Raw genomic sequence first — 121,896 nt, forward strand, 5'->3', positions numbered from 1 at the left:
CAGTCCTCCCTAATTGTGCTGCCACACAGGACAAAATGAGTGCTGCTTCATTTGAACACATCTGGGGGGATATACGAAATAAATGAAACCCCAGACTTGTTTTGGATTGTCAGGACATGTTGCCCCCTCTAGCCTCTCCGAAAATTCAATCGTGTCAGAGTCCTCTGATCGTAGATGTGAGACAGAACTGGGAAAAAGTGACTGAGAAAGTCATCTCCTCAAATGAGAAGACGTGATTGGCCTCTAACGACTCTTCTTTTGGCTGTATTTTAGAGTGTGAGGTGAAGCGGTGCTTATCAATAGAGTAAGTCTGCCGCAATGTATTATTAACAGGTGATGGCGTGCAGGGTTTGCTTGGCTAAAAAGGACTTAAGTGATGTGGGAGCAACACTGTCAATCTTAGCCTTCCTCTGAGAGTCAATTAGGAGATAAACAGGGCTACATGTCTTTGGCAGTGGGGAGAAGGCTGATAGGCTGTCCCATGGATGTCCTGGGGCAAGGTAAACTGACAGTACAGCTTTGCCGTCAGGGATGGAGGCAGAAAGAACAATGTGCGACTGCCCATGCCACTTGAGAGAGTAGGCTATGTGTGTTTTTACGTCGGCATGCATGTGTGTGGATGTGCAATATGTGCTGGATTTTTTTCTGTTTGTGAGTATGTGTGTTTGTCCACTCAGCTGACTGAGCTGAAGAATCTGAATGTGGTAATGATGCCTTTCCAAGAAAAGTCAATGTGGAAGGTGAAAAATGATGATGAGGATAAGTTGAGACGATGATGGCTGTGAATATTGATTAGTCATTGTTCTAAATAAATACATTTGTATTCACTTCTCCAAATGTACACATTTATTCAGAATGAACAGCAAGTCAATTTTATTTATATAGCGGTGAAAAGGAGTATGTGCGTATATGTATTTATATGCATGTGTGAATATTTTCGTGTATGGGTTTTTGTGAGTAAGAAAAACAAGCAAACAGAGAATACAGTAGTATTTACTGACTTCATGTATGCAATATTTATTTTCAGTATAACATTATGTGTGTGCCTGATATAGAAAACAGCTTTTCACATGGTTTATATTTAGTGTGCGTTGGGAAGTCACAAAGTAGGTCTCTCCAAAGCACAATTACATGCTCATTAAGTATGTAGATCCTCAGGTCATACGTTGTAGCCCTTTTCATAAGAATACATTACAGAAGCAGTATACTGCATGTTATCAGTATTGCATTGTGTAGGCTTACAGTAAACAATTCTCCACAATGTATATTTAACCAGCAAGTCACCATGTGGCTCAGTTGAGGATATTATTACATGCTCATTAAGTATATAGATATTCGGGTCTTTACACCAACAGTGGTGTTTTTCATATAATTAAGTGTGTCAATATAATGAGATAATTTTCCAATATCTTCTTTCTCCATGTCATTTGATTCACGCTCTACACTAAGCTGAAAAAAAAAGCTCAACAGATGAATTTTAATGAGTGGTGTGCCATTATTACCCTCATTATTTTCCAATTAGCAAACTGTACACTACATCAGCACAGCACCAAAAGATCAACTACTGTACCATACAATAAATACATCTCCTCTCTTATCTGTAAATAACAAGAAACTCAATACCAGGCAGTAAAGGACTCCACAAAGGATAGATCATTGCGAGAGCGCTGCATGAGAAAAAATTCAAACGAGCTGGGACAAAATGTACTAAAGATAATGAAGGCTATGGTAGCCCATACCAAGAGCCATCCACTGCTAGGAATACGGATAGAAAATAACAGAGTACCGGAATTAGAGGCATTAATTCTGCAACATGACAGAAAAACTGAATGGAGGGGAGGGCAACAGAAAACTGACCCTGCATGTTTTTTATCTTTATAATGGCAACAGGCTGGTTAGTCTTGTCACAGTGAATTAGCAAAGGAATGTGTTTGTGGTTTAAACGGAAAGATCTAAGTCCAGGCTCACAAGTCTGAGGCTTGGGTCTGATACAAGGATGGTACTGAGTTACAAATAATTGACTCACCAGGAAAAACAGGAATAAAGAAATGCCGATACTGAGCTGCGAAGCCTTGAAATTATTTTTAAAAGATGATATATATGTTTGATATAATATTTTGACAACAATATTTATCATGATTATGGCTAATATATCTCCACAAATGTTCATATGGCTGTAGATCTTTGTATGTATGAGGAGCCTTGATTTCAACAACAAAATTATCTTTTATTAATTCAGGAATAAAGCAATTAGCGCCTTCCTGCAGTCTAGAAGCAGAAGGAGGCTGTATGTGATGATGGGCTATATTGTAAGTATAGTAAGAGCGCCACCCATCTCTGCTCCATGCTATTGCACCCTCTATTCTGATGCACACGCCCTCCATAGCAGCCATTTTCAGATGAACCACATCCGCATGGTGTTTGACCTATTTTCCGCGGGCTTGCTTCGTATGCGTATAAGGGAAAAAAATACAAATGGTGTCACTGTATTTCAGTCAGCTCAGTTATTTTGGGGCGAAAAAGAGCCGTCTTCGGGCGCATATGTAGCGTGAAATGCAAGTGGCGGACGAATGACACTGTCAGCTCGTTTTCTCCACCTTGTCTTTCGGTTGCGGAGCGTAAGAGCTGGTTGGCAAGACAGGCAGGGGCTATGGGGTCATTGTGTGTGTATGGAGAGATGCGCTGAGTGAATAACCTTCCCCGGTAACAGCTGTCAGATCCACCGGAGCAGAGCAGAGGACAGAAGAGCAGGCCCAGCCAGGCCCAACCCAGACACAAGACTGATAGGGGTGGATTGTAGAAGGGTGGGTGTGGGCTGCACTATCTGCAGTTCTCGAATGCTGGGCTCAAGGGTTTTGATGGGTGGCCACACCGAGCCTCTTGACGGGGGTCTCAGCACCCAGGCAGCTTATTGTTTAACACATTGCTCATCTCTTTTATTCCCCCCAATGCAGATTCCATGCACAGCAGTGCAGAGCACACAGCCCCAACAGTGGCCTGGGACGCCGCCTTTGTCGAGGTGTCAGTCGCCAACGCAGTGTCTCAGCATGGTTCACCACTGGGCATGACAGGGGATGCAGACCCCATGAAGGGGGATTAGTACTGCACCTATTGTCTGAGGGCACAGTGGTGCTGGATTTGGCTACATGGCTATTCAACGACTGTATTTCTATTCTTTGACACTTGACAGGGACGCTCAGTGGCCCCACTTTTGTTCCGCTGCAGTTTCAGAATGTGTTCATGTCATGCCCCCAGCCGAGGCCCTTATTATCTCAGTTGACATGACGAGGAAAGGTGCGATGGTGGATTCTGTTATTGCTGTCTGCTGCCTGACCTGCAGGTTAGGGTGTTTTAATGGGTTAGGTAGAAGCTTGCTTCTCATGTATAATTTACTGTTGATTCTGTTAACGCTGAAAGGAGAGCATGTTGACCGAGACTTAACCTATGAGGGTTTGGCCGGATTTAATGTTATGAATACACAATTAAGGGATTTTTTGGGGGGGGTTTGTTGGTTTTGTTTTATTTGAGCTCTTTTATCATTCAAATCAAATCTCATCCATTTTGTTTCACATGGAGCCCTTTGAATAAATCACATCATTTCCAACTGTCAGATCATTGCTGTGCATTCATGTACCGTCATGTATTTTAAAAGTCACAGGAAAATGTGACCTAACGTGGAATGACAGAAAATTTGTCCTGAACTTGACTTCTGAATATATTTTTTTAAAAATTCAAAGATTATTACATTAACAATTTTAAGAAACTGGTGGTTAAAATATATTGTTAATTTCTTTCATTTGAAAACAAAATTCCACATGAATCTCCTCCTCAGTGGAAAACAATGCAGTAATGGATGTTGTAGTACTGTAGCACTGTGTACAGTTGCTCAAAGGCCAAAAACCTTTGGCCAGCCCCACAGTACTCATTTCTATGTTGAGAGAGCAGTTTGGGCAGTAAAGCACTGTGGAAAATAGTGATGGATGGCTCCTTGGTCTCTCATAGAATAGAGAAGCAGTGGAAGTTTTTTTTTCTCCTTCTTTTTTTTAGATTAAGGCAGCAGCTGAAGGAGATACAGGTTTACAGTGAATGTATTTTTTTCACTGCTGTGCTGTCTGAAAAAGCTTTCAGCTTCAACCTCTGCATTTCTTAAATTTTTGGCATTTGGTGCCACTCTCATGCAAACTCTATCAAAGTCCATTAGAGCAACATATTCATTCCATTCAACTCAACCGTTGCATCTTAAAAGATAAAGTATGGGTTCCCCAAAATATTCCTTAGCTCTTGAGTCATTATTTCAGACAATAAACAATGCGTTATTTGAAAAATTCCCCCTGCTCAGATATAGAAAAACACTTTCACATGTAAACAAATTATGAGATGTGATCGTTCTGCAGTTGTGCAAGCATTGCCAAGGCATGCTCCAATGTTGATGATAGAGTAAACAAAACTTCACTGTGACTTCATCCGGACTTAAAACTGAATTGCAGACATATGCTGCACTGTACACTATCCTGGTCTGAATTTTAGTTTTCCCCCTCAGCTCTGTTTATCAAAAAGATTTTCCACATACCTTTCCAGGAGATGTTGAAATAAAGAGACAAGAAAATCCTGCAAAGCATAGCTCAACAGCGCTTTGCCAAGTAGCAAGAAGCTCCATACCTCAGAGGTACCACAAGTGCTGAAATGGATATTTCTATTACCAGCTATTACTAACACACTTGCCTTACAACTGCTTCTCATTTATGAAGATCAGAGGGTAACACTCAGAGAAGACCGTATAGAGAATACCATCTTTGTTTTTATTTTTCTCCCTTGTCTTCCCCCTTGTCGAAGTGTTGATGTCACTGGAAGGTGAACAACTGGGTCATGGTAAGCTCAGAGGTTGCTGAGGTTTTACTGGCCTTGATCCCTGTCAAGCAGCCATAATGAGGAGGTTCCGCTTTCCCCATCAGCTGGGAGTAATGGTCGCCATAAAGGCCTTGATTGCAGCTGCTGCTGAACACTCCTCCACATGGCAGAATGACTCTTGAACTCCTTCAATCATCCGTCTGACTCATATACAACCTGCCATCCCCTCAGACCATTTTGTCAATGTATATCACTTGTAGCCCCACTACTCCTTAAACATGCCATGTTAAACTATAATGTAAAGCACTTAAAATGTAAGAGGAATTTTCCCCCATGACACAGGGTAATAGCTTTATGAGCTGTCACATGAAGAAGTGCTAATGTTGTTTCACCTCCTGGAATATTTAGCTGATAAAAATTCATCATAAAAACCAGATTTAAGAAATATTGCATTAATTTGTCTAAATATAATGAAAATGACTTCAAATTTTCTGTTGCTTGTAATTTGTTTCACATTTTCATTTTGCCAAAAAATAATATATTGTGATAAACTCATTCAATTCAGTACAGACAGAAATAAGAAAAAGTACTCCCTTCAAATCACACAAAGGTGAGACGGGACCTGAGGTTGTGCCTGAATCTGTACAGTCAGCCTGCTAAACATTAATCTCTCTCTAAACAGGCTGCAAAAATACTGTGTTCATTTACCTGTTAGACAGAACGTCATGTTGTCTTGTTAAAGCCTCAGTCCATGACAGCAGGGTGGCTCCCCCTGTTGAAACAATGTCACTCCAACACAGCACGCTGCACCTACACTGATTTACTGAGTTAAAAATATAGATTTTTTCCCCCACTAAAAATATAGATTTTTTCCCCCACTATGCTTTGATACAAATTACAGTGCCTTTCTGCAAAACATTAGTTGAACATTGAATTAGAATTTAACACATTTAAGTAAAACCTTTAACTATATAATTATACTTAAAGTTTAGATGGGAAAATAAATTCTAGCTTGCCATAAGAGGATAATATAAGCGTGGTAAAGGGGGCCACGCAGGAGAACAACGTCACACAGAGTGTGGGCGGTGACCAGACATGGCAGAAATCTGGAAGAGGTGTCCCACTTTTGTGTAGGTCGCTTCCAATTCACTGGATCACCATGTTCATTTACAATCAGCCCCGTAATTAAGGGGTACCAACCCAGAAATTATCAATCAGTTAATTACTGGGATGCTGCAAAACAAATCCAGCTCCTGATTGAAGCCCACTGGCTGCTCTTACAAGATGCTGCCGTCATCCAAATGAAACCAAAAAGGGAAGTGACCAACAGAAAACAAATGTCCATATTTTTAAAGGGGCTCAGATTTAGCTTTTTAAGCATTATAAGTACTTTTAGGTTGAGGTAAAATTTTTAATCACCTTTAATTTACAGTGTTGTAGCAGTGGCTTGGCAACTCTCCATGTTTAAAGTGCTTATGATTGTGTGTGTGTGTTTTTTTGTTTTTTTTTTTGCAGTTGTGCAGCCAGTGGCACAATAAATATGTCATATAACATGTAACCAGCTATTAAATCCCCAATGACTAGGAAATAGAGATGTAATTCAATTGCAGAATGCCATGTTTAGTGGTTTCTTTGTGCTTGAAAATTGTACAGCAGGAAAATACTTATGCTTTTAAAAAGCGAATAATCTTGAAGCTTGGTTGGAAAAAGTTGGCATTTATGTCACTTTAGTGGCGGATAGAAAAAAGGGGATGTAAAAATATACTGTACACTCACAGACACACTTGCACACACACTTGCAGTTTAAGTAGTGTGTTAGAGACTACATTTTTCCTCAAAAGCCCATTCTGTGAATATTTGAAATAAAAGCACCATCACTCCTCCTTTATTATTTTCTGAACATTTTAATTTACTTATTTAGTAGCCCATAACTCCCAAAATAATTATATTGCTATTTTATGCATTTTTCAACCCATGTAATGCATTTGATATATATTCTATGTATCCAAAACAAGCTTTTGTAAACAATCCTGACCAAAAATGCAGAGGGGCTCCAGCTGGAAACTGCACACCACAGTGCTCATTGTGATTCACTTAACTCTTTTCCCATATGGGAAAGAAAAGGACCTATAAATTGCTTGACTCAGGACCTCTATTTCCCATCAATACATTTCCTCTGCCCCCTCCAGGCATTTGAGCATCAAAATGCATAAAAATCCCCTGATAGTGTCAGCAACCTACGGCTCATCTCTAAAGTAAATGCTGGCCAGATGGAATTAAAGAGGAGGTCCTGTGTTTTTCTTGGCAAAAACATTTTCATGATTTCTCGGTTAAAGAGATGTCATCACCAGAGACAAAAACAAAAAGGAAAAAATGCAGCTTGGCAGTCCAGAAGATGACAGCCCATCAGGAAACTACTAAATGTGAAAATACTGGAACCTGTAGTCTCTCAGATAGGGCTCTGCTTAATAATAGATCTTGAATAAAAGCCAGTCCCTAACTATAAGCCCACCTCCACCTATGATGAAACTTGTCATTAGAAATGAACAAATCTTTCCTCATATTGGCTCTAGATTCAATATCGCTTTGATTGTCTTTCTTTTTTATCACTGTTCTCTTCAGTTATGTCTTGTAATTGGTTTCCTCATGGATTCTCTGAACACAATGCAGATTGCGCAGCGCCACAGATCTGAGCTTGTTCTGACTTGTGTGAAATGACCCTATACAGTAGCCAGTGACTTCAAGATGTTTCTGGGAGCTGCATCCAAACAAGGATGCAACACAAACGGGGTCCTGTGCTGGTAGCAGGTGGGGGGGGGGGGGGGGGGCGGGATTGGAATGAGCCTCGAGAGGCCAAAACACCGAATCTGGGCACGGGGTTTTTTGGCAGGCAGCAGAGTGTGAAATTTACAGAATTTCTTATGTTGGTAGTGCAGCTGCCTCTGTGCTTGCACCAAGGTAGCCTATTGTCATCCAGTAGCTCTGAGAGAGGACTGTAGTGCTGGATAGTAGGAGTGGAAGAATTCAGATGTGACATTTTGCCAGCGTTTGTAAACTACAATACTACAATGCAGATAAGATGGCACAATTGGTAGGTGACATTGATTTTTCTATGTATAATAACGCTTCAACAGCTATATTTTTGGCTTCTTAAACTGTTTTTGTCCTTTTTGTCCTCTCTATTACTTCTGCAATTCTCCTGGTGTAGCTAAGAGTAGGGGACAGTTTGAAACACTATTAAAATCAGGGATTCCTCCAAAATTTGGAGTAGCAAGAATCAAACAAGCACAAACAAAAACCAAAAAAAAAAAAAAAAAAGCTGTGCGTCACTGTTTATTTCTTTGCTCCTTTTTTTACTTTGTTTTCCTTTTCCGTCTCCTCGTAAGAGCCCAAAGCCACTTATATTTACATGGCAGTGAGGTGGAAGTACTGCAGCATGCCTAATTTGCAGCAGGCCCCATGTTTTCTTTACAAATTGCAGTCACATATCATTTAGTTTCCTTTTATTATTGCAAAGAAAAACAATCAGAAAACCTCAAATGGGGGCCATCGTACACTGGTCTCATCCCTGGCTCCGGCTTCCCTCCCAGTTCATCTCACTAACTGTCTCTGCCTCTGCCAGGATTTGCTGGAACAGATGCCTTCTTATTTTGACGGCCTGCTGCTTGCCTCAGTCAGTTGGGCAGCAGGTCACAAATGCTCACATACCCATGAGGACACATGGGCACACACACATACATGTACGCTGCGATGGCTGTGAAGCATGTGTGTTTAACTTACTGGTTGTTTAAGTAAGCTGAGAAGAATCCCCTCAGGTGATTAGTTCATTTGCAAGTCCCCGGCTGTTGAGGCAAGTACAGGCCTGCTGCCCCACCCTTTCTGTTTCTTTCTCTGTTTAGCCCTTACTCTCTTTCTTTTTTATTCTTTCACAATCAGCCTTGCTTGCTCAATCCGCTTTCTCTTTTCCCCCCTCTGTTCTGCTGTTGTTTGTGTTTCTCTGGACTCTGAGGGAGGAGAAGGAAACAGAGTGAGAGCAAAAAAAAAAAGGGGGAAAAAAAAATAAGAGAGAGAAATGTTAAGTCGGCTCGAGTAATAGCGTCGGTCTTTGTCCTGCACTCATTATTTTCGCTTTGATTACAATCTGGAGCAGCTCAAGTTACCCTAATTCGGCCGGCTGAGGCTCTGGCTGAAATTGTGCTGTGCTGAGTGATGGTTGAATTGAAGCTGCCAGGGGGGTCAGCGCTGGATCGGGTGTGGAAAGGGAAAAAAAAAAATCATAATAATAATAAACTAAGAGATAAAGATGAAAACAAAGGCAGCATCGACTGTAATAATGCGACAAACGCGCAGCAACATAATAAACACAATCTCCGGGTAAATTTCAGACTCATCCAGCATGGAGGAGATGTAAACGATGAGACCAACCGTGTAATTCCTTCTGGGACGCTTTCATGCCAACGGGACGTCTTGTTTATGTCAGAATGAGAATGTTGAGAAATGGTCTCGGTGTTGCGCAGCGCTGAGTGGATGAAAGAACAGGCAGGCATGCTGGGATTCTCTGACCAGTGACGGTGGTGCCATAGGAGGGGAATGAGTGGTGAGGGCGCCGCGTCAGGGGCCAACCACCACTAGACACTAAGCACTGCAGAAGCCTGGTCCCCATGTAGCACTAATCACAACCCCCTGCTCCTTCCATCTGTTCTCCATCAGTGGCCTTACAGTACTACTCCACCCTTTACCTCTATACACCTCCACTTCTGGGTACCGCTCTCACTATCTCTTAACCTACTGTAGCTTCACTTTTACTTTAGCTTTTTCCTTGGATGGTATTTCTTTACCTGGTACTTGTAAGGATGCAGTATTGGTTATAGCTATTGAGGGCAGAGGCTTGACCCGTTTCCCCCTGAATATTAGTCTCTGTTTTCAAAGATGTCAGTTTTTTGCTCCTGCAGCTAAGCTAAAATACCTCCATAGAATACAACATATTGACCCTGCTGAATGCTTTCATGAACTCTTGTCTTTGTCACACTTTTATTTTCCCTCCCGCGCAATGATTCTTGATTAACCTCGCTTTGTGCCTTCTGGTCGCAGCACGTAATCTGGTAGAGATGGCAGAAAGTGTCATCCTACAGATGTGACTTTTCTTACTATGTCACCGCCATGACTTCAGTTATTAGCCTGGTTCACAGTTGTATTATAGCTATGCTGTCCTTAATGATCAGATTAGATTTACTAATTAAAAAAGAAAAAAAAAAAGAAAAAAAACAATATTACAAGCTGCCCTAACGCTTCTCTGGGCGGTGATGAGTGAGGGCAAAGTTATTATTCTTTTGAACTCCTGCCGTGTGGGGGAAAGACAGCAGACATTCAAAGCAGCAGGACGTTTGGTGTTTGCTATTTCTTTTTTAATTTTATTAATTCCTGGGCCAGTGATTTATGGCTCGATAAGTGCCTTTTTCTTTTAACTTTTCTTTTTTTCAAATGGGAATAATTTAAACACACCTCACAGGCAGGCTTTTTTCTCTCTTTTTCTTTCTGTTCATCTGTTTCTCTCAGTCTTGCTCTGTTTTTTTCTGTTCTCCTTTTATTTCTGGCAGGGTTTTTCCCCTGTTATCTGCAAAATAGCGGACGTGATTTGTTTTTCCTATTGGGATTTACTGTAACCTCTACACATTTTAATGCAATTCAACCTCCTATCTTTGAAAAAGAAATGCATGACATGACCACTTGTGTTTCTTTCTCCAGTGTATTTAAACTTTTAAGTCATGTCCATAAGCTCACGTATTCGCACCCGTGAATTGTGTCACGTAGCATTTTGGCTATAGCACACAAATGTTTTGTGGAGAGAGAACAGTAAATAAAATATGTCTGAGGCCAAGAAGACAACCCACACACACAGATGTTCTCTCCTGCTGCGCATTTAATCCATTTCACCCACTTGCCTCAGATTTTAACAACTCTGTTAGAAGTTTTTGGCCTTTTCTTTTTTCCAGAGCAAGTGTAAAAGATGCTTATGGATGTAGGTCAGAAAATTTGGATTGAATATACTGTATTTCTCATAGATTTGGTATTACCATACCATCTCACCCAGGAGCTTCTTGTGGTGGTGCCCAAAAGCTATCGGTGTACAGCACTTCCTCGTTCAGCCATTACATCATTTGTTTCTATTTCCTGTCAAGCGTGACTGCTCAACAGCCCATCCGTATAATTAAAATGCCCTTTAAGCAATTTGCTGTTGAGTTTCTAATATTTTTAGCCTGGTCATTATTCCCAATGCACAGATGTAACATGTCAAGGAGGGAACGCAGGCCTGACAGCATCTTGCTCCCTATTGTTCATTTGGGGAAAAAAAAAATGTGGGTAAAGGTAGTCAGGTTGGTGATGGAGCTATTGCCCAATTTATTCATACAAGTGTCAGTTATACAGACAGATATGTGTAGCGCCAATGTGGGCCTGAATTTTGGAGCTGTTACAGCCTGTCAACATAGTGAGAGCGCAGTCATTAATCACCATACATTTGATCAGAATGCAGCAAACCTCTACTGTTTCCTGTGATGGAAGGACAATGGAAGGCTGTGTTAGATCTTATTCCGCTAATTGGGTTAGTCCAGCTAATGGCCATTTAGATGGCGGATAACAGGGATGCATTTTACTGCACAAATGTGGTGATGGAACAGAAGCTATCATGTATTTGAATTATACTCAAGACAAAAACAGCTCACAATTTTTGGTAAGGCTTGCTTCGGACTTCTTAGATTATAGTGTGAATGTTCTTTGGTAAATTCTACCGTCAAACTGTGTCTTGGTTGCCAGGTAATCTTTAAAGTGTGCTTTGCCACAGCAGAAAAACACTCTGCAGGTATTTGTTTTGTTATTTCTTTTATTCTCACAATCCATGTGTAATAGGTTTGACAAATTTGTGGAAGGTATACAAGAAAGTGTGTAAAGAGGACTTCAAAAATGCTACAAGTGGTTTCTAATTTGACCAAAATGCTGTGTGAAATAACATCAGGCGCTTCTCTGTATCCCTCACAGTTTCAGCACACAGAGCACTTTCAAGGAAATGTTACTTCAAACTCGTTTGAGAAGAACAACAGTCCACTGTACAGGGACGTGGGAATTGAGAAGGGAATTAAAATTACAATACCTGCATGCCCAACTGCCCAACTCAAATTGCTCGGCTGTTATATGCTTCTCTGTGCAATATCCTGCCATTGAGCTCTGTGTAAGGCACGCTAATAATGAAGCTGTCTCTGGTGTAGGGATTCCCGTGTGCAGGTCATGAAAAGTGGAAAAGAGGGAATAGATATGTGACTGTACTGACCTAAATGGGCTAGGGGGCTTTGTATTCCCCAACCAAAGTCACTGCTACTGTTTGTGTGGCGTCCAGTGGAAATGACTGCCCAGTTGACATGAACACATGGCCAGCTTGAAACTACTCAAAGCAACTCAAAAAGTGAAATAAATCCACTAATATCTGAGGACGTCTACACAGCTCTTTTAGTTTTACCAAAAAAAAAAAAAAAAAAAAGAAACAAAAAACAAAAAACAAACAAAGACTGGCTGGCGTCCTTGGTTGAGTGTAGCTCTGGGCGCAGTTTCTGTTTGGCTGCCAGCGCAGTATCTGGCACCGTTATTTCCTTCCAAATGAGAAAGAAATGCCGTTTGTCCCCACCACGAGCAAGCGGCCGCTGAGATGAGGAATAGGCCCACTGCTTCACACAGACTAACGTGACAGGCTGCATGACATCACTTAGCCAAAATGGATTGCCACTTCAAAATGGGACAGTTCTGCCCAGTGTTAGCAGGGCTCTCACTGGAAGAAAATAATTGACTCTGAAACGTATTCAATGTATTTTCATTTTGTTTTAGTTCTGGCAGTGGTATTGTTTTTCTGTGGGTGGGAAAGATTAGTTAGCAGTGTTTGGCATCTTCAGCTTGGATTTGTGTGGGGAAAAATGAATTAAAGACGAGAATTAAAACTCCCTAATTAGAGTGTTGACAGTTTTTCACAACTTCCTATGGTGTGTTTAATAACTTATGTTCAGTTGTATTTCCCAGGTATGATATTTAGCTAATGAAGATCACCTTGGTGACTCCCGCAGACTAAATTTAGGGATCCATAGACCCATATAAAAATTTTGATGGTTGGACCAAAGATTGCCAGTGTTATTTTCAGTCAGTGAAAATATAGGCACAAATGTTTGCTGATTTGCATCACATTAAAAAGGATTAGGTCATCCAAATCACAAAATAAAAGCAATGGAAATAGTTGGTAGTGGTTGGTTTATTTGTTGAGGTTTTGAGATATTTGCTGTTTAAACTTCTGCCGCCATAGAAAATCTCATCAAAAATATATTTTTCATGAAAAAACATCCTGTTAACGCCAGACCTTGTTGTCAACAGAATTATTTTCCAGTAGGTTTCTCAACGGGTGAAATCTCAAAACTTTGGCAAATTAAACCGAAAATATCTCCATGGCTAAATACCACTGGGGAAAAGTTTGAAAATATGTTTTTCCTAATTTGTGTTTTTCTCATTTGTATTCTTTTTCCTAACTACAAATCAAGGTCATGCAGTCTGCAACTCTTGTTGGGAGGTTCACATTAGTCAAATAAAAAAATGTTAAATGCACATAGCCGTTTTCCCGTGAGTGTGTAGGAGTGTGTGTGATCCTCCCACCCCACCCCCACTTTTTCTTAGGTGACCTGTGCACCACTAAGGCCCTGGGGGCTCAGGCACACACATGGCCTGATCTGCAGCTTCTGAACACACAAATTTCACTCCATCCACAAAATACACATGTACACATATACACATATATTCTCACAGCACAAGCACATCTGGTTTCCAGGATGACTCTCATGAATGCAGACCTTTTAGCTGCCGGTATAGGCAGGCTGCTAGTGTTAATGACTGGGGCATTCCTCGGCTCCCAGGATGAAAATGGGGAGAGGATGCAAAACAGAGGCAGCCATTGCTTCGAAGGGGTAACCCAATCCATCCAGCAGGAGCTACGTGTGTGTGTGTGTGTGTGTGTGAGAATAAATGGCCGAAGGGGGTAGGCCAATGAAAGGTCCTTGGGGTCAGGAGAGGCTGCCATAGCACCCCGGCGCGTATGTGCCAGGTCTGGTTTCCTCCCAAAAGCACAGAGAGGTCACAGCAATTTCCCCAAGTCAGGAGTGGGTTAGGGTCCCACTTCCCTTATGTATCAGTCACTGAAGGATGAGGAGGAGCGCGCAAGGCATGGTCTTTGTAGAGTTACGTCCCCTAATCCCCAGAGTGTCAGGACTGGGGGGAAAGTATGCTGTAGGTTGGCAGGGCATGAGGTTATGTGAGGGGAAATGTGAAAGCTGGAAGAAGACTTTATTTTTCAGTCTGCAACTTAAAATGTAATTATTCCATTCATAATTGGTGGGGAATTTCCACACAGGTGTCATTATCTTTCTGATTATTGGCACAGTCTCACAATGCTCTCCGTTAAGTTGTTTTTTAACGTCACCTCACCTCACTTGGCAGCAATAAGTGAACAGGGGTGCTTTGCTCAGTATCTGAAAGTGAATACATTAAGGGTGGAAGTAAAACGTTGCCCCGAAAAAAGTTCAATAATGATTTAAGTAGCTTGCGGCAGAGGGGATTATTTGACTGATTTTTTTCCTCTTTTTTTTTCCTTTGAGAAGTTTTTCCTTGACCCAAATAGCAGGCTTCTCTCTGTCTCTTCTCCGCTTACTTCCTCCCCCCCATCTCGCTTTTGAATCCCCAAAGAAAGGTAGAAGTCCAAACATAATCCATATTCATTGCTGCGCGGTCATTTAGCGGATTGCTTTGAATACATCTTCCCCCCCCAAAAAACTCCACCTGTGTGAAGTTAATGGACCAGTTCTGCTCACCCAAAACCAGCCATGGGTGACGTCGAGGGACTTAATTTAACAGACTTAGGACTAATACCATCAATACATTAAGCAGCTTGATCCCTGATTTTTCTGGCTCTTGACAAATGCAAAATCTGTTTGGGGTAGGGGAGCTTTCTGCTCAGCATACATTTCTGTAGATTGCAGTGATGATTAATCATTATGAAGATCTAAATCCCTCCATAAGTATGACTCAGACAGCCCTGAAAAGTTTGCTTAAGGGCAAGGAAAGCCGATATTGGTTCATCAAAATGGACTTGTAATTGACAACCCTCCAGTGATGACTAATATGAACTGGGAAACCTATTGGTGCAGAAGAGAATGCAACTCCATGTGAGAATTCACATATCCTATAGGCCTACGACTGGCCCAAAATGGCTCAATCAATATTTGGACCCATGAACCACTATAGGGGAAAGTAGTGAATGCTCAATTTTATGCAAAATGAAGTTATCCAAGCGAAGAAGAAAAACATCAGTCCCGAAGTCCCCCTTGTTATTTCTTCATATTTCTTTTTGTTTATTTCTCAATTTTAATGCTCTGGCAGCAACCTTAAGGCTTTACCATGCACACACCCACCCCATGTCATTAACAATTAAGGAGTATTTATTGGCAAATATAAAAAGCAATAAACATGTGTCCAGGGATGGTTACATGGCTCTCCACCTCGGGAGCCTGCTGCCCTGCAAAGATCGAAACCCATCAGAGCTCTGTCCTTTCCAGTTGCATGAATAAATCTTGAAGGAAAAAAAAAAAACAGCACAGCGCTGTCCACTCTCTTAAAAATGCTAATCCTACGGAAGAGGAAAAAAAAATCTAAGAAAAATTTAAATTGTCAGCGCTTCTAGCATTTTTTTCATACTGAAATAAACACTGAAATAAATACAAAAAAATTGGAAAAATAATTTAATAGCCTCTCTCTTCCTCCCACCGTCCCTGTTGCAATAACATATTTCAATGGATGCATGATTAACTTCGCATCTGAAAGCACGAGTCAGCCACCCGGACGCTACAGCAAACAGGCTGCCTGCGTGGTACTCGAGCTGTTGATAACAAAAGCCATCACCCTGTGCACTGCTAAGCAGTTACCACATGATTTTATGAGAGCCGTGCTCATTTATGAGTGCAATCAGTTGCAACCCAATGCCCCATAGGATGTCAGTGTTAGCGCCCCTCTTTGTCCTATGATGATGGACTGTCGGTTCAATGGCGTTATTGTAGCTCTAGTGGCCATCCAGGGAGTAATACATTGATAACAATATCAGCTCATAAAGATGGGCTGTTGGAGAAAAGGTCACTCCCTTTTCTTGCCCGTACTGTATCAGTCTTTCCACCTCCCTCCATCTCATGATTCCTCCCCGGATCCTCCGTCACTCCTGCCCTCCCTCTCTTCTTGTGCCTGTGTCTCTCTATCTCGCTCAATCGGGGTGACGACGGCTGCCCCTCGGTGTGTAAGGAAGCTGGAATGTCACGTTTTAACTGGAGTTAGAGGTATGTTGACAGGCCAGACAGAGGGAACAGATGGCAGCGTGACATGCCCAAGGTCATCTGGCATGCCGCTGTCGGGAGCGCTGGATTTGAAACCCAACACTTTTTTGCCTGCTTCCTTTTTCTTTCTTTAGGATTTCTCCTCTCCCCCTCCCTGCCTCCCTCCCCCCCACTCCCTCCCTCCATCTTTCATTCTTTCTTTCACCTCTATCTCTCACCTCTTTATCACTTTCTCTGTTTTTCATTCTCTAACCCTTCCCCTCTCTCCTCTGCGTGCCCTGTGTTACTTCTTTTCTTTCTGTTTATCACTCTTTCCCACCTCAATGTAGGTCACAAAGCCCTCCTGTACAGGCTGCTGCCTATCTCTGCTTAAACACACTGCCCCCTAAACTCTCCTGACTACTCTATTCACACACATACATACACACACATTCACCTCATTCAGCAGCCATATTCTTTCTCACTTCCTTTCCTCTTTCTCTGCTACACATGCTCAGTTGGAGTCCCATCTGCCCTGAGCCCCATAAAAATGTGCCAAGCTACTTTTGTCTCCTAAAGTCTTGCCCCAAACAGCCCTGTCAGAAGAGAAAGAATCCAAATGAGTTTTAATTACCTGTGCAGCCATGCCTGGAAGGTCGTGCACCGGAAATCCCAACCACATCTGTACAATAAACATGCCGTGTTGCAACACATGGCTTCTTTGTCTTCCAGCTAATTTCCAACAGAAGCATAAAGTGGAAAGTGTTAAAAAAAAAAGGGGGGGGGGGGGATGAGGGAGATAGAGAGAGGAGGCAAAAGGGGGGGGGGAACTGCTGTTCCTGCTGCTGTACCATCTTCAGTGAATGTTTTTAAGGGCTTGTAGCAAAAATCCCAAGCAGAGCAGGGCAGAGCGCAATGTCCTCACCTTACCCAAACCTTGTCAGAAGTGTTTGTTTCAGCTCAGCAGGCAGAGCTGCTGCCCTAAAACAGCATTGGCTTTTTTTTCCTTTTTGCTGTGATAAAGAAAACATTTCAGTGGTGATGCAAAAAGCAGGTTAGGAGGGTAAAAAGTCAAGGGGCGAATGCAAAAAAATGTATTTGTGTAATTTACATTTCGGAGCCAGCTGCATGCAGTGTGTGTGTGAGATTTTCTTGTTTATCTAGCATGTCAGACAGCGCATCTCCCATCCTGCCCAGAACTGGTAACCTCTCGTTATATTTTTAATGTTCCCCTGTGAGACTCATACTGGTGCTTTAGCGCCATTTGGAGCTTTCACAGGTTGCTCTCAGCCACAGAGAGAGTGGCCCGTACAAATCCTAACGAGGTGAAAATAACACCATGACAACAGCAGCTACGCAAGGTGACATTTCCTTGACATAAGCAGCCCCAACAAATAAATACACAAATTTGTTTTTGAGAGACCTCGTTTAACTAGGTCTGCCTTTTCCCCCCTCAGATCACTGACTCAAAACAGTCTGTGTTGTGTTTATTAGCATGTGTTTACGGTTGGTATTTGTAGTCATTGGGGCTGTGTTTGTCATTGCTGTTGCTCAGGCCCTGTGATTATGCCTGTCGTTTTTTTTGGCAGAGGGTTGTCTGAATATTAACAACATAACAATGCTAGGGCTGATTAGTCTTGAATGCAGCATAGACGGCAGATCTCTATCTGGGGTGATACAGCAGTAAAATCATGCTGAGAGGGAGAGAGAGAGGAAGCACAGAAGGAGAGAGGAAGGGAGGGAAAAAACTGTTTCAAATCTTCTCATCTACAAAGGTTATTTTCTGAATAGTAAGTCTTTCAGCATAAAACCGCATGTTTTTCCTCGAATAGAAATATGCGTAGCCACAAACAGAGAGCATATGGATGTATTTATGGCTCCTCTTTGTTCTTGCAGTGTTGAATGTGTAATGTTGAGACTTTAAAAAGCCTCTTTTCATCTCTTGTTTTTTCCTACGTTCCCCTGCTTTTTCAAAACGGCGTTTTAGTCTGTGAGAATGGAATTACAAGGTATATTACAAGTAAACGCCAGTATAATTTGTCGCAATTACACCTTATAAACCAAGTTGTTGCTCGATATGTCTGGCACTCTAGCAGCTTTCTTGCGGTTGTGGGAATGTGGAACATTTGCTTTTAAAAAAAAAAAGAATAGGTCTGAAGTATTGAGCAAATAAAAAGGGCTATACGTTTGCTCACTGGGGACAACAAAACTCGATGGCAGTCAAAGTTGGGGTCTGCATTGACATTTCAGTGAGAAATTTGATTTTGTGAACAACTCCAAAGTTGTTTCTTCGGCCATTAATCATCTGTCCCCGGAGAAGGGAACTCAGTGGAGCACAGGGCCCTCTCTGTGTCGCCACGACAGACTGAAAGCTAAACCCAGCTTTCTTGAACAATAGATGCCCCAACGTGACACCATTTTGTTACAGTGTGCGAGTGCATGTGTTTGTGTGAGGGGGCAGGATGGATTCTTGAAAGTACAGTGACACCTAAAGGCCTAATCCTACAGGCTCTCTCTCTCTCTCCTTCCCTCCCTCTCTCTCTCTCTCTCTCTCTCTCTCTCTCTCTCTCTCTCTCTTTCTCTCTCTCTCTCTCTAACAACACAACAAGGACATTGTGAAATTTTGGGAAAAACTGATGAGTTTTCACTTTTACTGCACCTGATAGTTCCAAGCGCTTGTATGGGGCATCAAATTCCTCTCCTAATGACATGCCTGGGGCTGCCTGCAGGAAAAGTGGCATTTTCATCTTCAAGCTAAGCATTTGATTGGACATTGGGTGGAAGAGCCCAAAAAATGGATGCAGTGCTTTTTTTAAGTGTTGGTAGACTTGACTTTGTTTTTGTGCCGGCAAACCAATAATTCCTTTTTTTTTGTTTTTCTTGATTTGTTATGTTTCATGTTCGTAGTTTTTTTGGGTTGTTTTTCTTTTAGTTCTTTTAAAATGTTTGTCTACTGTTAAGGTTGGGTCACAAGTGTAACTTGTGAATATTTGGACAGAATAAGTCTTACAGTACGGTGCGTTTTTTTTATACAATACAATACACACAGGAATGTACGGAAATATAGACTCAACCAAGCAGTTCATCTATTAATTTATTATCAGAGTATAATTTACTTACTGATCCGATGACATAAATTCATAGTTAAACAGCAGAAAATGAACATAAATATTCATCATTAAGGGTGTTTCGGGATTTTTTTATATATATTTTTTTTTAATTTCTTTTACTTATGTATCTAAATTTGGTATAATATCTTAATATGAGCAACTCACGATCATATTTAATCTATGTATTTATTTCCTGCTCATACAGTGCTATTTTGTATTTTAACTGTGTCTATATTACTATACAGAGCCGTTCACACAGCACACACACTTACACACACATTCCCCAGCTGAACAGTACCACTGTAGTGGTGAGATCCTCACTGGGCAGCCCTTTGATCTCGACTCGTCTCTTGTGTCTGCTTTCACGGCCAGCTCTGCATGCAGAGCCAGTTTTTAATATGGCAGCGCACTCAGGGTCCCAGAGTAACAATAAACTTTACCTTCAACTGTCAGCAGGTCTTAATCACTGGGATTACTGCAGCACTAAATGTTGGATTCCTGTTAATATTCCTGCTGCTGAAAAAGGTAAACAGACCCAAAGAGATAAATATCGCCCACCCCTCAACAGAAATATCCTTTGGAGTTCACAATCTCATTTTCATCACTTGCAAATATGGCGCGGAAGTCAAAAAGGCGGATAGAATAAGCCTCAGTTTCGATGAATGTGGACAATCACAATGGAATTCTTTTTTGGCGGTAGGCTTTCTCCCACAAATGTACAATCGGTCATTCTCAAAGAGCCTTCAGCAGAGCTGTTATTTGCTGTCCCATGAGGCACCATAGCTGAAGCTCACCAAGCCAACTAATGGAGCTTCAGAGGCCTGCAAATGGCAGCAATAGATTTAGGTCTCCATTAAGTTTAGCTTCCCTGCGGAATGAAGAGAAAACAAGCGAGATATTACAGAAATTAAAATTATTATTATTATCATTATCATTATCATTATCATTATCATAATCATAATCATAATCATTACCATTACCATTATCATTATCATTATCATTATTATTATTATTATTATTACAACTATTATTGTTATTATTATTATTGTTTATTATTATTAGACTGTGGTTCACTGGTATAAATAATTATAAAATAAATTAATATCAGTTGCAATAAGTATAGTAATAGTGATAATATAATTACATTTATTTCCTGCTTATAGTTCATTATATAGTATTATTACGGCACTACAAGCTATGTTTCTATTATACTGTATGCAGTGTTTGATAAAGCACAGCATCATTCATTTGCAACAATGTTGCATTCACAGCGTATAATTAAGTATAATTTTTGTTTTATTTATCAAATTTTTTTTTTTTTATTACTTAAACCAGGATGACTCATATGTGTCGATAGTTTTCGTTCTTTCAATGTCAAAATTGTATCTCATTGTGTACATTTTTCTTACAGCCTCCCTAACAGGCAAAATATTTGAAATGAACACATACCCAATTTGACAAAAGTCAGTGTCATCCATATATTCAGACACCCTAAAAATGGCATCTAGTGGAGTGAAGCGTGCTGTTTCAGAAACTAAATCCGGGCTCCGCTGGCTACAAATATTTTACCATAGCTTAGCTGCTCCACTAAAATCTGCACTTGTGTGCACTCCATTGCCCCTTCATCTTGCTTTGAAAACACCACTGGATTAGAGGCCGTTGTCTCAGGACTCAGGCGGCTTGACTCCTCCGCGACACGGGTCTCATGCCTGTGTCATGTTGTGGGAATAGTCGACAGGGAGAGAGAGAGAGCGAGAGAGAGAGAGAGAGAGAGATTTAAACAATTCAAGAGCACAGTCTCTTCAGGGAAGAGCCACTGCAGGCTCTGAAAGGTTGGGCCTGTGAACAAGTGTTCATGCATTTTCATCAACAGTGATATCATTCAAAGGGAATGCAATTCAGGTTGGTTTGAATGAATACATTAAGTAACAAGGGGCAGACATTTATTTAGATTGTGCTGTATAGTCAATGTTTAGGCTGTGCATGGCTGAGCAAAATGGCTTTGTGTGCATTTGATTTTTTTTTCGCACTTTTTCATCCTCATTCATTCAATTGTATTCAATGTAAGTGACCCTACCTCATTTTTTTCTAGCACTCTAAAACAAATTTGAATGTATGAATAAACCCATGCAATCACATGCCTGCGAGATCCCCAAAACTAGAACCACATGAATATTTTCATAAAAAACTTGTGTTTTCACTTGAAAAGCAGAGTTTTCTCACACATCAATTGTCTTCGGTTTTTCAACGCAAAGCTTGGCGACTAAAGGGAATATTATCAGGCAGAGACATTTCCATCACCCTATTCCTTTTAGCTAATTAAATTGCTATGAATCCTGCTATCACAGTGTTAGCACCACGGATATATGATGGCAGTCTTTATTGAAATGATTTCCATGGGTGTTTGTCTCACTCCTGGCTCTGTGTCAGGCTTTTAGGAAGAGAGATGGAGAGCAAGAGGCGGGGAGAGACAGAGGGGGATGGGGTTGGTGGGGATGTGGGGAAAAGAGAATATGAAATTGATTAGTGAGCTGGGATGGAAAATAAAGACTTCATCAGGATCACTTTGTGCAGTCCTCACAATCAGCTGTGAAACAATGCAGCCTCCCTAATGAGGACAGAGAGGCAGGGACTGTGTGTGCATCTGTGTAGCTGCATGATATTTGTGTGTGTTTTGCTGTGTTGTGCCACTGAAATTAAAGTGAAAGGGATCAGAAAGAGAGAGTGCGTACTGAGAGGGTTTGTGTCACATTCACTCAGATCCCCCACATCTTCCATAAGAGTTTATGAATCAAAAAGTCAGCAACGCCATTTCAAAAACCTTCAGGCAAAGAACCAAATGAATCTCCTTTTAAATTCTCACTTGAGTGCTGTTGAATTTAATTTTTCCAAGTCTCATCAAAGATTAGAATTGTAATTATTGTGAACAATTTCTGAGAGGGACAGTAGAAGCGGTGCCCTTGTGGGTGACGGATATTATTCACACAAAAGACTTCAGCAAATACAAGTTTAAATAGCAGTTAAAAAAAAAATAGACAAAACACAACATGTAGATTTAGACATAGTAGCTTCAAACAAGTTTTTAAAATTTAACTAATTTTACTTTTTACATTTCATAAATAGAAAAAAAACTCAAATAACCAAATAGCATCTAGTTATTTACAATTTGGCAATTTATTAAATTGCAATCAACACTATGTAATAAATATTTGGTGTTTACAAGAACTATCAGTTCTCAGGCTTATATGAATTTATGGTGACTTATAGAGTCATGTGGGCTGGACATAGCTGTATGCATGACACAATAATGAAAATTTCATTTTTAGTAGCTGTAATTTACGGTAAAGAAAAAATTATTTAAAGATAAATCAATTTTTGCAATGAGCTGCGTGACTCAGAATACTGAGGAAATAATATTTTTTATTTTAGCCTTGATGTGTGATAAGCAGTATTTGAAAAAAAAAATTGAAAAGGTTGAAGGTTTTAAAAAAAAAAAAGTCCAACTATTTTTTTTTCTCTCTTATCAAATTAACCTTTTTTCTCTCTACAGTAGCATAACTAGATCTCTGCACTGTCTCATCTGTCACGCTTTACTCTTGTCTTTTGAGTTTTATTGCTATTGGTAAGCTTTTGTTGCAAATAATTGTATTTGTTCTGTGCCAGTATAGTTTGATCTACATCAGACAATAATATCACACTAATCAGAGAATAACCAGTTTAAACTGTCACTATGTTTATGAGTTAAAACAAAATACAATGACGTTCTTGGGACCATGCTGGAAATAAGTGTTTTCACATGTCATCATGCTATCTCTTGGATTTGTGTGTGTGTGTGTATGTGTGTGTGTGTGTGTGTATGTGTGTGTGTGTGTGTGTGTGTGTGTGTGTGTGTGTGTGTGTGTGTCTGATAATCCACAAACTCAATCAATCAATGAGGTTCTCACTTAAAATATTCTTTTTTGAGATCAACAGAAAAGCAGCAGGTGCTTGATGTTCCCTCTCCGACTCATGACACCTTGACGTGTATTCAACCACGTAGTCGCTGCTACAGGAATATTATGCAGCCCGACCTGCTCCATACACCTGAAAACCCACTGAGATACATTCGATAAACTACAGTGGAGATGCAGCAGATACAAAAACATCAAACACTGAAGCAATTATTGACATATTTTCAGGAGAAAAAAAATGGTCTCACAGTGCAAACGCTAATAAAGTAAAATAAATTTACAGAGCAATTACAACTGAACAAAAGAATACAATATTCTCAATTTTCTAAATTTGCCTCTCTTTTAGAGCCTCTTTAGCTCACCATCAGGGTGCCAATAACTCTGTGAGACACTATATTTATAACACTTCAATACACAAGACCATCATTTAAAGTCTAATTGTGAAGTTCTTATTATCGACATCATGGACAGTTGTGAGATTCATTAAACTCAAGTCTCCAACCGTGAGGGAAAGATACGCACCAAACTGGGGCACGTTGCAACAGCCAATAAAGACCGAGCACCATCAGGCAGGCACCCTATCAGGAGGCTGCTTCAGGTCGTGCTGATGAATCACTCAAAACTTTTTTTCCCCTCTTCATGTTCCTCTCCTTACTTATCTCTATGCTGATGGAGTATTCTGACTGAATGTGAGAATGGCTGCATTGCCACAGTGTTGCTCTCAGAGTCTCCTCTCCTCTAGTTATTTTGGTACGGTAGAGAAACTGTGGCTGACTCCTGGAAGAAACCCTCTGGCGACTGCTATTTATAGGGAAGAGACACAGTCACATTTGCATCTGGAGCTTATGAGAGAGGGAAAGACGGAGAGCGAATGAGAGAGATGCATGAAGGATACAGTCAATTTTTGAAATAATTAATTTATCTTGTAACCCAAGTCATTTCTTTCCAGGACAAATAAAAGAAGAAAGGGGGTGGGGTGGGGGGGTCGAAGTGTAGGAGAGACTTTGCCCAGATTCTCTTTTCCTGCCCATAAGTGAAAAAAACCCACCTTGAAATAAGACAGGCTGACCCAAATTGAATTAAATCGATTTGGATTCTCCTGAGCCTGCTTTTTCCACAGTGTACACAGTATTATCCTCCATTTCCTGTGACAGTGTCATGAGCAGTATGCATTACTCAGCTCCTTATAAAAAAATACTCAGGACCTACAGTATCGATTCTTGTGCTTCAATAATTGAGCCGCCAATGCAGAACAATGACATCCCTATTGTTCCCATTTGTGCCGCTGAAAGTGAATCCCCTTTAAGGCCTGCTCATGGGAAGAAAAAAAAGCCGTGGCCTGTAAGCACAGAGTGAAAGAATGACGTTCACCATGAGATCAGTAAAATATGTATGGATTCAAACAGAGAGGACAATGCTGATTAAAACCTTGATATATTCAAGATTCAAGTTTGATTCCGTACAAAGGAAATGGTCAAAAGAGAAAGAGAGAAGGGGGAGAAAAAAAACGTCTTGATGGCTTAAACACATTTTCTGCCTGTGTGCGTTTGCTCTGTTTGAAGTTGTGTGTGTGGAGCTCGGATGTGATCTGCATGAAGCTCAAAGTGTGCAGCGTGCTCGTTCAACATGAGATGGAGCACAAAAAAACTCACCGCTCGCTACGTCACTGAGAGAATCATAGAGAAATGCAGTAGGGCCTCTTAGACAGATCACAGCACCTTAATCTCTCACTCCACAGACATACACACCATGAGAGACTGCGCAACACCGAGTGTGTGAGCTCACTTCGTGTGCGTGTGTGTGTGTGTGCACATGACCCCTCTCTATGACAACCACAACAGCCAAAACATCCAAGTGACCATTTCTGGAGCAGACTTTTAGACATGTTTGGGTTCAGCGACACATTAAGACGGCATAATTAAAGAGCAGCGTTGAAGTGTGAAAGGAGTTGTGTTCTCGAGGCTTTCAAATGAGTCCATTTACATCGTCGTTGTTGTCACAATTTTTTCGGATGGGGGCTTAAGATATAAATATGTTAATGCGTGTTTACCCCCATTCACCGCAAGGGCACGGACGCATTGAGTGTGGTGGAGCACGCAGTTGTGTGGTGGAAGGGGGCTGAATGGGGAGAGAGTTAAGGAAGAGAGGCAGAGGGAGAAGTGGGGAGAAAAAAGATGGAGGGAGGGAGGGAGTAAGGGAGGGGGAGGTGGCGTATACATTATTAACTACGACTTCATCACATGTTCCCAGTTTCTTGGGGACTTATTATTCCGAGGTGCTTTAATGAATAACAAGAAGACAGGGCAGAGGGAGAGAAAGCAAAAGGGAGTGATTGATGAAGCAAGTGCAGACACCGCCACCAGCTGACTGGCTCCAGTACTGCTCCACAAACAGCAATACCAGAGAGATATACTGTTTGTAAAAATAGCCACAGAGGGCAACAACCTAAGTGTCCCTGGCATTAGCATTTGACAAGGTCCCCGCCTGCCACACTGCATATAGATTGGGGTTTGCTTTGTCAAGGATACTTGTCAAGTGGATGCATGACAGCCAGATTTCATAAGCTCTGCGCAACAGCGAGGTTGGACATCGAGGCGGGCGCTCTGTAAAGCCTCCCAGTGGGTGTGTGTGTGTGTGTGTGTGTTTTCAAGAGAGAGAAAGAAAGTATGTTTGAGTTTTTGTGCTTGTGCAGTGTGTTTGTGTTCGCAGGTATGTGTGCCTGTGTCCGTCTGTGTTTGTGTGATTGCAAAAGAAAATTGGAGGGTAAGATTCGCTGTATCCAAGGTGACCGCTGCCTTTTTTTTCTTTCTCTCTCTCTCTCTAAAAGCGGGTGGGGGCATTTCTGATCATCAGCGTCCTACTTTCCACAAGTTTATCCTCTCACGTAAGAGAAATGGACATTTCTGTGTAATTCCCTTCCATATTACTCACTGTCCGCTGGTGATTACAAATGTAGAAGAGAGACAGAATAAAAAGAAAAGAAAGTTAGGGGGAAGAATTGAAGACAGGGTTTTTTTTTTTTACAATGCCGATCTTTCTTGCAACCTTACATTGTCTTATGGATAGTTTGTGCTTGCCTTTTAATGTTGGCAATGTGATCTGTCTGCATATCTGTTTGTTAGACAAGAGTTGCTCCTGAGCAGCTTCTGCACGCTGCGGGTCCTCAGAAAAAAGAATAAAAGGAGAGTGAGTGAGCGGGGGGAAAGTGTGGACCTTCTGGGAAAGAGGAAAAAGAGGATGCAATATCTGAGGTTGTCAGGTCCATTTAGAGAGCAGTGTGATTCAGGCCTGTGAGCTCTTTGCTGCTGTCTTTCATTTTGACTCACAGGAGAAAGTGCAGCATGTTTAGAGGGCCTTTGTAGGGGAACTCATAAGAGAAGAACAGCTTTTACACTTTTATCCAATCCCCTCATTTCAGCCTCACTTTTTCTGTCTTCTGTCCATACAAGTGAATAAGTGGCAGCTCACACCACATGCCACCTACCTGTCCAAAACTTTGCTGCTCTTTCATAGTTAAGTGTTTTCTTATAGATCAAGAAAATACTCAATCAGGCGGTAAGTATGTTTTTAGTTTATTAATTAAAGATTAAAGGTAACTAAAGGTTTTAGGGCATTTTTCACTATTTGTGGACATTTTGTTGACCAAACAATTAATCAAGAAAATAATCTGCAGATTAATCAATAATAATTAGTTGCAGCATTAAATATAATAGATATCTGCAAAATGTGTGAACCAAGCAACAAATCAAACAGCCAATCAATAAATATTACAGACATACTGTGAAGCAATGTTTCACTCAGTGGCAGAAAAGGAAGTCAAAACTGTTGGAATGTTTGGATTTAGGAACAGCGATAAATGAAATGACAGGGCACATTAATAAGGTTTCAGTCTGTTCTCAGTCGTCGCCTCAGTTTTGATGCCACTCCAGATCAGAAGCGGCGTCGATGGCAAAACTTAGTGAAAGGTGACGTCTTGTCAAAACTGGAATACCAGCCCCTTTGTAATGGCTGTAAAACTTCGACAGTCAGTCTCCCACAAATGACCACAGTCTGGTCTGGTCCTCGTCATCTTTATTTTGTAACCCTAACCCCATCTGCAGCTGTTTTTGCAGCCCTTTGATTTTCCTTTTTCTTCTCAACAATCAGGCCAACTGGTACTGTGTTGCACAAAAGGCTGCTACTTGTCCTCTCTGATGTGTGACAGCTTAACTGTTTCTCTGCTTGGCCAAGACTGAGTGCAGCAAACAAGCAGCAAAGTCCCAGGGATTCAGTTGGTGACTACCGACAGTCAGACTTCATAGACATGGCTAACCGTGTTTATTACACAGGGTCAGAGGTCACGCATTTCCTAATAACCTCAGGCGGGGCACGCCGTCGCGGCTGGCTGGAGAGGAAAGGCGGAGGCGGACAGGAACGGCTGTTGCACTTGTTTCCTCAGAAGAAGAAAGGAGAAGAGTGATGGCAGAGTTTGAGTTTAAGAGTTTTGGGAATTGGGAGGGTCTACACCTGTAACCTGTCACTCAAAGCCTGTCATCGCCGATCTCAGCCATTCATCATCTTCGTAAAATCATTAATCTCATTCTTCCCCAGGAGCAACTGGTTGCAGATGGGATCCAGCTCTGTCTTGTTCCGCTAAGAGACACCTTCATCTGTTACGTCTTGGTAGCGAGGCAGCTTACATCCATGCTGAAACGTTACAATCTGAAATATAAAGCCTGTAGTCACTCTAGCAAAACTCTTTTGTCCCAGGGTTGCAGCACACACTTGCAATAAGCAGTGACATATAAATGTATCAGTGAGTTCTCCAGGTGATGAAAACCAGGATGAGTTCACATGCAGCCTCCAGACTAAATCATCTATCATGTTGTCGTACAAGACTGGACAAAAAAATCACACGCACAAACCAGAAAGCAATGGGTTTGTACGCTGGCTGCAGCAGAGGTAATCTCCTAAGACTTGGCTTTATTGCCTCTCTCAGCCCTATAATGATGTTAAGACTCTGGGCTGCTTTGGTTTGTCGTGCTTTGGCTCCCCAGCCAGCCTCCAATTGGCTTTGGGTGAGAACGTGATATTGGCCAGTCTGCATTGAAATTTCCCCTAACAGGTTAAACCTCAGTTTATACTGCAGACACACATAATGGAAATATGCATGTACACACACACTCACAATGGGGCATGTAGACAAAAATACACCTGATGTACCTGCATTTGTTGACCTATACATATTATAATATATGTGTACAAGCAGTCACATATAAGTGAAGCACACTTTTACATTTGTGTTAACTCCTTAGCTCACAGTTTCATCCCTTTTGTTATCCCTCCAGCAGCTTTAAAGTCAGAAAAATCATTTTCTACCACACTGAGTAAAAAATTCAAACCCGAGACTCCACTACATCAAAGGAAATATTCTACATGTCTTGTCATTTTTTACACATCTCGATGTTTGGCCGCACAGCATGAGTTTGTGATGTCTGACCCACCCAATGGGCATATGCTTGTTAAAGGCGTTTAAATGTGAGTTGAGATGAAAAGAGGAGAAAGATGTAACTCCCTCAAAACATTACATATAATCACAACTTGGGTTTTATTTTTGTAATTTCTGTTGGCATTTCTGTCAGTTATGACAACAATATACTCACCAAAGTACATTCTGGGATCTTGGAACATTGTAACATCACGACAATTAAGTGCCACAAGGCAAGAAATGAGCTGTCAGATGATCAGGCAGGTTGTAAACAAGCCAAAAGATTATCAAAACCACTTTAATTAGAGGTAGAGGTATGAGATGGAAAAATAGGGCATCCTTAAAGTCTGTAATTAACCCACATTGCACAGGAAAACTGTGCAAGTTTGGTAGGTCAAACGTGAGTGTGTAAGGCTGGAACATGCTTCTCAGGGTTGCACATAAGCCAACATGGACTTTCTTTTACAGTTGTATGGACGTACATTTAAACTTTTTTTTTTTCCTTTCAAACCTGCCTCGCAGCGAAAAAATCTGATCTATCAATCAGCTTGTTTGATGTGCAGAGCCTCGCAGCCCTTTGTTGAGATTTGAGAGGTGTGTGTGTTGACTCTGCAAGCCTCTGCATCCTACAGTTACCCATAAAACCTCTCTCTGCACAAGCCCGCAAAGATGTTTACATGTAGCTTTGCAGAATTGGTATTCCAATCTAAACTGTGGTGGATATTTACAAAGGACAGGCTAATAATTCTACCAATTTTGCATTTCTTTTCTCTTTCAAATAAGTTTGGCTAAACTGGCGGTTGGTTTAATATCTTTCTGATCATCTGACTGCTCATGTTTCTTCCCCCATTTTTTTATCAATGTCGTGCATTCCCAGATCTCAGCAATTAACTTGGTGAGTGTACACTTATTATTGATTATACTTGTGAGATTGATGACCAAAGCTGCATAAATAAGACCAAAGTTATATGAAACTGGAATTTCCCTTTAATAACATTGTGAGGTTGGGTGGATTAAGTGGGTGTAAAGGTGTCTCAGTGTGTGTTACTCTTGGCAAACAACATAAAATAAATGATGCAATTACTTAAAAGCCACTACACATCCTTCTACCAAATTGCACAGCTGTGACCATGTGTGTGTGTGTTTGTGTGTGGCCACTTGTTCACAGGCTCTCTTCTGAATTTATCATGTCACATAAACTCATAGTTGCTTAACTCTTCAGGGGGCTTTTTTAAGAGCGCTCTGTATACTCTCACAGACACACACACACGCACACAAAAATATAAAACACACTAGCCCTACTTTGGGGTTCAACAGTTCACATGGTCATCTTGTGAACTATCCTTCAACCTCTGTTCTACATCAGTGGTCCCTCTACTCTCCAGAGCAAAGGGAGAGGACTTAAATGAAATAATAAATATCCGCAGTATGTCTCCCACTTGCACACCAGGCCACTCTGACCCCTCTCAGGACCTTCCAAACCAGGCAGGAAGAGCCAGCGAGGGGCAGGGAGCGGGAGGATGTAGGGGAGGGAGGGTTGCACGCTGCTCAGGTGACCCAGGAAATGCCTGGAAAAGGCTGGGGACCATTTGATTGTTTCAGCGGGGCCAAGAGTGAACGGCCGGACAGTTGAGCAGTGGTCAACAGAAAAACTGGAGCCTTAGCTGAGCTGTGTTGAGCCAACCTAAGCCAGGCAGCTGGCAGTCATCACAGAAAATATGTTTGTGTGCTCTGGACAAAGCAGGTCAGAGGGGCTCTGATCCAGGAGGGGGAGAGAGAGATGGAAGAGGCAATGAAATAAGGAGATAAAAAGAAAAATAAACTGTGGAAGAAAAGCAAGAGAAAACATAAGCTCTGAAGATCAACAAGACAAAGTAATTTCTGCAATATAAACTTCTTTATTTCATGGCCTAAGAACACAAAACACAAAAAACAAGGCAATATTCAGAAAGAAGAAACTAAGACTTCATTTCTAAAACAAAATCTACAAAATTTGTGGCAGAGCTTGAACCATTCCTCACATCTTGTTACGTTATCGCTCATTCATCCACTTTTGCAAAGTATATTATCTTTAACAAGTGATATATGTCGACTCCTTTTTGATCCTCCAATGTGTCCTTGACCCCAAACAGGACACCGTAGGAGTGACGTCTACAGGTCCAGATGCTGCAGTCTGTGAAAACACGGTGTGGGCGAGCCCCCTTCTCTCTGAGGGCTCAAGTTCAGAGCTGTTATAACACGAGAGGACAGCGGGATCAGGTGAAAACCTACAGCTGTGGCTGGAGTGTGTGTGTGTGTGTGTGTGTGAGGAAGAGAGAGAGGATACAAAAGCTTTAAAGGATGGGTGGTAAATTGAGAGATGGAAAGATTGTGTTTGACATTTGTATGCAAGGAGGTGCATGTGTGCATATGTATATACGTATGGAGGGGCGGCAGGTTAGTCACTGATGACTGTAATTGTACTGGGCAGGTTTCAGTCATGAATGTGTGGAAGTGTGAATGTAAATCTGGATGTTATTAAAGGGCGAGCAGGCTCAAGTGTCCTTCACTGAATGAAAACAGGTATTTGTAGACGTTGAAAAACATATAAAGAAAATCCATGTATGTGTGCATTTAAACCAAGAACGTGTGTGTGTCTTTCTAATGCAGTCAACACAACACTAACTTCCTACGCAGGACTCAAATTGCAGTTCATTTCCTCACTTTATTTAGTTGTTAAAACATTACAAACTAATAATAGAGTATCACATAAAAACATAGACATGAGCCTATTTTGGCTGGAAAAACAAAGTCAGAATTTTCATACAAATACTTTATATACTATTTTCTCCAAGGGAGTTCTGCATGATAAAACATTACATCAGCTGTATTTTCAGAAGGTGTATATTTCCATGTAGGTGGTACATGGATTGCAATAATTAAAAGAAAAATTTAAATGAATGTGGGGGGGAACTGTCAAACAGCTGAAAACATGGCAGCAGCGTCAAATAGTCCACCGCATCCTGAACGATTTCCAAGCCCAGCTGTTTGCCAAAACACATGCCAGGAACCAAATATCCAACTATTTCACTTACAGAGCCGACATCAACCGACGTCCAAACATCAAAATCAAAATCCCTGTCGAATTGCTGCTACAAAGTGGTCTAATTCAAGCGCAAGAAACACACTACTCTGTTTTTTTCTCATCTGGCAGAGTATCTCTGTATGAAAACAGTTCTGATACTTGACTTAACAAGAATTGTTTGATTACATTTGTGATGACTGATAAAAAAAAAAAAAAAAAATGTTTTTGATTTACTCACAGCTATCACAGTGTCTGTCTCTCCTCTCACTGTATGTCTTTTCCTGTCTCTCCCTCCAACAGGCATCCAGGGACAGGCTTCAGTACAGCGCATTTCTAAACAGCCTGTCTACAGGGGGTTAGTTTGTTTTACTGTCCCAGCAGGAGGGCTGATGGGAGTCAACTGGGGTCAGAGCAGGCTGAGGCTTCATAGCAGTACTTTGACAGAGGGGCGTAGCCTCTTCAGACCCCACAGATTGCTGGTTCAATAACGGCACCAAGCACTGCTCACGGTTGTTCATATACCCTTTATAGAGGACAACTTTAATCAACCACAGTTGAGCTGTTTGTGTTATTGTTTTAAAGGAGTAATAAGTCACTTCTTTTTTTCTAGACTGTGTCAGTTTTTCATTTAAGTGTGTGTGGAATGCAGTTGGCCATGAAGCTTTCCTCTGAATTTATGGCCTCTGTGTGAAAGATGGAGAAAAACGGAGGCTTAACCTTTCATCAAGCTTGCTTTTTAATTTGGAGGTTAAACAGAAAACTTTCCTGTCACAAATGGAGCATAGTAATGGCAAAATGAGGATGTTATTAAAAATCTGAGCAGCACGCCACTTTAGCATAGATAGAGTAACTTTTTTTGTGTTGGGGGATGTATTGAGGCCAGAGTTTTTACCCACCATTGTCATCGTTGTGCGTTGTGATGTCCCGCCCCTGGAGGATGTGTGAGAGGAGTTTACGGGCATGGCGAACAGCTCTTGGCAGATGTGAGCAGCTGGGCTCTGCAGAAGGGCTACTTAAAGAGGCCTTACAGGTGCGGTAATGAGCAGGTTTTTAAAATCCCCCCGCCGCCTCGCTCCTAATCAGCCTCGGGGCTATTTTTACCAACCCCTACGGACCCCTCGGGCTCATCCACTTTGAGTTGCTCTGAGAGGGCACGTTGTTCTCACTGAAACACACACAGAAATAAAGTGACACAGCACACACACTCACGTATATGTAAAATTTAGTACACACACATTGAGACACACATTCACATCTAATATGAAGCCACAGGCAAGACAGTAGTCACATGCTATCACCGTGTTGGAGCGCTTAGAGGTTTGTGTGGTGGTTTAAAGTTTTGTCTGGTAAGAAGTGATGGATTCAACTTCTATCTCCTGAGACGCTGAAAAAAAAAAAAAATTACAACCCCGGTTTTAAAATAGACAAAATGCAGGATTTTCCCACAATTTGACACAGTGATAAATGTGATCTATATATTTCTGATTCAGACTCAAAAAAAACTTCATGGAGTTGTGAAGTGGGTGGCATTCAGGGTTCTGGATGTAAAGGTCTCGTTCATTTATTGCATAGGCAGTGTAAGGTGACTGGTAGTTGGAGCACTGCCAAGGCTCGGTTGGGAACTAAACTTTCTCTGTTGAAGCATCAGTATTAAAGATGAGCAACGGTGTTAGAAAATATCAGATTCTTTTATTAAAAAGTCACAGTAGGGGTGCCCTGGTGGAGGAAGGGTTAATGCGCCAATTATTAACTGCTACACCAAGGATCGCGTCCAGCTGGGGACCTTTGTTGCATGTCATTCCCCATCTTTCCTTTCATTTCCTGTCATCTCTATCTCTTCATGTCATCTGACTAATAAAGGCATAAAATGCCCCAAAATACCTTTAAAAACCAAAATCCATTTTTCAATGTACAAAAGTACAAGCCTGTATAAAAACAGTACGGAGAGAAGTTAATGGAATTATGAAACGTTCAATCACCAAGCTTAAATTTCTGTTGCATACAGAAGCAGAAGCTTAATTTTACACTTTCGCTAGTCATGTAAATCAGTTCAATTTTAGATTTTTCATCATTTTTGGATTCATTTTGTTGATTTGTGCATTCAACTAGCCTTTTCTCCTCTGCAACAGATGCTGGGTAATGCAGTATTTAGAATCAATGAAACATTATTTCTTAGAAACAAATTAAGAATAATTAAAACTGATGGTTATAATATAAATTAATAGTATCATTAAATTATCCCAGAGACTCAAGTGTTTCTACGTTGAAAAATATTGAGAATATCATTAAAAATGGGAATTTACAGTGAGAAATATTAATTCTGGAATCAGCAGTTCAATAATAACATACATATCGTAATTCCTAATAACAGTCTGATGTAGGGTTTTATTTTAGCTTTAAATCAATAATACATTAACATATTATAAGGTATTAAATGTTTTGAGATCTGACAAGGCCAAAGTAAGATATTAATATAATGAACGCTGTGCTGTAACTTCTCACTGACCTCTAATGAGAACTACAGCTTTTCAAAACATCTTTTTTCTATCCATCCCTCCTACTCCCTCAATGTTTCCCAGCTTGACTGACACTGTGGAAGGTCAGCAACATGCTCAGTACATGAAGCTACACGTCAATACACACTCAAATACACAACATGACGCATGGTGGTGGTCTTCCAGCTGGTGGAAAATCACCATCCTGTCACCCCGTGGAAAGGGGATGTAAGCATGGTTGGACATTGCCATGGCAGCAGCTAACATTTGGCCTGGAGGAGCTCCGTTTAGTCGTTTGAGTTCAATTTGTAAAACTTCTAAGATGGAGATACACACACTGGCGACAACTGGATATTTATACATGACACACAAAGTGGCTTTTCATGCTCTTGTGGCAGCATCAGCATCGGGGTACTAGTCATGCTCACTATGAGCATCTTCACTTCCCCCAGAAACTCTTTTTGCTCCCCATCTGTCTCTCAGTCTGGCTGTTGGAGAAAGCCCACCATTTGTCGCTGTGTCTTTCTCTGAATCTCTTTCTCCTTTCATATTGAATCTGCAGAGTGCATTCTATCATTCACGAGGATAAAAAGAAAGAAGAGGATTGGGATTAATTATCCATTATTGCATACATTTGAAGAGCACAGTTCAAGTTTCAAGGCAGCTCTCTCCATTTTGCCTTCCATCACAGGAGTTTGAAGCCCTCAGATCATCTGTAACATTTAAATCTGCACGAGGCCTTTGAAATGATTGCACAGAAAAGGGACGCTCATTTTAAAATTAAGTTGAAAATTTTCCCTTTGCGCTGTGTTTCTTTTCCCTCATCACACACATCTGCATTTAAAAGTTCTGTGCTGCAGTGGAGACGTGCCTACTGTACTTGTCGCCTCTGTTGCAGCAAAGTCCACAAACCAGGACTGTCACTTCCTAGAGCTGCAGAGCTTATAGCCCAAGTGCATATATTCCTTGATGACAAAAGAGAACAGAAGTAGGTTATTAATCCGGTCATTCATCCTCCAGTGACAGACTCACGCATGAAATCTGCACCTAGAGTACAGCTGATGAAGGCTCACTCATCTCATGGTCTTCTCATGAACGCAAATAATCTTGCTTTTAATTTGACAAGCTTACATTATTAACTTCTAGTTGACATTGCGGATGTATGTGATGTGCTATTGTGTGTAGCTTTGTATATGGTATTATGTGTCCTGTCCTTTTTGCTTTGTACTGTTTGTTGTTGTGCTGTTATATGTTTTAATTGTGACCTGCCTAAAGGACTGCAGATGAAAATTAGCTATAAGCTAACTCTGGTACAGTACATCAAATGGTAACATTTATGTTTAACATTGTATATGGTCCCAATAAATACATAAATAAATAAATAAAAGCCCCGGGCTAGAGTACTGAGTAGACTGAAACACCTACTCAACTCTAGTGTCATCCCTCAAATCATCTGGACAGCTACATGTTACAGTATTTACTATTAAGTATACAGTATTCATAATTTTCATTGATAGCCTTTCACTGTGAATGAAATGCTATCAAAATGCAACATGAAAATGCTTCAAGGTAAAATTTTTCAGATATAACAGCGTGTTGTTATGCTAACAACATATATCAACGTGTTATTCATTATTTTTCTTATTGAAAATAAATCCCATTAAAAGACCAAATTCAAAAATGTGTCTCTTAATACTGTTTGACTGGTTCCTACTGAAGACATATACCTTTAAAATGGGTCACAAATGCATACTCTTGTACATTAAAATCATGTCAGTGTAGCTTTTAGCAAACATTACTCAAACTGAAGTAAACATGGCATTTGTTGTGAACTATTTTCAACCACAGATTAAATGTTAAATGGACTGCACTTATATAGCGCCCTTCTAGTCTTCCGACCACTCAAAGCTCTTTACACTGCATGCCAACATTCACCCATTCATACACTGATGGCAGGGGCTACCATACAAGGTGCCAACCTGCTCATCAGGAGGGGAACCTAACACATTCACACACACTCAAACAAGAGAGCAATTTGGGGTTCAGTATCTTGCCCAAGGACACTTCAACATAAGGATTGGAGGAGCCAGGGATCGAACCACCAATCCTCCAATTACTGGACAAACCACTCTACCTCCTGAGCCACAGCTGTCCCCATAATTAATACACATGTGGTGTATTAAGCAAGTACTTTACAGCAGCAAGGTGTATATGGGACTGGCTCAAAATAAACTACAGTGCCATGTTCATGGTAATGAAGGATCATGTCACCCTCAGTGATGTGTTTTTAATAGTTTCTGGACAATGCAGGTCTGTGGATCAGAGGAATAAGCTATATCGGGCTTTAGATACACAAGCGCTACTTATTAGTGAGATCAGTCCATTGTTGGTTTTGGTCTTTTCATGGGATTTGTTGCCCATGTGTAGCATCGACACTAGCCCTCATTAAGCTGTAGTTTCGGTGAATAGCTGGTTGTAAAATATTCAGTGTTTACCCAAAACACTGATGTTTTTAATTCATCAGCTTAATTATAAGTTTCAGTTTGTATGACAGTTCATTTGAACGCTGAAATATAGCCTGTGTCCATTAGGCTCTGTAATTAACCAAGTCACACGGTTCCAGTGTTGTTGGTTGTTGATGTTGTTTAAAAGATCAGCTCTAAAGTAATTATACTCACAGCTGTATTGAGCACCCTCAACTGTGGAAATAAAACTTTATGAAAATACAGTTCATGACTTTTTCTTTGAGTAGATTTCAACTGAAATTTAAATTACAGTATGGGTATAACCAGTTGGTGAAGAAGTACTCAGATTATTTAGTTTAGTAAAAGTAGCAATACCACACTATAAAAACTAAAATAAATTACTAAAATTGTATTAACAGCAAAATGTACATGAGGTATCACATGTTAAAGTACTCCTTTTACAGAAAAGCTCCTCTCTGTTATATTACATAATACATTTGATGCATTAACATCTCAGTAGTAGTTCAGTATTGTAGTTGCTTGAGGTGCAGTAAAGTTTATCCTAACATACATGTAGGTTTCTGGGTATCTTGATCTCCAAGGTGAAGAGACTACATCCATTTGCCAAGTTCACCATCGTAGTCTAACATTTGCTAATTAGCACTAAAAACAGCGGTTAATAGGAATTTCAGTAGTTTTGGAGGTATTTAGTCATAAGCCAAAGTATTGGACAACCTGATGGCACTAAAATGAAAAGTCAAGGGATCACCAAAGTTATTAGAATTTATCTCCTCTTAAATATCTGGAGCAAATTATAAATGAAATCCCTCCAGAAGTTGTTGAGATATTTCTGTGGTGATGGACCAACTGAAATCGTCCTGGAGCCAAGGTTCTACTGTGGCTAAAATTGCAGCATTAGGTGATCATACTGTATGCTTTGTGTGTAACGTCTTAATATTAAAAGTCCAATAACTTTCTCAGAAAGGTAGTGGAGTAGAAGAATAAAATAGCATTAAATGGAGCTGAAATACCTCATAATTGTACTGATGTACAGAGCTTTAGTAAATGTTACTTCCCACCACTAGGTATGAAGCCAAAAGAAGATAGTGAATAGCATTATAAGAGAGCTACAATGATTTCTGCAAGGTTTTGTGTAATTGTATTGAACTTGATACGCGCTTGACGTGCACGCTGTTTTATGGTGATAATGTCAACGTGGGCATGGCATCAGGTTCAAGAATGAAGCTGTACAAGTTGAGAGATGCAGATACACCAGCAGTCTGAGAGGCCAATTATTTCTAGTTTCAAAGGCTCTAAGAATGCTCCGGTAATTATCGAAAACTGAGCTTGTTCAGTTGTTGAAAAGCTGCAGATACTCTAGAACAATTTGCTCCCACTGAGTACCTAGACTAATTAACGTCAGCCTTAGTATTGAGAGAAAGTTTGTTTTTTAGTCATCCATTTACGTAAGCTACTTTGATTTACCACCTCAACTTCAAAAGTATTTTGAGCAGCTGCGACATGAGTTGTACCGTCGCTGAAAGGAAACACAAGTTTGAGGGACCTTGAGTGGTGCGCGTCTTCCTGCGGGTATTTAAAATGTCATCTTCAAAAGACCGGCTTTCTGAGACATAATGGAAGCAAGATAACAGCTATATTTACTGAAGTGATTTCATGCAAAATTACCACACTGCCTATGAAATACAAACAAGGATTTGCGTAAATACACAATGCACACAGTAAGCACACAAACGGAAAAACACCAAAACATACATTCACACACATCTGACACACAAATCTCCCACAAAGTCTAATCTCACCAAATCTTACTATTTAGCCTCTCCAGCTTAAAAACAACAACAAAAAAAGTCAAAGCATTCAGTCTAAGTTGGCAAGATGCTGCAAGGCAGAAAATCCCAACATGTCCACTGGGTGGATGAAGAACACAAAGTGTTCACACAAAACATTTTGCATTTACACAAGTGACAAATAAGGCACAAAATGTGACTGCGTATAAGAGTGTGCTTTAAACAAGATTTTTGGATCAAACTCTGGAAATTGTGAGCTGTGAGGAAAAAAAACCTTTTATGTAAGTCACTCTGGGATATTTACCAGACCAGATATGTTTATCTTCACTTTACTAGAGTGGACCTAGACACCCAAAGGATCACCAAAGAGGTCATTAACACCAGTGACCTGTGTCCGGCTTATTGTTGCAGGATAATGGCTGGGACAAAATGGAACTGGGGAGCCGTAAAAAAGACAGTCAGACACCTGAAGTGGAGTCATAAAGGGAAAAAAAAAAGGACTGCAGATATAGGAGGGGGGAAAAGCTTGCAGCTTGGCGAGGTTTGTGGCATCACCGTTTTTTAAATCCCTCTTGTTTTTGAAAAAGACAAGGTCACAATTTCGCCTGTTTAAGCCATCTGAGAGGGATTCAAAATGGCAACTGGCTCAATAGATTGAGCTGTGTTTTTTGGGGGGGGGGTTTTAGATTTCTTTAGTTTCTTTTGTGCAAAAGCGCAGAGCAGATCAGTCAGAGCTCTGTCCCTGTGAATCATCGAGGTTAAAGAGAAGACAGGGGATGATTTGGCATTTGAGTAACAGACAGCAACATGAGGGGAAGCTAAAAAATGAACGAGAGCTGAATATTAGACAACATCTCAGCGAGTGATGCATCTAATACCCTCAAATCTTCATTTGGCCTATATTTTATATATTACTGCCTGTTGAAATATGTATGATTACACTTTATCTTCCTATTTTGCATTAGAGCGGGAGATTAGCTAGCTAACCATTTTCCATAGAAAGCACTTGTTGGCTTCAGCTCAACACATGGATGGTTTCAACTATTTGCAATTTTTTAGAAATGCAAATACAAGGTCAGCTTCCTCATTACACAAATGGAATATCAAACAACTCTGAAACAAAATGGAGATTTAAAACACATAGGAGTGATTGAGATGAGACTGGGCAAAAAAGCATTCCCCCATGAAACAAAGCTCTTAAAAAGAGCAGGGCACGTGTAATTAAAGGAGTGGACAGCACGTTTGTGGTGTAGGCGTGCTTTGGTGCAGGTGAATGAAGAAGAAATGAGGAGAATAATGCTGCAAAGATTATGAAGAGATCTGCGAGAGACGGAGCAAGGTCAGGGGAGGAACAGGAAAGTGACGATGGAGGTTGAAGAAGAAGGAAACAAAGAAGGTGAAAAGAGAAATTGAGGCAGATCAATGTGGCAAATCGGAAAAGACTTTGAGTAGGTAAGGATGAGGCAAAGATGGAGGACTGGTTGGCAGAGGCTCCAGTCAAACCAGCTGTTCCCCCTAACACCGATGCTCAGCAGTAGACTAATAGGCAGAGTGAATCAGTGGCTCCGTCTTCTGTCTCCCAGGCTGCCTGGAGGGGCTGTATTGATAATATCCCAGCCTGCAAGGCTCAATCCATCCCCTGGGGCGCTCAGCAGCAAGTGGATGAAGAGTCCCCGGACGGTCTTTTGGCTCCACAGCTAGACACTGCAGCAGAGGAAGAGATGTGAACACACAGGAGGCAGGTACATGCATGCATAGACACACACACACGTGCACGCAAACAGGCACACTGCCCAAATGCCTTCCCCACACCTCATTTATTCTCATTTTGAGTCTCCCCTCTCACACTTGCTGCAGAGTGAGGGGCAGAGAGCAATGATCACAGAGGAGGCGAGGAGATGTGCGAGGGAGGGAATGGAGAGACGGGGAGAAAGAGAGGAGAGAGAATGACAGCCAACGCTGAGGATCGTTCTCCTCTCTCTTCTCTCCCATCAGAAGTGCCAGTCCAGCTGGTGGAGGTGCAGACCACCACTCACACCTGCCTGCTCCTCTCCATCTTGTTAGAGGCCAGATGGGAGAGAAAGTGACTTCCTGCTGTACTTCCACCACAGGGCTCGTTCCCTCACATTAATACCTTTACTGCTCGGCTCCATTTGTTACACACACTCAAGACACACACTCAGGGGGAGCCTGAGGCTGTGAATGATGGCCATATGCAGAACTGTGCTCATCTATAACCCCCTGTGGTTGGAACAAAGTACAGTAGACTCCTTGAGTGTTGAAACCAAGGTTAACATTTGGAAGTGGTGCAGTGCAGTCTGATTTAGCGGCTCTGCCTAGAAGTACACCCAGCCGGGGTCACCGGGACCATAAAGGTTAGTGAAGTGGGTTTATAGGTAGAAGGTCAATTGTTTAAATTTATATGTGTGAAAGCATATGTGTGTGTAAAAATCTGGCAGGGAAGGTGAACGAATAACTCAATGCCCTCTTCAAGCAACCACTGTGAGATGTCATGTGACTGCTCCACAGCCAACAGCAGCTAGCGGTCACCGCACAGCTCCCAGGTGTCAAAGTGTGTTAATATGTGAATGTGAAAGCAGATCTGGAAAAGCATGCATGCTCAGCACTACCCCTCCCCTGATAAATAGAGGTGGAAAACACAAGATAGTTGATGGGTGGATCAAAGGAGAAAACACTAGAGGATTCGCGGTCAGGCACACCAAACCAACACCAGCTTACCATTAAAATTCAAACAGGGCAAACCAAGGATATGGAGACTAATGCACAATGATTGGTGTTGGAAATGTGTGTATTTGGCCATGAAGCAAAACAATGGAAGATTATTCCATTACACAGGACACATCATTTCCTAGTTATTTTGTTGATTAATGTAGCATTTTGTGTTTGTGGAAGAAAGACAAAACATGATGATCTCTGCCTGAATAAACCAGTATAACCTTGAATTAGCTCCATATCCACCAGCGTTTGTGTGAGTGTATCTGTGTGGAAGAGACGATATTTATTATTTGATATCCCATTTATAATTAACCAATGTATTGACATCTTCCAGACATGAACTCACCTGGTCTTTGCACAAAGAATTTAGAGTATAAACCAAAATAAGAATAATTGAGAGATGCATCAGAGGCCAAATTATAGAGGAATGTCCAAATTAGGACTGCAACTTATGATCATTTTCATTATTGATTGCTCTGTTGGCTATTTGTGTGACAAAGCAATTACTTGTTTAGTTTATAAAATGTCAAAAATAGAGAAAAATGCAGATCATAAACTTCCCAGAGCCCTGGTGATGTCTTCAAATTGCTTGACTATTTTGAAGAACTTTAAAGATATTAATTTCACAATGATGTAACAAAGAGAAAATCAGCAAATCCTTCTCTTAAAAGTACATTTTGGGTTTGTTTGTTTTTTTTTTCCTTTCTTGGACAGCAAACAATAGAGAGACAACATGTGACAAAGGTCTCTGAACTGATTCAAACCTTGGATGCTGTGGTTCAGATCAGCACCTTAAACCCCTACTGTGGGCCAACAGGCTTTTTGACAAGCTGACACCAGTAAGTAATATAGTAAATAATATAATAAATAAAATAAATATAATAATTATCAAAATTGTTTTTGATAGTTTTCTGGCAATAATAGACTTATTGTTTCAGCAATAGTCCAAATTCAGGCCTCCAGTACAGAAACTTTTACAGAAAATTAAAAAAAAGAAATTAAAATCATTTTATTAAAAATCTATCACTAAGTATGAAATATTAACAAATGAACAAAAAGATATTACTATTTTATCATGTTACCATCTGTGAAATGTTTGAAATAAAGCAAGACATTGCTCAGAAAATGCAAATATGTGTGTGTAGACAGGCAGAAATATGTGTACAGTAAATAACTCGAGCTACTGGGAAAACCTGAGTGAAGACCATCCAGGCTCCTCCGTGTGCATGTGTTTATCTGTTGGTTTATGTGTCATTTAGAGGCAGGACCCCTGCTGAGAGCAAAGATGTTGTAAACGAGGCACCGCAGATAATGTATTGCAGCGGGTGTCATTGAATGTGTCCCTTAGAGAGTACACATAAAACACACAAACACACACAAATGTCAGAACACAGAAGCAGTTGTGCGGCCTGGAAAAACTAATAAAACACAGCAGTGAACATATGTGACCATGCTATACACACACATAACAGTACAGTGCATGCTGCCATTACACACACAGTGGGAAGCAGAGATAGCTAATCCGCACACACACACACACACACCTTTTCATACACAGGCTGTACACAAGCAATATTTGTCTGATAAGAAAGGTCACTTTTGTCATTTGAAAGCACACAAACCACTACAAGCTCAACTTTTAAAGCTTTTGTAGAGAGGAAAAAGGAGGGCAGCCGTGTCTTTGGACACCTCACTCAGGCAGTCATAATTACAGAACAAATCACATTGCTCTTTTCCCTCCATGTCATTTGAAATAGTGGATTAACCGCAAAAAAAGAGCAGATTTTTGAAGCCCGGGCCATCTGTGTTTGCGCAAGAGCATGTGTGTCTGTGTGCCTGCTTCTTTATCTCATCTGAACCATCCACCTCTCACACAGCTCCCATTCGGTTTTTTACTCTCCAAGCCGGAGAGGTCGGCTTAGGGCCCTGAAACTGGGTCATCTGGGTCTTGATTTAAAAAAAATAAAAAGTAAAATAAAATAAATTAAGGCTGGACACTGGCTGCAAAGCTGCCTGGACCACGTACAGATAGGGGGAAAAGGGATAGAGCGATTGGTGGTATGCAGCCAGGGAGAGTGATGAGTGGAAAGGTCAGGACAGAACAGCGCAGCCCCGTTGCTAGGGGAGATATTTTTGGACAGCACGCCAGAGTCATAGCGCCAGACCGTCAGCCTCTGCTCTCGTTCGGTTGCAGGGGCCACGGCCAAGGTGGAGGCCGGAGAGCCTCAAGGTCATGCCCTGCACCTCTTCTGCTGACAGAAAGAGGGGGGGAGAGAGGGACGGAGAGGTGGGGAGGTCAGACGAACCTGGACGCCAGGCTGCTGTTACAGGTCTAAATAAAACTGACTCCATTCTTTTTGAGTGCAGGCGTGGGCACATAACACATCCACTCAGGGCGGCTGTCAGGTCAAGATGGAACAAGAAAGGGCTGCTGGGTACACTCTTATTTCTGAAGCGAGTGACGGGTCAGGAGTGTCACCTGTCTACAGGGGCATCTGGTGTGAAATGTGATATCACTCAAGAGGCTGACCCAGATAGCCTCAGAGCTCCATAAGTAATGGATATCAGGTGGACAGGAAGTTTTAAAACCCATATAAGAGTTCTACAGCATTTCAGTTCAATGTTTATAATTAGTTCTGCTTGATTTTGCCTATTTTTTCAGCTCATACTTCTATTAATTTATAATGAATTATAATGAAATGAAATTAATTATAATGTAACTGTCTGCATTTCTGCAGGTCAAGAAATGAGTTGCAAGTGATCCTGCGAATAATAATTATACGACTTTATAGGCTATTTTTTGCTGCAATTACCTTGAGCTTCAGTCTTATTTACCTAAATTAGTAATGTGTGTATAGACAGATAGATAGATAGATAGATAGATAGATAGATAGATAGATAGATAGATAGATAGATAGATAGATAGATAGATAGATAGATAGATAGATAGATAGATAGATAGATAGATAGATAGATAGATAGATAGATAGATAAACATTAACTATAATCATTTTTTAACTATAAAAGCTTATTTGTATGTTAAAGGAATAAAATCTGCAGATAGATATGCAATTGTCAATATAGAAACAGTCGGGAACGACTGACTGCTCCTTCAAGAAAACCAATGACAAAAAGAGGGAATTTGTTTGTTTAAACATTTTATTGCTATGTAAAATTAAAAATCTCATACCTCCAATGAAAAAGTTCTACTTTTAAATAACACAAATAAAATCAGGCAAAATAAAAATATTTGGCATTATAAACTGATGTCCAGTATATGGGGAGAACTTGATTTTAGCAGTTTTAGCACAGCATTGCTGCTATTAGTCAGAGTTGTTATAAAATGTGCACTGTACTGTGTTGTACAGTCTTTTGGCGCACTACCACCTTTAATAGTCTAATAAATGTATCATCTCACGGGGTAGTACACAGAGCCAAGTAAACTACTAAACATATAACACTGCTTTTCTCCCTAACAACATTTAATACTGTATTTAATTGAGGTCCTATGGTAGTTCATGACATATTAACCTTAAATGAAATCAAACTTAACACATGGAGTAGATGTGCTTATTATTGGCACATCCATGTTATCCCTGGCACTCGCACCTACAGCGTGGCTGGGAAAAAAAGGCTGCAGCTGCTTGTCCCAGGCAGATCACCTCTGTTACAGTACAGTACATGTTGGGCTTATGAGCCCGGTCATTCAATGTGCTGCACAATCTCTGAGTGATGCAAAATGTTGATACTTAAAACGGCAAATGTGAAAGTGAAGCGTCTTCTTCTGAGCGCAGCCGATACAAAGACACAATAAATGATGACAAAATAAAAGTTCAAGTATATTCCAAACGCTGCTCCTCTCTCTAACGACTACATCTGGGTGACAGGCTAAACTCTATGCATGCAAATGCTACTGTAATGTGCACCCACTTAGCGGTGTCTTCGTTCTCTTTCTGTGACAAACTGCAAAGTGCATATTAGGAACCGGGTGCTCTCTGGGACTTCAGTTTGGCTCTTTACGCTGTGGCGTCAAAGTCAGCTCATTCTCTAAGAGGCAAACAGGCTTGGCATTACTACATCGACATTCTAAACATAGTGTTGCTTAATAATGCTGCACTTAATATCACACAGGTAAAACATGAAGCTTTAGCATTCAAAAGTTAAACATTTTTAGTTGTCTGGGCACCGCCTCTCTACTGTACTCTGAACTGCAAAAACTAGAACATAAAGTGACTGTTAAAACATTTCTTAACATAAAGCCTCTGATATAAGTTATGAAATAAATTAAATTCAGTGTAAATACAGAAATAAAATAAATGATTACAGCCAGCAAAAATAAGCTTTTTGTTGTTTTTTTTTTACATCCACTTTCTCAAACAAGGGATCGCTATGTTGATATCATTCCATATCTGCATTCTGCGTCAGCATTCACTGCATTCATGGAATATCTTACAAAATAAATAAGTACATAAATAAATAATCCTTGCATTGTTTAGTATTTTGTTATTCTTTCCTTTTACAGTACCATGACTTGTAACTGTACAGTGAGTATGTATAATACAGCAATTACAATGAGAGAGGAGGGGTAAACCCATTGTCTGGTATTACTGGAGGAGAAAGGTAGGGATTGAGGGTACAGGTGGTCTGCTGGTCTGGGCAGGGCCAACTAAACTAAACCGAACAAGGCCCTTTAGCAATCCCAAATCATCCGGCTTTTGTTGGTCTTCAGCAGGGGATTTGGCCAAGGTTGAGGCTCCATCCGGTGTCCAGAGTTGCCCCAAATTCTGATCCATACCGGGAGTGCTGAGATCGGAGTTTGGCTGGGTGAGAGTCAGGGGAGGGCGGTTGAGGTCAAAAGGCGAGGGTTTCTGAAGCCAGGGTTGCCACGGTGACCTCAGAAGTGGCCCATCCTGGCGGCAAAAAGGCTGCGGGAGCGTGGCATAGCCGAGGAGATGCGACCAAAGCTGGACGAAGGCCACTTCATGATGAACTGGGAGGTCACTGGCAGCAGATACCTGGACAGACGGACAAGAACGAGGGATGGAGGGATTAGGGGAAAGGATGAACATAATGAGAGGATTAGATATGCAAAGGTCACAATTTAGAGGTCAGGTCGCATTAGTGCTCAGCACGGAAACCAAATACCGCCCGTTTTTCATATATCAATTCTACCATTTATGGACATCTCACATTTGCACATCGCAATTTTAATAATGGCTTGGTATTCTCAAGATCATATGACATCCTTCCCATTCATCAAAAGAAGAAAAAAAAAAGTAAAAGTTGGAGGCTCAAATTGTGAGATCCATATGATCTTAAATATTTTCTGTAATGTACCAAATCTAAAATGTCATATACAACATAAAGTGCTATCAGTTACAGTTCTGTTTAATTGGTTTATATGCATTTTTATATATCTTCTCATATAGTAATAAATTATGGGCCTCACTGACAGAAGCAAGTCGTTTTTTCTTTTCTTTCAGGACATCTGAATTTTCAACTTTGACCCTTAAATTTTTGGTATCATGAACAGAAAATCCTCACCTATCATTCCGAGGCATAGACGTCAGTACCTTTCTAAGACTTTTCTATGACACCTTCCACCGAGACAGAGCAGTGAGGCAGCTCCTGCTAACAGCGTTCCAGTACCTGAGAATGAGACCAGTGTCAGGTTGAGATAAGAGTCAGGAGGGGCTGAACCCTGCTCCCATCTTCCTTAGTTACTGGAAATGAGTCAGATATGGTTGTCAGAGCAATGTCAGATGAGATGATCAAATCCTGGATAAGGTTAACTGAAGGTTATGCAAATGTTGGGGTTCTATTCAGAGGACATGAGACAGGGGGCAGGTTGAATTCTTCCAGACTGATCAGTTGGAAGAATGACTTACATTTATGGGCTTTTGCAGCACACTTGTCATTTTGCGTGATATTATACATTATGTGACCTTGTTGCCACATCCACAGCAAGGATCTTTAGTTAATAAAAAACTACATCTAATACTCGTTTAGTTAAACGAATACAATGGTCAAAAGAAATAGTCCCTGTGGAAACATTTAAAATGTGACAATCTAATCAAAAAGGAGCCACTGGGGTTGAGGATTACAGAGTGAAGAAATAATATCTTCTTTTAAGCTGGTGCAGAGATAGCACACTTTTCTCTGACAGCTCTCTTTACCTGTGAAATAGCTCTTGGACAAATTAGCTGCACAGCTTCTTCTAAAGTCAACCGGAAAGAAAAAAGAAAAAAAAACGTCGCTGAGGGCGTCTGCTTCAACATAGCCCCAGACCCAGGAGAGTTAGGATGGATTCAAATTAACTTCATTTAGTCCAACAAGAGTGTCCTTGAAACAGCTTCAAGTGGGCCGTAGGTATCCCTCCAGCACATCATCTTCAGCTGTGACTGGACTCATTGAACAAGGGCTCAGTCCAGCACCTCTTCTTGGACTTCTTCAATCAAACCCCAACAGAACAGTAGGGCAAAGTATGTTTTACCTTCAGCCTTTCACATCTGCTTCTGTTAGGTTGCAGTCTTAGAAGTAGCATTTAGTGATTTCGTTCCATGATTTTGTGTCACCCTTGGATTCATTTTGTCTACATTTCTTATGTTTCTCCTCCCCCTGTTCGGCACTTTATTCCAGCACCCTCTTCTATGAGATTCACCACGTATCCACAGGCATCCTGTTCGTCGACTTGTGGTGTGATTTCTCCTTTCTCCCCTCCATTTCCATAAGGTTTTTACTGAAAACCCAAGCCTAGACATGGAAATGGCTGTCAAAAAAAAAGAAGAAGAAGAAGAAAAAAAAGAAAATCAAATATTGAACATTCATTGGGGGCCGAGTGTGTGTTCTTCAGAGCTCCTCTGCTATTCACTTTGAGAATATTCTGCTCATAGAAAGAATCGTGGTGGTGGTAGTGGCGTGGGGTGGGGCGGGGTGGTGGAGCTTCTCACGTCCAAGCGGCTGCTGTCTCTGCAGGCTACATTTAATTGGACCCTCATTCGGCATCTTCCAGGTTCATCCTCCTTTTGATCATGAAGAAGATCTAGGCAACAACATGCATGCTTGAAAGCCAGAGGGAGGCTTGTTCATGCACTTCTGCTTTGCTTCAATCCATCAGTTGACAGGGAGACAGAAAGATACTCTCCTGCTCTACTCCTTACATGCAAAACTACAATCTACTCCTGTTCCTACTGACAGACCTTCCCTGCCACTCTTAAGTCCTCCATCGAGATGCAACTAGCATGGTGAATTAAGTGGAGGCCAGGCTGAATGACATAGCATGACTAAGGATGGAGGGGGAGACTGCTATGATAGCTGACGCAATCATAAACCAAGAGGTACAAAGAGGCTTGAAGGTTATCTGCAGCCCACATTCAGCTCAACACCCCAATTAACCCTAATTACCGCCACACTTTTCAGACACATGAAAGTTAATAGAATCTGAAACTTTTGTCAACATGGAAAAATTGTCTTTGGCTAGTGACAGTAATTCCAGGCTTAACAAGGAAGTCATTAGTGGAGCTATTTGGCTAGTTCCTCTCATCTGCCCACACAGACTGAAGGACTTTTCTAAGACCCATGGGAGGCTGTTGACACGCCTGATTAGGGCACTCCACAGAGGAAGGATGCTTGAACAAGAGCAGGCAGGTGTGGTCAACAATGGAGACCCAAAAGACCCCAGCTAACAGACCCACTTTGACATGCGCCAAAGGTTGAGAGTGCATGTGTGAGAGTGTATGGGTTTGTACGCATGTGTACATGCACCAGAGACAACGTGGACAATGTTGCATTTAAAGGAGCCAAAATTGCCTGCATATATGAGCTCTGATTTCAATGTGTGAAATATGTGAAGTAGTCAGACTGTGGGGGTCTGCCAAACATCAGGCTTCTTCTTCTTTTGTGTGTGTGTGTGTGTGTGTGTGCATCTGTGCACATTTGTGTGTGTATTTGAATGTATTTAATTTAAAAAGAAGAATGGAAATGGTAAAACTTTCATTTCAAAATTCCTCTTTTTCGACATTACTGTGTGCAAAATATCTGTCCACAGCCTTTAAGAAATGTCATACATAGCTTACAGGTGTCAATTATGGTAACGTTCCTGACCATGACTGATTAAAACCGGGTGCAGTAGGATATTTTACATTTCTTAGTTTTCATCTTTGGAATAAAACAACTCACCTAATAGCAATTAATTCTTGACCTACTGTTTCTCTCTTGGCTTTCTCTGACATTTAGTTTGGTTCAGTTGTGATGAAGAGATGAAAAAATACACCTAAAAATAAAATTACTCATTATTATTTAATCATATATTTAAAGGTTTAAGGATTCAACCCTGTTAAAAAAAACTAAACTAAATGGCAATATGTACATTTAAACAGTTTTTGGTTACTGTAATCATTACTCCAGATTATTTCAAAGTCCACAGTCTTTGTTTTGTTCAGCAGAAATTAACATGGGGCTTCAGCCAAATCAAGTGAATATCTTCCAGAATTACAGTTTACCTTTTTTGTACAAAATTCCCTATTTGTGTTTTCTTAAACAGTAAGAAAACTGTGTTAAGAGTATTTTTTTTTAGGGAATGACGACTGTGGGTGTTTGCCATCTCTTACTCAAACTGTGTTATGCAGGAATCTCTTCGCAGCCAATGTGGAATAGATGAACAATAACAGCTACCAAAAATAGTTTCAATGTGGGCATAGGAGTATTGTTTTAAGAAAGACTCGAAAAATGTGAACCGATCCTTTAAATTTGGTCATTTGATGTGAACACAGCTCGAGAGAAATATTTGGAGGTTAGCTGAGTATACTCAGTCACTGTGGAAGGACAGATGATTGTTGAGTAACATTCACATGACATCGCACATGCACACTCTCATACACACACAGTTTACCCTCTCATAGAAAGCTTATGCATCAATGAGAAAATAATCCTAATTGCTTCTCAACTATCTGAAGTGGCGTTGGGTTGCAACTGTTCCCTGCATGCCTGATGGAGAGATGTGAATCGCTAGTGTTGTGAAACTGCAAACCATACGATGCAAGCCGAGCTATTCTGTGTCTTCTTGTGACAAGAAGAGAGCGGTGCTTAGGTTGATCATGACACTGAAGCGGTGCAGGTGAGGCGCTCAGTTCCCTCTTAGGCCACTCGTACTGAAAATGCACTCAGGCTAAGAAGCTCTTGATAAAGCATTGAGTGAAAGGCATAGTTTAGCATGTGGCAGCGGGGTGATTGGCTGGTGATGTACAGCAAGCTGGCTGAATGGTTGCGGTGTTGACAAACAGAGCTCCAAGCAGTCTTAATATGCTTCCTTCTCCCATCTCCTTTCCTTCAAATATATTCCATATAATTTTGGACAATGAATAATCAAATACTTAAAATTACATCCCATTCTCTTGCTGTATAAATCAACCCAAACATCCCTTATTTGAATCTAAGTGAGGGAAAGGAGAGGAGACCATGCCAGACTGTTGGCTGTGCAGCCAAAGCAACCATCATTGGGCAGGTGGGACCAAGCCTTTGTTAAAGCTGTGAGGTGGAGGGAGCAGCAGAAAGCAGTGAATAGGGACGGTGCTGGAAGATGATGGGGGGGTTTAGCACAACTAAACCAAGCAGAGACCTGCGTCGAGGGGCGAAGAGACGGAGGAAGAAGAGGAAGAAGAAGCAGCAGCGACAGCAGCAGAGGTGGAGCCATGGGTAGAGGCTGGTCCAGCAGCAAATGGTAAGCTTTTTTACACAAACATATATAGACACAGAAGAAATAAGGAGAGACAGGCCAATGCATGCTTAAATAGACTCTCAAGGATACCTACTCCATCATTTTCATGCTCGCTCGACTTATTAAATCCCATTACAGTTATATCTTTAAATCGTCAACTGATAAATGTATATTCTTAAATCTATCCTCAAAACAAAACGGCTCAAGATAAGACAATCAACGGCAACAATATCAGAGTACTCAAAACATTAGAAATTCTACAATTTGTTGTATAAATACAAACCTCATACACTTTTTTTTTTTTTAAACAGCTGTGGTTTTTATAATGTAGGCGCTAAGTGATAGCCTATTAAAATATGCGCAAGAGTTATGAATCATGTAAAGCGAGGCCCCAGGAAAAAAGGAGCTCTCTCTCATAAGGTCATTTGCTGCACGGGCTCATCTGGGCTCTAATTGAATTAAGCAGGCCCCGGGGGGCCCCGGGCTAACCTGAGTGCTAATCTGTGGGCCATTATTTCCTGTTAACAGCACACTCCTTCTCTCCCTCTCCCCACCCTCCACCCTCCTGTCTGCCAGCCCAAAGCATATGTGCTTTAAAAGTTCACTCACTCCGAACCTTAGCTGTTGTCTCCTGCAGGGATCAACTTTAAAAATAGAATGAGGCTGACTTCTGTTTGTTTGTTTTATTGGGGTTATGTGATGAAGATGACGGCTCTAAGGGACAGGATGTGTTTCCTGAGATACGTTTAATGTTGATAACTCTTGAAATTTTCAAATCAAGGTTTTCTTGCCTGTGTGTCAAAGTGTGTTTCCTGTTTCATGTTTCATTATTCATGTATTCACTCCATTTGGTTTTATTTATTTCAGATCTTTCTAAAGGGAGTTTTAACCAAGTTTATTATTAAGCATCTCTGGGGTTCCTACTGCTTTAACAAACTCAGCCTTAACCACTTTACATCTGGACACCAGTATAAATATTCCTAACACCAAGGATGTCTCCTGTTTATCTTTATGCTGGTGTAGTATCCCGGTGATCTTAATAATATGCAGTGCATGTTTTATCATTTTTATGTGCGTGTTTTTTGGTATTATGATGACCATGTTCTGTACACGGTGCACTAGTTTAATCTGTAAACTAGGACAACGTAAAGCGTGAAAACTACCTACTTAATGGTCTGAAGACTTCATGTGACATTTGCTACACGACATCTGCTGCCCTCACTCTCTGGGATTTTCTTTTACGATAGTATAGATTTGCTTCTCAGGCATTTAGATTAATGCTCTTTCCAGAGCTAAAGCTCCAAATCTTGCAAAGGGACTTGTGCAACCTGAGACCTAACAGTGGACTAGATCAGGCTTCTTAAATCCTATCCTATCGTATGTATACTTGAATCTTATCCGGCCACCCAAATATATAACTGGTATCTATTGCAGCAGGAATGCTGTAAGAATCTTCCAAAAATAAAGTGTTCAGTGGGAAGACATCAAAGGGTTGGGTTTCCTTCTCACCTGGTGTCATCCCACTCTGGGCTGAGTCCGGTCAAAGAGCCACGGGACTCGGAGACAAACTTGTAGACGACCAACAGGCAGTCTCTACAAAGCTGGACCAGCCTGCGGCAGCATTGCAGCTCCTGGGGTGTCACCACCTCGCTGCTCTTACTGAAGATGGTCTCCCACGCTGAACTGGAGATCAGAAGAGAGGGCAAATTCACACACACATACACACAAAGAGTCAAATTAAGTTGGCAGTTATAATTTAGCATCACATAGATAACAGATTAGTATTTTATCAATATACACATCCAGACTGTACATATATGTGTATATAGTATATAATGTGTATGCATGATGGACGCCCACAGATTAAGTCTCATGTGACCTTTCACTGAACATGTGTTCATACATATTTGCATACACATCCCCTCTCTTACTCAGACATACAGGAAGACACACAGACACACAGAGGGAAAGGATGAAACAAATCCAAGTACAGTTAACCCCCTTTATAACCCCGGACATACCCCTGACTGTGAGAGAGCTTCAACAACTGAGACACACAACCCCGGGGGGTACGTTTGATGTCTACCCCCCTTTACTCCTTGGGAGGTAGGGGGTGCTTACTCTGAAAGGGTTCAAAACTGTGTGTTTCCATTCTCTTCCTCTAAGTCGTTTTTCAAAGCCTGTTGAATTCATTGCCCACAATAGCTGCTTGGCTGTTTGATTGTTGTTAAGTCCCTTAGATAAAATATCAAACAAGAGACAGAGGGGAGTGGGGGGGGGGTTGCACACGGATTTGGAGTGTGCTTTTCGAGGTGCACCGCTTCACTGTCGCCGCGTGACATCAGGGCCCCCTGTTGGGTTCATCCATGTTGGGGCTGTGGCCTGTTGTAGGGAGGGGCCTGACGATAGGCTAGCGAGCAAGCTGGAGCATTCAGGGCAGGCTGTAATTAGACAAAAGCTGCAAGGGGCGTAGCATGCAGGGGGTAGCTGAGGCTAGGCTAGGCTAATCCTCCCGGGCCACTACCCCTCCACATAGTCTTTACCAGTCTCTACCATTTTTTACGATGTCTCATTTTCAATCACTCTCATCTCAGCTTCTTCTCTGTCACTGCGTCCCTCCCCTTCTGTCCTTCTACTTATCATCCCCTTCATCTCTATCACTCACTTGCTCCCCTCCTCACTCTCCCTCAATCACGACTGCCAAGAAAGTAAGGTAAGAGGAAAATGGAGAGCTGTGTGGGCAGCGACTTCAGTTACACCCTCTGAGCCCTCTGTGTCGAGGGAAACACGGCCACTGAACAACTGAACTGTAAAGAATATGTAGAGGAGGAGATGCGGGAAGGTCACACCTTCATCACAGACGAAATGAAAAGCCGCCAGCACAGCAGCTGTCTGCATGTCAGGGTTGCATATGTGCGTGTTTCTATGCATGTGTAGGTCTATTTGAGGGTGCTAATGTGTCTGTTTGAAGAAATAAATGTGGAAACTAACTTCATGCATCTGAAGATGTCTGTCTTTGAGGGAAGCAAAATATGTGTCTAAGAAAGCCAGTGTGAACCACTGATGGGAAACAGAACAGTTGTGTGTGTGTGAGTGTGTGTGTGTGTGTGCATGTTTGTGTGTCTTGTCTGCAGGAGGATTTGGGATTTCTATACGGACATGATCAAGTGGGCTGTCACTGCAGTGACTCATCTTGTAGGAAGCCACTTTCTGTCGCATCAAAAAAGTATGAAAAAAATAGAAGAAAAAAGTAACCACTAGAAAACTTCAAAGTATCAGATAATAAACCAAAGTAAAAAAAAACCTACGAGGTCTTCATTCACCTTCTTCCTGCTTCCATCCTTCCCTTCTCCTTTTCTTGCTCTCACTTGTGAAAAAGCCCTGATTAACAGCCCAGATTTGTGACCTTAATTTGCGCTCTGTCTCCACAGAGTTACATGTTTCTTTCATCCCTGAGAGCTTTCAGGAAAGTGCAGCAGGGTCTGGTTGGTCTGTCAGTCATTCTCTGTCTTTCAGCTCGTGTTGCTTCCTCAGTCACACTGAATAAAAAAGACAAATTGTCCCCGCTGTCACTAAAACTTGAATATTGACAAGCACCGGGCTCACGGACATGGGAAGATTGCACAGTGCGTGAACTAGTTATGGAGATGAAAGACTGGCGCTATGCAATGAATAGAGTGGTAATTGGCCTGGCTGTGGTCATTTGTTTGTGTTGATTTTGAAAAACAAGATTCCATGAACACCTCGGTTCATTCAGGAGGGCTCTTCATGATACAAAAGGTCTTTTTTTTCAATGTCTCTGTTGAATTAATTTTATTTTTAGCACTGCTCTTGGCATGGCTATAGGAATTGGCAATGTTTGTCAGTTGGTCCACCATTTTGACAGATTGACATGAAATTTGGTGCGGATATTCATGGTGTCCAGAGGATGAATCCTCATGACGTTGGCAATGCCCTGACTTTTTGTCTAGCGCCACCATGCACAGACATTCATGTCCCCCTCAGGATGAACTTTGGAGACCCCTTCACTTTTCATCTAGCGCCATCATTAGGTCAAAATTGAATTTATAATTAAATTTAGCCAATACTTTGGTTTATGACCAAATATGTGCAAGACTGATAACATTCCCATGGGCTGTACTTTGTGATTAGGGCTAATTAGCAAATATTAGCATGCTAATAAGCTAACCTAAGATGGTGAACACAGTAAGCAATATACCTGCTAAATATTAGCATGTTAGCATTATAATAGTGAGAATATTAGCATGCAGATATTAGCATTTAGCTCAAAATACCTCTATGCCTGAGGACAGTCATCTCACCAAGCTGCTAGCATGGCTGTAGACCCTTAATATTGTTTTTTGTCTTGGTTGGTTTTTGTTTTATATCATATTCTAGATAAGATATTTAGGTTGTTTTTATTTATAGGTATTTAGATCAGTCTTTCATTTTGCTTATTGTGATATTTTGTTATTTTTCTGATTTTGATGGTTCTTCATATGTAGCAGATTCTTGACCTAAGGGCTAATCAAATAAATTGAAAAATAAATTGAATTTGAAATGACGGCAGCTATATTCATTTGTTTATCTTCATTTTAGCACAACCTTGTCTGATATACTCATTCAGAGTGTATATTGCTCAGGCTTACCCGGTGTTGGAGAAGCAGTTCCACAGGCCCTGGCCGTGACTCCAGAGCAGCCGGTTGAAGACTCGGTTAAAGAGCCGGTAGAGGTGCAGGCTCTCTATGTCTGGCTCCCTCCAGATCCGCTGCAGTGCTGAGCGTACATTTGTACGAACAATGTCCAACACCTGAGTGACAGAAAAGAAAGAGGAAGATGGGGAACGGGAGAAAGCAACAAAGATTTAAATCAAGCATGTGATAACGAGGGAAATGAATGCTGCAAGACAAAAGGTGACAGTATTTGTAATTGATATACGTGAGTTGGCATTTGATCCAACTGTAAAGGTTTTTCTTTTTATCTTCCCTTAAATTTAGCAATCACTGGAGCTAATGCATTCACTCAGTAACAGAAAGCAAGCTTGCATTTATGAATAAATACAGACAGATGCATACACACACAAGAATACAAACACAATCTGAACTATACAAAAACTAATTTACCTTACACACCACACAATGAGGGTTTGAGTTGGTTTTATACCTGCATTCATTTAAATGCATGCACAGCATATATATATAGTTTGTGTGTGTGTGTGTGTGTGTGTGTGTGTGTGTGGCTGTGGTTGAGGCAGGACAAAAAGTGCTGGGGCAGACAGTGGTGAGTATGGGAGAGAACTAATTGCTGCACCAACGTCAGTCTTGGTGAGAAGGTGTCAGAAGTTCCCAGGCGGTCTGAGGACACCTGTGCCAGCCTTCCATCTTCCCCTCTTCGTTTTCCCATCCCTCCCCACCTCACTGCCTTCTCTACCTCCCTCTTTCTTTCTCTTTTCACCCCACTCAGAGTGCAGCGCTGTGGCTCTTTTGACTTTGATTCCTTGGCTCCTCATTACTGACGTGCCCGTCTGACTGTGTGTGCGTGCATGTGTGTTTGCGATGCGAAGAGGCAAGATTTCCCTACAGCAATGAGGCAAGCGAGACACGCATTCACACTCAGACAAACTGATAGATGAGTAAACACACACACAGATATGTTTTGGTATGGTAATAAGATGGCAGAGCAGTGGGCGCTACATTCCTGACCTCTGCCTGCTGCTCATTAGGCTGCTCCACTCCAAATAAAACACCAGCTCGCATCGCCACAGCCCACAACACAGCAGAGCACAGTTCTGCAGAAAGCAGCAGCTGAGAGATCACATCATTACTGACACGCCTACTGGATGCTATTTCGCGTCTTGTCCCCTCTTCTATTTTGTTTACATCCTATTTGGTATCTGTACCTCTCACTCACTGCCTGACATGGTAATGATCTTCATGCTTGTCTGATACTTTTTAAAAGTTGTTCAAAAGAATTCAAAGGAACAGGTAGGAGTGGTGGCATTTTGTTAGGTTCACTGGTGTTCGATACAGAGAGACAGTACAGACGGTGTGGCAGCAAAGGCAGAGGAAGGCGATTTATATGTGTTTAAAGATAAATATGGTTAAAGACTTTCAGAATTGACATATCCAAACATGTAGCATTATCTCTGACAATAGTGTCTGATAACTTCTGTTATTAATTGTTATTAAAGTCTTAATAACTAGATCATGTTCATGTTCTCCCTCACAGACGCTCGCTCTATGTCTTTCTCAGGCACCCAGAAGTACCTGCTCACTTTGTTCTATCAGTTTGGTCAAGGACACATAGGTCTCTGCAGTTTAAGACCACATTTTCACCACCCTCTCCCTCTCCCCTTTAGCTCTCTTCCAAACCAATAGGCTACAACAACTTGGTGTTTCCTATTTCAAAAGTCCTCTTTTTCCCCCAGTTGTTAAATTGTCCCTCGGTGTTTGTTGAGGTTATAATCTGGTTCACTAAGAGAGCAGTGACATTCAGTCCACATTCTTGCAAATATCAAACGAGTTCATGTTTGAAATAATCAAGTGGCTACTGAAGACCTGGAATCCTCCAATTCTCTGCAGGGACAAATTCAGTGGTAAATCGGCTCTCTATCTTGCAATCTAATTCTGGCATGAGACTCACCTTCCGTTGTTTGGTTGAGTCCAACTTTACAAGCCAATAGGAGGCCACCTTTGGTTTATGGTATTTCCAGTTGTCAAGGATCTGTGGAAGAAAATGAGGGTAAAAAAATGTGAAAAACTATTTTCTGTACACACACAAAACCTGTGTTAATACAGATTTCTTAAAACTTAGAATTGCAATCAAGCAAATATATTTAAAAACACCCTCAGGGCATTTTATTAGTATATTTTTAACAAAAAAGAACAGTGCAAGTACATTACACTGCTATTGCATTTCATCCGTTGTTTCACTGCAATCCTCCGCCAAAACCCAAGTTATTACAATATTCTTACAGGCAGCCTCAATGACTGCCAAAAACAACAACAATAAAATCAGCAGGTCGGGCTAGAAAGACACCTACAAGGGAAAATTAATACACCTTTTTAACTTGAGGACAGACTTTGATGAAAAGTATTCTATAAGTGTTCCCTGTGCTCATTATACTACTCTATAGCAACCTGTCACTGCCATGCTAGGGAGCACCACGCTAGAGCACAGTTAAATTATTATTAGTACAACTGTATGAATGTGTCGGAAAAGGCAGAAGAACATATGGAGCTCATTCCCACAGTCACAGACTTTCTTTCACACATCAGCCCAAGCATGTAATGTATAACAATACCGAGTTCATCTATCTCTTAATGAAGTGGCCTTTTGGCTTTCACACATAGGTCTCTGTTATGGAGAAGTTCCATGGTCAAACATGACAGCACCATTATGGATCAAAGTGCAATACTTGTGCAATATCTGGCATCTGGCACACGAAACTAGGCGAAACAGGAAATATAATGCAAGAGGTGAAAGATAATTTACGGAAACGTATCACTGCCATGTCTTGAGAGGAATGCTCTAATTCTGGTGTCTGACCAATTTCCAGTTATTTTTCATAAAACATGTTAAAACGTTATTCATACTTCTCCTGGCAATATGTTTTATTCACACCCGAGTTTTGTAATTTCAGGCAGACTGCCAAGAGTCCTTTCTATGGAAAAATGACAAGGTAATTTTCAAACATGACACCAAGATGTAAAATTGACAGAGCATTTACAGAATACAGTGCATTGCAATGAAATTAGCTTTTGTGTGGTATATTTTTGTTTGTGAATGCAAATGTAGCAAAAACTGAGGGATACTAGTAAAATTGAATTGTGATCTTTGGTACCTCAGCAGAAAACCCCTAGGTTTCATTAGCGTGTCAAAAATCCTTGGGGTATATGTCGTTATGCTCAAAAGCTGTTGTGGATATTCCCATGCACTTGCTCCCAGTGCCAGTATCACTGTGTACCTATAGGCACTGTTATTGTTGCTGTGTTGACTTAGTCTACACCTCCCCACTGGTGCACATAAACCTCTCACGTAGCATGCTAGATCCCCTGCAAACAGTGCTCCCAATGGGAGGCTCTAGTTTAAACTTTATGTGTACACACAAACATGTGAACATGCACACACACAAAAAAAAAAACATTCCACAAGGATTCACAGATACAGAGCTATGGTATACAGCAAGCACTTCTGTTCACTTTCCAGAAAGTTACTTGTTTACTTGTTTAGAATTTTATCTCAGTAAGAACCTTATGAACCTTGTCTGGTAAGCTGCACGCTCATTTGTCACATTTGTTTCATATGTGCACAAATTACCCTCAATTAATGCATGACAAAATGCACTTGATACATTTCACCTTTCAATGATTCCAACTGCAACAAAAAAAGCAGGTTTTGAGTGAAGATAAAGGAGGTAATTACTCCGATACAAACACATCATTAGCCCAATTAGACCTCAACTTTAAATCATGGAAAACATAAAATGCCAAAGATTGTTTTTATGCCAAGTGAACACTCCTTCTATCCTGAGGGGGAACACTAAACAGTACAGGTGCAGTCGCTCATCTGTGTTTCCATGGTGCTTTCATTAGGCTTTGTTAACAGTACAGGTGCGGTGGTAATTGTCTCTCACGACCCCGACACACCCAGTTGTCACACACAAACAATTGTTGAGTTTTTTTTTTTTTTGCTGTTATTAGGAAGACATTGTATTGGTTTACATTAATTCTCTGGTGGCTTGCCCTAACTTAACCTTAATCAGAAAAACTGCACACAATTGTTATTAGGAATGTCATGTCAATCATGAATGCTGCATGTAATCATACAAACTGAGATAATGCTAATATTTGCAGGTCAAGTTCTGTTTGCAACGGCTCCTTCAATACCCAGTATTCTCTGTGTCTATTCTCAGAATGGTGTGATGTGTATCCCAAATTTAAAAAAACCCAAAAACGATACAAATACAAATCACATGAATTAATCACTAAACTAATAAATTGTGTATTTGTTGAATACTTTGAAGTAAACAGTTTGCTTTGTATAATATTTGCTTCTTGTATCCTCTTCTTCACATCTCACATCCAAGAAATTAGCTTAATTCCTAATTCTGTGATTTATCAATTATCTCTATTGTATAAATTTTGTTGTGTCCTTCCAGTTGGTAAGTCTCACTTATTTCAGTCCAGGACAGTTTACTTTCTGCAGGGTCTCTCGGCTCACCAGGACCACTTTGATCAGACCACATCTGGTGATACAATATTAGCACAGTTAAAACAGCAGTTGTGAGAGGGACCACTGACCTTGTACTTCAGCCTGGGTGTACACAAATAAACATCCTCTTTTGTTCTCATGTAGTACCCTGAAAACAATTTTGTCCCTTAGTGTGTTGTTTTGCTGGTATTTCTGTCATTAGTCAACCTGGTGAGGACAGTCTGACTGGCTGCTGTCCTTTCAGCACTGCGGGAGCTGTGGTGCTGAACGGACAGCTGGTTCTGAGGACAGCTATGGCCGTAACGGAGGTCAAAGTCAGTGTAGATTGGACGGATGGATGCTTTCATAGTACACATAAGCACATTCATGATACCACTGATGTGTCACTTCTGGTGTAAATTCAAGGTGAGCCTCTGCCTCTCTTTGTCTCTTTTTTAAGTTGGGCTCTTTTATTTTCTTATGACTTTGACAAACTATTTCAGCTGTAAATTTTCCATTAATTAAAATAAGGCATATGGAGCATGAGCATGTGTTACATATGAACTGCTGTTTGTTCATGGCCAGGAATGCAATAGTAATTGGTTTTGGGATGTTTCTGTTCGTTAACTGTTTGAAACACTCTGTAGAAAAAGTAACCATTCTGAGATTCTGACTGCTTCCGACAGTACATGCATCATAAAATCATCATAAAATTATTTTCATCCATAGACTTCAGTATATTACTAACAGCCATATGAGACAATTCTTGTGTTGTTTGTACACTAATATTTTACATAAAATTAAATTTAAGCAATAGCTTTAGCAGCAGCACAAACATACACGTACACATGCAAAATGCAAGGACACCGAGATCTCACCAGAAATAGAGGAGGCACTGATTAATACAAAGGAGCAGTGGGGAATAGTGCAGGACTGCAAACTGACCGACAGGTTGTCACTGGGGTCACTTGAAAGACAATGGGAGCCAGGCCAGAGCGGACAGGCTATTGTGGAGCGAGGCGAAGAGGTCACTTTTAGTTACGCTGCAGAGTGACCGCACCTGGCCACAGAGGGGGCTCTGGGAATAAAGTGGGTCCAGATTTACACTTTTCTTTCTCTTGTTTATATTTTGTCTTGGTTTACGTTACTTTTTTACATTTTGTGCCTCTAACATTTTCTGTCTATTTCTCTAAACACAAAAATACACATTATTGTATAAGGTATTAAGGTATTGCACACACAAACACACAGACACACACATAAACAATAGAAATAGTGCACCTACCTCATCAAGCACAGCCTCGGCCTCTTCCTCGGTTTTACCAGGAAACCTGATCCTCATGGCAGTGAGCGCAGCCAGAGTCTGACGCACCAGCTCTGCTTCCTGCTCTTTACTCCTCAGGTTTATCAGTGGATCACCCTACACACACACGTACAAGTAGAAAGAAACCAAATGAAGATACAGATACACATTAATGTTAAACAAAAGTTTTATTCAACACTATCATCTCACATCTATAACAAAACAAAATAGACTGAAAAAAATGCAAGAGGATTTGTTTTTCTCTGGTAAAAGACAGCAAGAGTTTTTTAGCTTTAAGGACAATTCAGATTTTGGCACAAATGGCTGCAATTAATTATTATTTTCAATATTAATTGCATATCAATGGATGGTATTTTGCCTGACAAGATATATTAATGTTTTCGTGACAGAGGACGTTTTAACAATTGCAATTTATGTAAAGAGCTCTTCCAAATCAACTCAACACAAGAGAGAATACAGATAAGTCACATTCACACATTTATGTTCGTTAACATGTCAAAAATGTCAACAGTGTAATGAAGTATTAAAAATATTATTATTTCTAATTATCAGGGACACATTCACATTTTATGACATTTTAGCCACAAGTGCTCATTAATTTACGAACTGTTAGTCCATCCAACATGAAACATGCGTGAAAATAACCTCCTTAAAAATAGCATTTCTTCATTGCTACTGCAATGCAATCACTAGTATAACTATATCCAGTTTGAGATTTTCTGTACCAGCATGTACTTATCACCACATGTGCTGTACGACTCCCACAGGCAAGTTAAGTGTGTAAAAAGAGGTAAAAACCAGAAAAAAATGAGAAAATTCTCCTGTCACTTTGTATACATGTATGTCAGGATACAAGCATACAACTGGTGCACTCCATAGCCTTTTTCAATATTAATGTTTTCCACTCAGTTCTATTCTCAATGTAAAAAAGTATTCTGCTCCATTTTAATTTGCTCCGCTATATCCAAAGGTTACCAGCGTACTTGTAAAGAAGGAAAGAGAATGGAGGAGGCAGGCGGAAAGCAACAGATGGCAACATAATAGAAGATCATTGTCATGGGCTACAGTAGGCCTATACAGTATTGAAGGAACTGCTTAAGAGATTTCAGTGGGCCAGGGTACAATATATGCCAGAGGAGGCGAAAAGCAAAGGGGGAAGGTAACAGAAGAAAAATAAAAGCATAATGGTAGAAAAGTGAATTAGTGCATCAGACTTTGGTGAAATAGAATTGGGAAGTAATTCTTGATTGTGTACTTTAAATCTACTTGGAGTAGAGGATCAGCAGAGGATTGCCGTATTGATCAATGTGACTGCCCGACTATTTGTAAATTAATATACTATACTTTTCTATGACTGACATCTCATCTGACACATTCTGAATTGTAAAGAGGCACTTTGTGTGTGTTGAATATCTTACTATGTTGGAGTGGATGGTCCCCAGGCTGTTGCTATGAGGCACACGGTGGGCGGAGCCACTGCGGCTCAGCGAATGAGAACGAAGCGTGGCGGAGCTCGGCCTGACGAGGGGAGTGGCCACGGGAACAGTAGGGGAAGGTCTGGTGGACAATGCCCGCACCTCACTGGGTGATGAGAGGGAGGCGATGGAGCGCGGGCAGGAGATGGAGCGCCTGATTGGACCAGAAAGTGTCGGAGAAGCAGAGGGGGCGGGGCCGGGTTTCAGTGACTTGATTGGCGGTTTCCAGTGCATGCGACCTGTAGGGAAACAGAACAGAGGGAGAGTGAAAGGGGGGGAACACTCACTCACTGTCACACTTCAATTTCTTTTCTTCCCTGATCCTGTCTCAGTGCCCCAGTCACTGTCAAGCTCTCCTCTCTGCTTTCCACCCACTGCTGGTGGCTTTGGAGATGAAGTGTGGCATTAAAACTCCCATAGCCACACTCAGGCACACTGGCACAGTGGCCCAGTGTGTGCGGGTTTTTAACGATCACAGCATGCGTAGTCAAAAACCAGAAACTAAACAGTAGTCCTGTCTGGTTTGGGGATGGATTAAAGACACACATGTACACACACACACATTGAACAAACACATTAAGCTGAAAACCCACACTGACACTCTCCATCACCCTTGAAACTCCTCCAGCTTGTCTACCAGCCAGTGCATTAGTGTGTTTCCTATGTGTGCAGTGTGTGTGTGTGACATCAAGTGTACACACAAGTGATTATAAATGTGTCTGTCTGTGTGTGTTTGTGTGTGTGTGCGTGTGGCTCCTGAATCTTCTGAGGTTTGGCCATTGCCAAATGAGAGCATTATGAGGCTTAGTCCTAGCAGCCCTTTGGTGGCTTGGTATGGAGTAGGGCTTGGCAGGGTTGCTGTCTCTCTCTGTACACACATGCAAACACGCACACATACACAAAGTCCAAAAGTTGGGCTTTTTCATGGTTGTTTCTTATTTTGTGACAACAGAATGAGCTCATGCAAGGATCCTTTCTATCGAGCAGTAAAACCAGCTGCCCACAATGCAACCAGAGAATTTTTCCATTCCAAGGTCGGTACATAGACTGCTATGAAAGTGTGTCTTTCTCACATCAGAGGGCTGAAACTGAGTTCTTGTATCCGACCTATGCGACTTCGCAGGAATGTCTGACATTCTCACGATAAAACTGGGAATATTTCAGGATTAAACTCAAGGTGTTTTCAAGGTAAACAGCAAAAGCATTCTTTTCTTCCTCCTGTTCTCTTTCGATCAAATTCCTCCTTCTCTTCATATCTGCCTCTTCATTCACTTTCCATTCTCTGGAACTTTGCTCTTTAGGACACTTTTTTATCCTCAAGTGCTCTCCAGTGCTTCAACATTTGTGTGTGTGTGTGTGTGTGTGTCCACAGCTGTGACACTAGGATGCTGAGGAACTCGGCAACAAAGAGCCACATCCCATGAGTCTATGATCACCCTGCATACACTTTAATTAAAATCCAAGGATCTGGTGCCATTTTATCACATCAATTAGGCACATAAACACTGTCAGGCAGATGAACATCTGTAATGTTGCCCCTGGTGGCTCACACCATCTCAATCTGCCAGGCTCTGCTGCTGAGGACTGCGTATGTGCATGCACTGTGGGTGCTGATCAAAGCAAAACTCTCAACATTTTTATTTAAGTGTGTATGCACATGCGTGTATATGGATATGTAAGTGTTAACGATATAGAGGGCTGGAGTGGATGTCATGTTTCATGCAGCATCACAGGATCATTGCATACACTCAAGCCCTCTATCTCACTCTTGCCCGTACTTTAATTCTCTATCATAATCAAATAAAATGAAAATGGAGTTAGAAACGCTAAAACAGAAATCTCAAAATTGTGTATAGATGTAGGTGTGTGATTTCTTATTTACACATCTGAAAAACAAGTAATTTTAGCAATTAAGCTGAACACTTTAATTAGATAGAGGGCTTCAGCTACAAAAGAAGGAAACAGGGCAGGAAGAGGAGAGAACAAGACAAAATGAGGAGAAAGCAAGCAAGCAAAAAAACAAAACAAAACAAAGTAAACATGAAAGCAAGCAAGAAAGAAAGATCTCAGGAAACGAGGTCCATGTCAAAACCCCAGTCTGGCTTGCTAATAAAGACATTCTCAGACACTTTTATACATCCTGCCTTTTTACCTGAGCGCTCAGCTAAGTTCTTCTCCTTGCTCTCCCCAAGGTCGTATGAAACTTTCTTCTCCCTCTTCTCTCCACCTCTCCCTCCTCCTCCTGCTTTCCTCCTCTCCTCCTCCTCTTCGTCTGAGGAGGAGCAGGAGTTTTCAGCGCTGCTGCCGCTGGTGAAGTCAGCCAGGTAGTCTGGTCGTTGACGTCTTGGTGTCTGGCTGCACTCTGGCATGGCGGTCAAGCTCTGGCAGGGAAAAAACACATACACATAAGGCACATACACACACATTTGTTGCTTGAGACATACAAATGCTACACTTGAGAGAAACATATTGATATACAGAAGATTATGAATACACACAAAGAGGTCACAGACACACACACAAGATAACCACATACATAAACATCCTTCTACTTTTATCCTCATGGAACGGAACGATACATTCACTTCCTTACCCTCAACCATCCAAAATAACCTCATTTTGGAAAAACATCCTCCTTCCAAAGGTCTAAAATTCAAACAGGCTCTCACAAGGACATAAGTTCGAGAATATACATACACACACACACACACACACACACACTTAAGTATGAAGACATTGAGATGTTGTCAGCCTCCCTCCCTCAGCCTCTCCTCGCCCTCAGCCCATTACCATCTGTCACTGGGAGACCTGGTGGTGACACGACTAGCCCATGTGCCCACATGTGTGTATTGCTTGCGAGCTCATTATGCACAGATACAGTACACAATTACACATGCACTCCTTTAAAAGCCTGACTGCCACTATAAGTAGGAACTTGAGTGGTTTCATACCTTGAACAAATTTGACCTGATTAGATATGTAGAGGTGTAAAACATGTTTTAATATCATATGTTTTACATATTTGTTTCTGTAAATGACACAATAAAATGACTGTATGTAGAAAAACAGTTGGAACATCTGATGACTTCTATGATGTTCCTTCTTCGGGCTTGACACAAACCTGCTGTTGTTTTTCTACTAATAAGAAAAAGGTGAAATAACATTAGTCAGTATTTCATGCAAGTGCAACTGTGATGCTTGAATTCTAAAACTCTGTGGGGTGATAATCACAGCGCTGACTTGCACACATGAAATCTACTTCTGCCCCAAAATACACAAGTTTTTTTTAGTTTGAGGTTCATTAAATTAAGTGTCTATTTTACATCCTGGCAGGGGACACACTGACAGCATTAATAACGCATTTATACATCTGTTATTCTGCGTTTAGCTCGGGCAGTGCTGTCAGGCCACACAAATTAATGGGCAGGAAGTGATCACAGGGCTTACACAGTCACCGCCGGGTAGTTGTGTGGGTGAGTGATAGAGGAGGATAGAGACAGAAAGAGATTAAATACATGAGAGGAGAATAAAGGGGAAGATGGGAACATGAGATTGATGGGGAGAGAACTAAAGAGGAGGACAAGGTGAATCTGAGTATGGAAGCTGAGAGAGACAGAGAGGAGGCATTGAATAGATGGAGAGAAACGGAAATTAACAAAGAGAGAAAAGGACACAGAGCATATGAGTGGAGAGACAAAAAAGGAGACGTGAACAGACAGTGGATAAACAGTGGAAAGCAAGATAAAGAGAGAGAGAAAGAAACTTTGGATATGTGTGAAGAGTACATTCAAGCAAGCATGGAGAGCTGAGTGGACAGAGGAAGATGAGGAGAAAGGTTGGGAAAGAAGGGACCATGAGGGACAAATTTGATAGGGTGCATATGATATGATTGAAGAAGTTGGAGTCAAAAAATAAGAGAAGCAACTAAATCAAATAAAAAGAGAAAGAAAACCTGAAGGCCTAACTCTCCCTCTATAGCACTATTTCACTTCTTTCCTTCCTTGTTCTCGGTCTCTCCGCCTCTCCGTCTGAATAGTTCCTCAGTGATAACAAACCTTAGCGCCCCTTCCTTCCCTGAAAATCCTGTCTCTAATCCCTTGCCTCACTCCTCTATTCTAGTTCTCGCATATTCGTTGGTTCAGTTTCACCAGATGGCTTGTGAGCACTAAACCCCAAGGAGTGAATCTATCCGTCACAGCTCTTTCTTTCTCCTGCACTCAATGTCTCTCTCCGCACACTCAGCAACATCGAAACTGACGGCACCCAAATTAATTTGGACAACAGTGATTGTGTCTGAACAAGTCCTCATTCCAGCTAAGGCCTCTCTAATGCAGCGCTGAACTGCCCTGTCGAGTTCCTAACACACTCTTTGAGTGTTCCAGCCAATTTAGCCCTTGAGTGAGGGATGGATGTAGATGTGCAGGGAGAGAAAAGAGGATGGAGAGGTGAAGGGAGGCGAGTGAAGCAAGGTGATGGAGGGAGTAATGTACTGTCGTGGGAAATCGAGGGGGCGTATAGGTGTATGTGACAGATAGAGAGAGAGAAAGAGAGGGAGATAGACAGAAAGAAAGATAGCATGGAGAGAGCGAGAGAGACAGCCTGACAGCTGTCCCCTTGGGGAGTTGGGTCTTTTCTTTGGGCCTCTTTCTGATTCTTTATTTTCTCACCTAACCCGCTACCCCCCTCTTTATTTTTCTGAAACACGTCCTATGTGCTTTCTGTGGGCGTTAGCTCCAGGCATCTGCCTACCTGCCTCCCCCCTCACTCCTTCTCTCCCTCTCTGACACTCTTCTTTGCACACTTTCTTGGGTCCCTTGAGGCATGTGGCCCCTATTCTCCCATATCTCTTAGTTTGTGTGTCTTCCTATATCTCTTTCACCTACCTTAGGGCCTCGTTGCCTGGAGGATTTGCCCATAAGCTTCTCGTCGTCCAGTTCACATTGCTCCAGCAGATCCAAGATGTCCTCCTCCTACACACCAACACATACAGAAAACACAAGGTAGATGAAAATATGCCAAAGATGTTGATTTTGATTACATAAGAGACATATTGTATAAAGCATCAGCAGAATAACAGGGTAGTTACATCTTGATGATACACTGATAAGGAATAATTAAAATGCTTTGATGTTTCATAACTCTAATTACTTTGAAGTCAAATGAGGTGTGAGAAAACAAGAAACTTCAATTGTTAAAAAAAAGTGGGGGGAGGGATGAAAAAGTTTGACTTCACAGGCATATGTGCCTTATCTGGGGTTTAGAAAAAAGGCCCTGGCTGAACATGCATTGCTCTTTGGCAGTGCTGATAGAGGCTGAATTTGGAAAAGGCAGCATCACGGCCATCGCCAATATGCTGGGGCCTTGGCCATTTGGCAACAGCTGAAATGCAGGCAAAGGTGATTAATGTTGTTTCACGGCTGGGACATAAAAAGCTCCCACTTGCCGCTCAAATACAGATGAAAAGTGATTGTTTTCTCTCAGATTAGCCATCAAGCTGCTTTCTGGGGTCTGTGAAAAGGTCAACATGTCCCTGACTCTTGCTTTGTTTGACCACGTGTGTGCGTGTACATGTGTGTTCAGTGGCATATTTCCTTGTCTGGAAGTCCATGTTCCTCTGTCTTACACTTACATAACTATCCGACCATTTATGTGTGTTGGTTTCAACTTGTGTGTGTGTCAGCCATAACAGGATTGGGATGAGCTTGGTCTTGTTGTAGCCTGATTAGTCGGTTAAGCTGATGTCAGATTTGTGTACACTTAAAATTCCCACCACACATTTCCCACATATATCAGATAATAAATATAAGAAATAAAGGCGAAAAACACAGTGATGAGAGCAAACAGGTTATCTCTTGTGAGTTAAATGTTATGTTAAAACATTATCTTTATGGATATTCCTGTAAAAACTGAAAGTTGTAAATAGTTAATTGTAATGTGGACTGTGTGTTGCAAAATAGCATGCCAGCTGTTTGGCATACTGGCCCTATGATTACAGCTGCAAGAACCATAATAGCTATTACAAAAAGAGGGTAAAATACTATTTTGTGTACAGCCATTCATTTAGATGGGAATATATGATGCATTTCATAATACACTAAAAGAATTTTATGAGTGTCTCTTCTGGTTATCAAGGCATAGAGAACAGACGCGGGGAACCATCCTCCGCTCAATAGCTCACTAAAATTAGCCTTCTGACGATTCTTGACTGAAATAATTCGATATCACCCTTACTTTAATAAGTGAAGATACTGAAAGTGATTATGCCACCAAAAAAGAATGAAGGTACAACAACAAAGGATGAGAAAAGTAGGCAAGTACAGGTCACTGCAACAACGCCCAGCAGACGGCACCACTGTGCCACTGTGATCCAGCTCTTCCGCTTTTCTGACACTGTCAAAATCATTGATGTAGCCCAGAACAAAAGCTTACTACATTATGGCAATTCAACTTCAGAGATACATCTACAGCCCCATACAAAAAGAGGACAGCCTTTACTTCACCGAAAAGGAAACTCAAAGAAAAAAACATCATTTTCAGGATGCTGCATCCAACCACCTTCACTGTGGATCTAAAGGGAGGAAGGCACACCTTCACAACACCGCAAGCTGCTGAAAACTACCTGAGGAAATATCAACCAGACGTGCTGCCACAAGACTAACCAGCCGAACACCCTGAGCTAATTATGCCGGCTTTGTTTCATACTGTTCGGAGTTGTTCATTATTTACATCATAGGTCCCAAATGTAAGTTGTCTACCGGTGGGGTGCTTATGGATATGTGCTTAGAGGGATGCTTAGAAAATGTTCAGAAAGCGCTACAACATACACATACACCCTCTAGGCTCTTATATGCTGCAAAATAATGTTCCCATGGTAAAACAAAACTGATCACTTTCTTTTCTACCCCACTTAAGCAGCAGGTTATTTTTAGATATTTTTATTTTCCTCTTTAGAGCAACATGATTTCCAACCATCTTTTAGTCATCTTTTTAGCTATATGATTTTTTTGTGTTTGATGTTCAAGGTTTCTCACACCAGGGGATTAGCCGGAATAGCCTCCCCTGTTGTTGTTACAGGGAACTGTTCTACATTATAAAACAATTAAATTGGATTTTCACTTAAACTAGCGTAAATTTTCATTGTAAATTTGGTTACCCCACTTCCTTAGTTGGGGAGGAAGTGGGGTAAAGGGAGGAGGTATAGGATTTAGTTTGACTTTTTTGTATCTATTTTCTTTTCTTTTTACTTTATATTTACCTTCAATGTACAAGACAGAAATTAATTGCTTAGATGAGGCAGTGGCCGGGGCCAGATACCCCAGCTGGCTTCATTGTCTTTTACATTACCTTATGGGAGAAACAGATAGGTAAAATGACAATTGCAGCCCTTAGGGATTTGACATGGAACACTGACGGCATCAACAAACTGTCAAAACGTAAAAAGGTACTTAACTTTCTGAAAAACCATAAAATAAACATAGCTCTACTACAAGAGACCCATTTAACGGATGCTGAACAAACTGATACGTCAATGGCAGGGGCAGTTCTTTTATTCAGCCTTTACATCTCCTTTAGGGAGTTGCCACATTGATAGGTAAAAATGTCTCTTTACATGTGGATAATGTTGAGACAGACAAACAGGGCAGATACTTGATACCTAAAGGCTCAGGTGAACCTATTACACTAGTTAATATTTATGGCCCAAATTATAATTGCCCCCTATTCTTCCAAAGTTTGATTTTCTCACTTACATGTCCTGCTAATGAGCTTATTATAGGTGTAGATTTGAATTTAGTTTTGGATCCATTCAAAGATCGGTCATCTTCCAATCCTAAAGTTCTAACCCAAGCAGCTAAGGCACTCAAAAAAGAAATGGTAGACTTCAAACTTGTAGATGTCTGGAGGGAAAGACTAATTACTAGGTGAGTACTCCTTCTACTCACATGCTCATAAGTTATTCTAGAATTGATATATTTCTTGCTCATGCTGAAAGAATCCACCTTATATCCTCATGTGAAAATCTAGCTATACAGACCATGCCCCTCTCATGCTCCTAATAGCTCAGAAGAACATTGCTAGTAGTGATGGACTATGGTGATTCCCCATATACCTTCTCAATGACGCAGATTATGTTAAAATTATCAGAAACAACACTGACAGTTTTCTTAGCATTAACAAAGGGACTGCCTCACTAATCATTGTATGGGAATCCTTAAAGCCTTCTTTGAGAGGTGAGACTATAAATTATACATTATGAAAAAAAAGCAGCATCTGTTAAAAACCAATCCCAAAAGGGGACACTTTCAACCACAAAACGAGATGACTTTTGACCTCCTAAACAACAAAAGAGTTGAATATAACATGCTAACCACTTGGATGATTGAAAATGCCATGGCTAGAACTAAACAACAATACTACAAACATGGGGATAAAAGTGGTAAATTATTAGCCTGGCAGATCCAGAAAGAGGATAGCTCAAGATATATCTCCTCAGTTAAGATCAAAGATGGTGCTACTGTAGTCCATAATCCTAAATTCATCAAAGAGACTATTTAGGACTTTAATTTAGACTTATATTCCTCTCAGGGTGTAGATACTCTTAAAATGAATAACTTCTTAGAGGGACTTGCTGTTCGGGGAATGGCTGCAGAGACACGGGACAATCTAGAGGCTGACATTATTAAACAGAAGTTCTAGATGTAATAGGAAAGCCTTCGAGAGGAAATTCATCAGGGCCAGATGGGTTCCGTATGGACTTCTACGAGGCTTTTGCATCTAGTCTGATTACACCACTAGTGGATATCTTTAAGCATGCAATTGAATCTACCAGGTACCCAAAACTTTAGAAAAGGCTCTATTTACAGTTCTGCTAAACTAGGCAAAGACCCAAAACTCTGTGGATCCTACAGGCCCGTTGCCCTCTTCTCATCACAATATAAGGTGTTTACCAAGGTTATAGCCACTAGACTGGAGACTGTGATACCTAGGCTTATAAATGAAGATTAGACCGGCTTTATTCAAAAACGCTTTTCCTCATATAATATTCGAAGGTTCCTCAACATTATCCACTGTGCCAAAAAAATCAATATCCCTGTAGTTGCCCTTTCATTAGATGCGGAAAAGGCATTTGATCATTTACAATAGTCCTTTCTTTTCACAGTTTTACAAAAAATGAATTTTGGTCCAAATCTGACACGAATGATACACATACTCTATCTCAACCCCTCAGCAATGATTCGAACAAATCCTAATATCTCATCTCTTTTCCCCTTGTCAGGCACACACCAGGGTTATTCTCTTCTCACTGGCAACTGAACCTTTTGCAACTACTGCAACTACTTGAACAGGAAAAACATAATTTTACTATACGCTGCTGATATTATGTTGTACTTGACCAATGTGGTGATATCGCTCCCTGCCCTTAGCACCCCACTAGATGAATATAGCTCCAGCTCTGGATACAAAATAAACACACATAAAAGTGTGATAATGCCACTCAATTAAGTGGCCCAAGAATTATCAAGGGAGAACGTTCCCTTTCGTTGGGAATTTTATGAGCTTTGTTATCTTGGTCTGCAAACGCCCAACCAATTAGATCAAATTTTCTCCCTCAACTATGGATTTCTAGATTCCTATGGAACGGTAAGGTACCTAGAGTCAAGCTCAGAATCCTCTGTTGTCCCACTGAACAAGGAGGGCTAAACCTACCTGACTTTCATTTATACTATCTGACTGCTCAATCTAGAGCTATTTGGACATGGATTAAAGATTTAGAATACCCTCCAGCAGGGAAACAAAATGAACGGTCTCATACAGCAGAAGTGCTGTCAAGTATTCCATTTATTTATTCCTCAATATCAAAGTCATAAAAATGTAACTCAAAATTCAATGATAAAACATACATCTAAAATATGGCATGAAATTAGAGTTAAGTTTCAAAGTATCCTCACTATATACAGATCTACCACATTCCATTTTAATCCTGTTACCTAGGGCATTGAGAGATGGCATTAGTAGAGACTGGTATAACAGAGGTATATGTACATTCGGACATCTATACTCAGCCAACACAAGACTGACACTACTGGGGGACCTCTCGGTTTTACTGGTCAATATGAGGGGCAACATTCCCTTATCAGACTAGCCCTAATTGCAGCAAATTAATATATAGCCGTTTGCTGGAGAAGTGAGGAGGGCGCTGGTGTATCTTTGTGGTTTAAAAAGCTTTCATCATACTTACCTTCAGAAAAGATTATGTTTAATCTTCGGAAAAAAAACATTACTTTTTGATGAACGCTGTGGAGGCTTTGTAACCTTTTTACAAAATAGAACCTCTCTTGATCTCCATGGTCACACTTGAAGCTGCACTGCAGTGCTCTGCAGAGGTCATGGGTTCTCCCTGGGGCTGTTGGCTATGCTTGAGATAGCTTGGGTTTTTGGGACTGGGGGCACAGTTATCCTCTGGGGCCTGATTTTTGGGGGAATCTGTGGGGATGGGACTGGGGCTGTCCCTGTGGGTGTCTCTGGGTTGGGTGGTTGCGTTTTCTGCCTCTTTCAGTCCAGGCAGTCCTGGGCGTTTGCTGGCCCCTGGGTGCCTAGGGTTTTTTGTACGGTTCTATAAACCACTAAAATTAAGTTAACCACAAAAAAGGCTGTGTGCAATGCATCATTAAGTGAGAGAACAATACACTGCATGCTTTATCCTGTAAGTAGGTCTATCTCCTGTACTAATTTTTGTGTCTCTGTTCTTGTTTTATTTACTTTTTTCTGTAGTACTTTCATTAACACATTATACCTGTCACAATTGTGAATACTGTTGTTTGTTGAGAAAGCAGTATTTTTTCTACTCTTGGCAGCTTCTACCATGACATTTTCTGTTTCCATATTTCTTGGCCCATTGACAGATGATACTGTGATAATGTAGTCATAACATTCTTTCCGCTGATTAAGACCCTAATTCCACCATGGTAAAAAAAAACAAACAAAAAAAAACAGATGAAGTGAGCCAGCGGCAAAAATCTGCGTGTAATTTCAATGGGTTCATTAGGCACTTTTGGGGTTTGACTAATGCTAGCTGACATAATGTAGACAGGTAGAAACCTGCTAGCCTAACAACATAGGGCTACAAACAACCAATAATATAACCCTTTCCTTAAGTGAGATACAACAATAGAATGTCTATAAGTTAAGAAAAAACATTGTTGTATTTCTTCCTTTGAACAAATGAAATCTGATCAGGACCCCCCTCATTTCTTCAAAGGAAGAAGAACAGTCTCAGACTTTGTTCCTTTCCCACTGTTCAGTTTAAAATGTACCAATGACACAGGAAAAATGGCTGTAAAAAGCTGTAAAAACTGCATTTCTAACAGTCATGCATATCGATGTTAAATATGCAGAATCTATTGCTGTGCTTGCCTGTAGATGGCACATATCTGCATGTCAGCAGTTCTAAACTGCTACAACTGTAACTTTTTACCTGTAGGTGGTGCTGTTTGGACTGGGACTTAAGGTGTTAGGATCTGCAGTTGGATGATATTGGCTGAGCAACATGCTTCCCATCTATGACACTGGCTGAAAGTATTTTTTATTTTGCCTGGTGTGCATTATCAGCAGCACATTGGTGTTGTCTCCCTACTGTATATGTAATTCAGGAAAAAAACAGTTTAAAAATATCTACTCTTTTCTTTTAAAATAAACTTAAAAAACATTGGGTTATTTTGAAGAAAATCGGTAAAAGCCAAAAACAAATAACCTTAAAGACACCCTTAACACCCTTCCCCTATACTTACGGTGCTTGCAGACCACTTCTATTGGATCTGACTTACTGTGAAGTGTTCCCAGACAACACTTGCAGTTTGTGTACTTGTGCTTTTTTTTGTCTTTTTTTTTTACTGGCAGAATCTTCTTTCTTTTATTTTCAGTATCCATGTGAGAGAAATGTAGGAATGGGAAGACATCAGCTGAGCGTGTGGGAAAACATAAATACTGTAGCTAACAAAACGAACAATTTGATGCATACCTGTCAACCCAGCTGTAATGGAAGTGGGGAGAAGGGTGATGCAAACCCTGTAGAAACCAGTGTAACCCCTGGCTGCGTTAAATGTAGCACAGCAAGACTGGGAGGGATTTCTGCAGTGCATCGGCAAGTTATCAATGGGGTTACAACACACTTTTTATTTTCTTTGATAGTGTGACAATCCGTGACATTTTTCAATTCCAGGCCCTGAGGAGCCCACAAAGGCAGCAAACATGAGTCCTGAGGGTACAATGTCTGGCAGACTCAACAAATATGTTGATGGCAAGCTGGCAAATGATCTCTGGCCTTTTGATACAGGAAAAACTAGCCAAACAAGCAATACAAGTCAGAAGTCCCCGGGTTAAGGGCCAAAGCACTGTGACTTGTGTACAAAATCAGAGGCTTTGGTTTATCGTAAGATCATTAGTTGTTATGTTTAGGTACAAACCATGCCGCAACTACCACGGCTTGAGGCTGAAGCCAATGCAGAAGTACCTTTAAGTGCAATGCCACCAACAGCTGCTAGATGCTGACTCCAATTGACTCCTATTCAAAAAGCATCATCTTCTCTCTAGAAATTATTAAAGTCAATCATTTTTTTCAACAACTCATTATGATCTCAACCATTAAATTCAGGCCTTCTAATAAGTGTGCTGGTGGTCATTTTGGAAATTATTGCTCTGTTAATAAGATTTGAAGAGTTATAGTAGCTTTGATGTCTGCCATGCGGGCATTGATTGCTGTGATGGACAGTTTGCTCACCTGCTTCTCTCCTCGGCTCCGGAACTCACACTTAGTTGGACTGAGTTGGACTGAGTTGGACTGAGTTGGACGCTGAGTCGCAATATTTTTAGGGACTGAGCCCAAAAGGCAGAGGACTACTGCAAAACAGTAGTACTCGCCTAAGGGCGAGGACCCTATTGTATTTCGTGTGTTTGTTTCTTTCTTCTTCTTCTTCGTATTCTTTCTTTATTATTACGCCACTTCAACCCTTAATTTGACCCCCTAAACATGCTCAAAAACTCACCAAATTTGGTAAGCACATCAGGTCTGGTGAAAAATTTGATAAAATGTAAAAATTATCTCCCAAAGTGCCAAAATGTGCTCTCTAGTGCCACCTATGTATCTAATATGTCTGCCACGGCCCGTAGGAATGTCGTAGAGAGATCGAACCAAAACTCAATTATTCGTCTCATCAAGACCTACAAATCATACACTGACACCCCTGACCTAAATCCAACAGGAAGTCTGCAATATGCCCATGAAAGGCGTTAATGGTATCGGCCTCAAACTTCAACACATGTCTTAATACACTGTGCTGAACAAAAGTTATTAAAAATTTTGTAATAACTCGAACGGTTTAGATATTGTAAGCCCCGAAAGTTGTAGTGCCACATCACACCTTACAATGTAAACCAATGTGGAGGCAATCTCTAGGCATGGACTTTGTGTCAAACAAATGGTTCTGATGTCTAAACTATAAGTCTGACCACTTTGAAACCTGTATCAATGGATTCGCGATGAAATTTCCTACTAAAAAATGATTTTTAATGTAAGATTTGGCCAAAGTAATGGGATTTATGAGGAGATTTCACAAAAAGCGTGCTCAAAATTCTCCTCTAACTGCTCCTGGTGATGTCACTGCCTCAGTGCTGTGAAACATTCCGCAATACACACTCATTATAAAATCACAGGAGGAGCAAGAAAAGACTTTAAAACTCACACTCTAATATCTCAAAAACAAGAAAAGATCATTAAAGCTGTAAGCAGTGTTGAACTGGTCAGACTTATAGTTTAGACGTCAGATGCCTCAGTTTGGCACAAAGTCCATGCCCAGAGATTGCCTTCCTATTGGTTTACATTGTAAGGTGCGATGTGGCACTCCAACTTTCGGGGCTTACAAAATCGAAACTGTTCCGAGTTATTACAAAGTTTTTAATAACTTTTGTTCAGCACAGTGTGATAAGTCATGTATTAAAGTTTGAAGCCAATACCATTAACGCCCTAGGAGGAGATAGCGTTTATTCAAGGTCCAAAATTGGCACAAAGTCATACTTTCATGGGTTAATTGTGGACTTCCTGTTGGATTTAGGTCAGGGGTGTCAGTGTATGATTTGTAGGTCTTGATGAGATGAATAACTGAGTTTTGGTTCGATCTCTCTACGACATTCCTACGGGCCGTGGGGATAATTTTTACATTTTATCAAATTTTTCACCAGACCTGATGTGCTTACCAAATTTGGTGAGTTTTTGAGCATGTTTAGGGGGTCAAATATAGGGTTGAAGTGGCGGATTAATAAAGAAAGAAGAAAGAAAGAAAGAAAGAAACAGAACAGATACAAGACGGTCTTCACCCCTTTGGGGCTCAGGCCCTAAAAAACATGTAAATTCAGGATTTGTAGGTCAAAGTCTTGTGACTCATTTAAAGTTGAAATGAAGTTTGTATCTAAAACTATGTGGAAGCAGTAAGTGTTCAAAAAGGTGTGGGTTCGCTCACGCTCTCCATTCAAATCAAACTTTGACCAGGTCATGTGGGTTAAAAGTCTTTCCTTTTCTAAAAATAGACTTGATGAAAATTAGGAAAATAATTTGTTTTACACACAAACTCATTAAGAGTTTTCAATTTACTAATTGAAATTCAAGTGAATGGGCCCAAAACTTGCATGATTTTGACGACACAGGTGTGAGCAAGACAGACATGTCTCACCCTGCAGAAAATTCTCATCCTGTTAATCAATCTTTCAAAATAAAAGCACACCACACTTGTAATAAATATCCCCCATTTTTAAAAAGCAAAATGATCTAATCCTGACGGGCCAGAGTGCAAGGTCCCGACCAACGCTGCTTGCAGCTTTAATTTAAGTTTAATATTACTTGATTACAATACCTAACCCTAACCCTCTTGGCACAATTTAGCTTAGTTAGCTAACCTTAGTTCAAGTGCACTGCTTGCTGTTCCCAGTAAGCTAGCACTCACTCTGGTCCGAGGTAGTGGGGTGTGTTTCCAGGGCATGACAGAAAACACCAGGCACTCCTCATCTGGAAGATCCTGGCTCCAAATGAAAAAGATGGGGCTGACTATAAGCAGCAACTCTGGGCTTCAAACCAGCTCCAATGCAAACCAATGGGTGACATCACACCTCGTTATGTCCATCTTTATGTACAGTCTATGGTATAAACCTTAAGATGTGTGGGTTTAGTTACAAAGTTTGCAATGGTCATGTTTAGGTTAAGATTAGAGGTGGCTAGAATTAGGTGTCACTGTAAATTTTATGGATGGAATCCCGGTCAGACTTCCATCTCTGCCCATGAGAGCACTGGGATCCATAGGATTGCTATATCCTTGCTAATGGTAGATATATCTTGTGCACTTTATATTTTCATGCAGCAAATACAGCTATATAGTGCTAGACAGCTAATACTAACATTGATTCACTAATTGCCTAACAAGGTAAAAGAAAGTGCTTTGTGAGCAGAGCCAACGGGGAACAATAAAAGACCACTACTAGTGCTTGAGTAGACAACTAAACAAACTTGAAGAAGCAATAATACTAACGTAACAGCAAATTATGCAGGCTAAAATCCAGCTGAACTCTGTGTCTCCACTGTCATTGTGTGTAGTCACTGGGAGAATCTACATAGAAACAAGGCTGAGGAGCACAAATAAATCTATCATAAGTCTGTCGAGAAAAGTAAGTCACGTTTTATTCTTGACTGTAGATAGGCTTAAAAATACACATAATATTAAAAAATGTAACAAAAATTATCTGCATAAGATGCTTCATTTGTGGTCTGCTGAATATCTTGTCCAGATTCAGGAACATTCATTCCTCACAATAAATTGCAAAGATTAGGATCTCACACTCTGTCCCTTAATTAGGACACTCCAGTTGTCAGTCATGATCATGTTATTAGATAGCAAACTATAGAGCATGTTTTGTTCTTATTATCTCTATCCCTTCATACTTTGAACAAGATCCACATCTCTGTGTGTTGACTAAATTAAACTTTCCTCGGCCTGGTGTTTCGACTCCGTCTGATCATTGATTGACATCTCTATAAAAAATCCTCTGCAGGGATTTTACTTTTGTAAGGACACACAATAACTTTCTAAAAAAAAAAAAAAAAAAAAAAAACTGCAAAGGGGTAAAGGCTGTTGTTTCTGGAAAAGCTGTAATAGTTGCATATGACATCTTCTCCCAGTGTTTTGATATGATTTATAATGTTAATACTACTGTCAAAAATATTTATATTCAGTATTCACTATTACCATTCAGTTGCCAAGGTTTTTTGTTTCATCTGCATCTTCCCTACTTATATCCCTCAATGCCTTACTCTGTCTTTTTGTTTTATTGATTTGTTCCTTCTGAATACATAACCAGACTTGAAAACAGAAAATTGCCTCTTTTTGTTACTTATTTTTTTGTACTCTATTCAAGTCATCTTGTTTAATAAACTGTGTCTATAATAGTCTGCCACAATACTTTAAACAGAATTTCACAAAAACAAAAGTGCCAAAACAACTATTGCTCAGTTCTTTCTTTGCACTGTCTTTACTTGACGACTATTTTTCTCGTCCTCCTCTCATCAACACTCTGCATTCTTCTCCATCCCCGGCACTCTCTGCCTCTGTCCTGTTAGGTTGTATGGTATGGAAATCAACTTCTCTCCTTTGCAAAGGCTCTTCATACCTTTACCTTCAAAGCTTCGCTGACACTATATTCCTCCTGGTATCAGAAAGCTTACATGCATACAATGACTTCTACCCTTGTCCCAACATGCACATCTCACACAAGCTTCTGTGTGCATTCACATGTATATGTTCAAACATGTGTCTCTGAGTCTTTGTAATAAACTAAATAATGAGCCGGCAGGAAAGCAAATTCAAATTTGTGGGCAGCAACAGTAATCAACTTTGAAGCCTCTTCACAACTAACTTCAACAGAAAGGAAAAATAAGACAGGAATATACAGAAAGAGGTAAACTGAAGAGAGTGTCTCGCTATTAAGAAACAAAAATGACATTGTTGTGTGGGATTTGATTTGCTTTTAAAATCTCACGTACACAGCACAATAAATATTTGTGGAGAGACAGAGTGAATGACAGTTGGAAAGCGAAGCAAATAGATAGGAGAAAAAGGACATTCTGTCAAACACTCTAAAAAAAAAAAACGAAGGACTGCGGCACACTTTCCGCATTATTTGCGCATCCTTTTTTGTCTCTGTGGGCAGAATCTTAATAGAAATGCATGTGTGTTTTTTTTCTTTGACATCTGCTTGTCCACAAGTGTCTGCATATTGTGTGTATATGTTTGTGTGTGAGTCTCTGCAAGTTTCTATGATGTGTGTGTGTATGTGTGTGTGTGTGTGCGTGCGTGACAGTCTGCCACTGACGTACGTGCCTTCATTCGTTTCAGAGGATTATTCATTTCCTTTTGAAGTGAGGCAGCTCGCCCAGCGAGGAAGGTCTGAAAGGCGGCCGAGAGCAGGCTTTCATACTTCTCCAACAGCAGCTTGTCGTCTGGGGGGTAAATACGTCTGTAGGCCGCAGAGACACAGAGAGAAAAGCAAGGAGAGTGAGGGAGGAGTGGAAAAAGAGGGGGGAAGAATAGGCGAAGAAGAAGGGTCATCAATTCAGGAAGAAAGAAGATTGGAAGGGGAGAGAATAAATTATGGAATGGAGAAAGAGAAAACAGAGTTAGGGGGTCACAAAGGAGAGGGTGGGAGTGAGAAAGAAAAAGGGAGATTGGGGTTCAGCAAAGGAAGGATACAAGGTGAGAGGAGGAGTGGTGACAGAATAGTGAAGGATTGGGCAGTGAGGGATAAAGGAGAAAAAAGGGAGAATGGTAAAGGAAAGGAGAGAGAGAGGGTTGGCAAAGAGATAGATAAGAGATGAGGAAAATGAGAGAAAAAGAAATAATAGGGATACAGACAAGGAAGGATTGAGAAAGGAAAAGATTGTAAGGAGAGGAGTGGACGGAGTAAGGCACAGAGAGGTCGAGGCACAGCAGGTGATGGTAGTAGATGGACAGAAAAAAGAGCAAGCAGGAGGGAAAACACAGACCGAAAGAATTACAAGTGTTGCAATGAAAAGTGTGAAATGAAGGAGAGACAAAGGGAAAGGTGATTGGCAGGATCAAGGGATAAGAATAAAGGAGGAGGTGCAAAGAGAAAAGACAGAAAGAAAGAAGTATTAATGGAGACCTTTAGTTAAGTAACTACAATTTTCAGTCAGTCTTTTCACATAGTGTGATGCATTAATGCACAACTGCTTCCCACACTTACACAAACACCCTCACTGAGATGTGCACTTACTTTCCCGTTTGTCGCAGTCTTAGCTAATGTGCCTATTCACACGTTCCTTGTAGTTTTGTGCCCTAACAGACTAAACTAACAGTGCTCTGTGTTTATCTTAGGCCTGAGGGGATTAGGAAAATGTATAAACCTCTGCCTGGTTATCCTCATAATACATCTCCAAATTCCCAGCCAAGTCATCGCTTTAGCCATCAAATCAAAACAATGACAGTGTTATACAGTAATCAAAATAAGCATTGGCCAGTCTGGAGTGTAAAAGCAGGGGAATAGTTTGGCTTCGACGAGGACATATTTAGACCCAGACTCGTCTGGAGTTGAAAGGTTCACTGACACAAGCACAGACCTCCTTTTAAAAAAACAAAGATAGAGGGCTGGATTTACTGTTAATGCAGCAGCAGGAAATTTCTGCCATGGCAAGATGTTTTGGTTATTTTTTTGTGAATATTGATTACAAAACTCATTAAATTTTCTATTTGGGAATGTACTAAGGATGGAGATGCAGGATGTTCCAAGTTATTCACACATCAGCATCTGAGATTTTAGTGCAAGTATAATGCCGAGTAAGGTTTAAAATTATACAACTATACCATTAAAACTTTTACTGCACTACATCTGTCTTTTTTTTACAAACTTATGTAGTGATGCTGTTTTAAGTACATGATTTTCATATTGTTGAGAAGTTGACCCAATTCTATGTATTATTTTAGTTACAGCAGTCAAATCAACCAGCTACTGAATGTTCAAAGACCTGAGATGAACCAACTGCAAAGTCACTTTAGTTCCTTCCCTCGGCACCATCCTATATGAGATTTTTTTAACTGCCGTACTTTTTAAGCACCTTTAAGGTACATGGACCAGAATATTTTCTTCCCCTTGAGATACAATCCTATAAATGTGTCATAACAGCTGGATAAACTAAACAGAAATGATAATATATGAAAAGAGCCAGAACTTGTCAATCCTCAAAGAGCAACATAAATCACTCGACTAGAAAGCAAAAGGTCAACACTTTAATAGTGGGTGTTAACTGCGCTCTCTTTTTGGCATCCTCCATCTCTGAACATATGGACATTTTATTTGAGGGTGACCCTGCAATATTTTTTTTTTTTTTTTACATAAAATGTTCATGCTGAGGCCTATTTTCCTTCCACATGTTCCCAGTTGGGCTAGAGGTAAAACTATTATTCATATCCTATTTGCATCAGTTTAAAACTATCTTCCTTTTGGTCATCTTTCAAGTATCCTGATTCCAACTACTTAAAAGATGTTAAATGAACAGTGACAATGACATCAACCATCTGGGTTTCCCTCTAATGCCACAGGGTCTTGGCTTGTCTGTACCTGATGATGAAGTTTCATCTAATAGCCAAATGTAAGTTCATTACCCGAACTCCTATAATGAGAAGCAGTGTGGTAATCACACTCCAGTGCTGTGCCGGGACACCATTTGAATGCTAAGAGGTCTTTATTAGGGGTGCTCCAGACAGACCTCAGCCTGTCTGATTGACTGTCTGGCTGCCTGTCGGAAAAGAGGAAGGAGGTGACAGCACTTCATGCAGGCTGGGATCAGCATTCTGACTAGCCATTCAGTCAAGTGATGAGTCAAGAAGTCACTTAGACTTGGGGAGACGGCAAGAAGGGCAAGTGTGTGTGAGCCAATTGTGTAGGCGCGTGTGTCTGTCTGTGTGTGATTGTGTGCACACAATTGTGTAGGTGCAAGACCTGGAAATGTGTATATGTGTACATGTTGAATAAAGAGACAGAGGCAGGAAGAGAAACTGGGGGAGTGAAGGAGTAAAGGAGCATTAACAATTCATAAGGGACAAGCTGCAAATCAGAGCTGTTGCTGAGTCATGCTCTGAGGTGGATCTGCTTTGTCTGTGAGGTGACTATTAAAAATTGACACACTCGATGTCTTCCAAGGTCCAAGCTGGAGTTAGAAGAGAAAAAAAATATAAGAGTGTGGGGGGGGGCATGTAAAATGGCTTGCAGTAGGCAAATACGTGCTAATTTGAATTTCAGAAATGTTGCAAAGGTAACTTTGGGGAGTAACAGAAAGAACCTTGCCATTAGACACCACCTCTGATTTCCTTTCTTCCTCTCACTCTATTTTACATATTCTCTCAGTCTTAATTCTTGTGTCTTTATGTTCTCAGAAAATTGGGTATTCTCTTTTGTTTGCTCTCCCTGCAGCAGCATTATTTATTCTCCTGAGAGCTTGGCGCTCTACAGATGACCCCATAAATGTACGCGGAGCTGGCACGGGAATTGTGGGTTGAGTTCCTGGAGGGACAACCCCCTCTCCCTGGCTGTTTGCCTCTTCCTTACCTGTAGTTCCCCAGATGTTGTTTTTCATGCTCCTCCCTGGAGATCTGCTTGCGGACCTGTGCCAGCCGCTCTTTCTACAAAAAAAGAGACAACGAAAAGAAATAAAAGACTAAATCTTTCAGGTGAAAGTCACTGCTACCCCCACCCTGTCTTCTACTAGAAATAGAGAAAGAATGAAGTCTTAAAAAGGAGAAAGATAAGAAAAAGTTGTCTCACCCATCCAGTGAATGATTTATAATTTAGAGGCATTTTTCCACTGACTCTCTTATTAATATGTTACGAAGGTATAATTGTGGAGCTCAGTTGGCCAATTTGAACAAAAGCAGAGAGGAGAGGTTCACTTCAGGACTGGCACTGCACTATCATTGAGTCATTTGTGCCTGCAATAGACCTGAACCTGGCCCCGCACTTCAACCATAGCACCACTCATAGATGAGGTAATGTGCTATGGAGCTAATTTCCTGCCAAAACTTAACAAACACAACATGTTTTACAAACGCCCCACAATTCACTAAAAACCAAAGTGTGGTTTACAAAACACCATTAACAAACTAATGCATTTTGTTGTGCAAAAACAAAATGTACCTATCCAACAAATACACAATATATTTCTAATACATCATGCCTCAGAATAAATACAGCATGTCTTACATGTACAAAAAAATATATCCTACAATATATCCTACAAAGACAAAAAAATATCACATGACTTTTGGCACAATCTTTCTGCCGTGATTGTGCTGAGGATTTTCTCACAAATGTACTGAGTAATTTGCCCTCCACAACAACAAGTGGTGCTATGAGTCAATTTAAACGCACCTCTAAAATAGTGCCTCTGTGCCATCTTTCCTTATTCACGCTAATTATGGCCGTGGCTGATCAAAAGGCTAATCAAAGAGGGTGGGAAGTGTAAAACACTAGTAGCTGCCACTTTTCCCCATATAGATGAGAGAAGCTCATTGACTCCTTCATTTCAAAGGGAAAATAATTAAATAGTATGTTTCTCAGAAAATTGACAAAACGTAGAGTAAGACAAAAGTGAAGCAGAATTCCTTCTCTGCTCTCATTAAAATCTTTCTTGTTTCAGTCTTGAGGAACATGTACAGCACATTGGTGTATTGTTCAGTTGTTTACTGCAGTGAACTTGTCCTGTTAAATAGGAATTTCTATTTTTGTTTTTGTACTAACTGATTAATGTGTCTACTAATGTCTCTGATAATATCTTTGAACACATCTCTGATGAGCACCTGTCCCTGAACTGTGGCTGCCAAGTCAGTGTTCACCTTTTGTTCTCATTTTGGTGTGGCCTAAAAACCTTGAAAGATATCTAATGACTTATCAACAGGGCTCATGACAATACAGTCAAATTGTAGCACCTTGTATAGGTGTTAAGCATCCTAGATGCTCCCCTGTAATTGGTCAGTAGCCAACAGAGCAGAGTGAAGCAGAATTTTTCTCAGCAAATCTTTTATTGAAAATAATAAAGCTTGAACCAAATATAATAGTTAATTTATTTGTGCCTTACCAGTTCTTCTCTCCTTCGCTCTAGTGTGTGACGTTGTTTCTCCCAGTCTGAGGAAGCAGCTGAGAGTTTTTTCATGGAGCCGTGTCCATAGAGCCGTCTCTGAGCCTCTGCCTTTTGCTGAGCCAGGTTGCGTTTTTTATCACTGGCTCTGGATCAATACATAGAAGTACAGGAGTCAGGACAATGCATAAGGAAAGGGTTCAGGCACCATAAGAGTAGACTACCTAAGAACAAAACCACTGATAAACATTTTCTGTTTCTATCCCGTGAAGCTCCGACAACTTTTCCAACAATACTTTGCATCTTTGACTTGTTTCTCTAGCAGAACTGCTGTTGAGAAACAAAGGCAACTGAAATTGATTTGTTTTAAACCGTATAAATATTGTTGCCCTTATTGTTATTTATATCAGGCAGCTATATGTAAAAGTCCTTTTAGAATATTTTAACACTGGATACTACTCAGTAAAGAACAGGCATTATCTGCAGTTAACAGTTTTCATGAATGCTGTCTACTATAATGAAGTATGACAGCATGCAAGTCTCATCCCTACCCGATGGATTGACCTGAATTTGCCTTTTGATCATCACATCATTGTAATGAGGAAGAAAGAAAACAACCCACAAAACACCAAACAATACAGAGATACAATATGGAGCTGAGACACAAACAAACCCACTAACTCAGGATGAACAGGACCAGACAGCTAATTCTGAACAAGGGGGCCATTGCGGTCTAGAGAAAGGGCAATTCATTTTAGTCAATCGCTGGCCCTTTAAATTGGATATTGAGTGCTGTTGGGGAGCTGAGGTTTATCAATGTCCATGCCAGGCCGGGTCTGAATTGATCCCACGTTGATACAGTTGGTGTTGTGAGTAGAGTCATGAGCCGACCCTACCTCTTACACACCACCAACCCCTCCCTTTAGGGAAGCAAAGCCATTACTATATAAGGAGAAAGTGAGCAAGGTAGAACAAAGCCCTTATTCACTCCAGCATGAACATAAGCAGTTTGTCCAGTGGAAAGAGCTCCCCGTCGCCTTTCAAGGCCCCCTACAATTTATTTGTCATGAAATAATCAAATCTCCCCTTTTAATCTGTGGGAACACAGCAAACATCAGCCATGAAACAAATCATTTTGATAAGAGATTTGTTTGTGCTGACTGAAGCTGGGCGGGAGGATGAAGTGAGTTTTTATGTGGGATGGCTGCACCACGCACCACACTTGGCCAAACTAGATCTATGGTGCTGCATGTAATTGATCCATTGTGTGTTTGTGTGTGTGTGTGTGTGTGCATGTGTGTGTGTGTGTGTGTGTGTGTGTGTGTGTGTGTGTGTGTGTGTGTGTGTGTGTCTAGTAGAGTTGAGACTATATTTAGAGCAGTAAGAGGAGGACAAGCACAGAGAGTGAAAGAGAAAAAGAGAGCAGAGATCCAGAGGTCTGGTGTACAATGATCAATCAGTGGACAGACTCATTGTAGCCAGGGGACAGAAAAGCATGCCAACAAACACACACATATACAAGCACACACACTACATATAAAAAACATACATTACACAAGAGTGAATGTATGTGAATGCATCACATAAAGAGGCAAATAAATACACCCACAAAACAAAGAAAAAGAGCATTGCATGAAGCTTTTGTAAATATAAAGAGCAGGGTAAACAATGGAACAGATATAACTTACAGGTAAACATTAGATATTCAAACACACACACACACACACACACACACACAGCATGTCTGATTGAAGGGTGCACAAAGCGCACAATAAAGGCATAGCTTTGTACCATGGCCATTATCTGTTTTTGTATGTACCACAGCAACACCAATACACATTTTTACAAGGACAGCGTTTTTTTGTACAAAGCTAAAATGTCTTGTTACTTTCAGACGAGTGTCACTCGTGTGTCATCAGTCTGAAACCAAAACAAGATGAAGGCTGAATTGTGCCCTGCATCAAAATAATTTCAGAGTCTTCAGGGTTGACAAATAAAGAAAAACTGAAAGAATCGATTGTGATCTTCAAACATTCAGAGCCCTGTAAAATAGTGTTTGACGTAAGCTTTGCCTGCCTCTGCACTTTAAATGTAATGGGGCCCTAGATGGAATTCATGTGTGTCTGATGGTGGAGAACAGTACCTAATGTTGAGGAGTTTGAGAGCATTGAGCAGCACCCCTTTCTTCACATCGTAATCAATCTTCTGATCAGTCCCAAAGCTCGGAGCTCGATTGATCTGCCAGAGAGAAGGGGAGAGAAACATTCAAAGAATATTTTACTTCATCTCATTTTTTTTTTCTTTCTTGTGAATTCAGCAGACAGAAACGCTATGCAATTACAGGAGTAGATTTAGGGCATCTTTGGAAAAAAGAGATCTGTTCCCAGAAGAAGGAGAGGAAAGAGGAAAGAAGAAGGGAGAAAGATGCAAGGGGAGGGTTTTTTTCTCTTTGAAGGACACTTTAGCATGCTTAGCCTTTGCCTAGGCATAAATCCTGTCTAACACTGATGTGTGTATACTGGTGCATGAAGAAAAGGGTATGTTTGCACGCTTGAATGCATGCACACATTGTGTAGGTTAAAGTGTCACCCGATAAGTAACCTTGCCCTTTCAAACACAGTAAGCGGTCCATGACTCTGTAACCTAAGTATGCCAACCACAGCCAGGCACTGCAACACCCATCCATACCACTGCCATCAATAATCTCTTTGTGAGCCCCAGCGCATTACTACAGCGCAGCTCAATGCCATCATATACAATCAACTACACTCAGAAAGAATCAACTGAGTGAGAACAGAATAAGCCACCTGTGATTTGAGGTACAAAAGCCCGAATCACCTGGGGAAAAATTCAAGAGCGGCTTACCTTTTTTAACAGAACAATTTCCAGTACCAGTGCAAGGTATTCAGATATCAGTTATTATACCTGACACAACAAATCAATTCTTCCTTTTTGCTCTTTGTTATGTTCCCTCTGTCTCTCTCCCAAGGTGAGAAAGAGATTGTGTGAGACAACAAAAGGACCAGCAAAAGGAGAGAAGTGCACGGGTAGGGTGAATGAACTGGCAACTGTGATTGGAATGGTGTCTTCCTATGAGGTGACTTCAAATGACAATGCAACAGATGCTCACCAAAAGGTTGGCTCAGGCTGATAAACCTTGATTGTTGAGATAAGTCAGGTCCCCTGCTAACGTCTTTCAAAAGCTCAAACTGTCGATTTTCTTTCCATGTGGGAACAATAGGACGGGTGGCACCTTTTGATGTCATTAGATTTGTAATAGCTTTAATAAAGGTGTATTTGTTTGAAAAGAACAAATACACCATACATTTGAGCAAAAGTAAGTACATGTGAGAATTGTGGATGAATGTCTTCAACACAAAGGGATATGTAAAAGTATATACTGTATCACTAGACAGAACCTCATCCACTAGCAAGGTGCAGACAATGGCCTGATAACATTAGGATAAAAATATAATCCAGGTAGGACCCTGTATAGGGCAGTAGGAACCGAGGAAGCTATATTTAAACCTACAGTGTAGCTGCTGTCATTTTTCATTATTACTGATTTGAACATACAGTATGTATATATAATTGCTAAAAGGTTCTCTGGAAAAGTTTTTTATCAAATATATCTTTATACAGTATACAAGGGCATAGAAGTTTTTACCAGTTGGAAACTTGTTAACTTAGCCATATTGTTTTAACATGCCATCCCTCCCTTTTTTTGTGTTTGGAATCATCTAATTATCTTTGTCACGTTACTATAATGTCTGCCTTACTTTGCACAAATATTGCTTCATCTTTTGGTAGTCTATTGGCTTTCATTATCTCACTTTCATTATCTCTAAAATAATTACTTGATTGATGATATTTACTTTGACTTTTACTTGTTTTTTGTTGTTTTTTTGCATTTACATATACTTGTACATGGATCCGTTTACACATAAGCCAAATGCCAAAATGTATCTGTTTGATGAATAAAAATCACTGCTAATAAGTCTGGAAACGTAGCTGGAAATTTATCCTTCCCAGTAACCTTAATCTGCAGTCAGAGTGAGTATTTGTGTCAGAAACATTATTCATCCTGTTCCTATTCTCCTTTAGAGAAAAGCAGTTGGATACAGTTGAACATATCAAAGCAGCACGACAGCTAATCACAAATCGTAATTTCAGTCACAGAGCAACACTGAGCCAATCAGAAGCTCTATAGTATGTTATAGATCCATTCTACCCGCCAATCAGCATTGTCGGTAAAAAGCGGTGAAATAAAAGAAAAAGAAAACAGCTTGGTGTGCAACATCAGGACATTTGGAACCATCAAGATCTTTTGGCAGAAAATAAGCAACAAAACCCAAAAGCTCCTTTACCAAGACATGCAAAGCGTCTCAAGGGTTGCGGGGGTAGCAGTTAGAAACTCCATCCCTCATTCTCTCCCCGTCTTCTGAACTAGCCATTACTAATCCTGACACAAAGGTGCTTACTGCTGTGTGGCAGATTTGGGAACAGTGTTTTAAGATAATATTTCACAACCACAACCAAGCTTCCAAGAACTGAGAGAGCCACAGTGTTGGCTGTGTTTCCAGCTGTGGGGCAGATAACCCAAAAAGTGGTAACTACTGAATGACCATCCATTTGGATCAATCTAGGCAGGCTTAACTGCATCAGTAAAGCTGCCTCCTACATCAATAGTTACTCCCAAATTGTCCTTCAGCCAGACACTGAAACTCCTACGAAGTTGTTAAAAAAGCAAAAGTGTGAAGTAGGGAATAGGTGAATAAGAGCACACAAGCTTGAGAAACCTTGAGAAATCCCAAGCTGAAGTTTTCTATGTTACCCTGAAGCATCTATACAACCTCCTCTGAGCCTCTTGGGCCATCACTGCTCGAGTCTTCGACTACTTCAGAGCATAGCTCCACAAATACCACAAGTTAGCAACTAAATCTACACCAACATGAGGTGGGTTGGTATGGGCGTGCCTTTGTCGGTGTATGCAAGCACCCACCTGAGTTTTTCTATACAGCAATCTATCAGAAGGAGGGGGAGGTTGTTGATGAATCTCCTCCAGCGCAAAGCAGAAAAAAGGAACAGAGACCCTATCCAACTCTTTCATTCAATAGAAAGAAGTTTACAATACATTCCTCTGTGTGCTGAGGAGGACAGAGCTACGCTTCGACCTACAGTAAGAAAAAAAATTACAAAAGAAAAAGAGGGAAGAGGTCTGTTTTCATTTAAGCACTCGCCGATATGACAGCCACAATGAAAAGAGTATGGCTTTAGTGCGCTGTAGCCTATAGGTAACAGCCAGACTGGCAGTGATCCTGGCGACGGTTGTCTCGTTACTTGTCTTCATTTCTTAGTTTGATTTGTGGTGTCAAGCTGTCACAGGGTAGACTGGCATTGCAACACTTGCTGTCTCTCTTTGCTCTCCTTCAATCTTTCGTCTCTCTCTTTCTGCTCTCTGCCTGTCGCACTCCTCCTCTTCTGGTTAGTTTCTCTTCCCACTCTGTTTCTTGCTGCCTCTCACCCCGTTTTCTGGTCACTTGTGCCTCCCCCCCTGCTTGCTGGCCCTCACTCTCTGGTCGTTACCTCTGTCTTATTCATTTCTCTCTCTGTTTCTGTGTTCTCCTTTTTCTCTCTGGCAGAGGAAGTTGGACTAGTCTGGTCCTAATGAACCCCTGCAGGCTCCCAAAACCCCCACTCTGATTTCCTTAAGTGACTCTGGCAGGGTCTTAAAGAAGCCCTCAGTTGCTCCAAGACGCATTCAATAAAAATGTCAGATGAAAAGATTAGACACTCCTTTTTACTTTGATTCGGTTCAGCATCAGCATCGCATCAGTGTAGCCCAAATATCGCTTGGCCAAACAGCAGAATGCAGGAAAAGAACATATCAGTCAGTAACTTTTCACAGGACAGTTTTATCCTCTTCTGATCATTCAATTAAACATACCGACCCTTTTATTTTCTGCACCTGGAGGTGTGTGACTTTGACGTACAAGTAACCTGCCAATGTTTATGGCAGAGGTTGTGAAATAAAGATTGTGGTAGGGGGCCTTATTACATTTTTTCAATGTCCATTTGGTTTGAATTGTCTGTGAACTGCAGGTCTCTCTAGTGATCTTTATTACAAGTCCTAGAGTACAAACAGAGGGGATGAAGTGCAACTAGCAAATTTTGAATAACCTATTTGATTTGATATAGTTTATTAATTTCCAAGTCGGAAATTCTCTTGACCCTCTGGTTCGGATGCAGGGCCAGTCTGCTAATGTGTGTCCCCCTTCCTGAGCAAGTAAGAATGTAGTGTATTGCTGAAGTATTTCCGGTAAGTAAGTAATGGTTATACAGCGAGATCAAACCTTAACAATAACACTATTATTACATAGCCATAGGCCATTATTCTGCTCCTGCACACTTACAGAGAATAGTCAATTTCACTTCATACTATGGTATGCCCATTGGTCAGATTGCAACTCCGTCCTCCTCTTCATTGTGATAATTTCAATTGAAAATAAAACCAGTAAGAAAAAAATCCTCTCCGATGATCATACGGCTCACTCATTGTTGAAAATGTAGCGGGCATCAAACAGTTTGTGTCTGTGGCCTCTGCTGTGTCACACCGACCCTAATAACATAGCAACAGCAATGGATCAGCAACAATCAGCTGCTTTCTTTCCACAACAAATTGCTTCCCCCCATCGACATCTATTCTGTGTCTGGAATACTCGTCAAACAAGTGCAAGGGCTGCTCGTGATTAATCGGTTCAGAAAAACGAACCCCTCTTATTATTCCTGACAGAGTGTAAACAACCACTGCTTTGACAAGCCTCCCATTCTGCCACGCACACTCGAGGGTATCGGCACAGTTCAACCGCTGTCAGAATGGAGTGTTTGTTGCTGCACAATGGTGGAATGATAAAGGGAGGCAGAAAGGGAGAGAGGGGGGGGAAGCATGAGTAGCAGAGCGACAGAAAGACAGACAGCTGGCCGCCCTGTTAAGTCGCGCTCTTGTTTCAGCCGTCTTATCAATCACTGTTTTGTTCTTTTCGTGCCGTTTTTAGTGGTCCAGTCGGACACAGGGAAACTCTAGCTGAGCTGAGCATGCTGAGCTGCTAGTAAAGGTCCTGGGAGTGAGCAGGCCAACTCAGCCACTAGTCAACCTGACTTGCTTTTTTTTTTTTTTTTTTTTTTTGAAGACACACAGATATACAATCAGACACAACCACAAAAAGCAAAAGGTGCTTCAAAGGTGCACAGAAAAGGTAAGAGTGGGCACATTTAAAGCCAAATCAAGCACTCACAAACATGCAAGAACACATCAATAAAACATACTTGAGGTCCTTGAGGACAGTTGATATGCAAAAATATATCCTCTTTTTCAGTCTCTCACACATTCACACACATAACCACACACTACAGTTCCATATGTCACTCATAAACATGCAATATACAGTACCAGTCAAAAGTTTGGACACACCTTCCCATTCACTTGAATAAGAAAGTGTGTCCAAACTTTTGACTGGTACTGTATATTTTCCATCTCAATCACATGCAAGCACACAAACACAGACACACACACACACACAGACACTGGTACTGCCGTATACATGCCTGATGATAAATGACTAAATGTTGGGGTGTGTTTTCAACTGCCCCATATACGAGGCCTGTGCACTCCTAATTTGATACTTATTCCATGAAATAGTCATGTTGGGGGAAAATGGATGGGGATAGAGACAGACAGTCCCATACATCATTCTAATTATTCTTTAATAAACCTTTTATAAGCCAAAGAGCGGCTTGTAGGTAACTACTGCCACCTAGAGTTCACAAGGGGAAATGCACTCCCTCAGAGCTAAGGACGATATCCATGGACATTTAAATAAGAATGAATCCTACTAAGTGCCACATATTAATCAAAGGCAAAAGGAAAATGAAAGGTGGAAGGGGGCAAGAGAGACTCTGAAAGATAATTGAGTATGTCAAACTGTATGTATTCTCCTCTCCTCATTTTTTTCACCCGGGAATACAAATCATAAATTCAATCACGACTGGAGCAAGCACAGGTAGCAAGTAAATTCCTCCATAATCACCATGAAAACGCAATAATGTTCCACTAGACTGTTGTAGGGGTTAGAAAACATGTCTTAAATTTCCTGAGGAAATATCTGAAAAGCTTGCTAACCTCTAAATCATTCTTCCAAAACTCCTAGTAAAACAGCAACACTTTAAATGGCTACTCTTTAGACTTTTATGAAAAGCTATAAGAACAAACAATTTCCACCTCATTCCGCACAGATGAAATTGAATTTCAGTTGAATGGTTACATAAGTAAGAGCTACTATTTTTTCTGCGCAGGAAAATTAAGAGTATTTTTCAGCAGTTGTAATTCATTTGCAGTTCGTGTCTTTGTGTGAGTAGCGAGAGGAAGGCAAATTAAAAAAAAAAAAAATCCATGTGTGGGTTTCTATGTGTATGTGTGTATCGTGGCATCTGTTTACACTTGCCATCGCAGCTTACTCCCCACAAACACACCCCCAACACAAACACACATACACGTACATTTGCACTCAAAGAAAAGGAAGTCTGGATTATGTTGGCTCTGAGGGAGGGACAGGCAAACCAAACTCATCTTGAAACAATCGGGGACAGAGCACTGAAACAGGGGAAAGTTGCAGGAAGGGAAGGAGGGATGGAGGGAGGGAGGGAGGGGAGGGGGACGGAGGGGTGAAGTATCACCGCCCTTGGGGGAACAGTCCAGATGCAGTCTGTTGGTCTGTTGTCGTAATGCCCATTCACACACACACACACACTGAGACACAAACAAACCCGTGCCACGGTTGACCTAACTATGCCCGCCTCATTAGTTGCCAATCACTCTGCACAACTCGTCCTGAGTAGCAGGAGGGATAGAAAGGCGGGAAGAGATGGATGGCGAGATGGCGGTTAAGTTGCAACCATCAATATTCATTTGAGCTCTGGTGTCCGGTGGGATCTCAACACTGACATGTAAAACACAGTGAAAGTTGGCAGGAGAGGTATCTTCTTATCACGTTTTTGTGTTGTTTATTAAATTGGTCTATTTGTGTGTTTTGAGCAGGATTCCTCCCTGCGTCTCTGGCTGGATAAAAACACAAGCTGCGGGCTGGAGTTTGATTGTAGGCAGATCAGAACCCCCCACACACACACACACACTACAGAGGACTATTAACCGAGGTACAAAGACCACATAGCCACATACATGCACATGCAGACACACACACACATAGAGTAGAAACATTCACTAAAAAACACAGACACACCAGTACTCTTGGTTGCACGCAGTGGCTCTAGTAGCGCACATGTATGTTCATAGTGCAGAGCAAACATACGTACTGTACCTATGTACCCATTCAAACACAGCATGCACTGACGCAGCACAAATCAAGTTTAGCACCCTAACACGCTGACTGTGGCCCTAACAAGCAAGCCGACAAGCCTTTGAGCTGCCTGGAGCCCAGCACAAGAGACAGCTTCGCACAGACCAGGCAGGTTTCTAATTATTCGTGCTTGCTACAAACACTTGTTTCTTCTTATTTAGAGTTGACCAGCTGGAGCTTTTTTTATACTGTGTGTGGGGGGAACGGCAAAAAAAAAAAAGAAAAAGAAAAAGAAAAAGAAAAAAGTGAAGTGAGCTGGAGACTATAATGAGGCTGGGCCTCAATCCACCGGTCCTTGTGTTGGGTTCCATGGACACCCATCGGGACCTCATGAGAATGATCAATTGTGCTCTTTGTCGGTTTCTGTTTCAGATATAAAGGGTGGAGCATTTTTTGTGTATATATTCCTCTTCTCCTCGCCCATCACCCACCGAACCTCTAGTAATATTTTTCCCATTTTCCTCACTCCATTTGACATTATTTGTCATGCCGGCTTACAGCACACGGGCCCTGGATAGACTTGAGAGAAAGAGGGGTGGAGGTGTTGCAGGGGTGATAATGCTGTCCCACTGCTATATTTTGCCACTGAGTAAATGCACTCCTTATGACTTACACTGGATTTGGAAACGCGTGCTGTTCTCTTTGACCCACACACCCCAAATTGAAGACAACACCACATGCTAGCAGAATTTATGAGTAAAGCCAGTGTCATGATGCTGTTCATGAACTAAAATGAATATATATGCATTTCTGCATTGATTATTTTTTCCTTGCATGTTTGTTTTGCTTTTATTTTTATTTTGCTCTCGAAAGACAAAGAAAACACTCAATGAAGCCCTCAAAGCAAATGCCTTGGCACTGACAATACAAACCACAGTCTGTGCAGTCTGTGTGCGCGTGCGTGTGTGTGTGTGTGTGTGTGTGTCTGCGCGAAGTGAGGATCACGGCTCAATGAAACGCCTTTCCTATACGAGTCACAGATGCTGTCTGGGCTGGTTTAATGAAAGTGAACGTCTCGGGTTACGCCATTTGAGCAAGTGTGCATGTACATTCGTGCGCGCCTATGTAGTGCTGATAGTCTGAATGTCAATAGGAGGTAAAACTTGTGTTGAAAACCCTGATGAATTGAGATAAGGATCACACAAAAGCCTGTCTCTCTCCTTTTTCTTTCTCCTCTCTCCTTTCTATACTTGCTGACCACAATGTGCCTGTTTGATGCCTGGCCTTGGTTTGAGAAGCATCACTCTTGCCTTCTCTGTTTTCACCCCTGTGACAAGCTATTTGGCAGGTGTGCACTGGTCTGTGAGTATCCGTATTCGTTATCAGCATATTTGCAACAATTTCTCTTTGTGCTTGTCTGCTTAAAAAGAGCCTGTGTATGGTGTCATGAACAGAGTTTTTTTTACAATACCAAGATAAAAGCAAAGACGTCCTCTAATCACAGGAGTTTGGAGGTGCACAATTTTAAATACCTTGTCTAGTAAAAAAAAAACAAAATTCTGACTATTTTCTGTGGGTATAATTGGAGGATGTGAGAGGCAATCATGTTCCTTTTACCTCCGCATTCTCCTACACGGACTCAGAAAATGGCAGACAAAAATACAAATACAAAAGGCAGGATTAATGTCATTTGACAGTTTCTTATATATGATACCATCTAGCTTTCAGGTATCTGACTGGCTTTCAGTTTACACAGGTTGAACTTTCATTTCCTGGCTGCAAGTTTGCATGTCCAACAACCAACTTTGACGTTTTAAAGAGTAAAAGAGGAAGACAGTCGGAACAGCAGTCTGGGTAAAGCCCCAACGAGGCGTGGCACACATAATTCACAGTGACACCAATAAGGAAACCTGAGAGGTGAAGTCCACAGATTCAAAACAAACCTGTGAGACCTAGATTATGTTTCAATTCCTGACACAATTTTTACTGTTTTGGAACTCAAGGGAGTGACAAAAAAAAATGGTGAAATACGGTGAAATAGATTCAATTTACCACAAAATGTTGCAGTGATCTGCTGAAAAAATTAATTTGGACCTGAGGGCTTGCCATAGGGTACGGTTTGTGGCAACCAGCCTATGGGCCCGGCTGCGTGTTGCGTCCCTGCTGAATAGGAATGAACATCGACAGGCTAAAGTGGTAATAAAGTTATTTTCAGGCTTGACAGCCTGCGCAGTGAGGATTTGAGAAGGGGTCTCTATGCTTGCAACTATCCCCTGACTAATCAGTTGAATTTTGGAAATAAATGATTGTTGCTGTAAATGTTGCGTGAAAGAGAATCAGGGTTGTGCGTGTGTATGTGTGTATGTGTGTATGTGTGCGTGGGATGTTAATTGATGAGAGTTATAGAGAGCTGCTAGTAGCACAGGGGGGATCATTACCGCTGGAGTGGAACAACTGCATTCACGGCTGTTTGCCATGTCTCATACACATTTACACTCACACTCACTGTCACACTGCAACAGCAGTCAAAAGGAACACCACTCTGGCTCTCTATTGTACATCCTTTTGTCATATAGTACAAATGCTCAGTCACACAAAAAGAGTCAGGTAGGGTAATTATAACACCCTAATTCCATGATCACTCTTCTGAAAACACCAACCGACTATCAAATGTCATTCTTTTTTTTTTTTCCTCCAAATCATAGGCTTTTGTAAATTGCAAGATTTATTTTGGGTTGGCATGATAGGGAAAAACAAACAATTATCCCAAAGGCATTTCCCATTTTTGAGACAATTTGTGGAAAAAGAGGGGGGAAAAGGCGCACAGCCACTTTGGGTTAAAGGATTTAGGTCACGCTTTAACTGACTGGCTGACATAAAAACAGTGAGACAGAAATCCTGGAGTGGACTCTGAAGTAGAATCCTACTCCTGAATGATTGACACTTGAGAGACTGACACTGAATGAGGGGCGGGCGTCTTGCTAGTCAACTTGCCGCCCTGACCTATATTTTCATACCCTGCCTCTGTGTGTGTGTGTGTGTATGTGCGTGCATGTATATATGTGTGTGTGTGTGTGTGTGTGTGTGTGTGTGCCTTTGGAAGAGGAAGAGGTGTCTTTGTCTTGGCTTTCTGTGCATGCTTCTATTTCTACACCTATATGTGGGTGTATATAAAGGCACACGTGCATGTAACTGTGTTTGTACGTTTGTGGTTGTGTGTCTGCCTAAATAAGAGTGTGTACATGCATGTTTGTGACTTTGTAAGTTCCTTTGATTTTATATAGGAATGTGTCTCTCCTTGTGTTCAGGGGTGCATAAATACATACTTGAGACTGTGCGGGTGTTTGTGTGTGTTTCGGTGCACCAGGGACGAGAGTGTGTAAGCAAAATCAGTGTGTGTTTATGCTTTCTGTCAGTGTGAGGCAGAGTCTTCCTCTCTCCAGCTGATGGCACATTACTTCAGTTTAGGAGCCGCTGTCACTTTAGTAGCAGCATAGACAGGTGAAACTCCACAGACTGCGGCCATTCTTTTTCTGACACACACGAACACACACACACACACTCAAATACAATTTTATAAAGTACAGTAGTATGACGCCTACTGCACATTCATAATTTTCCGGTGTTTTTATGAATACAAAAACATTTTTATGAAATTACATGAAATATTGTTTAAAAATGAAAATTCAAAATACTCAATTATTTTTTTAATTAAATGTATTATAATTACCTTTTTAGAGCAAATAGAAAATAACAAATTAATAAGATAGGTCTCCCTTTAAATAACATAAAAACACCTCTTTTGTATTTTAAAAAAATTAAATGCGGTTTTTGACAGCAACAACAAGTACACACACACATACGGAGTTGTACCTCCAGTAGCCAGGGTTTGAGTTTGCGGTCCAGGATGATGTCAAAGCCCAGGACCTCAAAGCAGACACTGTCGCTCCCTGGTGGTTGGCCGGGGCGACACATGCGGTAGGCGTGCAGTACATGAGGCTCAGCTACTATTAACGTCTTCACAACCAGCTCCTGGCAGGGCATACACGAACACAAAGAGAGAGAGAGCGAGAATCACCAAGCTGAACCGACACAAAGAAAGAATAAAAATCTCACGTTTTTATTTAGTCAGTTTCATTCATCCTAAAAAGCCACAGGCTGGAATTTTTAGTTCCTGATTAAAGGTCTTAAACTGAAAATGGTACAATTACAAGTCCAACTTTAATTGCAGGTTGCAACTGCAGACTAATAACAGCACCTTTAGATTTAGAACTAGACTCAATGGAGTAATAATAAGTAAACAATTGAGCAATCATGACACATAGACCTGTAACCTACAGACCGTCTTTACAGAGGTAGTTCGACACAATCAATGACATTTTTCCTGTGCTTTAAGACATTCTGGCAGTTTGAAAGCCAAGGAGATACACAAAGTGTTACTGGCACAGAATCTTTTGAATTTCACTCACACACAGACTTATTCCAACGTTGGTGGTGGTCCATCTGTGTGGCTAGTGGCTCCCAATCTGTGTGCATGTGCATGTTTGCACTTATGTTTGCTGGCTGCTACCTGCCTGCCTACTCCCACTGTGCAACTGGGGTAAACATACTCACTCTGACACACATACTCTGCACAAAGCTTCCCACCAGTCAAGCCCCACACAGTGCTGCTGGCCTGCAGTGTGCCCAGACCAGTCTGACTGCTGGGTGCAGGAGAGGGGTACGGTGGTCTGGCCCTGGCCTGATAAGGCGGCAGCCCCCCGCCACCCTTTTCTATCTGTCTGTCGCTCACACACCTACCTCCATCTGTCCATCCATCCCCCCGTCCGAACCACAGGCTTCACAGTACAAACACCTGCTCCCACTACCTCTGTTGTTGCCCTAAGTCCCCTGCACTGGCTGGTGTGTATGTGTTTGCGTGTCTTTGTCCCTCCCCCCATCAACTCATTCCTTATCCCGAGCCCCCAGCATTGGCCACTGCCTAGCACTTTGTATGTGTGTACATGTATGCACGTGTGCCTGTCTTTTGTTAGCTTTGAGCTTAAATTGTTTTATAAGCCTCTAAATTTTTTTTATCCTTTTATTTTTTTAAATTTCACTTGCATACATTTGTACATTATTTCAACAATTGTGCATGCAGGTAAAATTTATTCATTTAATAGCATCTTTCACTTGTGAAACAATGGTGCTTATAGTGAGGTCTTTTCCTGATGGGGGTTCCTTGGTTCAGTTGATATTGTAGTATCACTGACAATATGGAGAATATATAGTACCAGTCAAAAGTCTGGACACACTTTCTCATTCAAGTGAATGAGAAGGTACATACAGATAGTAATGCGTATAATGCTTCTCTGTTAACGCAAGAACTCGTTGCCTTTATATAAGCGTTTATGTGCCAAATTTTTCTGCAATCCACTAAAGTGATTTATTATTTGGTCAATATAAATATATGCATGAGAATTCTTCAAAGCTATTTTCTGAAACCCTGCATTTTAATTGATAACTGTATTAACTGTAGGACAAAGATGATCACTTGGGATATTTTATTTTTCCAAGTGGCATAAAAATTCTTACTTTTTTTTGTTTCTGAGTAGATCTAATGGATCAGAAAAGGATCACTAATGGCCCTCAAATGAGTACCATGCAAATTGACCAAGTGTAACTATTTCACACTGACCAGCAAACTAAGAGGAACAGACCTAAATGTCTTTAGTCTTTGGCAAGGCCACGCATTTAAACTACAAGCTACAATTGCTGCCCAACTATATTTTTTATCCAATTTTTTTTGCAAGTGTGTGTGTGTATTAGAAAATATAAAATCCATAACTAACCCATTTGTAGTCAGAAACTGCTCTCAAAATTACACCCATATAAAAAAGCTGCGGATTTGCTGGTCAAACCCTGGATACTCTGCCCCTCATCAATAATACTGCAATATGAAATAGATGCCAGTATTTCACATGAAAAAAAAAAAAACATGACATTCTTAAACCCCACAGACAATCTTTCTGGCAAACGAACTGTCTGACTCTTACTCTGACCGTGACTGTTGGCAAAAAGAGTCAGGGCAGCTCGCTATGTCTGTACGGGAACAAAATGTAAAAGGAGAGATGAAATGCGAAGGAGAGAGGAGAGTGAGCAGAGAGCAGAGAGCATAAATACAGAGTTGAAACAAAGCACGGTGTGTGAGTGCGAACTGACAGCACTAACACCAAAGTGGGGCAACTTCGGAAGAAAGGGCAGAAAAAAAGCCAAGAGAGCAAAGGAAGAGAGCAGTCTGGCTAAGTCAGAGGGTGACGCTTTGGTGTGTCACAGAGGGACAGGACAGATGAGAGAGAAAGAATCAGAAGTGAAGGAAAGGAAGGGGAAATTTTAACGCAGTGACAAAATGGAGCACACAGAGAGATTGTACAACATGGATAAGAGAGGACTAAGAACGAGGAAATGTTACTTAATTTAACCCATCAGGTAAAGCACGGGCCACATTACCTTGTCTTAAATGCCGCTTTGTTAAACAGAAACATAAAAAAGAGAAATCTGATTGAAAGAAGAAATAAAAGATTGCCTTGAGCAGAGTATAATAACCAATGAGATTTGATTTTGAGGTTGCATGCTGGTAGCACAGAGACAGAGAACAAGCACTGAGGGACTATACAACCCAAATGACTAAAGACAGAGGGACTAAAAGTCAAGGTCAAGAAGAACGAAACAGAAAAGAACAGCACCAGGGCTAAAGAAATGGGTATAAATGAGTAACTCAGAGTAGTAAGAGTAAGACAAAAGGGCACACAACAGTGTGTTGTAAGTAAGAAGAACAAATCAGCTTCAGGAAGTAAAAGAATCATCCAAACAGACATTGATAAAAGAAAATGAACAAGGTAAAGGTGTTTTATGAGCTGGGAGTAGTGCCAGATAGGAAGAGCTCACCCTCAAGGAATGATGTTTTCACCAAGCTCTTCCAGAAGTTAAACAAAGCTCTGAAGCTCACTGAATTACTGTCATAACAAATCATATCAAACCTTTACTGGTCCACTTGTGTTTTGTGTGCAGGCGTGTGTTGGTTAGTTGGTTAGTGTGTATATGTGAGTATTCGCTTACAGATTACACTTGCGGATGTATGCATGTGTTGTTTGCATTTGTGGTGTATTTGTTATCATACCCAACATCCTTTCTTTGGTGGAAGCACACATCTGTTGTGATATGTCTGCATGTAACTGTGTATCTGTGTTTGCATGTGTTTGGGTAGACTACCCACGTACAGAGACATCTCCCCAAAATTTGGCCACGTCGTAGTCGTTGGTGCGGAGGAACTCTGTGAACCAACTGATGGATCTCTTGCTGCCTTTGTCCACGGTCTCATCTCGCTCAAAGTTCTCATTGTGTTTGTTGACTGAGTAGTTGGTCAGATGCATGTAGAGCTGGCTCTGTGAAGACAAGCATTAGACATTAGCATGTTGACTAACAATTTACTAACTTTATTTAATTTTACAGCAGTGCAACAACTTTATGAGATAGCTCTTACATGGAAACAGATCTAAAAGGACGATTTTAGATACTAAATGCACTGGACACATTACTACTGTCATATGAATGATAACAAAATAAGCCTTGCCCTTTTCTTTAATATTGAAAAATAGAGTACATTTAATAGCAATTCGACTATATGTGGTCAAAATGAGTGAAAGGTTTTTGGCGTACTTGTAAATGACCTTCTTTATAAGTTCTGACCATAGTAAAAATCCAATGTCATAGCAATCGCAGATCATATTATCACCAGATGGCATGTTTTGATCGTTGTTGCATAAAAAATATTCTTTTCTTCTTTCTCCTAGATTCCTTTATTAACTAAGTTGATGAAGAAATTAAGCTTTTTTTCCACATACTTCATACTCCCAGATGCATCCATACCATAATACAAATAACTACTAATAACTTCACTGAAGCATGGGAGAGGGCAGTGCAACACCAAATACAACGAAATGTAATTTTCATACATAGTGTACATATTGTATATTGTACCTAAATAGCTATGGTACCTATGATGTAGCTCTTAACTTTAATTATACCTTCATCAGTGGTGATAATCATCACAGATAACAACATACTTAAGGGTGTTTCGTGCTTTTATCCCTACAGAGCACATACCTACGATGTAATGTAAAACATTTTCTCCAAAGTAATATGGTTAGACAAGAATAAAAGGCAAAAGCAAAAGCATCACAAACTGCCCCCTTGGCAACAACTAAAGGAGGTAAGAAATGGTGCAGTAAAAAAAATAAAGAACAGCTTGCTGTGCTGTACGGGAATTATCAACGTTGTATTTTAAAATGTTTCTCAGGCGATGCTCTTGTGGGAATGACGGATAATGAGTCAACAGCAGAGCAAGTTTACAATCATACATCACTAAACTCTCAAGCATTCAGTGATAAGAGGAGTCAGAGCGCTAGTGCACCACAGTTCCCACAGTGCATGGCTAAAATGCATCATCGAGTGGTTGACTATTACTAGCCATTGTGTAAACCCTGTTGTATCCCCCCTCTTTAAACACTATCTCTCACAGTTGAAGACAATACATCCTTGTCCTTAGCCTACAAGGTAATAACGCTGTGACCGCAGGCCACTCCAGCTCCTGATGGCTGTCTGGAAGCCACTCTCTGTGGGATTGAACATCCATCTCCATGGCATGACTCACTCCATCATGTGTCACAGACTGGGTAAGACAATACACACTTGTGTCACAGGAGGGGTGCGGCGTGTCTATGTGTGTGTGTGTGTAGATAAGCATCATGCTTGATAGGAAGCTGTTGTGTTTGTGTGTGTTTGTGTGTGTGTGTTTGTGTATACATCCCATCATCAGCAACAGACTGTGCTTCAGCAGGTGCAGAACCTCAAGGCAAATATGAGCGGCTTGATATTACAGGGGACATCTGGCATGTGGACATTTACGCTCAGCTGTGTGCATACAGTATGCCTGCACATTCTGTGTGTGTGTGTGTTTGTGTGTGTGTGAGGGTGGAGGTGTTGAGCAATACAGCCTTGCAGTTTTCTGCATTTGGACATCGTTTAACCGTGTGCATGAGAACATGTTTTTGTGATCATATGAAAGTTATAGTCTTTCCTAACTCCGTCCTCCTGTGTATTAGTGTATCTTATTTTCATTATGTTGAGTTGTACATGCCCGTGACTCCAGTTCAAGGGAGTGCATGGCAAACTCATTGTTCTGTGTATGTACTTCTATCTCATCTGTCTTTCTGACTCACCTAACTGGCCATACACTAAGTACTGTTTGTATTTTCGAACAGAAATCATTTGTATATACATTTACAGCTCATCAAACTGGCCTTGTGCACAGATAGTACACAGACAAAGATGCATGTATTGTTATTAGCTACAAGGTATGTGTATATGGCCATGTGTGTCTGACTCACCAGGTTGGCCTCGCTGGGTGCGTGGTACTTCTCGGTACCCATGCGCACCAGGCCGTCGTTGTAGAGGAAAATGCGAAGCGGATCACAGGAAGTGACAAGGATGTAGATGCGCAGATCAAACTTGTAGCCCTCCATCAGGAAGGGTTTGTCCAGGTACTCCTGAACGATAAAGTGCTCCTGGGCTGGCAGCTTCTCACAGTTACGGATAAGCGAGATCCTGGATAGACAGAAACTTTATTAATCCTCAGGGGGGAAATTGGGGTGTCGTCAGCAGCATAATAAAATATGGCATGGGAAAGACAAAAAAGATAATTAAAAAAATGATAGATGAGAGCACAGCAGGGACCGTGAACATGACTGATGACATTGGCACTGTCTTATATACATGTTGAGCAAAAAATTGAGCCAAACAGTATACAGATTTTATAAGTTTCAGCACAATATTTCATTTCATTCAATGTCATCGAGGAACATTGAGAACATATTTCTGATATTTCTGGGGTACCACATCTAGCTATTCTGGTGATACTTTCAATCTTTACATCCCAAGATTGACTTTGCCCTGCTTCTGTTTTTTTTTAAAGCAATGGGTAATAAGCATAACGTTCTAAATGAGCAATAGATGCAGTCGGAGGGAGAAGATATGTTCTTACTGTGCATGGTATGAGTCTAATTTACATTAAAGTTGTTTAGCCCTTAAGAGCGAAAGGGTCAGAGATATGGTGCCCTGATGGTATTCATGTGACCTTGCACTGCTACAAAGCGTTCACTGAAAACATATGTAAATGAGTGCACTCAGCATGCCTCAGGTCTAGTTTGAGCAGGACAAGCTGTTTGGCTCTGTGGGGCATAGGATTTTCCCAAAATTTTGTTACTCTGTTCATTACCTAGCCCTATAAACAAAACAGTTGAAAAATAAATGTACAAAAAACAGACAGGTACAACACAAATGCTGGTTTGTCTGAGCAAAACTCTGCAAGCATCTGGAGAACATTGTAATTTTCTAAAGCCAAACTCCACTCTGTCTGAATGGCACAGTGCATCAAATGCTGTTGCAGGGTCTTTCAGCTGTGTGTGGGTTAATAGGAGCAGACATTGCGCTTCGATTCAACCTCCCCTCTAATTCATTTGCTTTGGTCTCATGTCACTGGCACTCAGGCCTTATAGTACGCAGACCATTGCTAGCTGTACTCAAGAATGAGCTGTCTTAGTCTGTGCGCATCCATGTGACTGTGCACGCGAGAGTGAGGGGCAACGTTTTCAAAACTTTTTTGCGTGTGAGAGTGTGTATGCCTGTCCATATGTATGTGGGTGTAAGTATGTGTGTGTAGGGAGGGTGAGGGGTCGTTGTTAAACAATCTCCCACTATGTACAAGCAACGCGACTGACCTATATCACCATCACTCATAGTTAAGGCGGACTTTTCCTAAATTGGTTGCATGCACAGTCTGGAAGGCTCCATTCTACGCATGCAAGCAGAGACACCACACACACAAACACAATATTTGGTCAAGATGTAAAGACTTGATTGTTCAAAAAGTACAGTTTGAACTATTGAGATATTGTGGCACCAAGCCACCAGAGGGCAAACATTGCTCTGCTTTGTGGCTTGGTGTAATCACAGCCAGAACTTACAGTATGCCGGGAACAGTGCAGTCTATGTTGTTATAATTTAGCCAAATAATTCACCAGTTCAGTTAGCTCTAATGATGCACAAACATGGAAGCGTTGTTGCTGAGCTTCTAGGGAAGCTTTATTTACCAAAAATCCAAGAGGAGATATGAGAATCTAGGTCAGGTGTTGGCTTTCAGATTATGATGAAGGTCTTAGTTCAGAGTTCTTCCCTTCAGATAAAACCTTCCCAGCTAGATCTGCTTGAGCATGATGTTGTTGTTACTCTGGGTTTATCAGTCACTCCTCAGCACCACTTGCTCTTGCCAACTGAGACTGCTGTATTATAAGGCAGCACTTCATTGGGCTGCTTATCACTGCACTTGAACAGAAAAGAACAGGGAGAAGTTGATGGGATCCTGACCGACGATGTGAGGGGGCCTCCTAACAGGCAGACAGCAAGCTGAATGATGAGGACAGGGTTAACAGTGTTAGTTAGTCGAGGAGGAGTAGCTGAGGAGAAGACGACATGATTGATGAGCTGGGGTGTCAGATAATCACGGCCCACTCTCCCCTGCCTATTTAATTTGGCACCAGAGGGGATCTCACCTTTTTAAGCCCCGCACGCGCTTTTATTTTGCTTCCCTTATAACAAGCTGCGCTTCAGACAAAAACAATAACTTCATTTAGTTGGCCGACGGAAAAATAAATTACAGGGGGTAGATATAACTTAATTTCCTGCCGCGTCACACCATGCAAAAAAATAGAGAAAAATCTAATCTTGTGAGCCACCCGCCGTTGAGTGGTCGAGCTAAACTCATCATCTTTCATATTCTTAATGTATTGCAATAATTCAGCGTTTGCTGCCTTTTATTGTTTAATAAATAAGGGCTTAGTGCAGCATGGAGTTATAAGTAATGCTCACATTATACCAGAAAGGACAAATTCAAAGAGAATTAGAGGGAGAGGTGAAGCACGCTGAGCTATTTGTACTTCAATATCCCCATCTATTGGTGCCAGTGATGAATGCAATCCAAACTATTTCTTCTTACATGCACTTGAGGGATAATATTTTTTCAAAGAATAAAAAGTCAAAAAGAGTGCTTAAAAATTGTTTTGTAATCTGAGCAGTTTCAGCATCAGCTATGTGCAATGTGCAAAGCAAAAACAAATTTTCAGAAGACAGCATATTTTAGCCAAATCATAATATTCACTGTTTGGCCTGTCTTTTGTCTCATATTTTATCTTATGAAACAGTCGAGGTTTTTTGCCACCCAAACAATCAGTGTTTGGGTGACAAAAAAGCCTAAATGTCCCTTTCCCCAGGGAGCTTCCTAACTTCCATTAACTCATCTTGGTAATGAGATGTAATCCCTCCAGCGTGTCTTGGCTCTGCCCAAGGGTCTATTTCCAATCAGTGCATCCTTTAAACACCTCCAAAGGGAGGCAGCCAGGAGAATTAAGGTGACCAAACCAACTGGATTATTTTAAAGCAAAAGGAGCCTCAAAATCAATACCAAAGTCCTCTATCAAACAGAGTGAGGCTCCCCACACTCATCCAGGTATATTATGTTCAGTTGTGTTGATGGTGACAGAGGGGAGTTGATTTAACTCTTTGGTCACTTTTAAGACTGTAGTTGTGATGTTGAGTTGGACTACATATTCTTCTGGCGTGTTTCTTAATTTTTATTTTGATTTACACAAAATTGGGGTGAATATTAGTAACACCTCTCAATATAATGCCAAGAAAAGAACACTATGGGCTCAAAAATAACTTGAGTTGTATCAACACTTCTCTGACTTCATCAACAAAAACAAAAACTGCTTTGAATGCTGGGATTTTGCTTTTTTATGGGCATACCTAATAAACTGGTAAGTCTAAGGAGTTTACGTCACGCTTGCTTGCACTTCAGGACAAATTGTATTTGGTGCTGATTCTCTAAATACTTCATGTCTTCAACTGTCAGAGTAGTGAAAACATACCATGGAAATGTGATATCACAACCTGAGATGGGCTCTTACCCCATGGGACTAAAAGTATGAAATATGCATTCAGTACCACGGCTTGTCCATCTTTTGATAAAGAGATGCTATTGAGAGACAGAGTTCCCTGCAGCTGCCATCTTGGTCCATTTTCTACTCTGACTGGTCACTGCTGATGGTGCCTCATAAAGGAATCCAATAATCACATGCAGAGACCTTCAGGGAAGGAACTACAGTAACTGCCAGGGACCATGTGTGTATGCATGTGTGTGTCCACTGGTAGCGATAACCTCTGATTTATGGTGAGTGTGACCATCGAGGACAATGAGGCCAACAATGAGATTCACCACACCCTCTCAGCTCAAATACTCAATCTGGTCCCAGCCATAATGCTATTTCCATAGACACCCATGTCAGGGTCACAAACCTCTTGTTGGCTTGTTTTGTTGTGTTTGTCCTCTATTTGTTTTACTTCTAATTTCCTCTTTCACTCACTCACTCTCTTCCTTTTTATCCTCTCCTTTAAGTCGTTCTCTCCTTCACCCTCTTGTCCCGGCCCCCTGTCAGTCTTATAGTCAGTGTGTTAGATTGCTCTGGGGCACTTGCTAGCTTCTGACCTACCCGTGACCCATGGCTCCGTTGGCAGGTTTGACAATAAAGGTCTTCTGCTTGCGTTTCCTGCGTAGCTCCTTGACATAGTTCTGAAACTGAGTGTACTCGGCGGGGAAGATCCAAGTTTTGGGTATGAAGCTGTACTCTTGAGGCTGGCACTTGATCATTCTGGAACAAAGAGTGTGTGTGAGATTAAGGTGATTAAATTCAAGAAACACCTTGTTCTTCTTTCCTAACAACAACATTTTATACTTTTAGATGAATTTGTACTTTTTCCTGTGCTTTTCCAGCAGTAACATTATTAGTTGCATTTTGTATTTCAAAAGATGCAATTTGTGCTTTTATAGCAGTGTCTTATACTTATCTTGCTTTAAATGGTGGAGTACTACAAGTACCCAATTCTAACTTCTCAGAGTGCCAGCTGGCTCAACACTTAGCTTTGAAACACTCTTGTTTTATGCACATCTACAACCCGAACAAAGAGAGACAAAAAACTTACTTGGACATGTTTCTTGCTAGGCAGTCTTTGCGGCAGATTTCACCCATACCAGGGAAATGGTTAATTCTCTGCAGAGGGACAGGCAGACATAATAATGTTGTTAGGGCCATTACGCTACTCAATTCCACCCCCACCCCTTCATAAAAATGAGCACATTAAAGGCAGCAACCTGAAGTGAGCTTACAATGTTCTGACATTTATGCCCAATTACGGACTCAAAACAAAAAGGTGACGCTGAGACCTTTCTCAACCCTTATTTAGTTTACCATGTTTTTTTATACTTTAAAGGTTGGGGAGGGAAGAGGCAAGAAAAAAAAAGATCAATCTCAACTCTGAGGGGCCGAGGTAATTGGTTCTGCATCGCAAGCTCCTGCAGTGACAGTTGAATGAATTGCTTTGAATATGCCGAAAGGGGGGTTGGGGGGGTAAAGGAAAAACTCTGGGTTTTCTGTATTCTTTGACCAAATGATCCTGAACAGGGGCGTTAATTAGGCTCGTATGAACTGAAACTTGACAGCAAACTCTCACAGTACATCACTAAAAGGAAAAAAGGGAAAAAAAATTAAAAGAGAGAGAGAGGAGAGGGGGAAAAAACAAGAACGCAGAGTGTAAAAGGGATCCGTGATTATTATCCAAACGAGACAGACGTAATTAGGGATTCGGAAGAGATTGCACAATTATGCCAATGCCGCGAGACGGTGTGGCTTGTGAGGGGAAATCAAAACCAATTGTTGAGGGACTTCTACTTTTCTTCTGAGAAATTATCTTATGAAACACCACAGCAAGCGAAGAAGCAAGTGAAAACAATTGACGGCAAATCACCAGTACTGTGTGAAGCATTAGCCACATCGCTACACGTTAAGCTGTTACAGTATTTGTAATATCAGTCTACTTAGCTGAACTCTTGCTGCCCCTATCTTAACAAGCCATACTCTTTCTGACTAGCTTGTGATTTAATCGATCATTAGTGCCCAGTCTAATCAAATAAGCACTCAGTAAGATGGATGGCTAACGCTTGGAGCTGAGGGGGAGCAGCCAAGTTCACTCAGCAGGACAGGGAGGTCAAACAGAGGTAAGATCACTCTCAGACTGGTACACAGAACTCAGAGCAACCCTTGTTGTTTAGGCCTGTCTTATCAACATCACTAGTGACATCTGAAACCTGCCTCCCCACCCCCTGCTGCTCACAACTTGTCAGTCTACCTGTCAATCATCCATCTGTCTCTGTGAAAGCTCTGTTGTTCCCTCTCATTCTGTCCACCCTTCTTTCTTATTTGCTGTCTCTCTCTTACCTCCCACAGTCTGAGGAAAAGCAGATGGACAGATTCAGAGTGTTCCGCACACCATCATCTTTTTCCTTTCCTTTCATTTTATTCAGATATTTACTATATTTCCACTGACCATTCATCTGTGCCAAACTTTTCTCCTCACTTTTTTCCTGTACCTATTCTTTTACCTCTACTTACCACTGGTCAAAAAACGTATTATAAGGCAGGATGGTGTGTTACGACCCCACAGGCCCAGGGTCGGGTGAAGGGTTTGGGAGTCCACACCACATTATACAGAAACTGATTAGATTCAGCTTCATCATTCTGCAGCTTCATGGTCTGAAGCAACCTGAGCCAAGCTGTTCTTGGAAACCGTTTCATTTCTGTAAAGTGTGTGAACATATAATACTTTCTGTTCTGTTTTAATTTATACTAACAGTGTGGAACAAATTGATACAAATTGCCTTATCTAGTTTTGATTTATATATCTTATTACTGGATACTTCTAAACACAACATGCAAAATGGTATCTTGCCCATTGATCACATTTAGTTTTTTAGAGTTAAATAACAAATGACAGTAATTTATAATCTCATTTCCCCCTCCTAGTCTCCTCAGGAATACAGCTGGAAATGGTTCTGCTCTACTCTTAAGTTTTTATGTACAAAAAGTTGTGTTGTCCGTTATTTGAAAGTTTGAGAACATGATAACCTGACAGATAAGGTTAACTACAATCATTTATAAAATTTCACACATACGTTTATTGACAAGTGTCAATAAAAAATAAGTAATGTTTTCTAAATTCTCAACAAACCTCTTCATGTGCATGTAGCATGTGCTTATTGCTGTCCTGGGATATCTGGTGACAGGTGAATTTACGCTCCATTTTTTTTCTTATTATAAAATTTGACATAATATATACAACATGTATAAGCGTGAATAAATATTTTGTTACAGTTCAGATTTAAACATACTACAGTGCACACTTTTAGAAGCTTTGGAGCAGGTTTGTTCTACTTACAAGAGTGTAAAAAACGTATCTAGAAATGCTTTGTGCTGTAATAAGTTCTAAGCATCTGCAGGAAATTGTGTCATGTTTATCCAACTCTAAGCGAAGGAGTATTTGAAGCAAGGGATTCATCTTTCTTTGAAGGAAAATCATTTAGATAAAATTCTCTAAGCAGGGGAAGGTTAAAGTAGATGTCGTGTTCTTTCATCCTTTAAATCTCTTTCTTCTGGGGCACTGCACTGTTTCATTTCAAAGAGATCTCTTTCACCTTTTCTCTTAGGAATCCCTGGGGAAAATCCTACCTTACCTTACCTGCTAGTGATATGCATTAGTGCAGACAGGTTATTTGGTTTCACATTTTGTTTACCAGTGTAAAGTCAGCTAAACACATAGCATATGATCTTTTCAGAAGTGTTCCTACAGACATTTAATTTCCAAACTGACTGGGAGTTCACCTGGGAGTTGATCAGTATCATAGTCTTTAGCTGTTGCCCACTGAGCACCTTTATTGGAGCATAAAGGTTAAGATCCAGATTTTCCTGTTCAGTGCAGCAATTGGATGTGACACCCTTATCTTCATAAGCCTTCCTCTCTAACCTCTAGGCTAGTGCCCCCAACCAAGGTGTGCTGACTTAACATGGAAGTCATACAGTGTACCTGATAATTCCTGAGCTCAGCGATTTTCTCATGCTGCACGGCCGAGTCGTTCCAGATGAGGTTGGCAGTTTCGTCATCATCCCGGGTCTTGATAAAGTCCATCTCGTTGATGACTATACGAACTGGGTGGAAAACAATCACATAAGATTTATATTCCATTAATAGAATGAGCAATTCAGTCATTTAAATCAACTTTTTTTTTTTAGACTTAACAATCCAAGAGGACTTGTGTGGCCATATAAATGATGGCAAAGCAACTTACTGATATAGATGCAAAATGAGAACAAGATGTGATTTGGATCCACAAATCAAATATTTCTACTTAACAGATCAATGTTTCACTCAAACATTTTGCAGGCTTAAATTTTGTCTTTGCATACATTAAGAGAGAATGAGTCCTGGAGATTATAGATCAAAAAGCTCACAGCAATATTTACCATTCGTGGAATGGTTGCAGAGCAGCCAATCGTAATGCCTCTCTTCAAAAAGATAAATTAATTGTCTGTAATGCATTCAAATCCCAATGGAAACCCCATAGCATGAGAGATAGGTGGCAAGCCCATTTGGACATTAATCCAACAATGATTCATTATTCAGTGAGTAATGAAAAATTCATATGCCCTAACGAAACGAGGTATTAATTAATTTCTTGAAAGCCTTCACAAACCTGAAGAAGGCTTGCCTAATGTTGCATGATGGCACTTGAATAGGAAAAAGATGTTTCCGATGTGACTTCATCAATCTGTTAACAAGAGGTTGACTGGACTATCTGGAACAGGGAGGGTTTACATCACAGCAGGCCTATGCTTACAGTTACCAGTAGGGTCTTTGAGTACAAAGCTATAATCAATCCTCTCTTACACATCTCACTAAACAGACATCCTTAGGGCCAGAGTTTACATTCCCTTCTCAGTGGGTGTAAAACAAATTTCCAACACCATATTCCTTTACCTTTAACCTTTATCTGTAATACTATCAATTCTGAAACAAAAAAAAAGACAGGTGCAAAAAAGGAAAGAGCAAAAATGACCCATGCATCTGGCCCTTAGTGTTAATTTTCCTTCAAAATAGCCTTGCACTGCCCTCAAAATGGCCACTGTGAGAGTCTCGTCACAGCTAGCAAACTGACTCACAGCTAGACTTCCATCTACCTACAGGATCCCGACAGCCCCTGACTTCAACTTGCTACTGCTGACTCCTTAGTTTCATCTGTGTAGTTCACCCCTGAGAGCTCTGCTGCCACACAATATACTGAACATGTGAGGAGTGCTTACTATGCTCTTTCAGCCCTTCTCAAAAAAAGCTCACTGCCCACTTAAATTACCTCGATAAAGATTTATGTACAGTATCTATGTAAGGCTGAGTTGTCTCGGCGTGAACTGTTTCATTGGAATGAAACTCTATTAGCTTTTATTTAATATGTTAAATAACTATGCCCCCTTTCAAAACAATCCACCACAGCAAATTAGATTTTATTATTGAGACAATACTGGGATTGGATTTGTGTTTCTGAGGGACTGACTGACCCGAAACCGAGAGTTGTTTCTAAAATGAATATACCATTCATTGTGTCACAGTATATTCATCTTACCTGCGGGACCAACCAAAATGTTGGTCTTGCTAAATAATAAAATTTTCATGAATACTGAAATACTGAAGCTTTGTATTATACACAATGTGGCTGGATCTGATATAATCTCATTTTACCCGACAAGACCAATGATCATTTACTGTGTGTTCAATAATGTTAACAGTGCTTCTCACCAGTCTGTGTAAGTAGAATCCTGAAGTTACATTAATACTACAACTGAAACTATAACCACTTACCCTACTGATATGGTAAACCCTTCCAGGCTACTCCCTTGTTTTCCAAGAACAAACAATACTAAGATAATACACATCAATGAAAGGGTTTCATCACCATTTCACAGAAAGCCTCTTTTCATCCTACACCGGCTACACTCAGACACAAGATCAAAAGATATTTTATCTTTGTAGACTGACATTTCTGTAGTATACATGACTGTTTCAGTTCCTTTTCAAACCTGTTTTTAATCATGTCTAACATCTTTACTGTACATTTTTATGTATTGTTGCTGTTGTAGTAATTTGTAAAGCTTATAGTTACTATTAGAAATAGGTTACTATACCAATCTCATATTTGGTGCCAGCGACATTGGCGGTGATGGTGCCTTTCTTCTTTTTGGTGCGCACCTTCCTCTTCCCACTGCTCTGGTAGGAGCCCACAGATGGCACATTCACGGGGGATGCTCCTTGATCCTCTGGAGGAGGAGACAGCACACAACAAAACTAGATACAGTCACAGCTTGCGCTCCAGGCTGGAAGGGAGCAGGAGTTGCTGGAGTCCTCTAATGTGTTTTCCCTCGTTTCTGCAGGGGATTTAGCGAGGTTTGTTTGTGGAGCTGTTGTGTAAATGAATTAGGTTTCTAGTTTGGTATAGCTGCATGCATCATGATTCTTTCATCATGATCTGACTGTGTGTGTGTGTGTGTGTGTGTGTGTGTGTGTGTGTGTGTGTGTGTGTGCGTGTGTGTGTGTGGGGTTCTGTGCAGGAAAGAATAACACTGATGAACAGGCAGGCAGGTACATACTGTATATGAGCAGGTGTGTTTATGTGTGCATGCATTTATTTTTTACAAAAACCTATCAGTCCTGAATGTTGGGCCCCTCTTACTCACCTCCATCATTGGGAGGGGAGGGCATCTCAGGGGCTGGAGGAGTGAAGGGGGAAGCCAAGCTGTCTGCCAGGCTTGGCGGGGCAGGCCTTACAGGGTACTGGCAGAACCCTCCAAGGGCTCTCTCACACTCGCACCAGTTAGTCTTCCCTGTCTTGGGTTGTATGGACAATGTGGTTCAGGATGGCCCAATGGATCATCTGAGCATCTCCCAGGCGCCTTTCAGCAGCATAAAGAGCAGCAGCAGAGTCTTGCTGGGCAGGGGAGTTTGAAGAGGGAAGAGTGGGAGGGGGAGGGCCTCTCAGGGGTCTACACGGCCCCAGCTTATTTACAACCCCAAGAGGAGAAAGGGAGGGAGGGGGATGGACAGAGGGATGGATAGGAATGCCTGTGGAGGACAAGAAAAAATATCTTTTACAGCTGCAGAATAGTGGTAGACTAACTGCTCAGAGGGTGACTAGTGCATGGTGTGGATCAGTGTGCATTTTCTTTCTGGACTGGAGTGCACTGGACATGCTTTTGATGTAAAGCAGCAGCAACAGCAGCACACGGGCCTATCAAAGGCTACATCAGTCAATCTGACACTGACCGTAACAGTTCAGTGAGAACTCTGTACAGCTCTGACACTGCAGTTCTACTAATGAAATAATCCAAAACTGTGTGATGTCCACTGGATTAATTGGTATTCTGTGGAACCATGGTGAAATATTAATGTGGTTGTCAAGTTAAGGGTTTGCAGCATCTCATCGCGTTTCATGCTAATGCCAGCTGGGTTTCATTGTATGTCTGCGAGGTCACTTCTTTCAAGCAGATGGCATTTTTACAGTGGTTTGTATAAAGGATGCTTCAAGCTATGAACAGTGTGGGGAATTTACACCACTCACCAGCCAGATTCTGTTATTGTTTGGCTGCGGTCTTTGAGTGTGTCATCAAACCAATGTTGAGGTAATCAGCCATTGTTGAGACGTCCTGTCACATTACATTTTTTGCTGGCTCGGGAATCGGGCAGCCTAGTGACTCAGTGGTTAGCACCGTTGCCTAAGTGCAGGAGGGGACAAGATTTGAGTCCTTGTCTTCTCTGTGTGAGGTTCGCATGTTCTCCTTTTGTCAGTGTGGGTACCCATGTCCAGTTGTTCTACATTCTCCAATTTTCAAACACAAAGCAGCGCTGAGGTGGACTGGAGACTACAAACTGCCCACAGGTGTGAATCTCTGTGAGTCAGTTCAGTGATGGACTGGCAAGCCGTAAATTGTTTCCTGGACTTACAGTATGCTTCAATAGATTCCAGCTGCTCATGACGCTTGTTCAATAAATGGCACATGTAGCTGCAAAATTTTTATTCAGCAATGATCCATACTAGTGGCTCTCAACCAGAGGGGTTGGAACCCAGAGGTGGCAAGATAAATCTGAGGGGTTGTGAGATGATTAATAGGATAGGAAAGCAGATAAACAACATATTTCTGCTACACAAAATTACATATATTAATCTACGATATATTCCTCTAATCTTGACTTTTAACTAGTGAGTTACTGGATTTTTTTTACCTCTAGAGGCCTCTAAAAATTAATCAAATAAAATAAGGGGAAAAAATTATGTGACTTTGGGATATGATGACATCTATGCATACCCTTCATAAGGCAGTTTCCTATGATTGAAAAGAAAGAAATCACAAATTCTAGTCGAGATGTTATTATTTGCAGAGAAGAAATAAATGCAATCAAAAAAGTTAACTCAAAAATATGAAGGGCATTGGTCTGTGAAATATAGTATACATAAAAAGACACATAAATCATAGATTATGAACATAAACCAGTTAGGCTACATCTACAGTACACTGTCTTCTGGTCCCACTTTTGAATTTCATAAAGAGATCAACAGTAGCCTCTAGTGGTGAGAATATACTGAAAGGCCTATTTTTTTCTACCACTGTTCACTGTCCACATGCACACACATACAGATACGCCTACAGGAGCACATTACACCTACACACATCGGAAGATATGCACACAAGCTGACTTGAAAAGCAACCCCATCGATTCAATCAGCATTCTCTGGACAAATTAGAATGGGGAAACAATCCAATCGCATTACTGCATCACTCAGGAGTCTTCACTGTCATCCCCTTGGTCTGACTGTGGTAAGCACAAGACATTGATCCTGGGGAGGACAGAGACTGGAACAGGTTCAGCAGAGAGAGGGGGAGCAACAACAAAGAGTCAGAGTGATAAAGTGAGGCAAGCTGCGCTGCTGACAACCTGCCCCCACCTCCCAGTGGTGTGCTGGATCTCTGTACAGGAGGCAGGGAACACAGTCTCTATGGGAGCACTGGACCTTGGTGTCATGTAAACCCTCAGGAACAAGGGTGATCTGATAGACACATGATGCACCAAACACATACCATTACACATACAACTAGAACACATGTGCATACTATAAGTAAAATAGTAAGTAATAGTAAAAATACACAATTCTCACACTATGTCCACAGGAATATATCTGAGATGTTAATCCTAATTATTCTGCACAATACTCCTGGATTATTAATCTTCATAATGTAAGGAGTAATTATTTTATTGCCCCTTTCATGTTATATAACATCTTAATTGTTTTCAGCTACAGTCAATATTCCCAATTAAAATTCTGTTTAAATATTGCTATGTATCCCAATAATAGCGATGATTAAACCTCATTTTAAGCTTAAGATCTTCTTTTAGATCTTCAGTATCAAAGAGCTAATATTAGATATTAATACAGAGCTAAGACATGTTACCATAAGAACTGAAAAAAGAAATTCTGTTTTCAAATATCTTCACTGCTAATGTGATTGAATTAAATGTGATTGAGTAAAATGTCAACACAGATTTCTATGCGGGCCTGTTTGCGTGGCTACCATATGAGGTCATAGATGAGGCGCTTTGGTAGCACACTGATGGATGATCCAACAAGAAGAGGCTCTCTCATGTTTTGCTCATTTGTCTTGGTGGTAGCGGTGGTTATCAGCAACAACACGGCCTACTTTTACTTGCGTTCACGTTATAGACGTGGGATTTCATTGTAATCAGACACCAGATTAGAGGTACTGTTATTGCTGACTGCCCGGGGGACTGAAGCAGGGATATCCTGATGTGACGTCACAGGTTTGAATTCAGCTCAGTGACTCGTGTCATACCCTCCATGATGTTACAGTCTAACATTTCCTGATAAAAAATAGAAATGTTTCCATCTTTAAAAGGTAGATAGTGTAATCTTTGAAATGTATAGTATATACTACAGACTATAAATACATACTAGACAATAACATACAATACTGTCATGTACAACATCCAGGAGAGAAGATGAGTTTGTCGACATGACTTGCTATTATATTTTACTGCGAGCATTAGAAAACATCATTACAATTAATCCAGCAGTGAAGTATTAACAACTAAATCTTAACTAAATCCCTTTCACTAAGTACAGCAAGTAGTTAATCCTCTGACGCAGTAACACTTTTTCTCCAACAGAGGGAGCCAGAGGGCCAACAAAGCAGCTGAATGGGCAGAGCTCCTATGGATGCTGAGCTCATGCACTTCCCCTGTGCCACACAACACAGAAAGACTTCATTGTAGTCAGCTCTTCATGCTGCTCATCTGCATCACTCTCTTGTTTTGCAGGCCCTAAATGCATGACAAGTGCATGTCTGTCTTTCAGGGCATTGTTATGCAGAGTTTTTCCCTAATTATCCTGCACTAGTTGGTAATGAAAGTGTCCCATTGTGTTCTTTTACTGTACATGTCTGTTTAAGGAATATATACTGTATTTTGCTGCAGTATTTAGGCTACATTAAAAACTTTTAATGAAACAATATCAGGAAGTGATATGATTCTCGTTCAAAACTACAAAGAAATTCATCTTCACACAGATATTATTCTCTATCATAAGGCAATGACACTTCAAAAATACTCTTTTTACATCAAAAGCAAAGCCACAAAGAGACAGCACAAATAGCTTTACAAGATGTGTGAAAAAGGAAAAGCTGAGCTGAACTGAAGCAGTAGACTCTATTTAAGTGGTGTCACACCTATTACAGAAGTCCCTTCAACAACCAGCGGTACATCCCTGAGGGGCTTGTTTTATGTTTTCCCTGCCTTACATGAAACTACATCTTGAAAGCAGTCATCAAATACAGAATCAACAGAGAGACTTGGGGAAACACCACTTAGATGTGTGTTGTGCTGAAAGAGCGGGATTTGCAGACACTGGCTATTTCCTGTACATGCGGTATGCCCCGGTCTTGCCATTACAGCAGTGATGGGACCTTAGGGCATGTAAAGCCATTGAAAAGGCAAGAGACACTGGCTAAGAATGGAGTCATGTTGTACTATTACACATCCTTGACTGAAAAGCAAATGTAAACAAAAGAATTTTGTTGTGATACAGATAGTATAAAACCCTTTTCACTGGATGTTTTCTTGCGTTTACAAGGAACAATGCCAAAGTGATTCTGTGCATCTTCAAGGCTTAAAACATACAGTATACTTGCAAGATCTCTTCTGTGAAAAACGGTCTCTACTTCTGTCACTGTGTATTTGGCCACTACTACCACATTGCTCTCTCAGGGAAAGCGATAGCTGAGTTCGCGGACTACTCTCACAGGAAAGTAGATGGTTTAGAATTGCCAGTGGATCTAAAATTAGCTCAAACCAGTGACCCAACTATGGCTTCGTGCCTTCTTCCAGATATGATGAGGAACGAGTGTGGGAGCTATCAGCCCACAGGGTACTGAAATACACCAACAAACATCTGAAAGCAAAGCTTAACTTTTACAGTGATACAGACAAAATGGTCATATGTGAAATTCAGCCACTGCTTTAGTAATTCTATTAAACATTTGTGTTAACTACAATCTCATCTGACCTTATTTTCTGTAAGACAAAGTTGAGCAAATATTTGTGTGATCACAACATGTGGCTGCTACAGTGTGCACTTACTATAGGTGTTTGTTTAAGCACCGCACTGTTGTTACAAAGTAAGCTTTGTGTGTGGAGGTGTATTATCAACAGATATAAATATGGGTTCAACTCAAACACTTCCAAACTTCTTACCTAATCCTGTCTGAGTACTGAGAAATCAGCGAGAGTTTCACTAGCTGGTGTGTAGTCAAAAAACAGGCAAGGATCTGTAGATATAAGCGAAGTCAATGGAATTACAAGTCAAGCAGAATTTAACTGGTAAATCAATAAACAAGTAAAAACAAAGTCCTTCTGTGGTGTGCTGCAGATTGGCTGCTGACACAGACAATATGTGAACTTGTATGACAAACAAGACTACTCACAGTCAGAGATTAATTTACACATGTGGTATTTGTCAAAAAAAACAAAAACTGCAATGCATATGACATTATTTAAAAAATGTAAACCTGATGAACAATGTAGAAGTCCAATCTTTGGAGTGAACAAATAGCTCAAACCTGCCTAAAATGATGGTGTTCTCCGGCTTCAGGGGTGTGAAACAGCAACCAAGCCTAATTTACATGGATACTGTGGTAGTGTGTAGTACTGTAGTGTGCAATGCTGCAACAAATATCCTATATGAATCCAAAACCTTCAGTATGCCAACTGTAGCCTGCATTAAAATAAAAGATTATACATATCATATCTTCCTAAATAGACTTATCTCTGGGATATGTCCGGGAGGCAGGATGCCATCCAGAAATCATATGTCATGCTGGTATTTTTATGTAATCCATCTGCCCTGTTGGGAATGGTCATCTCCAGGGTGATGTTTCAGCATGTGGTCTGTAAGTGGCACAGTTGAGTACAAACAGACTATACTACATCATATAAATACTGGCTCTTCAAACATCATAGCCTTTGTGTAAATAACAAGGCTCATAGCATCCTGCTAAACGTGCATGGCAAGACACATCATCTTACGGGTCCTTGCAAAGCTAGCTTGAGCTAAGAAACAGCATAGCAACCAATATGGTATCTTCCAGATGACTGGAAGGATCGGAGGCCATCCCCTTTCTGGAGATCTTGTCTGTATTTCAGGATTAACAAACACTGGAATTAAATCCTGCATGTAGCGTTAATATCTTGGATATATGAGGGTTTTTCAGGAAATTAGTTGCGCTGCCAAATTAAATGTCACAAAGCCTAAGCAGGTGCATTATTGCTATGAAATAGTTGCTAGCGAGCTGCAGCTAACGTTAGGTTGCTAGCCACTTGTGTGGGTCAGGTGGAAGGATCGCAAAGGGAAACAATCTGGCAATGCTGCTACTCGACTCCTCCAAATGAAGCGTTAACGTTTAACTGCCAAGCGAATGAGGGCGTTTTCATTTCAGGTTCCTACAGCATGACATGAACAAATTCCTGAATGAGACACCGTCTAATAATTCAAAAGCAAACAATGACCCTGGACTACTCTACTGTTAGCTTAGCCGCAGCGGTTGAAAGTGAAGTAGCCCGTTAACGTTACCTTATTTATTCCGGACACTTTGCAGTGCAGCTCTTCTGCTGCTCTCATCCAAGCGACACAGCCGCTGGGGTCTCTTTAGATAAACCGTCCAGCCCTGAGAGTATTTTCAAAACTACAATAGTGTTTATGGTGTATAACAGCGTTACTACTGAAAACACTGGTTGACAGACAGAAAAAAATCAGTATCTTTTAGTCGCTTGTAGTCCTCCAGTGTGCTATGAGAGCTGGAGCGAGTCCATGGGCTGAACCATTCGCTCTCCAAGAGGAGGGGGGGTCTGAATTAAGTGCTGAAGTTTGCATTCACAATCTGGTACCAACATGACGTTTATTGCGCTGTAGGGCTTACGTGTTAAGTCAGCACATATTATTATCCAACTTTTAACTAAAAACAGAAGACTTCCCAGCGCTTTCAGTTATATTTCGTTCACCTTTATTTTACAGGTTTCGATGCAGCTTCTTCCGTCATGCTCTCCGATACAAACACTGAAGCTACCTAGCAACTGTGTCGCTGACCATGGTGCTAAAAAAAAACACAACCCTGCCGTTTATGGGCGCGTCCCGCCCAGAGGTCATTCACATCTTAATACCTTCAGTGTTTATCGCTATACAGTAACAACGAAATACTATTTTTGCAAACATTTACTAAACATTAATATTTTTGTCAAAGTGACAAGACCTGCAAGTTTCCTGGCAGGTTTTCATTCAGCTACAATAATAATAATGATAATAATAATAATAATAAACTTTTCATTCGCAGTGAATCTCAAAGTGCTACATATAACATAGCTATAATCTCCCTGAATAAAAAGAAAAACAGTTCAAAGCCTTGGTTTTGATTTATTTGTACAAACAAACCTCTCCACTTGAATCAAATGCAAATTTTTCGGATGAAAAAAAAAACCACAATGAATAATAAAATGATTAAAAATGCCATTATGACCCATGGTTTTCGTAGTAATTTAATTGTGATACTGCCATGACATTTGTTTCCACCCTTTGACTGGTTCTTTGTTGACAAATCCATTTTCTGCAATCCCCGTGAGGCCACGTTAGATTAATGTTGTATTGCTGCTTGTTCCAAAGGTTTTTGGTTGTTTATTTATTTTTTACTT

At 40.9% G+C, this 121,896-nt stretch overlaps 1 protein-coding gene across 3 annotated transcripts; it reads right to left on the bottom strand.

Annotated features, from left to right (window-relative positions):
* Positions 1 to 44,462: 44,462 nt before the first annotated feature.
* ttll7 (tubulin tyrosine ligase-like family, member 7) lies at positions 44,463 to 121,058 on the bottom strand. 3 transcript variants are annotated; one of them, XM_044361465.1, is made up of 23 exons: positions 120,785 to 121,058; positions 114,327 to 114,711; positions 113,778 to 113,909; positions 111,628 to 111,749; positions 108,694 to 108,761; positions 108,204 to 108,362; positions 103,989 to 104,205; positions 101,820 to 101,984; positions 98,434 to 98,592; positions 87,351 to 87,445; positions 85,208 to 85,355; positions 83,683 to 83,756; positions 80,442 to 80,577; positions 67,911 to 67,997; positions 65,180 to 65,408; positions 62,971 to 63,266; positions 61,514 to 61,648; positions 57,679 to 57,759; positions 55,686 to 55,846; positions 52,546 to 52,719; positions 50,938 to 51,044; positions 46,866 to 46,970; positions 46,249 to 46,336 (listed from the first exon to the last, which is right to left on the bottom strand). In XM_044361465.1, the coding sequence occupies exons 2-22, from the start codon at positions 114,349 to 114,351 to the stop codon at positions 46,888 to 46,890; spliced, it is 2,853 nt and encodes a 950-aa protein (XP_044217400.1). In that variant the 5' UTR covers positions 114,352 to 114,711; positions 120,785 to 121,058; the 3' UTR covers positions 46,249 to 46,336; positions 46,866 to 46,887. The 3 variants fall into 3 exon arrangements, with proteins under 3 accessions (XP_044217401.1, XP_044217400.1, XP_044217402.1); XM_044361467.1 differs by lacking the exon at positions 50,938 to 51,044 and adding an exon at positions 119,410 to 120,102 and having other exon boundaries at positions 120,785 to 121,055; XM_044361466.1 differs by lacking the exons at positions 46,866 to 46,970; positions 50,938 to 51,044 and adding an exon at positions 119,410 to 120,102 and having other exon boundaries at positions 44,463 to 46,336; positions 120,785 to 121,056.
* Positions 121,059 to 121,896: the final 838 nt, after the last annotated feature.

Source organism: Thunnus albacares, chromosome 9 (genome assembly GCF_914725855.1).
Source record: "Thunnus albacares chromosome 9, fThuAlb1.1, whole genome shotgun sequence".
NCBI lineage: Eukaryota > Metazoa > Chordata > Actinopteri > Scombriformes > Scombridae > Thunnus > Thunnus albacares.

Bases quoted from the DNA above. Each gene is read 5' to 3' on its own strand.
- ttll7 (XM_044361465.1), bottom strand. From the start codon at position 114,351: ATGCCCTCCCCTCCCAATGATGGAG. The intron at 108,363-108,693 runs GTAAGTTTTTTG...TCTTTGTTCCAG, and splicing joins CTAGCAAGAAACATGTCCAA to AATGATCAAGTGCCAGCCTC. The intron at 52,720-55,685 runs GTAAGCCTGAGC...TCTGATCTCCAG, and splicing joins AACTGCTTCTCCAACACCGG to TTCAGCGTGGGAGACCATCT.